Here is a 123,273-nt window from a genome sequence, read left to right as displayed (position 1 = left end):
TCTACAGATGATTCTGGGGGAATAGTGGACGTATTTCCATCATAAATGCCCATTAAGATTACTATTTGCATATTTTTATTGTTTTAAAATCAATTTGGATACCAAACCCTTAAGCATAGAGCCTCGTTCTGGTGTGGCGGCCATTTTTAAACATAGCGATCATCAATTACTGTAAAATCCCATAGGTGCTGTTCTACAGATGATTCTGTGGTGAATAGTTGATGTATTACCATCATGAATGCATATTAAGATTACTATTTGCATTGTTTATTGTTTGATTATTTCATTTTCTAAGAAAAGCGAGTTCTCTTTATAAAATTATTGACAATATGGCTGCCACATTAAGCCAAAGTGCAAGATTCGAAATTGCCAAACTTAATGTTTTTTAACGATGAACAACTGTTAGCTGTCCTGTGTAAGTAAACTATCAGAAGATACTGTTCAGAGTTTTTTATTTTATTCTTATTTGTAATCGTTAATGTACCAGTTTTAACCTTTTTAGGGTTGTAGCTGGTATGTGTGCATCACACGTAAGGCACACTCACCAGGTTTTGCAAACTATTCGCCTGGATCGGCCCATGGCGGTGGTGGGAAGGGTATGAAGTGTTTGAGTGTAAGAACAGCGTGTCCCATGTTCTGCCAATGGATGGGGTGTTCTTGAGTAAAAACGTTGAATATGTGCAATATTTTGACATTCTAATTATCGTTTCTAAACTTTATAATTAGCCATTGACGAGTTTTGCAGGGCGTTCTTGCTCATAAGGCCTAACATGGAAAACTGTGCGGGGAATTTAACCCAATCTCTCACTCTTGTTCATATACATTCATACCTAGGTCTACATAAAAAAAAATCATAATAATTTTTTGTATAACAAATCTTTAAGTTTGAACGCTGAAAGCAATAACATTTTTGGGGAAAATCTCTTATATGTCCCCATAATTGTCAATGTTAGAGATTTATCATGTAAACTACAATAAGTACATCATGAGTGGATAACACGATCATATTGTATTATTTTTGGCTATGTATATTATGTTTTATACAGTGCTTTTCATAATTCATTTAACATAAAACTGATCTTGTGTAATTTGCTATAAATTTCATGATTTACAAATCAGTTTAAGAGTTATTTCAATGTCACGTAAATGGTCTATTGCACAAATATAGATTCATGCCCATCATATTTTGAACATCGTGTATTTTGGTCCGAATCTTGATAGTACACTATTTTTTATTCAAATGCAAAAACATGGTACCATAGTCATTAAATTGTATTACTCAACTTTCTTTCGTTGTAACAAACATAAAAGGTAGGGAAAGCAAAGCTCAAACACAATCCTGCACTTTTGTCAGTGATGCTCGTGCTTGGCACTCCCCGGACCTGTGCTTGCTTTTGCATGGCTAGTCAACCGGCGAGTATTTTATTCCTTTCCATGGTGTTTCCAGAGGCTGAAACAACAAGTTTAAACGACAATCCTAGACAACTGCCAATCATATTTCGGTTATCCACTTGACATGTACACCCAAGACCTAAGCAAAGTAGTGTTGGTTGGTCAATTATCTGATCAAATGTGATGTATTCCTTCTTAGGCAAATAGTGACACTCCAGTCAAGATCGAAACATAAACCTCAGAGATTTCACGTAGTTCAGTATTCACAATAAATAAATTGTACATTCAGCGACATAGTACAATTAAAGCAAAGTTATTCCAAAATTTTGAACGTTTTCAACATGTCAACCAAGCTAAATTTGAGCTGCTTTATAATGTGTAGAAGCAATAATTAGATCAATTACGTTTCGGATACATGCTTTTAAACTATAGAACATCCTTTCAAACTTGAGTTAATTCTTAAAGATAATAAGCGATAATTAGATCTGCTCAACATCGTATATATCCGTGAAATATTTTACTGAAGAATGCCCAGCTAAACCCGAGATAACTTATAAAATTTAGAAATGATAATTAAATCGACTAAATATCGGACATATCTAGTGAAAAGTACTTAAGAAAATTCTGCTTATTTATGAAGTTTAGAAACTATCATTAGAGCAGCTAAGTATTATGTATATCCATAGTTTTGTTAATGAAGAAATCCAAGCTATCTGACATATATACAGAAACTTTTGCAAATTTATGAAGTTTAGAAGCTACCACAGTAAATATCAGATATATCCATAATATTAATGAAGGGATTGCAGCTTTCTGACATATTTATACAAGTTTTTCTTCAGGAACGCCCAGGTAAACTCGATGTAATGTACAATGAATAGATAACGATTATTGGATCAGCGAAACTTTTCCTAATTAGCTGTGCTTAACGTATAAAGCTAGTTTAGCCAAATAGACTTTACATACAGTTTAGCAAACAAAACCTATAAAGGCACAATTCCGCACCTTGCTCCTCAATCCGTTGGTTGTATAATTCAGTATAATGCCTTTCTTTTTTCATCTCCTTTACAGCGGGTATAACGCACACCATGGTTTAGTTTTCAAAAACTTGCTCTGCCAAAAAACACTAAATTAGATTGTCAGATAAGAACTTTTTAGTAATTAAACCCCATAAACCAGGTTACGTATAAGTTAGGCTCAGCAGATGACTTAAACGAACACTGGTTTAACAAAAACATCACTGAGTCTCAAAATTGTGATTTCACAATGCCCTTCAAAACGTGACTGTAACAGCTGTTGCATTCCAATATTTTTCTGTTTAAAGTATAATTCATATTTATGACGCGTCCCCTTAGAAATAAAAGAGATTTCATACAAGGCAGTGCCTATTATTATATGTCTGGGTAAAAGGGTTGTAGAATTTGAGATAAGCAGTGACATTAATTTTCAATAAAGTTTGGAGTATAGGGTAAGTTTTGGTCATATTTATAAAAAAACAGTGGAAGATATTCATATTACAATATTTCATCCAATAGAAGAATAAAATTACTTTTAAATGTTACCCAATAAACCATGTTATGTTAAAATATAAGCTGATTAGATGACTTTAAAGGAGACACGCTCAACAAAAAAAGATGCGATTCGGAATACTTTGGCTTTAAGGTACCCTTCAAAACATGACCGTTACAGCCACTGCATCCAGATATTTTTGCTGTTAAAAGTCTGTTTCATATTTTGACATATTTTTGTAGCAAATAAAACAGATTTCATGCAAAGCATTGCCCTTTGTAATATGTCTAGGTACAAATTGGTGGAATTTGAGATAAGCAGTGACAGTAGTTTGCAATATAAAGTTTGGGATATGGGGCAAGTTTTGGACATTTTTTATAAAAACTATGAAAGATATTGCATATTACAATATGTTATCTGAAAGAAGAAGAGAATTACTTTATAATGTTACCCTATAAGCCATGTTATGTTAACAATTCAGCTCAGCAGATGACTTACAAGAAGACAGGTTGAACGAAAACGCATTAGAGTTGGCAATACTGTGATTTTGCGGTACCCTTCAAAATATGACCGGTAGAGCTATAGCATCCCAATCTTTTTTTCTGTCAAAAGTCTATTTCACATGACTAACATGTCCCTGTAGCAAATAAAACAGATATCATACAAAGCATTGCCTTTTGTATGATGCCAAGGTAAAACATTGGTATAATTTGAGATTAGCTATAACTTGCATTGCAAACTTTGGGGTATCGGGTAAGTTTTGGTCCCATTTCATAAAAAATCTATGGAAGATATTGCATATTACATATGTCATTTTAAAGGAGAATAAATTTCCATTCTAATGATACCCAACAAGTCAGGTTACGTTAAAAAAAGCTTAGCAGATGACTCACAAGTACTACCAGACAAATGCACGTGGGTATGCGCAAAATAGTGATTTTGTGGTACTCCTCAAAACACAAACGTAACAATTATTGCATCCCCTTTTTTCTGTTAAAATTTTATTTCCTTATCTAGGGATCCTAAGGCTTCTATAAATAAAATTTGATATCCTAGAGGTGCATGTAGACCCCTCTAGCCAATGGCCTAATATTTCTTGACTGCTGACATAGTGTCATCCTATGATAGGATCTAATACCGTGCATTTTATGCATAAGAATTGATTTTTGTCTGTATTTACCCGTTGAACAAGTCAAACGATTAAGAAAAGTTGAAAAAAATGTAAATTACTCTTCCCATAGTTTCTAGTTAAAAATATTCACCCCAAAATTACTCAACGTGTTGTGCAGTTGACATTTATTAGGTGAGAAATACCTTGTCTGGCGGCCATTTTGGAAAATGGTTGCCATGGCAACGCTTCGACAGATTTTCAGTGGCTCGGTATCTGAATTTGTTCAACACATACTAAGACACATCTGAGCCAAATTTGGTGCTTTTATCACAAATGCACAATGGATTTGCCATGCCGCACCACTATAAGGTATTCATGTGCATGTGTTTATCTAATTTTGTTTGTACTACTTCCGGTATTACACAGGAGTCTTCCATACGTTTTTCCATAGAACACCACTGTAGTTAGTGCATCAGTTATCTATAAGAAGTGCCATTGAGCCAAAAAGTTTGAAAAATTTTTCTCTCTTCCAAGAGTGCCCATTTAGGGGACCGGGGCTGTGGATAATTAAAGCATGCGCAGGGTAAACGAAACTAAGTGTGTTTGGCCTAAACCCCCACCCCCACCCCCCTCCTGAACGAAAGTTTAGAAGTGCAAATTTCCAACCCAGCCTCATTCTGTATCATACCTACCGTTACAATCGGTAATTACGTGGCTATGAATATACGGTGTTTTCAATCAGTTCGAACCCACAACATACAGCATCCAGTCACCTAGTGAAGAAGCAACAGACAGAAATACTCTGCCAAATCACGCATACGCTCCCACCACCACTGGTATACCCCCTCTAAAATCAATCTTTGTTCAGCGCCAACTCGACAATAACCCAATGTATCCAAAGTGATTGTTGCGTTATTTTACACCATGCACTGAACCACATGTATGTCAAAAGAATTGTGTAGCGCAGGTGCCGCACTGGCCTGGTAAACAGTAGCGCAATATTTTGCGATACAGTAAAACGTGAAGCGAGATGTTGATATGAAAACATGTAGTAAGTGCGATTTTTGTGCACGGTAATAGAACGACAGCCGACCCCACCCCCCAAAAACAAAAACGTGGATATTACGTTTGCCGTGTGCATTTTAATTATCCATGGCCCCTTATGCAGTGTTACAGCAATTACAGAGTAGTTGAGCTCAATTTTAAAGGGTAATTGAAATGGTATATTCATTGGAATAACCTTGTGGGAGGTATTCATGATGAAAACTTTGCATGTTTTTGCCATCAGGCCTAGCACAAGGTAAGACATGGCGGGCGACAGTGGATCCTGTTCATATTCAAAGATTGGATTGCGGATTTGAAATAAATGATTCTTCTCAAAAATAGTTCATGTTGTGTAAATAGAGGGCCATTCTGATATTGTTACTATCAGGTGTGAAAAGTTTGATACATACTTACAGATTGGGCAATCTTCAGATAGGCTAGAAAAGTCAACCTGCCAAACTTTTAGAAAGTGCCAGTTTCACACTTTGTCTGTTATCCAGCAAATATGCATAAACATTGACAAGAGAAATGAATGTATCGCATTCAGGGGCAATCCTTAAGTTTGTGTCTACGACAAGTTCATGGGGTCTTTCAGGCTGATCTGTCACTACCATCACAATATTTGGTATACAGGTAGACTCAGCGGTTGAGATGTGACTTTGTTCAAATGAACATGTCAGTGTCAAAAATATGCAAATGAGGTAAGAAAAAGGGGAAATCCTGCAAATATGGGGCAGTGGTGGCATTAACTTAAACAGCCCACACATCTGAGTCGGAGATTCTGTAATCTCTAACCTATTTGTATGCAGTGTACCTATTATGTGTAGGAGTGGTGGCAGTAACTGAAACAGGCTACTCCACTGACCTTGAGTCATTTCCTGTCATTGTTCATGAACTGATACATATTGGCAGACCTGCTGGAACCTTGAAGGACTGTGTTGAAACATTCCTATGCTAAGCCTGTTCCTAAAGTTGACCTCCAGTACCTAAAGTTTCAGACCTTATTTACTTATGTCATACTTGTTTTTCTGGTTTAAATATTTCTTGATGGACCAATTCAAACCAAATATCAGCACACTGTCCTTGACAGTATTTTTATGACAGCTGATAAAGTACCTTTTGTCCAAATTGATTGGTATTGCTGACTGATGAAGAAGTTTTTCTAATAAATTTCCTTTTGATCTATTTCATTTAAAGTTCTGTATGATTTGACAAATCGTCTGTTCCATGCCTATGAATTGTCTGAATGTATATTTTATTGTCTGTGAATTTGTGATAATTTTGGAGATGTCAAGGGCAGAACAGAGATTTACTTCAAAATTTAACTTGGAATGGTTGTACATTTTGTGTGGAGTAAATTCACAATGGACTTGCCATAGGGTGGTAGTTCAAAGATTCCGTATTGAGTGAAGCTGTGCAGCTGTGATAAAGTAACCAATTTAGAAATAAATAAAAGTATTTCCTCTCTCCATTTTGTTCAGTGAAAGCTTTGAGGTTTGTTCTACTGTTGCATGTTTTACAATTGTTAAATGTCAATGAAAACATTCATGAATGTATAACAGAATGTAAATAGTTAATTGTTCAAAACAAAGCATCTGCCATTTATACCATCATGGATTAGTAACTCGTGTAGATCACCGATATGTGTAAAATGACCAGCAGGGCAGTTTCTGTTATCTGCTGGTCATTGTTACCGAGATAATATTTTTACAAGCACAAATGTTACATTTCACCAGAATCATTTTTTCTGTACGTCCATGTTGGGTTAATCTATCCACTGTAAAATTCACCAATGAATGGTAACCTTACAAGTTTACTGGTGATGTACAACAGTAAAATGAGAAATCCTCACTGATTGGTCAATGACAGCACTGGTGATGAGAATGACACTTAATTTCATGTCTTTATTAGGAAAAGCTAAAATCATCAAGAGTGTTGAAAAGCAGTACTGGGATAATTTATCTCCTAATATTTGGAAAGGAAATTTTTTGTACTTAAAAATAACAACACATCAAAAGTATTATACTGTAAATCATGAAATCAAAATTCATTTTAAAATAAATATTTACCAACACAATCAAGGTACTTTGCACATCAAAATTTAAAGACTTAATCTTTTGCATAAATTTTCAGAAAAAGAAATTCAAATTTTAGAAATTAAGTATAAAAATCAAAAGTCAACATGCAAAATTCAGTAGGACAGAATGAAATTATCCAGTATTCACTGACACTTGAAATTCAAAATGGCCGCCATCCCTGTGTTGACTTTATGGGAGAAAAGTAAAATTTTGGATGATCAAAAACATATGCTGGTGACAATTATTCCATGATGTTCAAAATGAGCCCCCTAAAAGTAATAGACCAAAAAAGAATGACAAAAGTTTGAGAGTCTGAATATCTATCGTCACAGCACATTCTACATTAAAAACAGAATGTTAACTCAAACAATTTCATAGGCAAGTCTTTCATTAATTATTCATGACAAATCAACTGCAGACTATTTGAATCACTCTCCATGATTATTAATCCTGTAGACCATTGAGTGTTCAGCATGATTCAATACATTGTAAATTTTCAGTATGATTTTGTCCTCAATTTCAAGATTTATTTTCACAGTCTCGTTGTTTTTGTCATTATATTCGGTGAGACGTAATCATATGCTAGGAGTGCTGGGATTTCAGTTGTTTCCTGGTCAATATGTGTAATTTATTGGCACACTGGAGATAAATCTTAATCAAGATTTTCCAAATTTTCTTATGCCCTGTTTACTTTATTGCCAATTCATAATCACATGATGGTAAACTAACACTGATCCATGATCAATTTAAAACTCAAAATTTCATCCATGCCACTGAGATGCAAATCCTTACAAGTAAAACACTAAACTAAAAATAATAGAAGCTTGGTGCCAATCCAAACCTCAGTAACTTGTTTTACCACCTTTGGGGAGAAAACGCTTTGTTATAAAGTCAAAATCAAAATTTGAAACAGCAAAAAAATGTAGGTTTTAAGTCATATTTTGATAAAATTCATATGTTCAGATTGAGTAAACAAAACTGCTTGGATAAGTGACACGCACAGTGACAGATATGCCTCTAATGCTAGCAATGACAAAGATATTCAAACCTAAATCAAAATTTTGGAAATTTTCAAGGTGACATCATTATATTTTTGTTTTTACAGACAAACAGAATTTCACCAAGTGTAAATTATTTCTGAATTATTTCAGTAGGTTTTGTTTCACTTTTTCATTTACATCCAGCAGAATTTTCCATTCCATGTCATCTTAATTCCGTTGTTCACACTTTTATTGACACTCCGGACGGTAAAACTACAACGTTTCCATTCTGCATCTCGTTGATGTGGGATCGTAGTTTCTTCACCATTTCTCTGGGATCTTTCAGAGGAAGAGACGGACATTTACATTCTGCTCGCATTTCAATCGCCTGTTATTGAAAAATAATGAAAGATTCATCATCAAAAATGAATGTGTCTACGGATTATGTCACTCTGAAATAATATTTACAATATCTATCATTTGGATTTTGTTGAATGTCTTATTTCAACATCTCTAAAGACTGAAGACGGTGTGGTTTAGCAAATTCATCAAATGTTGCGCATACTTTCAGTTGAATAGGGTTGTTTGCAGTGGCAGGTTTGTTACTACATATAGCTGCACATGTACGACATTGGACACTGTCACTTGAAATGTGGACAAATTTTGTCAGTGTTGCATGCATGGCTGTTGCTGCACTTCGTTGTCTCAGCCAGTAACATGTTTTTTCTTATGTTCAAGGTATAGTGTTGGAAGTCGCTCGTGAAATTATTTTAGTTGTTGTCACATGCACAATTTTCAAATATAGTTATCTAAATTGGCAGACAAATAATTATTTTTGCATATCAATGAGAGAACAACAACATCACTTGCAGACAGCCATATTCAACTTGGTGATTGTAAACTAGACTAAACCCATCAAAGAAAAGGGACTAAATCACCTGGGAAATAGATGCTTGAAATATTATTGTACACAATTATCTCTAGTTTTACAAGGCAGTAGTGAATAAGACAAGATTACCAATCTGTGTGTTGTCTCCTAGGATAAATGTCAAAAATTAGGTGATAAGAAAAATTAAATCATAAGATGTGGCCATGGCAACCAAATTTGGCAAGCTGCCAAATTACCTACCTTTGGTATAAGTTGATCCAGATGATCAGCTCTGGTTTGATGGCTTGGATGAGTTGATAAGAACTCTATATTATCTTTGCCTTCAGCATCACTTTCAAGAGCCATGCACTCCCAGAATGCACTGCTTTCTCTCACATCAAAGCATGCCTACAAAAAATGCCACTACATTTGAGCAAGAATATTCTAAATAATAATAAATAATGATGTTTTTGCACTAATCTCTTGCATCAGTTCAATTTAATTACACTAAAACAAGGTCATAAGCTGCTTGGCACAAGTGTAATATGAAACTTTTATTCTGGTACAGACACACTCATCCAGCCAAATATATTACTAAGAATGTATGTATCTAGTCCAATTTGTATTTTCAAACTCTTTGTCAAATTGAATTGGTTATGACGGTTTTTGTCTAAAATTAACTTGAGATTACACGAAAGATTTGTGAAAGGCGGAAAAAAAATTGGTTGTAAGTAGAGAACATTTCTTTTTGTCTGGCTGTTCAGATTGTTTTCAAGTGGAAAAAGGCAAACAGAATTTTCTGTCAGTTTCAATTTCTTTGTGTCTGATAAAATCCCCAACAGAGAGACAGAATTAAACAGACAGAATATATTTCCGTGTCTCTTTACTTTTCTTTAAAAACCAGAAGAAACAGAATATGAGGAAAATAACCCAAATAACGAGTGTGATTCCATCCTTGTTACCGAGTCAAACTTGATAATTTGAGAAACATAATAGTTACTTGTAGTGAATAAAGTGATGTCCAATGTGCATTTTTCTCATCCTTATTTTTTGAAGAAATTACATTTCAGAAAGAATTCACCTACCCTGGCCGCCAACAGCAAACCAACTTCATCAGCTTCTGTCTCTAGCTGTCGGCTGTACGGCATTGAAAGTAAAAGCTGTGGAGAAATAATTGCACCATAGGCTACTGTTAATTAATACTTTCATCAAATAAGAGCATTATCGGTAACCTATAAAATAGAGGTCTCTTGGTTGAATGTTTATCCAAAACATGACCCAACAAACACTGCCATGTCCACTCTCATCCACGCAGGGGTTAAAAACTTAGGACTGATGTGCAGCGTCTCGGAAGCTGATATCCAATTGGGTGGCTGAATCTTACCCTTATACTAAAATAATACAAAAGACTCCCTAAGTTGCTGTGAATAATGACAATCGACCAATCAGATATAACCTTCCGAGCACGCTGCACATCAGCAGAAAACTTATGATTTTGAAGACTATCAAAATAGCTATGTTGACAAGGTAAATATAAAATTTGGAGATGTTTCATCATTATTGATAAACAGCAGATATAGAGTCTATGCCATCTTAAGAATCTCAATCTCTCTGACTTGCTGACTAACAATCGAAACTGATTACACGTTATCAAATGCTAATTTATCCCCATGGCTTGAGTAGCATTCTTTTTCACTCCGAATATGCACGGCTGTTCCCAGACAAAACATCACTAAAGTATAATGTGATTCTTTGAAGTATGAATTCCTGGCCTTGCATAAACACAGATCATTCACTTAGGTCTTTTCTAAACAACTGTGTTATCACCACTATACAATCATTTGCATGTCAGAGACTCACTTTACTATTGTTATACTATAATTTGCATATAACATAAAAGCTCACCTGTATCACTCTATTTTTAAACCACTGTGCCACCAGTGCTATACCATCATTTGGTAAGAATGCCCAGATTGCTGCCAGGAGTATAATAGACAATCCATCCACTAACTCTGTAAAGCTGATCTGCTCTGACTGAAGACAAAGGCAAGACAGTATATCATCAACAAGATACTGCGACAAAGTTTTGCATTACAGACAGTATTCTGGTATTACAAATGTAAATAACTTCATTGTAGCTTTTACGCTTTTAACACAATCTATAAGTTTTGTACAAGAAGTACTGCAACCATAGGGAATTCAAATGTCTAAATACTTCGCTGTGGAAAAATTACCTCTTTTTTCACAATTTTCACTTGCTTATCCAAATCACAGACACTCCAGAGTCTATGTCTAACCTATAAGAATATTTCTATGCTGTACATTTGTTCTGTCACAACTTGCCCTTATCAGTGACTAGTCCAAATACAAACTATCTGAGTTGTTTAATGCATATAGATAATTGGGTTATTTGTTGACACTGTTGTGGAATGCAGTTGATGAGGTCAACACCTGGCTACCATTGAATGGGCAAAAAACACAGTTACTGTTTTGTTTGTGGTGACATATTGTAGAAGTAAGCTCTAATATCAAATTTACCCTTTATGCAGCAATGATCAAAGTCGAATCTTGTTTTATTGTAATTTTTCTAAATTGGATTTAGATTTATATTCAATGATGCCATATAAATGCACAGTATCTGATGGGTCTAACAATAGAGATAGCAATGAGCTGATACCTCCATGGTATAACTGTGTAATACAGCTTTTGAACTATGATCAGGGTTCGTACACCTTGGGACAAATAAAATTCCAGGGCTTTCCAGGGTTTTTTGACCAGTTTTCCAGGGCTATTTCAACTAAAATCAAGTAATTTTCCAGGGCTCTTGACCATGAAAATAAATTTATATTCTACTTCTATTGACACACCGTACCTATCTACTGCTTTAATTCCTGAGCTTTTTCTTCTAACTGTATAGCTACTGATTGTATTTCAGTTTGTTTTTCTCTTTTGCAGTCTTAGAATTTGCACTCCTAAGACTATTTAACTTTGCGACAAAAGACATTTCCCTGCAGATTCAGCTTTCTGAATTATTTATTATCAAATTTGTTAAGTTCAATTACATCAGTCTCAAGTATCTTCATTTTCCAGGGTTTTCCAGGGCTAAATCACATTTTTCCAGGGTTTTCCAGGGCTAAAAATAAAATTCCAGGGTTTTCCAGGGTTTTCCAGGACCGTACAAACCCTGTATGATTTTTGGACAACGGATAGGCATGTTTGCTATTAATTTATTGAACTGTCTGTTTTTCATTGGTAACACTTACAGCATGTCCCAGTACAACATGTGCAATTTCATGACCAAGGATTATTCCAAGCTGGTCTTCGTTTGCCACAGTTTTCAATATTCCAATGAACACAAATATTTCACCATTCTGAGAAAAAAAGAAGAAAGAAAGCTTGATCTGACACACTCTATAACCATCGTCTTTGTCAGGTACTAGGTTGTTTACATTCTTGTCCTTGCCTTCTTCTCAGTGAAGATACCGTCTTCCATTTTGTAACATCACATTTGGTCAAAGATATTTTTCAGTATGGTGACAAACCTGAATTGTTTGAAGTTGAAAGTAGAAAAAACCCCACAAAGATGGACCATAGCTCATTGAAATTTGGTAGTATGATCATAGGTCAGTTTTCTGGTGTGGAGTTTTTTAACTGTGAAATGTTGAATATTTGCACCAAAAAGAAGAGTGAAAGAACAATAATCCATATATGAACCAACTTTGTACCATGATTAGGACATATATGTCTGTAGTTTATCACTTGAACTCTGTAGGCTCGTGCTGATGAAGAAACTGCTACACATCAGAAATTGTTATTTTAAACATTTTTCAAAGGATCATGACTTAACTCACTGGTAAAACAAAGGCATTTTGCTCTGGTTCATTGATGATATGTACAGACCATGATTTTCCCTGAAGTTCATTAACTTCTCTGTTGGCATCTAGTAGTCGTTCTGTCACCTTGACAACCAAATCATAGACCGGATGGCTGGAGTCGACCATAGAGTCACTGTACTTCTCTAGAAACTGAAAAAAAGAGCAAAATCATGAAAAACCACATTACTGCTTCAGTTTTGTAGCAGAAAAATGACAGGTTTGGTATGATATTTTTTAATCAGGAAGACATTTCCACAGCCTGCAACAAATGAAAAATAAAATAAAAAGAATCAATGACACCAATGCAAAAACTGTTTATACTGAAAAAAGTGCACATATCTCTCAAAACTACATTAATGTAACACTTGTTTAATGAGCCCTCAAGACAACATTTTTGTATATTTTATTATTTTTAAAGTTTCAAAGTATGAGAATCAGGCTATATTGCAAGTACTACCATGAGCCTCTGCAATAGTGTCATTAGTGAACCATGGTTGTATGCATGAATTATTTACACAACTACAAGAAAATTATGAAATTATCACATATGATGATGGAAACCCCAAAAGGAGATTATGCATTTCAGAATAACTAAGTTCATAAAATAAAAAGGAAAATCAAGATTTCTCAGTTATGAAAACTATATAAGCGAATACATTAAACAGATGACAGAAATCATCTGTGTTGATGGAAACTAGCTATTTCCAACACACTGGTTCTGGTTGTTTGTTGACTCCAGCACTATATGGAAAAAAGCGACCTAGCAGCCGATATAGCTCCGCTGTGTTTATATAGAGAATAACTATTTTTGACACATGTTGATGAAGGTGGAAATCTTTGATAGCTCAATGCAGTGGCCAGAAAAAAATGGCTAAAATAAGCTGCAAAAATATACAATTGAAGATTTCAGCATACTTTGAATGTATCACATAGGATCATCCCTACGAACATGTCGACCAAAGTTATCTGATGTGTAATTTTTGAGAAAAAATTTTTGACCAAAAATGGCAACAATTGCCCCCAAAAATAAAAATAGCGTCAATGACACTGTAGCTCCCATCCTGGACTATTTAGTGTTTGTTCTCTGGTCAGATATTTGAACATGTGTGAAAGGGATAAAGTGCATGAAGTGAAAATACTTAAATGTAATGTACTGGAGACAGTGAAATATGTTTAATGTAATTATTCAGAATATAAAATGGAAAAAATACAGAATTAGATATATCGAATACTGTGATACAACCATTAACTCAACAAGTCATTTCCAATGACATAGTCCCCACTTGTAACAGGAGTATTAGTCTTGATGGGGCAGGAAAATGTGGTCATTAAGAAGTATCGCTGGAGTGTATATGTTGAGATCTATGGGCACATAGGTCTATGTCGTTGTTCCCAATTTGAAACACATGAGGCATGTCTACGTTACGGTTCTAAATCGGGAAAAAAGATCAGACCTCTAGCAGTATTGGCCAGCCAAGAAATACATATGCGCATTATAAATGAGGTACAAGATGTGACATCTTAAGGTCTAATATCCTATCAAAATTGGAGGGTATAGAACTTGTGGTTACTGAAATATGCATATATATGTATAATCAAGGTCAAAGGTCATCGAGGTCACATGACATTTTGAAAAAAAAAATTATATTGCTAATTAATCCCTATATGCCAAAAAATCAGATCTCTAGCTCTATTCGCTTGCCCAGAATTAGATGTGTACATAATTAATGAGGTAAAGCGTGTGTTGTCATAAGGTCTCCCATCCTACTAAATACAAAGGACATAGCACTTGTGGTTACTATTTATTGACATAAACATATATTTTAGGTAAAAGGTCATCGAGGTCACATGACATTTGGTCAAAAAATTTCTCTCCTATAGTTATCCCTATATACGAAAAATCAGACATCCAGCTCTATTGGCTCGCTCAGAATGAGATATGCGCATAATTATTGAGGTACAATATGTGGCGTCATAAGGTGTCCCATCATACCAAACATGAAGGGTGTAGCACTTGTGGTTACCGAGTTATGGACAAATATGTATATTTGAGGTCAAAGGTCACCGAGGTCACGTGACATTTTGCTAAGTTATCCCTATATACCAAAAATCAGACCTCTAGCTCTATTGGCTCGCTCAAAATTAGATATGTGCATAATTAATGAGGTACAATATGTGGCGTCATAAGGTGTCCCATCATACCATACATGAAGGCTGTAGCACTTGTGGTTACTGAGTTATGGACAAATATGTATATTTGAGGTCAAAGGTCACCAAGGTCACGTGACATTTTGTCAAAAAAATTGTATTGCTAAGTTATCCCTATATACCAACCAGATATGAACTGAAAATGCTCACGTGTTTCATTATATATTGCAGTTGTGTAAAATTGAACCTTTGCCACATGTTTACAACTTCATTGAAAGTATTATGATCAACATAATGAACAATAATCACTGCCGATTAGGTCATGAAGTATACAAATATGTAATTAGCTGAAATAAAAACATTAAAGTTCTTTAACTGCTGTCATTGTATCACCACTTTATATAGTAAGTGTAATTACCATTGGCCAAGTCCTTCAAGCCATATATGCCGAGCTGTGAAAGCTCATTAGATATGCAAATTATAAATCAGCGGACATGAAAAAATGAAATGACTTTTGATATTGTTTTAACCTGGTATAATCATCAATGTACATAGCATGTTTTGCCAACTTTGATCAAGTAAATCCCAGTATATATCCCTAATAAGCAAAGTTCATTAAATATGTAAATTAGGAATTGGCTTAAGTAAAAATGCTTAATGATTTTCAATAATGTTGTATCATGGTATATGCAATAAAAGTAGCAAGTTTTGTCAACTTTGGTCAAGTCGATTCAGATATATATCCCTAATTAGGAAAGTTCATTAAATATGCAAATTAGGAATTGGCTGAAGAGAAAATGCTTAATGACTGTCTTTAATGTACATAGCAAGTTTCATCAAGTCAATATAGATAAATATCCCAAATTATGAAAATTCATTAAATATGCAAATTCTGAATTGGCTGAAGTAAAACTGTTAAATGACTTTCAATAATGTTGTATCATAGTGTCTTTAATGTATATAGCAAGTTTCATAAATTTTGGTCCAGTCAATTCAGATATACATCCCTAATTAGCAAAGTTCATCAAATATGTAAATTAGGAATTAACTGAAGTAAAAATGCTTTATGATTTTCAATAATGTTGTATTATAATATCTCCAATACATGTAGCAAGTTTTGTCAACTTTGGTCAAGTCAATTCAGATATATATCCCTAATTAGGAAAGTTCATTAAATATGCAAATTAGGAATTACCTGAAGAGAAAATGCTAAATGACTTTCAATAATATTGTATCATAGTATCTTCAATACATGTAGCAAGTTTGGTCAATTTTGATCATGTCAAATCAGATATATATCCCTAATTAGGAAAGTTCATTAAATATGCAAATTAGCAACTATCTTTCACGTCACCCCTTAATGGTTCCCACTGCTGATATATATAGGTGTGATCAACATTTGTAGCAAATCTCATCAAATTGTGTGCAGTTGTTTTAATGTATATCTGTTTTCTCTAAAATCATTAATTATGCAAATTAACAAAAAGTATGCAAGCCACGCCCACCAAAACCTTTTCAGTTCTAGCCATTTGAATTCTGAAGATGTCTACCAAATTTGACTGAAATACGTTCAGCCGTTTTTGAGATAATGGGGATACAGACACACGGACACACACACAGACACACACACACACACACACACACACACAGACAGACATGGCTAAACCATATGCTCACGTGTGTGAACACGTGAGCAAAAAATCAGACCTCTAGCTCTATTGGCTTGCTCAAAATTAGATATGTGCATAATTAATGAGGTACAATATGTGGCGTCATAAGGTGTCCCATCATACCATACATGAAGGCTGTAGCACTTGTGGTTACTGAGTTATGGACAAATATGTATATTTGAGGTCAAAGGTCACCGAGGTCACGTGACATTTTGTCAAAAAAATTGTACTGCTAAGTTATCCCTATATACCAAAAATCAGACCTCTAGCTCTATTGGCTCGCTCAAAATTAGATATGTGCATAATTAATGAGGTACAATATGTGGCGTCATAAGGTGTCCCATCATACCATACATGAAGGCTGTAGCACTTGTGGTTACTGAGTTATGGACAAATATGTATATTTGAGGTCAAAGGTCACCGAGGTCACGTGACATTTTGTCAAAAAAATTGTTTTGCTAAGTTATCCCTATATACCAAAAATCAGACCTCTGCTCTATTGGCTCGCTCAAAATTAGATATGTGCATAATTAATGAGGTACAATATGTGGCGTCATAAGCTGTCCCATCATACCATATATGAAGGGTGGTAGCACTTGTGGTTACTGAGTTATGGACAAATATGTATATTTGAGATCAAAGGTCATCAAGGTCACATGACATTTTGTCAAAATATCCGAGATATCTGCGTGAACGGATGGACTCACAGATGGACGAACAGACGGACATGACCCAATCTATAAGCTCACTGGACTTCATCCGTGGGGACTAAAAATTGTGTCACTGCATCCTTTTTGCAATATGAATACGATGAGAAACTAAATTTTTATTTTTTGTGGCCTTATACATGGGAGTCTATGGAGATCTGCCTTATACATGGGAGTCTATGGACGTGTAAACTAAAAATATGCAAATTTCACCACGATTTGCCCAAATTTGGGAAAGGTCACTCCTATGCACTCCATACCAAGTTTCAAATCAATCGGACTTGTGGTTTCAGAGCAGGAGATTTTTGACCAAAAATGGGAGAAAATTACAAAAAAATTCATGAAAAATAGCAAGTCCAAGATACTGACCCAAGATGTGCACAATCATTTCATGTCAGCCCAAAGTACTTACATGCTAATTTTTCATGTAATCTGCTCAGTGGTTATTGAGTTTTTTCAATTTTGACTGTTTTTACATTTTTTCACTTAATTTGCATATTTTTGGCAATGACAACTTCATTTGAACAAAATCTCATCTACAGCCCATCATCCATGTACACACCAAATATCAAGATGAAATGTACAGTGGTTTTGGAGTTTTTGATGTTGACGGACAGACATACAGACATACAGACATACAGACATACATACATACAGACATTTCCCTAGCCTATAAGAATAGCTTCCATTGCCATATATACATATGGCTATGGGAGCTAAAAATTGCAGATTTCATCATAATTTCAAAAGATCAAATTTAGTTCATCTATAGAAACCTGTATACCAAATTTCAAAGCTGTTACACAAGTACTTTTTGAGAAACACATTTTTTGACCAAAAATGGGAAAAATTGCCCCAAAAATTCAAAATTGCAGATTTCATCATTATTTCAATAAATATCATTTAGTTCATCAGAAATTCAATATATATTACTTAGCTCATCTTTAGAAACCTGTATACCAAATTTCAAAGCTATCAGACCAGTACTTTTTGAGAAACACATGTTTTGACCAAAAATGGCAAAAATTGCCCCAAAATTACAAAATTGCATATTTCATCATAATTTCAATACCTATCATTTAGTTCATCTGTAGGAACCTGTACACCAAATTTCAAAGCTATCAGATGAGTAGTTTTGGAAATACACATTTTTTGACCAAAAATGGCAAAAATTGCCCCAAAAATACAAAATTACAGATTTCATCAGAAATTCAATATATATTACTTAGCTCATCTGTAGAAACCTGTATACCAAATTTCAAAGCTATCAGACCAGTACTTTTTGAGAAACACATGTTTTGACCAAAAATGGCAAAAACTGCCCCAAAATTACAAAATTGTAGATTTCATCATAATTTCAACAAATGTCATTTAGTTCATCTGTAGAATCCTTTACACCAAATTTCAAAGCTATCAGATGAGTAGTTTTGGAAATACACATTTTTTGACCAAAAATGGCAAAAATTGCCCCAAAAATACAAAATTACAGATTTCATCAGAAATTCAATACATATTACTTAGTTCATCAATAGAAACCTGTATACCAAATTTCAAAAATATCAGACCAGTACTTTTTGAGAAATACATTTTTTGACCAAAAATTGCCTTAAAAATGCAAATTTGCATATTTCTGCACAATTTGAACAAATCTGAAATAGATCATCCCTAGGGACCTATGTACCAAATATCAAAGCTATCTGACCAGTAGTTTTGAAGAAGAAGATTTTTAAAGATTTTTTTACCAAAAATGACAAAAATTGCCTTAAAAATACAAATATGCAAATTTCACCAAAATTTGAACAAATCTGACTGAAGTCACCCTAAGCAAACTGCATATCAAATTTCAAAGCAATCAGACAAGCGATTTCAGAGAAGAAGATTTTTTTACCAAAAACACCAAAAAATGCCCCAAAAATACAAATATGCAAATTTCACCACAATTTGAACAAACTGAAGTGAGGTGACCTCAAGTGAACTGCATATAAAATTTCACAGCAATTGGACTTGCGGTTTCAGAGGAGAAGGCAATTGTTGACGGACGACGGACGACGACAGACGACGGACGACGACGGAAAATCAACCTATCTGATAAGCTCCGCGTCGCTGACAGCGGAGCTAATAAACGGTAGAAATAATTCATGAAGAGTTGTGGGTTGGTCTTACAAGAAGTAAAATATTGACTTTTTACCTGTTTGTATTCCTCAGCAGCGATTGCACTGAATTGTGTTTTTGTAAAGGCAATAAATCTAGTTCTGTTTGTTATCGGCGTTGTTTCCAAGTGGGTCGCATAGTACAGTCCAATGATGCCACATACGCTGCCTGTAAAAATCACTATCTTTTTCTTGTTCTTTTCCAGTAAAAGTAGGAAGACTTTCCGTTTCTGCTTTGGCAAAGACTGCCACCACTTTCTGAAAGCTCTGCAAGAAAGTGGAATTTATCATTTCATCATATCGACCCTCAGTGGATTATGTTGGTTCCCAGACACTTTGCACCAAAACCACTACATACCTTAACAACCTCGTACCAAAACCTCTTCGCCCCAGGAGTTATGTTGCCCTAAACCATTTTACCCCAAAACAACACCACTTCGCATCAAACTATCGCCAACTGGTAAAGCTGAAAATAACCAACCACCGTTGTCATGGGAGTTTTCATCATCTATCTACAATCCAAAGACTAAAGTCTTGAAAGTTTGAAAAATGACATCGCACAAGTCTGCACAAAGCACATGAGTTGTAGCATTTAGCAGTTTGCATTGAATTTCTTTTTTCTAATTCTACCGTTTATGGTTTTGTGAAATAATAAATGGTTTGTGGTAGCCAAATGTCCTGGCACAGTAATGCTTCCAAGATGTATGTAAAAAGAACGCAGTGACACATCGTGGCATCGTTGTTTTAGCACAGGTTGGTAGTATTATGATGGTACTATACCTGGGGTGATGTGGTTTTAGTATGTGGTAGTGTACTTTGGCTAAGTGGTGTGGGATGAGGTGGTGTTGGTACGAAATGATTTTGGATGAAGTTGTGTGGAGCAACCTGGTTTCGGTGCGAAATGTCTGGACCGCTATGTTTTCTTCAAACAAACATGGTGTCAACAGTCATGCTCTAAATTAAAGCTGATAAAAACATCATAGATCCTTTCTTGGATGCCAGAATTCAGGATGTTATTTATGTTTATTGCAAGATTGCAAATTACTCAGGTGTGATTACCATGATGTCCAGTTGTACGTCTGTACTCCAGAAGAGGACTGTATCAACCTTTTCAATGCTTTTCATTACAAAAGACATTTGTTGAATTTACTGGGAACTGTCACATTGGATGTGAACTTTTCCCATAAACCATCTCATCTCCCTACCATTGTGACCCCATTTGTGTTCATTGAAAGTGGATCCATCTCTTTTGGAGCACAAAGTATGAACTTGCAACTTGACATAATAATAATAATAATATTTTATTGCTTGCTTGTAAATATAGGATTTACATCACATTTGTGGCAATAAAAAGTGTGATACAAAAATAAGTTAAAATTTTCTTCAATAAAGATAAAGTATTACAGTATAATAATAGTAGCTAATAATAAATATAACTAGGTATTTCTTTGTTTATATAAAGTAAAAAATATAATCTGCAAGTTGTTCATTAAAAGATAACTCTTGTTTTGTTAGTAGAGAAATAAGCTGATTTTCAGTATTGTCGTTTGGAAGTTGATTTTACTGAAAAAGTTCTTTCTTTGGACTTTGTATTTCTGACAGACTAATAAAAAGTGTGTTTCATCTTCAATACTGTTGGTGTTACACTGATTGCAGTATCTTTCAGTAATTGGGGTTTTTGGAACAGTGTGTCTTCCTTTTTCAATTGCTAGATCATGATTGCTAATGCGAAGTTTGGTGAGTAATTTTCTTTTCTCACCTTGTAACTGTGTTAAGTAGGGTTCTAATCTAAAATTATGTTTTATTTTGGCATACATTCTTAGTTTACTATTTTCATCAGTGATCAAATTTTTCCAAAAGACCTCATAATTGTTTGTTAAATTGTTTTCATTAACCAGTTATAACTTTGTGGTGTTTAAGTGATGGAGCTTTATCAAGGAGAAAGTCCATTCCATTGTCTTTAATTAAAGCACTTAAACAGTTAAACCAGGATCTATTGTTAGTGTTGTTTACCATTTGCTCCAGAAAAGCTTCTTTAGCGAGATTACAATGTGGCAGTTGTACGATATGAAGCCAGTGTTTAACAATATTAAGTTGATCTCAAGTAGAAGTGGGAATTGTCCTAGTTCACCCCTCACAGCGGCATTACAAGCTTGTCTATTACACTGTAAAATGTTCTTACAAAATTTGAGGTGAGTTTTTTCAATTGCTGATTTATCCCACTTCTTGTAGTCCATGAAATCTTGTCCCCAAATCTCTGAGCCATACAGTAAAACAGGTTTAATGAAAACATTGAATAGATGTAGGGAAATTTTATCTTTTTGTTGTGCAATAAAACCCTTTTTAAACTATACAAAGATTTTGCTGCTTTATCAGCCAAATTTGTAATTGTGTCACTAAAACTGCCATTTGATTTAATTGTCAGTCCTAAGTATGTATAGCTCTTAACAGATTTGATGCATGTACTACCATAGTTAAATAAGTGTTTATCTATCAAAGGAGATTTACTAAAATTAATTGCTTGGGTTTTCTGTAAATTAACATCAAGTTTCCAATTGGAGCAAAATGTGTGTAGTGTATTTAACTCCCTCTGCAAACCTTCTTTTGAAGTAGAGATTAAGACTAGGTCATCAGCGTAAAATAATGAGTTAACTGGGGTATTATTCAACACTGGTGGTTGAGTATCTACTTTGTCTAGATTTGTTTTCAAGTCATTGACATATAAATTGAACAGACTAGGACTTAGAAACACAGCCCTGTTTTACTCCTTTTTCAACTTTCAGGCTGGGCGAGATAAAATTATTTGTTTTGATGTGTATTTTTGTGTTGGTGTACATGTGTTTTATAAGTCTGTATAATTTGCCATTAATGTTATTTTTGAGAAGTTATGGAAAAGACCAACTCTCCATACCGAGTCGAAAGCCTTAGCAAAGTCAACAAAACAAACATAAATGTTCTGCTTATTGTTAATATATTTATGTATTATTGTCTTCAGGGTAAATATGTGATCTATTGTGCGATGGTTTTTGCGAAATCCAGCTTGATTATTATGTATAATATGATTGTCATCTAAAAAACTATTTAGCCTTTCATTTAGAATGTAAGAAAAAACTTTTCCTACACAACTTCCGACAGAAATGCCCCTATAATTTTTCGGGTCATATTTGTCTCCTTTTTAAATAAGTGTGTCATAATGCTTGTATTCCAGATGTCTGGAAAGTTGGATGTATCTAGAACTGCATTAAATAATTTAGCCAAGGGTTTACAGAGAAAGGAGGAACCATGTTTTAACAACTCTATACAAAACCCATCAATCCCTGCTGCTTTTTTACTTTTTAAATTTCTAATTGCTGATAACACTTTTTTAGTTGTTATTGACTTATCCAGCTGCTGTTAGCCTGATTCTTAGTTTCTTCAGATGTTAAACTATCAATAATTTGCTGTTGGAAATCATTATACCTGTCATTTTCAATTGAGTAAGAATTTTTGTAAAATTCCATCCATGTTGCTGCTGAGACACAATCTCCAGTATTATTATCTTTATCATTATTTTTTAAGTACTTGATCAATTTCCACATATCATGTGAATTGTTGGCATGTAGACTGTTTAGTTTGTCTAAGTTGTTTTGCCAGAATTGCAATTTCTTATTTTTAACAAGTTTTTTAAACTCTTTTTCTTTGTATAATAGATAATTTTTAACTGACTGTCATATGAAGCTTTATTTAATAGTTTAGCTGTTGCTATTAGGTCCCTTTTTGCTGCATCACATTTTTTGTCAAACCATTTTGATTTCTTTCTCTTTAAATTTTTCTTTCTCTGCTTTTGTCTATTGAAAATTCCACTGCAGGCTTTATCTAAGATGTCATTAAAATGCTTAGTGGCTGAGTTAATGTCAGATTTGTTATTACCAATATTAGTATTCAAAAATTCTGCAAAATCTTTTTGTAGCTCATCTGACGCTAATCTATCCGTGTAATTGAAAACAGATAACTTATCCCATTTCCATTTTTGGGGCATTTGTAACAAATTCACAGTATCTTTAACACTACTTGGATTAAAATTTGTTAGTTTGAGAAGAGTGAAATTTGACAGTGATCTGAAAAAATTGTGAAATTGTGTATTTTAAAATACTCAAGTTATCGATGATGTCTGTTGTTGCAAGACCATAATCTACTACACTGTTTCCATTCCAGTGGTAACATGTAAATTTTCCACAATATCTCCAGGTAGTCTGCCATTCATAATTCTTGTATTGTGGTTTTACATAAATCTATGAGGTTTCTACCATACTTATTTTCAATCTTATCCATATTGCAGCGATTAAGATGTGTATCAACAGAATATCCTGGTGGAACTGGTATATGATTTGAGAAATCATTGTCAATAAAATCTGGCAGTAATCCTACTCTGGCGTTAAAATCCCCTAAAATCATGACAGATCCAGAACAGCTATATTTTGTGATCACTGTTCTAAACGTTCGAAAAATGATTCAGACTTATGTTTGGAATTTTCTGGTGCGTTGTAAACAAAGCAAATAAATATATCCTGTTGACATAGCACAACAAAGATGCATTCTCTGTTTCGTGTATATTTCACAGGAAGCAAATAATAGATGCATTGGTTATCAAAAGGTAATGCTGAAGTTAATGGTTGACATAAGAACAAGGGTTGGTGAAGTGGGCCTCTAAGCCAGACCCCCAGTTTCTTCACTTGTCCTTTAAAAATCTTACCTGCCTGATATAACTGCTGTTAGTTTGGCCAGAGGTTTGGCAATCAACCATGCAAAAAGTGGAGGGACATTGCGTCTGGGTGATGTTTGAAAGTCTCTCTTGATGATGCCTTTATGCTTTGAAATAGTGCCTCTGTTTTCAAGTGCAATTTGGTTTGTCTTTCTGAAGTGCTGGGTGAAATTGATATTGTGGTTGAGGCGAGAACAGCGGATTCCAGCAGTACAGAGCGTCTTGATAGAGGGCGCGTTCTGTTTCAGCACGGGACACCTCTCCGGTCTCAAGGTCAGACGTGGGATTTCATACACTGCCGTGCTCCATGTCAAACGTCTGCACACATTGGATAGTAGCATGGCTTCTATGTAAATGTCACAACTCTGTTGCTAAAAATGTCTAATATTTGGCGTTTTACAAGTAAAACGACTCAACCATGTGGTCCTGACCTCACTTCCGGTTTCTCTTTCAGTGTGGATGGACACGGCAAAGAGAACGTCGATCAGTCGACCATATATATGAAGCTCTGCAAAAGTAACAAATGGTGTTTTCAAACATCAAACTTTAGTGTTTTCTTCATTCCTTGCTCGTCGAGCTTAAAAACACGATTTTATCCATGAGTGACACCATGGACGCAGGTGACACTGCCATAGCACTAGCAGACTGCAGTGTCAGCGTATTTGGAAGTACATTTGAGTAATAAGTCGTTAGGAAAACCCTATATTACCTACTTGTTCAAACGATGACGGTAATTTTTGCCAGGGGTCCCTACATATTCGGGCCGATGAACAACTTTGTGTATCTGTGGGGTGCAATCAAAATGGGAACAGTGACCGGTAGTGTTGTTCTTACTGTAGTGCTTCTTCCGCATGTCATCGGTATTTTTCGGGCGGGCGCCCTCTCACATTGTATTTCATAAAAAAGAAAGCACTTAAAGTTTTCGATACAGAGGACGCTCATACGTTATCTGTTTATCATGGGATTTCAGAAGCTAACAACTCTACTTTCCTTCTTTATTTAAATGTAAGTCCTGACCACTTTCATAAAAGAATCTTTAATGAAGTGGCCTACCAAATAATCGTCAATGTCTCCATCCCTTCATTCAAGTAAACCTCAACATCATAAATACTATTAAAATTTGCTGTTGATAAGAATAACCAACTGCAATTTGATAGCCCACAAGGTGGAAAACAGCAGCTTGTACTCTGGACCACACTGATCTGGCCTTTAGGGTCTGACATAAGGAATATTTGCTGTGAACATTTTGATTTCACCGCTACATTAATATTGATTAATATTTAAAGTTTCATGAATTTTTGCTCAGATAAGCGGCTGAGTGTTATAGTTTACATGTTTTGAATCATCAACATGGTAGGGAGAGAACTATTTTATGACAAAAACGTACAAAAAACGCTCAGAATGAAATGTATTTTATTTTACAATGTTTCTTTACTGTTCCTTTTTCTTAGATCCTCCGGCAACTCAATAATGAAAGACAATTTTTAAAACCTGGCTCAATCAGAGAAAGAAGACAGCACTTAAATTGAAAAACGTGACATTTCTGACCCTGTTTAACAGCCAGAATAATTTTCTTGATAAATTCTAAATTACTTCTATTGCAGGCAGTACCTCTTGAAAAAATGGTTGCATCCTGATGAAATATGCAAATTTAACCAACAGTCTCTGGCAGGATGGAACACGACCTTGTAGAAATACTTGAAATGCATCATGGGTAATGAAAAGTGAAACAACTGGCGTATTGCAAATGCTTCAAAATATTTAGTGAGTGCAAAAATGAGTTAATTAATATGTACAAATATATCCAGATAGAAATTGGACATCACAGCTTAGTCATAAAAGATGAAATTAAATATTGATATGTGAGAAAGTTAAGATTTTGATCACATGTGCCAATTGACTATTTATATGTACATATTAAGTGAGAACTGGACGGCTACAGCATCATAACTTTCTTATCACGTATGCATCTTTCTCAAGTCTAATTTATTTTTAAGAGAAAGTAATCAATTTTTGTCACCTGACAATATTTTAAAATATTTTTGTTAATATTTGAACAGAAACAGTTGCAATCTCTGGGTATTAATTTTGCCAATTTTCTATTACTTGGCAAGTCAGTCGCGCCCATCAGATCATCGCAACATTATGTGGGAGTTAACGAGACAACATACCTCAAGCCCCTCTTACGGACGGAAGAGTCAGAGAAAGCTATAAAATCATTCTGGTATTGAAGTGAAGGAGTAAATGACGAGTTAAAAAAACCACAGCCTTTGTAAAATACTGCAAGGCTTTACACTCATCCATGCATGATCGATGTTGGATGCAAGCACGCGCTTCACATAAAGAAGGTATTTAATGACAGAGAAAAATGAAAACAGCATCCTTTAGGAAGGAAATATTTTCCTCAAATATATAGAGAGTAATCTAAGGTTTCTAAATGGTGCAGAATGGGGTGGATATTATGGGATGCATTATGAAGACAAGTACTGTGGTGTATTTTTGACAAAAGTACCTCATCCAAAATCTCAGTTGTGATTTTATCAATTTACAGGCACATGATTGTGATGCACCAGTTTGTAGCACTGATACATGCAAGAGCCAATTACCTGTTAACAGTTTTGGAACTGTTACCAGACTGGGAAACAGTTCGTGAAACTGTTAACCGGATCAGTTTGAAAGTGCACCTTGGCATTGCGCACATTCTATAAACTTGAAGGAAGATGGCAGATTCATCTGCAACTGAGGTGAATGTTTCTGGAAAAACTTCTTGATTTTTTTCAGGGACAAAATAGATGAAGTCTGTTATGAAACACATTGAGTGGCCACATTTAGATAACAGCATACATTTGTTACCTCTGGGCCTACGAGTTGCCCCTAGCAGTCTGTTTAAGAGATAGCAATGCACTATTTTTGGGGCGACTCAAAGGCCCATGGAGAAAAACAAATGTTTGCTGCAACAGGAATATGGCAAGTCATTATGTGCAATACATATTAAGGTAGTATGCGCCTCGAAAGTGAAAGACTTAAACTTTTGCTTACACTTTCCTCAAAGAATATTTCAATCATTCTCTTTCAAAATCAAGAATAAAAACAGGGGGTCACCATGCAAATTTTGGTACTAGAGAAACAAATTACCCAAGATTTACCGATATTAGAAATTCAAAATGGCCGCAATCCCTGTGTTAACTCTATGGAGAAAAATAAAAAAATTCGAATTTTGAAAAACTAAGCCGGTAAAAAGTTTTCTTTCACCATTAAGAGCTTTAAAATGAACACCCACATGTGGTATATCAGAAGAGAATTGTAAAAGTTTGAGAGTCCGAATGTCTGTCCCCGAGGCGCGTTCTACCTTAATTGTAACTTCCTAGTTAAAAATTGTAAAAGAAAATTTCCTGTTGATATCCTCCAATTAAAAGTGATAAATGTAAATCACATATCATTGTTTATGTAATTTTTTTTATTTTACATATTCCCAGTTTTCAGCTTGCCTTGAAGCCGCTCCTGCAGAACGGAAAGGTGGACCATCAAGTAACCACAAAGGGAAATATGGCTGACATTATACACAGCACTTCCCTTCATTAATCAAACTCCGCCGCGGCTTTGCAGAACAAAAGTCGAATAAACTTTGGTACAGCGCGAACTTTGACAATAAAAATGGAAATAAGACAAACCTACTGAGACAAAATCAACATTAACAAGGTTAATCTCATATTGGGTTAATTCACATCCTTGATATGATGAATTGCTGAGATCAGTTGAAGGACATGGATGACCACACATGCTGATGAATTCACCAATATCTCCCTCTGGATTTCATGATGAATTAGTGAAATTTTTATCAAAAGATCAAAACGTTATAATCATTCGATTCTATCTTATCTACTTGTTTTACAGAAACACACAACTCATAAATTATCTTTTTCTGAGCCAACTTTTCCATGTAACTACTTGTTTCAACTATTTCCAACTTTTTGTTTGTTTGTTTGTTTGTTTGCTGTTACCTCTAAGCCAATTACTGTACAAGTCAGCTCATTCAGATTAAAAAATTGAATGACCTAACGAGGCAAATGCCAGGATATTTTTGATGTACCTTACCTGTTTCCTAAGAATTTGGTAGAGTCTACATTGTTTTTGACTGGGTGCTTGGATTTCAATACTTTAATATAGGGGTGGGAGGACCTGACATGAGAAGGAGCGTTGACCTACGCCTTTCAAATGTTAGGCTATTTTTAATGTATTCAAAATTCAACACAGCATCAGTCAATTTGTTCTCACATTTGACAACACAAGAGTGTCTTCAAATCTTGGTGTGGGTGGAAGTCACTGAATATCAGGATGTCTCAGCACTTTCCAGTCAACTCTAAGATTCCCCAGCAATCTGAACGGCAAACTGCACATAATTTCTGTTGTATTGTTTGAATATTCTTCATGGGTTGTTCAGGGATGCTGTTCTGTAGAATTCAGTTATTTATAATTACTTGAAAGACTGAGCAGTCTGCAAGAATCCAATGTGACAATCACAGCAATTCTCAGATGCATTGTGAAAGAATTCATCTTTTTAGGTATTTGACGTACTGTTTTTGAACAGTTCAAATTCTTGTTTTGAGTATGTCTTGTCTTAATGATTGATATTCCAAGTGGGCACGGCATTACGTAAAACCAGGTCACCACAGATCAGCGTATTTTGAAGACAATGGACAAATTCAATCAACTAAAGAGACAGGCAAATTAACTGTGTAGCAGCAATTAATTTGGTCTCATTTACATACATTGGGGTACCAGATGGTCTAAAAGTTGACCATACTACTTCTATGGTTCTCAGAATGAGACTTTGGCATGCTGTATGTAAATGAGTTCTGTGATTGGCATACTCACAGTGGGTGTGGCTAAAGTTTAGGTTGCACTCGGCTTGAAACTGAACGACTAATACTGTTGCACAAATTTGTCTCAGAGAAACTTTCCATCATTCAAAATCAAGAATAAATCAGGGATCACCGTGTCAAATTTGGAACTAGAGAGACAATTTACCTAAGATTTACCAACATTTGAAATTCAAAATGGCCGCCATCACTGTGCTAAATCTATGGGGAAAAGTTAAATTTTCGATTTCCCAAAAAATAAGTCAGTTTAACTGCTTTATTTACTCCATGAGCCTCAAAATGAGCCCCAACAAACAAAACAGCATTGTAAAAGTTTGAGAATCTGTCTTCAAGGCACATTCTACCTTAATGTTACGATTGAAAAATTCGCAAGATGAGCTTAAGCAAATAAACTGTGATTCCCATATTGTGCTTTGTGTTTTATTATTAGAGTGATAAGGTTTGACTGAGAGTAATCAAAGTAAACACGAGGCAGAGATTTGTTTAAGATAGTACATGCCTTGAAATTGTGAGACTTACTTTTTCTCAAACTTTCTATTAGAGAACTTTGAACCAATTCCTTTCTACATCAAGAATAAAAATCAGGTGTCACCATGCAAAGACTAGAGAAACAAATCACCTGACATTTACCGATATTTGAAATTCAAAATGGCCGCCATCCCTGTGTTAACTTTATGGGGAAAAATTAAATTTTTGATTTTGATAAATATCAGCCAGTGAAAATATTTACTCCATGGGCTTCATAGAAGCCCCACAAGAGGCACACTAAAAAGTACCGTACAAGTTTTAAAGTTTAAATATCAGTACTGGGGTGCATTTTTAAACCCTCTGAGTGCCAAAGTCAATTTTTGTCGCCTTTATAAAATATACCCAAGTCAATTTTTTCAGATATTTGTCGAAATTTTGATAAAAAGCTGTAGCCAATGAAATATGATGTTCATTTTGTCCAAAATTATTAAAAGACTCACTGAAAACTTCATAAAAATTGTTAAAATGTTGCAATGAAATTTTGGTGGGAAAAATTACAGCACTCAAAGGGTTAATTTATCACTGAAGAAAAACTGAGACTGATCAAGACCATGAAGTCCAATTTTGCAACAGCCGGCAACTTTTATTTACACACAATGAACTGTTACAAAGTTTATGCAAATGATTTTGGTTAAAGGTCACTTGATGATGTCATACATAATGATTACTGACAGCTGCCATGACAACACACACAAAAAAAGATTCTTAACAAAAATTTTGAAAGGTGCCAAAGAAAAATGTTTGGGAATTTCAGGCGACTAGCTCAAATTCTATTGACTGAAATTCTCAGATTTCAAGTAATGCAAGCTTCTACCTCAGATGAAAGGAAAAGTTTAAAGAGTAGGATTTTTCGTGAAATTGATCAATTTGACAGTGTATCTGAAAAGTAGCAAAGTGCAGCGTGTAGAAAAGACTGAACGCAATACTGACAAATGGGAATCTAAGAATAATTTGTCAAATCTGACTGCACCATATCTTTTTTATTCAGTGAAGAACATACAAACAGGAATCTGATTGTACTCTTAACGTTACATACAAGTGATCTTTAGTTTCACGGGATACTTTCAATTGATTAAATAAAAGTGTAAACAAAATGAGAAACAGAAATTGCTTACAAAATGGTAGCTTCTGTGTGTGAGAAAGGTGTCAAGATTTGCTTCAAGTAATGCTGAGGAGAAATTAAAATGACACATTTCTTTTAAAAACATAATTATTACAATCAAATGCTGAAATGTGGTGTTAAGACCACGGTGACTCTTTATAATTTCTTGAATAGATCAACTTATCGAAGTCTCAGCAAAATCAACACTATCTTTGCACTGTACTCTTTGAAATTTCATTTTCATTGAAATGGGAAACTTTGACATAACAACATTTGCATTTTCAAGTTTGTGCTGACATTCGTCTGCCATTTTAAGATCCCTACCAAAACTTTTCACAAATCCTGATGGTCTACCTGATGCCAACTAATCCATCAATCTGAGTATCTACAATGCATTTGAAATTCCAATTTACATGTTAGCAATGCTGGCATAACACAAATCCCTGTAAACAATCTGTCATACCAATGATACGAGATGTCTGCTTATCTTATAAGATTATGAAATATTAATTTTGTACGTCATTTTGCAACGGTATATTACACACCCTATCTGCCATGTTGGTTGTACATAAACTTGAACGTCAGACATACCACTTCTAAGGAAACATTACACGTATGTAGAGTTGGTGTCACATTACTTCATTGACAGTATATCAACTTTAATACTGACAACTGACATGAAATAAAATTGGTTTATTATCTTGTACCTTGGTCTTAGTCGTTATAGATCACGACTGTCAAGTCAGGTATTTATCAAGTTGAGCCAGTCCATATCAGAGATGGTAAATTGAGTGTAAACCTTGGTGATTTAGTCACTAGGGTAGTGTCATTATTCAACCATGGTTGAACGTGGTACAGGTTTAATTGTCGTAATTCACTGATTAATTATTGCAATTATTCTATTCTGCTTGAATCAATCAAGGTATTGGCGTATTCATTCCACAGGAAAGTTGCAAAAACTCATTTCCATAGCAAATAACTGGATACAGAAATTCTGGCTTGACTTATAGTATGACAGAGACCATTAAATTCCCTACCAAAAAGTTACCTGGAACTTTGGATCAAGTGTATTGCATAGATATAATGAAAGAGGGGGAAAATAACATTTTGTGCTTTCAGTGACAATCGCATTCATAAGCTAGTAAGAAATCTGTGAATTTGGCACATCTTTTACAGCTTTGTGTTGAACATTTTCAATTTCTTTCCGTCTCATATAAGCATACAAGGAACAGAGCTTGTCAGAATACTGCTGTATTTACACAATTTGAAGAGAAAAAAGAAAAACACGAGAAGCATTTTAATATACACTGTTTCTTCACACTTTTCAAACTTTTTTTTATTGAAATCATCATTATCTACAGAAACAATTTTTACAACAGCTGATTTAAGTTTTTCGTAAATGTGACACAAGAACTGTAAAATGTTCCATATTTAGAATTATGACAATGTTGTATGCCAAAGTAGATCATCATTTAACAATATGTCAAAACTGGGACAGTTTCTACATTATCGATATACAAAACAACTTGAAATCTTATTTACACAAACATATTGATAAAGGAAAGCTATGAACACAGAGCAATACATGTTGAAAACTCACAGTTGATGAAAAAATTCAACTGTTTATAAAAATTGAACATATCTACATATTTTACATGGTAAATATATCTGTCACATTAAGCTGCCAAAGAAGGGTACTTGGATGTAAGATTTAAACTTTGTTGTGCTTGCGTGTTTCGCAATGGCCCCTGCAATGCAGCTTGTTATTGCATATATTTGAAAAGATAAGTACCTTGCCGTGGGGTCTGTTTAATATCTGTTGTTCCAATCAGTCTTAAGTTCTCTTTATCATCACAAGAAATATATTCATTTTCATGAAAAAGAGAAAGCCATCATTGACAAACACACTGTATTGTATGTTAGTGGCATTTTTTCCATCACTGGTATTGAGATTTCATCAAGGTTGTCCACCCCTCCCCTTTGGCTGCAGATGGAATAACCCACACATGGTGAGAGCACCTAAAAACTGTTGATGCTAACCAGGTTACCCTATTCATCCCTAATTACCTGTAAACCGATCCACACTCACCATTGATAACAATGGGGTGGGTCAAACCATTGTGGTGAAAGGGTTTTAGCCTTATACAAATGCCTGTTACTACAGAAAGTCTGTCTTGATGTGATGAGCATCAAATTATGAAATGCAACTCTCATTGGAAACTACTGATTCAACGGAGGCTAATTTCTAAAAGGCTGGTCATCATAGTTCCTCATTGAACTTGTGACATGAAAAATTGCGATGCAAGGGTTAGTAAGACTAGGCATTGAAATATTTTTATAAACTTAGAGTTTGAAATATTGCCGTCTGGTTGCACAAAATGGCAGCTGGTAAATATTTGAGGTTGTTAGGGATTAATCATGCTCTATCTCTTCAAAACTTAACTTCCATGGTTTGAACCAACCTTTTCGGCAATGCATGAAATACATGAAAAGTTCTAATTTTTGAATTTCAAGAGAAAACTGTATGCCACAGTCACGTTTAATGACGTTTGATTATTCTCAGTAGCACACATACATACACTGATCTTTCTGGAACACTATGCACAGACATCAAAACAACCTAAGGGAAAGTAAATGTTTTCTTTTGAACTGAAAGTACAACGTTGTTTGGTTTTTTCCATCTTATATGACAGTTGCCGAAACCATGCCCACATTGTTTCCTTGTGAATGTTTTTCATGGCACTTTTACCATGCCAAAGATGTCAAGAACAGGCTACACTGTGTACTTGACACTGAACATCAATCCGATAAATATTTTATTGTCAATGATGTCTTTCTCTGAATAATGAAAAAAAGTCTGATATAATCTTTTTATGGCCAATCTTGAAAGAGAAATAATAATAAGAGGGCTTATGGACCATCATGAAACAAAGATAAAATGTGGAGTCTTTTCGGTTTGAAAAAACAGGATTTCATGTCATGATGGTTCTTTTTTGTGTGAAAATTGAACAATGACTTTCACGACAATCCTTTCCCAGATTTTTCTAAAAATTTGAAAATATATGATTATTATATCAATTCTTGAAAAAATGGCATTTTTGATATAAATCAACTCTATCCTTTTCTCTTGGTTTGAACATTGGTTCATAGGAATTGATAACTGTCATAATATTACCCTGTACTGTTTTTTTTGAAATTTAGAAAACTGATTGGGGTGCAAATGGCTGCTTGATCTGTCAACAGGAAGGTAAACAGGTATTTCTGGGCTCTCCTTTTGCCCCACCCCAACCCACCCCTCTAACACTCTGACTAGTATCGTCTATCTCTTTGGTCCCTGTGTTGCATTCTGAAATGGATACCGGTGTCGCTGTCGCCGGCTCGCTGCCAGGAATACCCAGAAACACGTCCGTTTCCCTCCATGTGCAGACCAGGTCTCTGCATTTGTTTATTGCTTTCCTGTAGCCTGTCTCTCCGGGATCTATACGTCTTCTCGGACACCTGGAGTCAGGGAGAAGAAGAAAGGATAAAATGAAAGAAATGATGATCAGTATATAAGCAGACCTTGAACTTGTCTATAATATCACCTCTACCTAACCGCCTGTTTCAGACTGAACACCCTTGTGTTGGAATGATACTATATGATACACTGGTATGCATTTTCATGTCCATACACAATAAGATAGTAACTCAGCAGAAGTCAGAACTGTGTATTATGAAAATGGTGTATTATAAAAATGAAGATGTACACATGTGACATTTTCCTGGTAGAGAAAACAAATTTTCACAAAAATTAATACCAGAAAATATGTATTAAGTTTATATATCCATAAATTCTACGTTAAATGTTGAATGAAATGTCATTTTATTGTCCAAATTTACATTAGAAAGGCTTTCTCTCGTAAAGAGCATAAAGAAAGCAATAAAACGTAAATGTTGGCAAAACAATATTGTCTTGTGATTTTTATGGCACAAGATGGAGCTACATCAGAAAGTGTGTCAACGTGCACTCATAAAATTCACTCCATACAAACACGTCAAACTTATTGAGTAACAAGTCATGCAGAAATGAACCAAGCTGATATAGAAATGACATTGAAGGGTCATCCGTATCATCATGTCTTTGCATAACAGATTACTGATATTAAAGTCCTCAGTCTGTTTATGTTCAATGGTCCAAAATTAAACCCAATGTTCATCCATGCAGCAGGAAAGATTCTTACATCCTCGATAATTAGTGTTCTGTCTCAACAAACAGGAAGGCAACACGCTGATTTTTGTTTGACACAACAGGCAGTTGATGAATATTCCATTATCAAGATACCAGCATATTTCTGTTTGGCGAATCAACCACTGATTTGAGTTACTATATTTGGTTTATGTAAATTCACTCAGTGCAGACTGCCTTCATTCTGTATCAAACTCACACACAAGGGTGTCCACTGTGCGGGTGTTATATACCTTCCAATGCAAATGACCAGCCCAATACATCGCTGACAGAACTTAGAACTCTCTCACGCACAAACACTGAAACAGACACACACAAACATAATCACACATACAGAAATTTCCGTCCGACAAAACGATGATCACACAACTATGGGGGACCATTGCTGCAATACATACAAACTGGGAGGTCATCTCAAACAGTGCATAAACTTAGCCTCTCTATCAGGTGTTGTCTCTCACGTCTTTACGGGCCCAAATGAATATCTTTTGATGCACTTTTTGACACTTGTCTGTTTCTCTACCCATCGTAAATCTACTGAAGAATGTACAGTACAATTATTTATTTTTAAGAAACTTAACGCCAAAGTTCTGTTATTTTTTCAAATGACTCGCAAATGATCCATAATTGATCTCCCCATCTATACAACTATTCTTCAGTGTAGAAAGACTCCCTAGGTGCCTGTCCTTTAAGGACACTACTCTTGGCGATTAAACCACACTAGACCAATTTGTGGACTTTAATACTATGTACATATGGACACCCTAACAGATGCAAGCTTCTGTGTTTTGTTATCCAGAATAATTACTGATTGCATCAAGAATATGCAACCTTGGGCAAGTTACACGCCAGTCTACATATACTTACTTGATAGATAATCATTGTTAAAAACAACATGTCCTTGGTAAAATTATAAGCCTATTATAGCTATGTATAACATGGTTTACTGTTTGTTATGACTATTTGGTACAGTGGAATCCCTATGGAGGGTATAACACATGGTTTGATAGTCTGTTTGTTGGACTGCAAAACTGGGAAAAGGGGGTTGGGCAGTGCTGCAACTATCAAAATATGTAAGAATATCTATGCCATCCTGAAGTCAGTTGTTTACAAAATATTTGATTTCACGGTCACTCTGAGTTGTTTCAGTCGCCAAGTTTAACTGACACGCGCTGTGGAGCTTGAGTTTTGTGTTGGGAATGTATTAAACTTGCGATGGACATCAGCCTAATTAGGAAATCATTAAAGATGGATACATTGTGGTTGTGATGATGTAAAGACAAAGGCTGGCATGGTTGTCATGACGAACAATAACCAGGTGTTGTGACAATGCTAATACCACATTCTTGTATCAAGCCGTATGTGTGACAACTTACATGGGGTGCAACGTCACATCACGTGGTAAAAATCAGAGTTTTATAACAACAAACAGTGGTAGTGTGGGACAAAAAGCAAACGTGTGTCGGTGTATTGCAGTGTGACAGTTTATCACTGTCAAGTCTACAACACTCGTCTCAATATATACTTACGTGTCATTTTGTGATTGCTAACCTTGTTGTAATAAACAGGACAGTGATGTCAAAAACCTATGAAACAGGGACATTGGTGTTACACACTAAACCTATGAAATAGGTACAGTGGTTTTATACACTGGATAATATTTTACACTGTGACAAACCATCAAAGCAGCCACTATGTCATCCCTGGGTGTTTTTATTCTCAGTGACAACTGTGTGAGATTTTCCTGTCAAAGCACACTCAGCAAGCATTCAAACCATGCGTGGGCAACCTGTGAACAGTAACCATGTACCTGAACATCTCAAGACTAAGTCTAAATCCTCTGAGCCTGTGAAACCATAGTAGAATCCTGTCACCTTGAAGCCAGTGTTTGATTAATCCTCTTCCCATGATGGAAGTGTTTGAATGTATTTAATATCAAGTGTATACTCAACATTGGAACTGAAACATATGGTCTAATCCACAGGCCACGGTCAGCTCCACTGAAATGGAACTGCCGTGAGATTGTACAGTTGGTCACCAGGGATTTGAAATTGTAGTCTCTACTTTTCCTAAAGTTTCACTTTTGATTAGAGGATCATAAAATTACATACAGGTGGCCTAGCTAATTGTGTTGTATACATTCTTATGTGGTGATGCATTGTGGGAAATCCAGGTCACAACTGCTAGCACAAATTTGCGACAGCATGCATGTGTGCAAACAAACTTAATATAGAGTAGGGCTAAATGACCTGTCTTTAATAGCATATATAATCTTTCAGATTGTGTGAAAGAAACTACATTCGAATTCTAAGAATTTCCACTGAAGGATGGGCCAAAATATTTTGTCTGTAACTTGTTAATTTGCCCCTGCCTTTCGTGTTCTTTCATCTTTTTGTAGCAAAAAATTAACACCATTTCAAACGCTGCATGACACGCAAAAGCAAAACAAAACACAACAATACAAATAGTAGTTACACATACACCAGGGTACAAACAAAAACCCAATACACAACAGTAGGGGCTGCCTGCAGCTCTCTTGTAGGGTTGTCTACCATTGGTCCATTTCTATATATTTCACTGTTCACACAATATGTAAATTTGTTGAACAGGTGGTATAAATCCTTGAACCAACGGTATCATTTCTTCTGATGAGCTGCTGGTTAGCCCTCATGAGGAGGGGTGGGGGGTCACAAAGTACAGGTGTGAGAAGTGGGTCACTGTGCAGGAGCCATGGCAGTGGATTGAAGTGGTGTGCTACGTAGGAATACAGTCTATGTGTCACTTTAACAGTGTATTTCCTGTGGTGCCCAGTGACTAGGTATAATTTCCACTATGGATATATAATTCATTAAGCGGTGACAGTAGGAAGGGTGCAAAGTTTATATCAACAAGTTGAAAGGAGACACTTTGAAAGCACTTCACAGCCTCAAGAATTCAGTAAAATGTAAAACACCAGTAAAATTTAGACAAAATTTTATGAGCGTAATATAGATGTAGTAGAACATGAACGTGTTTCACTGTGATTAAAGTACCAAATGCCATGAAATCTGTGCCATGACTACTGGGGTAACACTTGACCCTGACAATGAACATCTCTCAACAACTGCAGGAGTGTGCTTTGTTGGAAATTACTGTGCTTCTGTTTCTATGGACTGTCATAAATAAAATCTTTGAAGATTTATGGGGTTTCACAATCCCGCAGCAGTCCACAACAAACAATATAATGATGAAACCTGAAACGCTGTCTGCAGGATTCCTAACACATTTATTGTTACAAATTTGTCATCACTTCCTGAGTGTTGCTAATTCCTGTAATTTGAGAATGCCAGGCCATCACGCGACAAGAGGTAACCTGACAAATGTAAATATTTGTTTTAATTTCATCAGAAATAAAAGCCTTGATAACTAATTTGTCAGCCAAATATTGGTCTTGGATAGTTTTAGAAAAGGAAAACATTTTTACTTGATGTATTGATGATTGTGTTCAGCGCGTAACTGATTGGTTGATTTCTACTTATCCTGTGGAATATTACACAGTATCAGATCTTTAAAAGTTTTCAGATGATAAAAATCATATTTTGTTATTGAAATAAAGAAACTCTACTTTGGAATATTAAACCAGAAAACAACACTTTATGCAATGACTGATGTAGAATGCCGTGATAGCTTAATAGGTACCATTATTGAGGTCTGAAGAAAACTGTATTGGACAAGAATCCAAGGGAACTAAGTGTTGATGAGACAGTGGGGTATGTTGCTGATATATTGGTTACAGATTTCAGCATTAATCTTGCAGGTAGATAATGGAATATACAGAATCTTGTGAGAGAATGAGAATAATATGGATTTGAGTGTCTGTGCACTGCTGGACATCTCCAACTACGGCATGAAGATCAGATGGAGTGAGTGTAGAATTCCTTACAAGTTCCCATTACAATGACAGTGGAAGCAAACGTGATCAGACCGGTGCATTTAGGGAAACCACAGCATGCATAGAAAGCTTATCTATAGAGGCACACAACAAGCAAACATGCGCTTTTCTCTTTAAAATCTACAAAGCTTTTTAAAAACAGCAACACCATCACCGCTCAGAAACAGTTGCCCACTTTTACCTTCCGAAGAGTCGCTGGCATGAGGTCGTGAAGATCGGCGCATGTTAGTAGATGAACGACGTGCATTAACCCATTCTCTACGACGCTGAATCTTATCTCGCACCTGGATAATACGTACAATGATTGACAGTTGCCATACAGATATTAGATAATATGTACAATGATTGCCATACAGATGTTAACGCATATATTATAACACATACAGTAGCACGGAATAGGAAGATATGGTAAATGCACAAAATACATATACCGTTTAACAACCATATTTGGAATATACCCTTTGTGTCAAGTAGAGGGTTGGACTTACACACAGGGTAAAAGGGGGAGAGAAGAGAAAGGGTTGAATATGCCATTTTGAAAACAAGTTTTTGTTTTTAATATATTAAAAGCACTTTCCCACTGCTCCTGAAAGCTCAATTAATGCATAAATATTAAAATGTTACCATATCAGGGTATAAATGCTAGTACTAAAATGTTTGCAATAATTGTAAAATAGGTGAAGTGTGGTTACTGTAATGTAAATAATGATTGCACAGTCACTAGCTACAGGTTTTCCACATATACATTTGTGGACTTCTGTTAGCACTGAAATGTAAATATTTTCAAAACAGGAAAGTTCAACAAAGAACTTCACTTTCTTTAATACTTCAGACTGTATCATTTTCACACTTTGAGACAATTTCTACCCTTCTCTATAATCTGCTAAATTTGGGTAAGACGGCTGTGCTGAAAGTTTGTTTTTTTACAAAATTGTGATTTGCAAATCTTTCTCCCTGGCAAAAAAACTGTGATTTCAGTGAGATGTTACTGTATACTTGATGTCAAAACATAACAATGAGAACATCACAACAATAAGAACATCACAATTACAATAATATGACAAAACAATATTTTAACAGCATAGACACATAAAGGCATATTTCCCTATCTGTATTATGGCAAAGTGTTCTATAATTTGGACAAAATATTGCAGGGGAATCATGTATCACCCATGTAACCACCAGACTGGTTTACATCAATGGTTTCCAGACAGTGAGTGGATCCATATAAAGGCTTAAGGGCATGAAAGGGTTACAACTTCATTTTATCACTTCTAAAATTTGATCTTCCGATTCCCATTAATAGAAGCCAACAATGAAAACCACAATAAGACGTCTTGGCTTCAGCCTGCCTTCTGCTTGTGAGCAGAAGTGTATCAGAAATTAGATACTACTGTATTTGTACACCTTTACAAATGTAAATATGTTTCATTTTTTACCAAATCAGCATAGCCCTTGAGAGCCAAAAGTACACTGGTGTGTAAGTGAGTAAGATGAAAGGTTTTCAGGAAAAATATTGTATAGAGAGAAGAAACTTCTAAATCCAGGCTGGCCTACAAACTAACAAAACAACTTTGACTGAATGTCTACGACAGTGATGATCTATGCATAAAAAGAATATCTGGATAACAAATCTGACACAAAAGGACCTAAATTTTAAGCCCTCATGAAGGAAACATCATCAGATACTTGACAAAAATAGAAATGATACAGAGTATGCTTCAGAAAGGATGGTTTAAGAAGTTGGTATTGGAACTGACAGTGAATAGAGGATGTAGAATTATGACATCTAGTACATTCTATTCTTCATTATGGGAGAAAATGATAGGAGTAAGTATTTCTCTTTGTGAACTGATAATTACAAAGAAATGAAGAAAAAAAACAACAGGCTACTTTGGTTTTCAGCAGCACTGTACTGTCAATAAATGCACATATGTATCACTATAGGGTGAAAGTGTGTCTTAAAGCTTGTTTTACACTTCTGATAGTCAACACCTCAAAACCAAGTCAGGCTCAATGTTTAACATACCTGTTGCATGTTGATGCTTGCCGCTGGTTTAGGAGTAATCAATGACGTAAGCTTGTAGTAATCAAGAAACGTCTTGGCCAAATTTCGACCCAGTTTCAAATCTGTTTATGGAGGTTAAAGAAAAGATACATTTATAAAGGGTTTTCTTCAGCTTTCCAACACCATGCTTTGGCTCTAAAGCTGTTGCCGTCTGAGTTGGGTCTCTTGAGAAAATAGGATTGAAAAGCTTAAAGCAAAAAGGAATTAAAACGATGAATTCTGAGAACGTAGAGAGAAACCACTAAACATGATCACATTTTGATGTTTTTGTGTTTTAACGATTCTAAGGTACCAAAGTCGATTTAGTTTTATGCAGAATCTTATGATATTTTTATATTTATGTTGAAGTACACTTAGAGTCGAAAATTCAAATGTACAACTAACTTTACATGTTTTGCCTACAGATAAAAAGAATCATGCTTGTTTTGGATTTTTTTCCCCCACATCTACACAGCATTACGCCATTGTCTAAACTGCTTCCTTTACCTACCCTGTGAATAGAGATGGGTTATACTATTATTGATAAGGAAGGGGTAGGGGTTGAGTAGGATCTGAGACTAATTCTGAGGGGATTATTTTGGAAAGGATACATCCTTCTTCAGTGTAAGGCAGTACAGCACTGGTGGTTGTTGTGGTGTAGCAGAAAAATGAGACTTCTAAAGTGTAGCAGTGAGAGCTCTCGTCAAGAATCCCACCCAGGAATCTACGAGCTGTGCCCGCTTTGACAGCATCCCTATTGAAAGACGTATTGCCCTGCAAAGAAACCATACCATTTTAATTTTCACTTTCTGTTAAAATCTGTCTTTAAGAACAGGAAATAAAGAACTTTCAATAAACGGTCATTCATATTTTACACCTTGTGACAGCTGAAATTTAATTCTTGTAACATTTCTGTCTAACCTATGAATGTGAACACAGCAGTGATGGTGTCAATGCCCACCTAAACAGCTTAGTTACTTATAGTGTCAAAAGCTCTTCAGGGACCATGGTAAAGAAATATGAAAGTCCTGAAAATGGTTTCATGTTAAACAGCATAAACCTTTATGCAGAGTCATTCTGAAGTAGGGTGTTGTTAATAATCCTGGTTTACAGAAACTTATAGCATAGTCCTTCAAGCTAAATTACATGAAGTTAGGCAGTCATTTTCAGCATACAATACAAACTTCGATGATTTCCTGAGCTGAACTGAACAAACTGACTAAACAAAGAGTTTGAACAGTTCCAAGAAAACAAGACTTTGCTCAGTAATGTCTTTAAAGACAAATGGGTCTAAAATGTTGACAAGCAAGGTATCAGAAATTCTAATTTCAAAGAGAATATCACATCTGAGTTGCATAGAGTAGTGAGAACATTAACTTTCATCAATATCATAAAATTTCAAAAATTACTGTACGCCACCAACTGCTCTGAAACACACTGAGTCAGAAATGTTCGGGAGGTAAAACATAAATTTGAACAGAGGGCAACATGTTAGATTTGAAATTGCCTTAAAAACAATCTGCAAAAACAACATCACTGTGTACTCCAAGTGCCATTAACCTCTACAACCTAATAAACACAACCTATCAACCTTCACATCATTATCTTTAATACTCATAAAATATACTCAAGAAGAACCATTCAGCCATTCCTCAGTATCCAACTGTACTCGTTTCCCTATACCTTCTGTGAAGATCAAACCATACCACGTGGCACCAAAGAAAGAAAACGATTGCAGTGAAAGAGATCACATTCAACTTGACCTTGACACTGCTTGGTAACCCGTCAACATCAGATGTTGACATTGGACTTCAAGTTGATAATTGAAAAAGCAATTATCGTCCCTTGCCACCTAATCATACACAGTGACAGCTTAACAATGAAATTTAAATAATATACTTCATTTCTACAATTCCTAGGGGATCAAATGCTGCTGTAACAGACAATGAATGTGAAAATACTCGTCTTCCATTTTTTAACCTGTTCATCCCCTTTGATATGATATGGGTCAAGCCATACTATTGAAGATAAAAGGGCCGTTCCAAAATAGTGGATATGAGGGGGTTAAACGGCACATAAAAAATCACAGAACTAAAAGGTGATGACTAAGAAGCTTTCTCTGTGATGATTTCTTGCAAAAATGACAAAAGTGTCAGATATGAAAATTATGACAGTTATATTCAAATATTTTCAAACAGACTATCCAGAATGGCTACCTTGAGAGAAGAGTCATACTGGCACACACATACACACACACTATGTTTCAAAGTAGCAGATATTATCATATATGATTTATATGTTACACATTAGCATATGAATGGAAAATTGGAGAAAACCTGCTGACATTTGAGCAGTTCCAAAGTTCCAAAGTTGCTCAAACAAGGTAAGTATGATCATACAATGACCTCACAATTCATATTGATGTTGCTATCTGTGAGCATGTGATTTTGTGCACAAAATCAGCCTGACATATGGCATCTGTTTTCAATCTCTGAAGTCATATACCTTACTTTGCATTTTTGAACCAAATAGCAAATACATTTCAATGTCTAACAGGACATTGTCTTCAGAAATGTGTGGAGTATCATGTTGTGGGATATTATGGCATTCATAAGGTATACCGGTATGATAAAACCTTCCCCACTGAATCTTGGCTGTACAGCCCACACGTCTTTCTATGGGTCATGACCTTCTGCCGGTCTACAAAGGTCACATGCTGGCTGTAATGACCACCAGCCCCTGTCATACAATCTTTACTGATAATACAGGAACTTACCATTGAGAAATCTTCAGCATTAGCACACAAAAGTTTGGGGAAGATTGCCTGTCTCTCGTATCTCTCCATATCATCATAGACATTGCCATACATGAATCCATTCATCAACGTAGAATGTGCATGCAAGTCTATGTAGAAATCCAAATCTACTTTCTGTCAAACAAAAACACAATATCATTTACAACATTTTGTTACAAATCAATTTTACAATTGTAATCAGTAATAAATAAAATTGGAATAAGTCTTTGAATTAAGGTAGAAGGCACCACAGGGACAGATATTTGACAGATATTTAGACTCAAAAATTTTTCCGATGCTTTTCTGATCTACCACTTGTGTGGGCTCATTTTGAAGATCTTGGGGCAAATAAAGTTTTCACTGTCTTACTTTTGTGAAAATTGAAAATTTAATTTTTAACATGGCGTAGTGGCTATTTTGAATTTCAAATTCTGGTAAATTTTTGGTAACTTATTTCTCTAGCGCCAAATTTACAAGGTGATGCCTGATTTTGTCTGAAGATTTGCTCCGTGGAAAGTTTGGTCAAAAGTATAAGTCTCTTTCAGTTCTGAGGCACATATTACCTTAAGTAAACTGTTGATAGTTTGATTTGTTGTATTCAATGTAGCTGCAGAAAACTTTACAGTTTACGCTGTCCTCCTTGTGGTAATAACATGGTTCTTGTACGGAGCCAGTCACGAATTACAAACAGACCGTATATAATGAGTTGTAATATGGCTCAGAATGAACAGTGTTTTTCAGTCTTGCCCAGTATATACACGGTGAGCAGCAATATTAGCTTATACTTCAGGCTGTGTACACTGAACACAAAATGACTGGAAGGGTTAAATTTAATACCATCTATCCTGCCCCAATTAGAAACATTTTACAAACTTTAAAATACTTCAAGATTGGGTAGATCCAGACTGGAAACTCCATCGCTCAAGGCTGGGCTGTACTGTTCCTCTTCATGACGAAAAGTACAGCCCTGTCTTCCAGAGCCCTTCTTCTTACCAGAATGGGTTCAGCCCTGCCTCAAGCCATGGATCTTCCAGGATAGAGTGGACACAACTGGGAAAAATCTACAGTTTCTTTTGAAATGCACAGTCAAGATAGATTTATCTGGGTGTGTATGTCATCCTGGTGGACTGTGTAACACCAATCATTGGATGAATAGTGTTGATATGTTGACTTACCGGATCAGAATCCAATTCCATGAGTAGCTGTTTACATGCATGAAGGGTGGGATGTGCCCATGGTGACGGATCCTGCCAATGACGATTCAGATCAAATCCCATCAAAGAACACCTGCCATGAGAATATAAAATGGCAACAATATATTATTACTTTACTATCTTTATCATGAATATTAATGTTATTCTTAAATGCAGCAAATTAATAATTTTTGCTCTTACCAATTCGTATTCATTTCAGAATTTTTTTGACTACTTTTAAGATTGTCAGAGGTGATGCCACCTCTTTATCTGACCGATTTAATTGACCTGAATGTACCGACAAGAGATCTGCCATCTTCTGAGATATTGCATGTAACTCCTCCTTGTGGTTATTTTAATAAGTCTTATGGTCAGAGAGCTTTTTCGGTATGTGCTCCTTTGCTGTGGCATGCACTGCCATCAGAAATTCATTGCGCCAGAAATATCAAATCTTTTAAAAGTAGTGTGAAGACCTATCTTTTCACTAAATTTTACTAGTAATTGTGGTTTATCAGGGTTTTTTAGCTGTATTTTTGTAACTTTTTAAACTGTTGTATATAGCGCACTGAGACGTTTGTTGATTGCATTTTTGAAGAGTTAAATATTATTATCATTAAAATATTATTCTTCTCTCAATAGATACATAGATTGCACTCCATGAAACTGACAAATGAACACTGTGTATAATATTAACTCACTGAAATATTGCCTGGCCAGGAAAATAAGGTGTTGTAATTGTCGACACTCATAGGACAAATTTATCAACCACACAAATAATACATAACTTTTCTAGTACAGACACAAAGTGGGCACAGACGCCATCCTTACGCCCATTATCATAAAGAATAGCTGTACCTAACGACCCACACATAAATCCCAAGGGAAGAAACAGCCCTACAGATATGCTTCAGTGTGTGCCTATAAGATATGACTTGTAACCGTGTAGGATAGACCACAGTCCCTCTGTATGTAGCTATTCAACAAACACTTAGATGCATTGACAGCACCAAAAAGATCAGATTTAATCGATAGCATGCATGATGTATAATTTCTCCCACAGACAGAATTAAGCGGGATGATGATGATGATTGTCATACAGTATACTCAACTACCCACAGACAATCTGTACAAAACAAAGAAACCTGAAGATAGGCTTACAAAAAAATTTGTACCCACATGGAATACTGTTATACCTACACACTTATTTCAAATGGCCACTGTTTGGCCTAACACGCAAGACATTTGCAGACATGCTGTATCTGACCAAATGAAGAGGCACTGTTCACTTGAATGACTGCCAACACAGAACTGCCGACGGACATCTCTTTATCCAACCTAAAAGAGCTGATGGCCACAGACTAAACCTATCGGTCGAAACCCGCCCCCTCACAACAGCCAAGGGGTGCAGTTCCATGTCCAACCTGAAACAACCAAAAGATGAAAAATCTCCTGCCTAAAACACCTTACAAGTACAAAATCTCCCACATCAAGCAGTCAACTGATAGGCATTCTACAACACAGAAACTATGAGATTACAGCACAATATGTTGACTACCTTAACTGCTAAGCTAGAATTGCTCCAAGTCTATAGGCATATAAACAGATTGAATAAGTTTCAAGAATAAACTTCACAACAAACTCTTGTGCTAAGTGGTAGGCTGTTGTGGAGATAGTGAGGTGAGCGCACTGGCCCACTAGTAACTGCTGCCAAGAAAAGCCAAGTGACCGGGGGGTGGGGGGGGGGTGGGGGGGGGGCAGTCTACTGCTGAGCAGATATACCCTACATGTCAACTACAACTGCATTACAGACAGTAGCACTGGGCCAGGCATTCAAACAAACCAATCCAAATACAAAGTTGGCAATGACAGAATCATCAATTTGAAACTGAAAAAATTAATTTTAAGTCATACAACTATCATCATAAATAAAGAAATACAGAGTTATAATTTGCTACAGGCATATACATGACAAAATTAAACTTTACCACAAGGACAGAGATTAATCCACATCACAGTTGATCCACCTACATTAATGGTTTTTTTCAACTCCACATGTACAACTCTAGCAGGAGACTTATTAATTAACATCAATTCCTAAATAAAACCTTTTCATTCTTAAGTCTTTCACAGTAAAATTAGTAAATTAAATGTTAGAAATTATATTGAATGGTGGTCACCAGTTGTCATGGAGCGAAACGAAATGGATTAATGTACCATAAATCATAGTCAGAGACCTCTTACAAATTTTAAGTGCACCCACTCTTCCGGTAACCATAGCAACTGTTAACTATAGCGTAACCTCTGACAACTGAAGTCAAGGCAGTAAGTTGTAGTCATCAGCAAAGATACCAATACCTAACACATGTCTCTGGTTCCAGGAAGACTGTGTCTCCACGCTTTGCGCTAAATTATACAATATCATGTCACAAGGCACTCAATACTCGCACTATTTATGTCCAAAGGAAGTAGGAATTTATGTAATTGTTTGCAAAGTAAACAAATTATTCAGTGTTGAAAAGCATATTACTTGACTGCACATATCATTGCTGTGTGTTTTCTCTCAGCTCCCTGTCACGTAACATTTTACAATATCTTTTAAAATACACCATTATGACACTGGGTGCATTTGGAAGACAATGGGATACTTGTTGTGGTTTTTCTGGTTTGTCCACCGGGACCCCCTCCTGCGTTATATGCTCAGTTCGGAAAAACAGATATTGAAATTAAACATTCACAGGGGCTAATCACGAAATCACTTTGAAGGCTAAACGTGCCACACTGAATTCAATGTCACCCATACATCAACTCTGCATTTAATCATAAATGCAATTAACGGAAATATCCGTTGGCTGTGGGCGAATCGGACCAAGATAGCTTCCTGACTCCTTATTTATTTATGGAGTTATTAACATTGGGCTGACATACATGTACTTGTTCATATCAAGCCAGTAGATCTATTTTAAGTTGTTATAAAATATACCTGGTCATTAAAATTTGCTACTGTTTTAGAAAATAAACATGTTGACATGCAACAGTGCCTTCAACATTTGATACAAATTTATCCAGTCTGACCAAGCCTTCAGACGATATGCAGACAAGCGCAGACGTGCATGTGACTTTCATATTGTATACTTGTATAATTTTAAAATATTTCACTCAACAGGGGAAAACTATACTACAAGTGGATATGGCAATGTACAAAATTACATGCATATAAATGAATACAGACATTTGCATACTCCTGCATTGATTAATACGTGTTTTCATTTTTACCACTATCATTATAATTTCTATTTTGCCAATTGTTGGTTGAGCACTGCATACCCACAGTGTTTCAGCCAGCTTTTGCTTGCATGGGGACACAGTGACCCATAGTAGGTCTGAATGGGGGACAAATTAAATTTTTGGGGGACATGTAATGTATTTCAATAAAACAACACAGTACAGTGTTATTATGTGTCATTATGACCTGGTACTATATTTGGTGTTCAATAGGCAGGGGTCAGGTGAGTGCATTAACGGTCAGTAGGCCAATGGTGTTGTGCAAAATTGTGCCAACATGAAACTTGCAGTATCATTAAGTTTACTGCTACCACGTGGTATGCACATAAACTGTAGGGCTCCCCCTAAGTCACCAAGATGATTAGCCAACTCATTAGCCAAATCAAAAATCTTGTAGCCACTTTGAACATATTTTAGGTAGTTTATGATCTCAAGTGTGGCAACAACTTTCTTGGTATTCAGGAGTTCTTCATTTTTCAAATCAAAATGTTTTGTATTTTACATTAAAGAAATATTTGTTCAGTTTTTATTGCATTAATTATCTGTGTTTTTATGACATTAAAGTGATAGAAATATTTTTTCATTTCTGGTGGTAATTTTTTAACACTGGAAATAAAATTAGGTGGCAATTCTAAAAATCAGGTAGCAATGTGAAGTGTATATTACCAAAGATACAGAATATTTCTGTAGCATTCTGCAGCGTTCACAGAATGACAGCCTTAATACATTTAAGCTACAAGCTTCTCATGTGGCAAATTTATGCAGTTTTTAAGTCATGATGAAAATTTTGTGAGCCACACAGATAAAATTTTCCATGCAGAAAGAAAGCATTGGGTAGCATTATGGCAATGTAGATACAATTATTGTGGTGTTTAAGGCCCTGGTGTTGTGTCATAGTTGTGATCAAGCAGGCTCAATAGCATCTTAGGCATAAGTATTTTCTTGAGACAAAAATGGTTTGGCCAAACCCAAATCCTGTAAAACAATACACAATATTGATATTGTTCATTTAATTTCCCAATGTTTTAGAGTAATCATTGTTTCAAAGATTATGCTAACATTTTAGCCCAGAAATATTTTCATTTATATTTTGATATCATCAAGAAATGTCTAGTGATGTTCACTATTATATCATTAAACTGGTGAAATCTGCAGAAATATTAAAATCATTCAGAATCACACCATTTCTTGTATAAGTTATAGCAGTTTGAAATATGCCAAATGGACAATTTTAAGCTCTACTTTTGAATTGTTGCTTTGATGTAAGTTACCATGCAAAATTGCAGCTCTCAAATGTGAAGATTTGAAAATGAATATGCTTACTGCAAGTACTGTTGACAATTTCCCTTTGCCATGACTCTTAATAAAGTAGAATTTAAAACTGACAGTCAAGCTAAATGCCATTTAAATTGGAAGGCACCAAGAAATTTCTTTTTAACATAAGATTGTACCTATTGGCCCTCCCTAGGTCTCTTTTGAACCATAATTGTGTACTTAAAGGGTCTTCATCCATGACATCACGTGAAATGACCCAGATTTGACCTTTCAGAAAACCTCTGTTTTTCTCCTTTTCACTTGTACAATGACTCTGTTTGTGAAAGTTTCCTTAGAAATTATGGTTTTTACTATCAAACTGAGTAGCTGCAGGCCAAATTTTTATGCAAGCAATGTAGGTAAAACTTGAACTCAAGGACGACCGGTACGCGGCACTCACCTATGCAGAACCAAGCCTCAGTGTATTCATGGACGTTGTGCATCCGTGATGTATTGTAGTATCGAACAGCAACAATGTTTGTTTTACGTACCAGGGGATTTGTAACATTGTAGAAAGGAGAGTAAACTGTTTCAATACAATGCAACTTTGTAGGAAGGAGGGTAAACTGTTTCAACATCTTACAACATGTTATTGTATAGCCGTAGTTTTCTGTCCACGAGGCACTGTCTAAAAATTCAATAGCCTCTAAAATATGGCCTACTCAGATTGCATCATGGTGACCCACAACGGTTATTTTATCGGGACAAAACAAAAAAAATTGCGTCAAATATCACAATGCCGCACGCTGGCTGAAACACTGATACCACCAATGATATTTTTATGACTAAGTAGGCATACAACCTCTAAAATTATAAATTCCTTTTGCTGATGTAATGGTGAAATCCGTATTTCTTTCTGAATCCCAGAAACCTCAAAACATCAACAAGCATGTTCTAGGCACAGAGTTATGCAAAAAATAAGTATAGACAGGGGTTCACACCACCCTTCCTCTTCACATATCCATAATAGAGAGTTGAAGAGGAAAGATAGCAGAATACGAAGACAAATAAAGAGAATGATAGAAAATGTATGTATAAAATGTACTGAAAAATAGACATACCAACATGGTAAACACACTTAGTACTATATATAATAAATGACAGAACAAAACTGAATAATTTCATCATAGAGAAATAACTTGCTTGGAAAGTCTGCCTGGCTTGGAATGACAATACAATTAGCAACAACCTGTGGCCTATGACCAAAGAACAAAACTTTACTGATGAACTTTTCAGGTGGTCTGACCATGAGTGGGCTGTCAGGAAACACAAACACAGAGCACCCCTAACCACCAGTGGATGGACAGACTATGACATACACGACAATGGCTGGTCGCCCATAGAATAAATCTGATGACTGTTCAGTAAAGTCTGGTGAGAAATTTTCATCATTTTTGGTGTAAATTATGAGTGTGATAATACACTATGGGGCAACATTTCTAGACTTGCATGGTAACCTGACATCCATGATATCAGAATTAATGGCAGTAATGTCTACCCTCATAAATAACTTGAATTATGTTATTAATATACCGAGGTTAAATTTATATCAGGCAATGAGGCATGCCTGACCACATTATTTCAAACACTGATCTAAAAAATTAGTACACTCACGTATACTCTTGTGGCAGGACTTGGATGAGAAGAAATATTTCACTATGAAAAGTTCATGAGTTTATAAATCATTTTCCAGAGTTGTGAAGAAAAGTGAACCAAAATTATCATTGCATTCTGAGACGGACTTTTATGTTTGTTTTAGGGTCTGATGTTGTTTTCACTGGATGATTGAAACGTTAAATAGAAGGCAGGCTGGATCTGAGAAGTGGTATATTTGACTAAAGTTCTGTGAAAAAATAGCACAACCTACAGTGTTTTATGGCATCTAGTTACATCACTTCATGTTGTACTGAAGTTTAGAAACACCATTCATAGCCTTGATGGAATACTATGTTTGTTGTTTGTTCCATTTTAAAACTCTATTTGCTATAATATTTTGATTATGGCATCGCTGATAAATTATCATATTTTTGGAATGAAATACAATGTTTATTGCTTATTTATATTTGCAACTCCACTGGTAATCATATTTTGATGATGATATCGCCGATGAATAATTAATGACATTCTTTTATATAATATCATATTTATTACTTGTTATATATTCAGCTCAACTGGCAATTACATTTTGATGATGGTGTTGCTGAGTAGTGTTTATTTATATTTTTGTCTTGTTGATAGCATAATAGCCAGGACTATTGTTCTAAACAGTGTACAGAACACTGCTGTTTTACTAACCACATCATGCATAATCAAAGGGCAGACGTCACTTATGGCATACCAACGAGTATCAGTGTATTATAATACTTATTTATGTCTTGTAGGTTGTACAGAATTCATTCATCATCTGATACATGTCCACAATACATATGGCACACAGGCAGGTATTTATATCAATTCACTATCCTTGATCAGGTGACCAAGAAAACTGTCATTACCACAAGTACACACACAAATTACATCCGTATGATAATTAAAGTATTGAAAATTATAGCTGTCCATTTATAGCACCTGAAAAATGTCATTAGGGGACTCGTTTATTTTAATTGAGAAGGTCTCTATCACAAGTGACCTCAAATGAACTTGACAAACATGGTACGCTGTCATCATTCAAGACAGCTTCACATTTTTCTCTTGAAAAATAATGTGGATGAAATCACACGGTGTATACATTTTCCCTTTGCGATGACTCGTTCAGGCAGTCTAAAATTTCATCTGAATTCCAGGTAGAGGACATGACATCTATCACTTGAACTGACAGTGGGGAAGGCTCAATTTCTGAGGATATAATTACTGGAACTGGTGATAGAATGCGGAAGGTATGCCCAAATGCTTTGAACATGTCTCAACATTATTGGTTCTAAATTGGAACTGCATGAAATAACTATTATGACAAATGACTGCTTGTTGTGAAATGTCCGTGACATACAAATATGAGCTAAATATAACACGTACATTTTTTTCTTTTCCGCGTAAATTTTAAAGGCCACATCGACATAAGTCTACCTAACTAGAGCATGAGTTATCTGAATACAGTGTCATAAACAGGATAACCAATTTTAGTATGGATAGTCACAGCAATGTAGAAATGGTCAAAAGTATTGGCGGAATATGTGATGGAGTTGGTGAATTATCCAATTGAAGGTTGACACTTGCAACTGCCAAGTGGATATAAAAATCAGCTTTTCCACAAGGCAGGTAACTTTTTACCTCCTTTACAGGCCTTTTTGAAACTGTATATTACATATAAAACCCACCAAACATTATAGTAATCATATGAAGGGCATTTTAAGTCACCACTATTAATCAAAATTAAGGACATGTCATCTGGGAGTTCCTGCTAGTTAGATGGATTAATCTAAAGGAAGCACTTGGATTTCACTGATTTTTTTATGTTTATGAAGGATTTGTTGAAAACTGGATTACTTGATCATTTCTTTCCCGTTTGGTTACTGTGAGACCCTCGTGGGCAAGAATGGAACTTAATATGTTATGGGGATTTTACCATGGAGTAAAATGGCTGTGAGTGCATCATATTACTCATTGGTAGCACCTGGAAGAGGTTATCCTTAACAAGTCATCGTTGATGACACAGTCCCCGCTTGTCCATTTTGTTATAATCTTTGGTGTCTAGGTAGCTGTGGTCTAGGTAGCTGTGGAATGACATTGATGCAACGGGTGCATCCGGGCTGTGACTTGCATAATAAAATAATCTGAGGAACGTTCAATAAATGACTCATCTCTGCCAGTAATGACCACTGAAGGAACTTTTGATTACATCACACATAACGATGCCCTCACTGCCTCTAGTGTCATGACGGCACATACTATACACATGGTTTGGTGGAATTTTCGAAATGGTATGGGATCGGGTATGTTGTTGTAATCAGCCACTTGGGATCATATAATGAAACAAATTAATGTGCACAAGAATGCAGCCATAGTATTTTATCTTCGTATCACGTTTGAACAAAATCAGTCCATCTAGGGACAGTGACCTATGTTTATGTTTCAAAGACATAAAAAAATCACACCAAAATTGAAATCAAATGGCTGTCTATTGACCATATGGATCATAGCACAAAATAGACATGCATATGTATGCCATAGTACTGTATCTTTGTACCAAGTCTCAACAACATTGGTTAAGGAATTTGCATATGATTAAGCCTAAAAGACATGAAAAAATCCAAAAATGACCATCTGGCAGCGATATTGGAAAAAAATGACAATCTGGCAGGCATATTGGAACAATGTCACGAAGAAATTGACATGTATATGTATGCCATAGTGCTTGATCTTTGTGCCAAGTTTGGACAAAATGGGTGTAATGACCTTTGAATTACGCTTCAAAGACATGCAAAATTCCAACATGGCAGTTCTGCAGCCATATTGGATCCTATCGCAAGGTTAATTGATACATGCATATGTATGCCATAGTGCTTTGCCTTTGTGCCAAGTTTGAAAAACATCGGTTCAAAGATGTTTGAGTCATGGTTCAAAGACATGAAAAAATTGCAAAAAAATGGCCGCCTGTCGGCCATATTGGATCATATCATGAAATAAATTGGTGTTCATATGAAGGGCATAATGTTTTGCTTTTGTGCCAAATTTGAACAGAATCGGTTCAAGGATGTCTGAGTTATGGTCCAAAGACATGAAAAATTGCAACAAAATGGCCGCCTCACGCCCATATTGGATAGTATCGCAATGTAATTCGACATGCGTTTGTAGGCTATAGTATTATGCCTTTGTGCCAAGTTTGGACAGAATCAGTTCAAGGATATTTGAGTTATGGTTTGAAGACACGAAAAATGGCAACCAAAATGGCCGCCTTGCGGCCATATTGGATCGTATCACAAAATAATTTGACATGCACATGTAGGCCATAGTGTTATGCCTCTGTGCCAAGTTTGAACAGAATCTGTTCAAGGATGTATAAGTTATGGTCCAAAGACATGAAAAATCGCAACAAAATGGCTGCCTCGCGCCCATATTGGATAGTATCGCAATGTAATTCGACATGCGTTTGTAGGCTATAGTATTATGCCTTTGTGCCAAGTTTGGACAGAATCAGTTCAAGGATATTTGAGTTATGGTTTGAAGACACGAAAAATGGCAACCAAAATGGCCGCCTTGCGGCCATATTGGATCGTATCACAAAATAATTTGACATGCACATGTAGGCCATAGTGTTATGCCTCTGTGCCAAGTTTGAACAGAATCTGTTCAAGGATGTATAAGTTATGGTCCAAAGACATGAAAAATCGCAACAAAATGGCCGCCTCGCGCCCATATTGGATCGTATCGCGAAATAATTTCACATGGATATAAAAGCCATGGTGTTATGCCTTTGTGCCAAGTTTGAACAGAATCTGTTCAAGGATGTCTGAGTTATGGTCCAAAGACCTGAAAAATCGCAACAAAATGGCCGCCTCGCGCCCATATTGTATCATATCACAAAATAAATCGACATGCATCTGTAGGTCATAGTGCTATGCCTTTGTGCCAAGTTTGAACGAAATTGGTTTAGCTGTGTCTGAGAAACTGTTGATGACGGACGGACGGACGGACGGACGGACGGACGGACGGACGCACAGACGGGACCCAATCTATAAGTCCCCGCCGGACTTCGTCCGCGGGGACTAAAAACCTGGTTACAAAGCAAATTTCAAATTTCAGTAGATATTCTGAAGAAAAATATAGAAAAACACAAATTTTGTGTCGATGGTACTTGTATATATGCAAGGCAACACCCCTAGGAAGCTACAAATCAAATTTCAAAGCTGTCAGACCAGCGTATTAAAATAGAAATCTTTTGCTGAACAAGACGAATTTAGCAAAATCTGCATATGCAAATTTCACCATCATTTGAACAAATTTGTGAAAGTATATCCCATGGAAACTAAAATAAATGATTGGTAGTTATTGAATGAGCACTTTAACAACGTATTTTGGACAAGGAATAAAAAAAAAAGTTGATAAAAAATTTACATATGCAAATTGCGCTAATTTTCAAAACCCTTAAAGAGTACATCAACTGGAAGCTACATATCAAATTAGTATAGTTACAAATAGTATCAGAGAAGTATGTTTGATAAAAAAAATAGAATTTGGAAAAAAAAATGCAATGTAAATTTTATCTTTTTGAACAAACCTGAATGAGATAATCCCTAGGAACCTAAAATACCTGATTCAAGATCTAGTCGACATGTACTAGTTTCAGAGAAGATTTTTTTGTAAAAGAAGAAAAGTGATTTGGACAATCCCTAGAAAGACATCAAATTTGAAAGCTATTGGAGCAGCAGTAACAAAGAAAAAGATGCTTTCACCTGAAAATGAGAAAAATCACACTAAAATTTTGCATATTCAGATTTGTTATCTAGGAAAAAATGAATAAGGTCATGTATGACTTGGAACAACATAATGGATCTGGTAGTTTTTATATCAGTGGTTTCAGAAGAGGATTACTGAAGTCAAAAACAAGAGAAAAATGTTGAAAATTTTGCACTCACATGGCAATATTACGCCAACTGCAGATGATATTATGCCAATTCTACAGAAAGGCATTCATAGATCACAGTAAGCAACGTATGACACTTTACACCTATGAGATGAGTGGTATAAGATAATATGTTTTTGACAAAAATCATTTCCCCATCATTTGAATGTAAGTTAGGTTATTTCAAATGTAAGTTAGATTATTTCCAGGAATCTGGGAACCAAATATGTACACTTTCTGAGCTGGGGTCTCAAACAAGAAGGTTAACTTGATTGAGGGCAATAGAAGACAGACAATCAACCTATCCAATATGCTCAACATTGCAGAGCTAAAACTACCTGTTGATCAAAGCAAAGAAGTTTGTATTACACATTTCCACATAAGTTTTTGGTTGTTCTAAAAAAATCACCAAAACAAAGGGAAAAAAAAGACCGACTAAGACTTTAAGCTTCAAAATCTATCTTTTACAACGCTTAAAAATCAAAATACAAGCATACTGTCCATAACAAATTAAAAAGAAATTATCCAAATTTCTTTTTAATGACTTTCCTATAGATATTATATGTTTCTAGAAGGGCACGCTAGTCTACTTGGAATTTTGATTTTCCAATTAAGATGTATATTAAACATTAAATTCTCTATTATTAATGAATGGAAGGTGTCTATTACAGAAATATCTCCATTCCAAGATTCAAGTTGCCCTACTTGCATAACTGTACGACATCAATCCTCTCCTCAAAGTAGTTCAAAACAATCCTGTTTGACATTTAACACCTTTCTTCGTTTTTTCTACTTTACATAATTACAACATTTATCATGAACCACACTTACACACACATGTGTGTATTGGCTCATCAATCATTTCGGTCTGCTTGTGACTATAACTGCAATTGCTTTTAATAATTCTGGTGTGATTTCTGTGGGTAGGTTGGAAATGCCAGTGCAAATCTTATTATAAAATAAATGTTTGCACAAGCACAATGAACAGGCTGGGGTACTTTTAACAGAATTATCATCACACAATGATTTCCTACTCAGTTTAAAAATTCTAAAGCACAGTCGAAACATTAATTATTAGTTAATTTTCAGTAAAAATTATGCCTATAAAAAATTCTTTAAAAATTATGAACATGCTGAATTTCTTGAAGTTTGTTATCTGGTAAAGTGATACAGGTTTGACAAAAGCTAGAAGAAATAACGTGATTGGTAAGGCAACAACCAGCACTCTGTCAAGGTGCGAAGTCAAAAAAAACCTTGACATTTTCATATTTGCTCAGATTAATAAACTATTAACAAGAATATTCTGTATAAATACATAACAACTATACATGTACTATGTACTCCTAAATATTGTGATCCCTCTACTCTAAAAATCACAAGGCAGTTTTCTAGAACAGGCCATTCCATTCAACAGCTATAGGGGTGACACTGGCTGTCTTTATACTGTAACTCCGGCACAGTAAACCCTTTTACCCTTTTGGCATAATGCCATGGAAAGGTCTAGCTTTGCGAGTATAAATACTGGGCCATACCAATGTAACTGAGAGGTAGGGATAGAAATAATATGCTACAGATATTGTGCAGAGGACATAGCTCATTGATATTCCATAAAAGAGCATAAACTAATGAATGGACCATTCACTGACCCCAATCCATGGGGTGCTGCCCTTGAAATATCAATATTATTAAGTAATTGGATATCATATTTCATGTAATACAATTAAAAGTTGACTCTCCATGAAAGTGCATTCAATCAATATATTACTAGCAAAATTTCTTAGGCAAGGGAAGTCCAGTTATGCATTTCAAGTTAGCACTACTATGATGATGCACAATTACCTGGTATAATAGCAATTATATCAGATGTTGCAATTCATATGCCAGATAGCACGTTCACGAAGTAATTACAGATATCAGTGGACTGGTCACTGTAACACGTGGTTGGAATTCTAAGGGTATACTGATAATACAGTGACAAGCCTTGATGATCTCTGGTTAGACTTCAGCGTCAGTGTACGTACAGAGCTTTGGTGTATTCAGACAGTAATGTTACTTAACGAACAGACAAGTGATCTTTAAATACATAATCCAATGTTTTGACTGCGCCGATTGCCTCCCTGTTGCACTTTATTTGCACACAGAGAATCAGGCATGAGGCTTGTGTTTGCTTCTGTAATAAGTGTAATGATAGTGTTTATGTGCAAAGTGTGAGCCTTAACAAGCCTCTTGATTCCCTGTAGCGACTCATTAGCCGGACCCCCTGGTGACTTGTTGCTATGGCGCGCAGGGAAAGCATGCCTGAGTAGCGTCGGATGCAGTGTGCAAAAACACTGACGCCTGATCTTGCAGGCGGCCTACTTAACGAATACGCCACACTTTACCTGTTCTCCTATTGCTAAATACCTGCTTTCAGAGATTAACCACATTACCCCAGGAGCCAGTGCGGCGGAAAGTGTGGCACGGGGAAACAAAAATCATACATCTTGTTGTGCAAAATTGTTTTACTGAACGATGATTGATGATTTCATCAATGCCGTCAACTTTACACAACCTCTGTTGTGTACAAATTGCCCATTTTTACCAGGATGTGATTATTCTGTGGTGGATAGATTGGTATTGCCAACCTTCAACATCGGTGCTGCTGTCACAATGATGTTAATTAATAACTTACTCCACAAGCGTTATTTCAAAAATCAGGCAAAAATGGCACATTTTGTGTAGAATCCAAATTGACATTAGGCATCAATAGCACAGTACAATTCTTTTATATTTTGAAGTGTTTTGTAAACAAAGCATTTTCCCGCCACTGTTGTTACACGAGTCTGACTATAGCTGTCCGAGTTAATCATATCTCTTGACAAATGGCAAAAATTACCATAGAAACACGCTATGAATAGTGGCGTTGCTAGACCACCAATAAGTGTGTGCCTTTCAAATTGGAGGATGTCTTCACCACGGTAACCTCAGAAACCAACATTTAGATATTCTATCCAGTTTTCTGGGTGTGAGCAGGCTACTTTTTTCCTTAAAAAAATTTAAAAAGATTTAAATTGTCTCACACTTTCTATTGTTTTACAAGACAGCCTGTTGTGAAGCTGTTGAGATCATGCAAAGTGCACTTCATAATTAAGTCAGCTCACAATAAAAACCACCCTCATCCTCATTCTCTGTCTGTCTTCAGACAATACATTTTAATCTCTCTTTGTTTATTTTCCAGCATCATTCACAAATTGGATCTATTTACGGAATGAGGCTGATTCAGTACATGGCTCTCCAGTTTTTATTTCCTTTTCCATTTTGTGTTATTCTAGTTTTCACAAAGAAAACTATTGTTTGGTTCTCTTTGTCTAATTTTCTCCCCTCAAAAATGAACACATACATCCGTTTGGTAATGGTATTTACCTACCCTCTACAATGCCCGACTGTTCCATTTATTTTAAGGGGCCAGGAGTTGCAACTTTCAATGATTTTTTTCGCTATTTGTTCTCTATGTTGATTGCCAATTCTTGTTCTACTCCCCACAGTACGATGAAACACCTATGATTCAGCTTGTCAACACAGCATGCACATATGTATTAAAAGTAGATTGTTATTGGTTACATTTGAATTCTAGTCCGGAATAAAGTTTGCTTGTCAACAATAGCACTGCAGTTTACACATGCACAAGGGAAGGGGGGGGAGGGTTTAGACAATCTGAATACTATGTATCTCAACATGCTTTGGGGAACATGACAAGGAACTGTAGTCCACATTAAAATCAGAACAGTGACAAAAATCATCAAAAAGTTACAAATTCTGGCCTTTCAGAACATGTACAAAGTTGTGACAAGTAATAATGTAATGACGGCAGATTAAGTGATACCTATACCATCGCCAGTGATAAAATCTAATTCTTTGTTTCAATAGGGCTGTTTGCAAGTGACATCATTGTTCTCTCCTTAATTATGCAAAAATAAATATTTGTCCGAAAATTTAGATAACATTTGTGGAAATTGTGCACGTAAAAATGATGAATATACATCCTAATAGGTGACTGCCAATGTTAACAATGAACACTGCAGAGGTCATTCCAAGGTCAACTCTGGCAACAAGCTACAACAACAGCCATGCGGGCAACGATTACAAAATTCAAAAGTACGTGTCCTTGGTAGTGTGTTTTCAGCTATATTCAGTGATAAACCTGAACCCATGAACAGCCCAATTGTTCTTCAGCTTTTCAAAATCCTTTTTCTTCAGAACATCTTTTCATCTTTTCCATCTTTTCATAGCCATTTCATTAAAGAATAGCGGAGAGAAGACTCAGAGATACACCAGCACTCACCTGTAGTTTCCAAGGTAGACTCCATCAGGGTTCAGCATTGGAATGATCTTGAAGACAATATGTTCTCTCAGTACTTTTGCTATGGGATGATTGCTAACAAGAAAGTCTATAACACCTGTGTTGAAAAAACATATCAGAGAGGTTTATGGTTACCGTATTAGGTGCCTCAAAAATTGAAAAACTTGAAACTTTTGCTCAAACTTTCTTTCACACTGTAACTTTCAACCATTCTGTTTCAAATTTAAGAATAAAAGTCAGGGGTCACTGTGCAAATTTTGGGTGGTGCACTATGGATACAATTTACCTTAAATTGATGGAAATTTGAATTAAAAATGGCCACCATCTGTGTGTAAACTCTATGGTGAAATATTTTCACAACAATAAGTCAGTGAAAACTTAATTCACTCCGAGAGCTTCAAAATTAACCCACACAAGCACACAAGCGGTAGATTAGAAAAGTATAATTGTAAAAAATGACAGTCTGTATATCTGTCCCCTAGGCACATTCTAGCTAATGATAACTTAGGTTATTAAACACGATAATGAATAATATTTTCACTTGGAATGTCTAATTCAATGACTGTGAGTTAGGGCGGTATGAACTCTGTTCTGATCATCGACATAATATTGTCATCACTTTACATTTTGCATCTCATAGAAATCTTTCAGCCATCATCATACATCTTATCAGTTTTAGTTTGCGCTAGCTTTTTTCATCCTTTATGCCTTTAACTCCATTAAAATAATTTGAATTATTTATTTCTTATTCTAACAGTTTTTCAATGAGTCACTGATGTAAATTAGATGCAATAAATACATAAATAAATAAACAAATACACAAACAGAAAAACATAAATAAATACATAAATTGACAGATGCTAAACATACACAGGTTTTTTACTTTTTGCATATGTACTAAAAAATTTGATTTTACTGGACTGCAGACATACGTTTATACAGGTGATGGTTTATGTTGGTTCATGAAAATCATACTTTTTTCTGAAGGAGAAGATGGACTGTTTGGGTTATAAACAATGCTATGACACCACAACAACTCTGTTTACGATGCTACCCTGTTTGTGTACTTTCAAATACATGCATATTCTGGTTTGCAACTGCTGCTGTTTTACTTTACAGTCACAATAACAAGATCCAATGAACACAGCAATTGTCAATAATGCTGATGAGATCTCCTTAAAAAAATATTAAACTGAAATTAAATTAGCACTGATGACATTCCGTTACCAAAAATAGCCAATCATCACGGCTCAGCACCTTGCACAGTGTACTGCATAGATGTCATGTTGCAATAGTTAACTATTACCAATATAAGTACTTATGAACATTTCTCTTTACAAATGTACAAGTTCTATGAAAAAAAAAATGTTAAATCAAACATTAAAATGATCAATGAAAGGCATCTGTACGACCATAGATGGTGGAGTTCCACCGTCTGTTGTAAAAGTACTTCTGTTCGATTTTACACATAGGATTTTAGGGTTTGAAAACCAGCAGTTTATTTAGATAGGCTCTGTAGCGTTGAAAATTTAACAAGCTCTTTTTAGCAAGCTTCCCTAGCCTTACATGTATGAAGCAACTTGACCCCTTAGGATTATGGTGATTTATGGGCTAGGTATTCCTGATGGGCTAAGTATTCCTGAGTTCTGCTGAATTTCAATACAGGGAAATATGCACAAACCAAACAACAGTGACACTGGCCTGCATTGAAAGACTAATGAAATTGATGTCAACTGTTTTTCTCCACTTACACAATGTGATGCTGATAATTAGACGCAGAGCTACACATACACAATTGGCTCCCTTGCACCCCATAATCCTTGTGTGCTGGTCCAAAATTGTCACAGAAAAATGGCAGCATTGGACTGAACCATGGCATTAAAAAGTTAAAGCAAAGAAAAAGTGCATGTAGTCTATACATAGTGATGAGCAGAATTAAAAAACACATCATTCTGTGCTTAATTGCAACAACACATTGTTTTCACGGTATCTGTCAAAGTAGGCCAGTGGCCCATAGCATACATTACTATTCAAGCCCTCACATGTTATAATGTTTGTAAATTGTAATTCCACGAATAATTATGAACACATCATCCGACTGTCCTGTGACCTAAATTTACTGAAATTTTTTTGTCAAAGTTATTGGCTGACTGATAATGAACCCTTTTCATGAGTCTTAGGTAAATATGGTTATTAAAATTATACGGGACTGTCATTGTTTAACACATAACAAGCTACACTTTTTCAATCAAAAGAGCTAATAAAACCTATTTGACTGTGACAACATGACAAAAATTTCATCAAAAATATTGAAGCTGACACTATTACAAGTATTGCATCTGTCAAACCACTATGTATCAATAAGTTTATGACTACATAAATTAAACATTATGCAGATAAGCAGATTGTATATTTTTTTTTGCATGAAGGAAAACACGCCTTTAGTACTTGAAGCAATAATTTCAAATAGCACTGTCTTCTATTTATGCAAGATCAGTCTAAATGACTAAAACCGAAAATTTACTTTGACCTTGATGTACCAATATGAAAGACAAACAGTCACGCAAATCGTCATTTGCTGGATTTTGAAAAGTAATGGTTTGAATGTTTATGAATAAATAATCATAGAGGACGATAACACATCTATAATTGCTTTGTTAGCATACAAATTGGTTATTTTCTTTTCTCAGCGTCGTACCTGTTCTGCTCTTAATGACCTGTTTTCCCTCCATTGATAATTTTCTAAATTTAAAAAAAACAATATAGTTGGACAGTGGCATGATGGTACCTGTAGCTACCAGTATGCTGATTATTAGGAAAATGTCATTTGCATAGAAGTGTCTTCACTGTATCTGCTGGTGACTTAATAACAACGTGTCTGATAACAGACAGAGAAGCAGACTTTTTATTTGAGGGATGCCAAGTTTTTCATCAGGACAAGGGTTTAGAAGCCGTTTTATTTCTGATTCAAATATTAAATTAAAATGCGAGATTATGTGACTCCTTCAAAAAAGTGTAGATGTGACTTTGACCTTTTTAACACATTTTATCTTCTGTGATATTCAAAGGAAAATACTGTAACTTTTGATAACATTTTAATTCTATGAATATTTTCTTCTCCAAAAATCATGTTAAAATATCAGGTATTAGCTGGAAAACACAAAACACTCTGTACAATATGCATGTTATTGATGACAATATAATTCTGGTCAGACTAAAATTGAGTTTTCTATAATAAATTTAGACAGTAAAGACATACAGACTGTTTTGTCAAGTTGAACACTACATACATGCATTCTGACATGACTTTGGTAGTAGAACAAGAAACACTTCTTTACAAAATAGAACAAAAATAATGATAACAACTTTCAAAGTTATGCCCAATGCAGTGTTAACTTTGTGTGGATTTCTTGTATCAAAAGTCATGATTGGCTCTTTTATCTTTATAGAATTGGGATTACAGAGCAGAAAGGACACACACACAATATATATATAGAGAGAGAGAGAGAGAGAGAGAGAGAGAGAGAGAGAGAGAGAGAGAGAGAGAGAGAGAGTCATACAGTTTACACAGACAGACAGACAAACACACTGTCCATGGTACTCTACCCCAACAGTGGGTTAGAGTAACTGTGCTGTCTCTTTCTCTCTGAGACACCAACCAGCACCATGTTTTATGTATGTTGGAGGCTAGTGACAGTGGAAGATGAGTTTGGTGATGTATAGCCCATGAAGTGAACCATCTATTAACCGACAAATGCAACTGTGCAACTGTGTGTGTACATTGCAGAAATTGAACAAATCAATCACAGTGTATTGGTCGCCTGGCATGAATGGCTGTCCTTGCTGGCCACTATGAACACATGTACTGTAGTAATCATCATTTATTAACATGGGTAAGAAAGAATGAATACATGCAAATATACACATACATAATAAAAATTGGCATTAAAAATACAGGTGTGGGTCAGCATTGAAGAACCTTGGGGGTTGGTACAACACTGAGGAATATTTTGCACTGAGTTTTCATGTGACAGACCTTACCATCAAAACATACTTGTCTTTTTTTTACTGAAACCTTGATCAATATTTCTGCATATCTATATCTGCAAGATGCACATTCGTGCGCCCTAGAACCATATGAATTTTGAGTAATGGAGCATAGTATGATCTTTCCCAATGAAGCATAACTGTAAAACGCATCCGGCATATGATAAAAATACATGTCTTGCACCTGGTGCGACACAATCTGCATTTTATCCACTGACAGGAATGAGGCTACACCTTCTGAACAGGCAGCTATTTACATAAGGGTTGGGACGAAAAGTGAAAGAAATTATTATGTAATAAAGATAGATCCGGTGGATTGGGGGGGGGGGGGGGGAAGGGGGTAGTGAGATTGATAAGGACAGAAATATGTAACTGCTATTGCAAGCAGATTTTTAATTTGGTTAAGCCAGGGACTGCAAAGTTGAAATTTCAGAATAGCAACTTGCTGCTGACAATGTATTTGACCTGAATTACCTATATAGTATAAGGAACTGTGCCAAGCCATCTGTTGACCTACAGGTAACCATTTCAAATTAATCTATTGACTTGCAGCAGTTTTATGGGGTCAAAACGTAATATATTTACGGGGCAAGTTAGCTGAAGAGCAGGTGGACTGAGAGCATAGCTTGCTGAGATGGGCAGGCAGTGCTGGAAAAGAAACCCTGTTCAGCAAGGCGGGATAAGAGAATTGCTGTTGGGAGGAAACAGTGGCAGAGACTGGCTGTTACTTGATCGGTTTTCTTCTCATATTTATTTTATTCATGATTTAACTCTCTGCACGGTTCATTGCAAGAGGCTGTCTTCTTCTCACCCCCTTGCTCCGGATCCGTGTTCCGAATCCCCTGAAGAGGGATGTTGCTAATGAACTTTCTGTGCTCGGCAAACGCCGGGAGTACTAATGCCAGCCCTTTTATCAAGGTTCATTTGTTGCTCGCAGGCACACAGACAGCGGTAAAAATCAGCTGCAAGTTGGACCACTGTGACTGAAATTTGGGAAAGACACATCCCAGCGCAGACTTCAGAGAGGTTGATTTAGCTGGAGCAGCTGGCCAAGTTATGCCTGATTTCACAACTGACTAAGACGCATGTTCTCTACGGCTTCTCATACAGTTCATTTGCTTTCGCTTGTATTCTTTCTGACCAGATAAACAGGAATTTCTACTTTTTTTCATCCCCTGTCACGTCGGTAAAGTGCCTCTGTGACACATTATCAAAATTGTGTTTGGTTATTACTGTTCCGACAAGATATTGGATGTCTTCATTTGAATAAAGAGAAACTGAGTGTTTTCTCTCACTGGGTATTTCTTACAGGGAATGTTGGAGATGTTTAAAACTGAAACATCGTTGGTAAAACACGCAGACACTGACATGATAATGTACACGACACACGTATTTGAAAAATGACAGCTCAATAGACATGGTCAAGTTATCACAGCACAAAGACCACTTCAAAATACACGCGTTGGGTGAAGTTGTGTTTGAAAGTTGACATTTCTGTCAATCAGCCCATCAGTAATAATTCAGTAATCCACCAGGAACTCCAAATTTCATAGTGGTAAAGTCATCTATTTTGAGGTTGGACATCAATTACTGAAAGCAAGCTGTAATTTAAATATGAATTTTTGTTTTTTGTTCCTTTGCTATGCTACATGGGGAATCACATATTAGTCTTCAATGTTACAAAGCCCTATCTGCAAATAAAGTGTCATTCACTAAAATGCTACTACTACAAATGAAAGGTATGTTATTATGCAGAGGATTTAAGGCGGACAGTAACTACTTATACGCAATATGCTTAACCTATTTTTTTTTTCTTTTTTTCCCTTTTCCAAGGGATTTAAACGGAAATGAAAGAACAAGTACTCTGATCGCCAACTGGGAAATGATACTATACTTTGTCGTTGATTGGTTCACCTGGGTATACATGCTTGGATGTATACTCCACCTGGGGACTGATTTTATTGATAATGATCACTAAAATTTCAAAACCATCACTTCTTTCAAGGCTGTCCACTTTTTGACCTATTTTTAATACAAAAATATTTCAATGTGGGGTAAATTCCCAAGAAATTAGTATTTCCAGGAAAAACTCAGTATATCTGGAAACAGGGTTCAGGGTTAATTTATTTTTTCTTCCAGGACTACAACAACACTAAATAAAGACAGAAGTTATTTCTGTCAATTTCTGCTATCAATTTTTAATATATCAACGTATTTTACTTTCAAACTCAGCTGTATTTGATGAACTCAACGATAAAAACTAGAAATGAACAGTGTGTGAACTCTAAAACTTGTGACGGATTTCAGAGATTTTACTGCGAACACTGATAACACCACAGAGATGGCTGTAGGCAAACATCTAAATGCAAGGAAAGTCACAGACTTGGCCAGCTGCTGTTGAATATTGGTATTTATGCTTCATTTGCCAGACTTTTTCAAGAATGGTATTGTTGATGATGTAAAATCTAATGCACACATTTTTCTAATGAGGAGGGGGATATCAACTGGGTCCCTAGGAATATTTACAGATTGCTGCTCTAGGTTGTGGATGTTCTAAAATTCGAGGATTTGTAACAGTTATACATACAATTGGCTGAAATACTCTAATACAAACTGCATACCTGGGAGGTAAGACAGATTTTACCTTCAAAAGATACTGAGAAACGCCCCCGGTACCACTGACAATCAAGTTTGTCAGTTTCATGGACACTTAAAGGAGGACATCCAAGAAATCTGAGAGCACGGTTTCTCACTTACAGAATACTGGAGAGTTATTCAGGATACGAGGGAACCTAGTCAGGAAAAATTTGGCAATATTACAGACATAAATGATGTCGCAAAAGACTTGGGAAATGGCGAAAACAAGACAGGGTAAAAATGACATGAAAAGCCTGCATCAGAGATACCTTGTGTTCCCTTACATCAAGCTGACATTTTAAAATATTACTTTTACAATACTCCTTTGACTGTGTAGGGTACGTAACTACGCACAGTGTATGCAAAAACACTGATATCCTTGTGATTGTATGCAATGATGTGGAACAGGACATGATAGTAACTTCATTTCAGATTACCGGCCAGTGCTGCTATAGGCTACAGTGTACATGTATCTTTGGACACCCTAACACTTGGCATTTTACTAGGAGGGTATTGTAATTCTCAACCTCCTCTATTATGGGTATTTTGAATCTCTGCAGATGACTTCCCTATACTTCAAGAATCCAAAGATGGTAGCTTTATGCATTTTACACCACTTGATGCAGACGTGGGTGTCCTAAAAGACTTCACTACAAATGAACGATCTTACGAGCCCTACTTTTGCCCATTTGCGGAAAAGTGAAAACTCCAAATAGGTGACAATCGTTGACTGACTAGCTTGGTTACTGCCACTCAGAAGGAGCCACATGTCAGTGTTAATTTACACCTGGTTCAGAGTTTTTATGTTTTCCCTACTAAGGTGAAGAGAGCGACGTCCAAGTCAAGAAACTGATGGAAACACATAATGAAGAAAGCGTTGGTATAGCGGAGTAGGATTTGGAACCTTGTGACAGCAATAACAATACAGTGAAACCTGGCAAAACCGACCACTGAATAAACCGACTCCCTGTCAACACCGACCGACTAAATAATCCCAGAAAATCACTCATAGGCATCTGTTGTAAAATCCCCTTGACAAACAGACCACTGTGTACTTCGAACACCGACCGTGTCGGTCGGTCTGACCCCTAACATTAAACCCAGATAGATCGACCAATCACTTAGAAGCATTTTATTTCTCGTTGCTTATTGACGGCACAGACTTTTTCCCGTCTCCTTTAATCAAGCACTGCCGCCACAAAGTGTTAATTTGGGTTTTCACGCCTTCTGGGGTATGATCATAGATGAGAGATGCTTGTTACCTCACTGAAGTCCAGAACATGAAATCGATCACCAAACGCCATATTGTGCAGAAGTGATGCTCTTTGAAACAATCATCACTGGACAGTTTTCTGAAGAAGCCATAAATGAGACATTTTTAAGGAAAAGCTTGTTAGGAGACAGTTTAGATTTCACCACACTTTCAAATGGACTGAATGAAATCACCGAACTTTCACTGCATACACCGTTACATTTTCAAAATGGCCGCCAAGCTTCACCACCGCATCGAGTCACACGATGTTGGATCATCCATCTTTCAATAATTGCATGTATGAACAATAGACTGAGAGACTGTATGCATTTCCTCTGTGAACAACATTTTAATATGCGGTGATACGATAATTTTTTTGAAAGTTTTGATCGCTATTTCAGCCTTTTCCGACCGTGGTTGTGGACATGATGCATTTCCATTTTACTAGGTGCATGGCAAGGTCCGACTTTACCACCTTACTTTTTATTTATTCTGTATTATTCTCTATTCTCTATCCAACAAAATGTCACACAAAAGAAATAAAGTTTCGTTTTTACAAAGTAATTTTTTTTATTTGTAATAAATACCGAATGTCTGAAATGTGTGTCGTATTATCATGATGTGTGTGTGTGCGTGTGTGTGCATGTTTACTGTCTGTATGAGAATGTAAGCCAATAGGTTCATTTTAGGGCAGCCACGCCCACACTCAATAAACCGACCCTCTGTTAAAACCGACCAAAATTTGCGGTCCGATATGAGATCAGTTTTGCCAGGTTTCACTGTACCATACAATAGACTGAACAGCAGTCAAGACTTTGTGGGTGCAAACTTCATATCAAATGGAATATACTTCATTCTGTTATCCATTTCATTTCTATGACTTTCAATTTCCCTATCAAAAACAATAAGGGAGGAACAACACAGCAGCGGCAACAAGGTTTGGAAATAGAGTTGCAGAAGATGCTAAGCTGACTCTGCTGAATACTGGATTTGAGTGAAGCCAAATCAAAATTTCATCTCTACTCCGGAATAAAAAGGGTGCGCGGTGTTCTGCAGACTCAAGAGATCATGTGATGGCAGTACAAATTCATGTGCAAAAACATGCATGGTATGCTTTGTGCACTTGGTTTCGCTTGTACCATGGTTCATTTGAATTCCAGGTTTGAGCCATTGGCTTCTTATGTTCTTTCTCTATTACAGATGACATCCTACCGTAAGCAAGATACTACAGTAAGAAGGACCGAGCCTATTTGTTTCTTCAGGTGTATCCATGACTTAAAAGCACATTTTTCCATCACCAGAGCCTAACTATACGCTATGAGAGCCGTCTCCCATCGTTATGAACACTACTTATAAAAGTTACAACAAACATACATATCAGCATTTATCATGTCTATCTGTTTCATCAAATTACTGATGGCAATATTGAATGTGTATCCAGTCCATATTAACCACTCCTCTCTCAAAATACATGATTATTTGCACAAAATAAGTACATATCAATTGTATTATTACAAAAACATTGTAGAGACACTGCACATGTAATTATATTGAAGATGTATGCCAAACTAATGTAATATCGAGGCAGTCTTGACAGTGAAAAATCTAGTTTTACTTGAACTCTACTGCTGAAGTGACACCTTTGATATCTGAATTTCAATGAGGACAAATATCATTGGTGGGTTCTAATGCCCAACTTACACTTTTATATGATGCTCTATCAGTAACGCTGACACCTTATTACATTACACATTTCTGGTAAAGTATGCTCTTCCACGCTGCACTATCCACATCATTATAAGTGTTCTAGTTAGATTTCCTGATGATAGTCCGGCTTCACTAAGTACAGGTCCATGCCCTATCATGAACCCAAACATTGGAAGTCCCTAAAGTGACTCCGTGAGCGGCTTGATATGTGTTCACTCACCTGTGAGATTTCCTAAATTAACTGACCGAGTGAAACTTACCTTGACAAACATATGAGGCTGGCGTTTCGCCTGGATGCACTCGAGCCGTTACAAATATTACTTTCTTTGGTGTATCTGGATCTAAATTTTCTGCAAAAAGAGAAAAAAAAATTCTATATCTCACAAAATTACTGTTCATTCACTTGAGGAGATGCAGTGCAAGCTGTAAATAATTTATATGTGAGATGAAATGTGCACTGTGAAAGCTAGCAGGTGATATATCATCTGAAGTAATTAGCTGCTGAAGTCTTGTTCATTTGGTTTATTCAGTTTGAGGTGACCGATACCAGCCACTCACGGCGGTATTCAACGGTGGGTTGAGTAATTTTTACTCTGATGTAATTCATGTTGCAGCAACACAGACTCGATCAATGCTGTTCTAAAGGCAGATTTTCACTTCATGGGTCTGCTGCAGAATCGATTCAAGATGCACCACGGCTGACTTAAGGTTGTATGCGCCTTGAAAGTGAAAGACTTAAACTTTTGCTCGAACTTTCCTCAAAGAATATTTCAATCATTCTCTTTCAAAATCAAGAATACGAATCGGGGGTCACCGTGCAAATTTTGGAGTTAGAGTCAGGGTTTTGATAACAGACCATATCACTGCTTGTATAGGACTGCATTGATATGTTAGCTACTGTAATCATAATCCGTGGTAATTTGATTGATGTGGGAAAATTTGATTAGATAACCTGCATATGTCAATGAAAACATAAATGTTTTAAAAGTCACAATCATGTGGTATTAATTTTCTTATGTTTGAAAATGTTAAAACTAAGTTTTGAGGCAAAAGTCCATTGAAACTCCCCTGCCTCACCAGGTGTGAAAACAATGAATGAGAAACCAGCTTCTTGATATTTTTGTCATGATTTCCCCTCTCTACATTTCAAGTCCCTGAAGTTGTTCTACAAACACGTACATGTACACTGCTCTGTTACAAGAACAGTGTGCATTCACGGTCTGCAGACTTCAATTACCCATCGTTGTTCTTGAGAGAAGACAGATATTGGCACGACAACAGACACTTACAGTGTGTGAGCTAAAGACCAACATAAACTTCTTAATAAAATAAGAAGAAGAAAAGAACAAAACAGCACTACATATATGCAATTGGTAGCTGTGTGGGTTAATAAACTGAATATCATTTCCTTGAGGTGTTTGCATAATTTTGACAGGATCAACAACCAGATATAAAGAAGAACCCTTTCCAAACACATAAAACTTCTTACCTGGTGAAGTTACAGTGAGAAGATCTAGTCTCCTTTGTTGCTGAAAAAGTCAAAACAAGATACTTTTAATGTGTAAATATCCTTAAGAGTGAGTACACAATGTTAGATAAATCTTTGATTACTTGTCTTGGTATTTTAAGTGTACTTATTATTTTTTTTATCTTTGATATTCATCTCATTTCTGGTAGCCGTTTTTCCAATGTTTTAATACGTGTGTTTGTTTTGATGCATTTCACTTTACATTCTTGCGACAACATCTGCTGTTGTCTTGCATTCAAACATGAACAACTACTGAAGCCAAAGATGACATGTTTTAGAAAGATACAAACACTGCAAAGAGCAAGTTTCAGCCAAACACTTTTTCGAAATTCTTTGCAAGATTGTACATTTCTTCAAGTTTTCCTTCAAACGCTAAAAAAAATGTGCATGTCTATGCTTGCAGACTAAGCATGGTCAATAACAAAGGTACCTTGGAAACAATTGATTGACACGTTAAAGTTATAAATGCAACTGTTGATTAAAATTGTCTCCAATTTGATTTACTGCCATACTAATTAAAATGCCTATTGTATAAATGGCTCAATTGGGTGTGAACTGGAACCTGGCCAGGGATCTCAGGATTTGGCTTTTCAGTAAGGTTGAGAGGAACCTTGAGCCCACAATGGGCATTCCACAGCAGAAGAAATAAAAGTTTTCTTCAGTTTTATTTGTACCTGTGTTCTTGTTTTTACCTCTATTTAACATATAGGTAACATGTACCTATGTACGTACTATATATTATATCATACCAGTATATTGATGGTGCAAATATTGCGATCTGATTCTGATTGGTCGAGACGAAAAAAAAAAACGTGCTATATTCACGATACAGCATAGTTGGATCATGCATGAGCTCTCAGGTAGAGAAGAATTCCTCTTTTGATGTTTCACGCCAGAATTTATATATATCATTATGACACAATAGCAATGAACCACCTCAGCAACAGCTATACCACTCAATTTTGACCTGCACACCATATATGCACGAGCAAATAGCGAGCGCATATATGTTGTGAACTTGTCAAAATCAGGTGGTATACCGTTGCTTGGTGTGGTTTATTGCTCAAATATATATACTTACCTGTAAACCTATTTGTGAATATACCCATTTGAACCTTTCTAGTGCATATATTTACATCTCTATTTCTACCATCAATAGCCATATATGTATACCCACTGGCATTATATGAACCCATTTCAATAATCGATTATATGTATCTTGAAAAGACAATATATGCACCCATTTCTACCATCAATTGCCTTAATTACCTATTGCTACCTTGAATTTTCAATATATGCACCCATTCCCGCCATCAATTGCCATATATGTATGTATACCCATTGCTACCTTGAATTGGCAATATATGCACTCATTTCCCGCCATCAATTGCCATATATGTATGTATACCCATTGCTACCTTGAATTTTCAATATATGCACCCATTCCCGCCATCAATTGCCATATATGTATGTATACCCATTGCTACCTTGAATTGGCAATATACGCACTCATTTCTACATTTCAATTGCCATATATGTACCCATTGCTATCCTGAATTGGCACTATATGTGCCCATTTATACCATCAATTTCCACATACATACCCATTACAAGTCATTGACAATGACATAGTCCCCACTTGTAATTGGGAATTTGTCACAGGACGTGACTAAAATTCGATATGATGCGCATGAAAAAAGAAATCCAGGTACCAAAGCCCTGTCTGTGACTGATGCCCATATTCGATTGGATTGTAAACAAGTAGACATTAGAAATAGTATGAATGGCATAGGGTTCTGTCCTTTTACCAACTTGGACAGAATTAGGTATGTCATGCCCTGGCTCTTGAAATGTCAAAATTCAACTAATCTGCAAGAAACTGGTCCAGGCATGTCTGAGTAATGGCTCTTGACATAAAAAATTCCGAATGCCAGAAGTGAACCAAATTTGCCTCCATGTTCACTACAGAAGAGACTTCCTATAATTAGCTATTCACACTACTAAATGTCTTTCTTGAATATTAATTAGCTCTCTGTATGATCAACATCTGCAAGCAAGTGTTATCAGATTTAGTGCAGTCATTCAGGACATCGATCTCTAAATACAAACATTGTTTCCCTGTTTAGAGGGTCAACTTTACTACAGAAAACAATGGAGTTGTTCCATACCATAGTGGTAAAAAGGTAAAGCCAATCTGGGCTGCCACCCTTATCACAAAAGGTCATTAAATAAGTCAACTAATAATTAATGGACAGGATGTCATTATACAGTTTTGCACTACTGGAAGATCAAAATCTTTACAATGTTTCATCAAATTTGATGCAATATTTCTGGACATATCACACTAATTAGAAAAGTTCATTAAATATGCAAACTAGAAATTAATGAACATGATACTGATAAATGTCTTTATACACAGTTAAAGCAGCATGAGCTCAAAATCTATACCAAGTTTCAACAAATCTGATGAAGTATTTCTTGACATATCAGTCTAATTACGAAAATTCATTAAATATGCAAATACGCAATTAACTGACATCATACGACTAAGTGTCTTTGCATTCTACTACAACACTTTGAGATAAACATCTGTACCAAGTTTCATCAAATGTGAGCCAGTATTTCTTGACATATTACCGGAAATATGAAAATTCATTAAATATACAAATTAGCAATTAATTGACAAAATACTGACCAAAGTCTTTGTATGCTATTAGAGCTTGGTGTGACCACGATGTGTACAAAGTTTCATCAAATTTGGTCTAGTCTTTTAAGAAACAGAGCTCTTTTTTAAATATCACTAATTATGTAAATTACACTAATTATGTATGCCATACCCAAAACAATGGATGTGCATATGTATACCACAAGTTTGAAAAGAATTGGCTCAGGCATGTCTGAGATATCTGCTCATATGAACAGACAGACGGACGGACAGGTGGACGGACGGAGCCCAAACCATAAGACCCCAGGACTTTGTCCGCGGATTCAAATTAGCATACATTCACCTAAGTGACTTCAGCATGATCTAGTAGATACAGGTTAATGGTGGTCAGATGAGATGGGAGTCACATTCAACCACTTGCATACTACAGTGTTGCCTTACAACATGTCATTTTACATGACTGACATAGGATAAAAAGCCTACATAGAGATTTTTCACGCATTCATAATACAATAAGGTATTTCACACTCAATCCAGTGAACTACAACCCACCTAGCTACCTCGACTCATAGCTTCACTTTGTGTGATGATAAATGACCATACCCAGGAAAAGAGAAAACGCACACAGACATGCGCCTTTTTTCCATTTTCTGACACAAGCACATTTAGGTTAATTGAGCTAGTCCAACATTTTCATTAACACTGAGCAGGCCAACTTTGGTTCTGTAGAGATCAGCACTTGTCACCTCACTGACATTTGAGGAGAAAAAACCCACTGACGACTTGTGGGTGAAACAATTGTTTTTAAATAGAAAGATTGTCACATGCACACCTGATGACGTGTGCCCTTTAATACCATACTTACCACACTGAGACACAGAAGTTCCCTGGTAAAATAATCCATGTCTCGTTTCTCTAGGGTGTCGAGATAAGTCTGCATTCTAGTGTAGGAGTACGGATAACAATAACAGAACTGGTACACATCATCTTCACGATCAAACGCAAATGCAAAAGAAAGCACATAATTCTTCCGATGGTCCGGACACCGGTAGTAATACACATTCTTAGCAGGTACTCTTTGCCTGTGGGGATATGAACATGTTGTGTATAATATGAGATAATTAGTTGCATGATCCACCTTTTTTTCACTAAGAAAGCATACACCAAGATCATCGAACATGATATATGCTCTCTATTTCCACAGATGAGATTAGGACATTTGATACAGTAAGCAGTCTAAATAGAGACTGTAACCTCAGGCAGGTACAAAACACACAGGGAGTTGACACACATCGTTGTAATTTCTCTTTCAAAATGTCAGATAGAAAAGGCTTTTGCAGCCACCTGAGCTTCCATGCTGAGCTGTCAGCATCAATGTTTTGAACATTTAACAATATTTAATGTCCTAAGACAAGAAGTTATTAGTGATAACATATGGATGACAAAAACATCATCAGGCTTGTTTTTATCCCAGGGATGGATCACTAGATCTTAGGAGGGGGTGGTCAGAGTGAAGATGTGACCTTTGACCTTTGTACTATTACGGTTAGGCACAAACCAATTGTTACTAATGGTGAATGTGGACCCCTTAACAGGGCATTGGGGTGAACCGAACACCTATGATAGGCATTTTAGGAGTAGACAGAAAATACACACTCTTTCCTATCGATTCCACATTAATTTCAAGTTTCCATCTTGAAAATAATTTGCTTCCACAAAGCTGTATGGCTGAACATTTTTAAAAATTTTTTGCTCTGCAGGTTTTTGTCCTGTTCATGAAGATTGAATGGCTGATCCAAACAGAACTTCCAAACAATGCAATGCCCTGATGAACACAGTCAATGGAACATAGCAGGCAACAAGACATTGCTGTGGATATATCTCCATAGATCATTCAAAATGTATGAAATTAATATCTCACCTTTTAAAGAATAAAATAACAAAAGAGTTTCCAATGGGCGCTACTTTGAATGAATATCATGAAACATACATGGCAGTAGGTTGGGTCCCATTAACTTTTCCCAGGTATGGAATCAAGGGACTGTGAAAAAGGTAATAAATAAAATATTTTCTTTGAAATGGCTTGTCTGAGAGGAGGACAGAGAAAGTAGTCAAGGGAAACATGATTAAGATTACATACCATCTCGGCCGAGTTGTTGATTTCACCAGTGGCGACATGCCTTCTCTGTATAAACTTTTTGTTTTACTAAAATTGACAATGTTGAATATAATCCTCTGAAAAAGAATGAAAAAAGAACAATACACACTTTGTGAAAAAATTTAAACTATAGCAATTAATGTGGTGCAGACGTTACTGGGTTGCAAAGTTATCTTGGTGTGTATTGAAGCAATAACTGAGTAACCATGCAGGAAAGCAGAAATCGACAAATCATCTACCTACGTTTCCGAATCATGGCAGAAAAAAAACAGCCATGTATGTTATGATGAATTGGATTTTGTTTGACTCTTTACATGTGGACAGGTTTTGTTTGTGAGTAACGGTTTCTACTCTCTGATAAATGTATGTATATATTGTATGATTTTTCTTATACAAAGTCAGTCAGGAATTCTCATGTGATGGCATATATCAGGTTATCATATCAGTATTTTTTGTATAAATGGCTGTGAGTGGCTGAGCTGGTAAATAGAACCTGTGATTTTTGGTCATATTAAAATGGAAAAACAAAGTCATGTTGTTGGAAAGTAAAAATGTCACTGCAGTTCACAAATCCATTTACCTATGGTAAAGAGTGTTTTTGAATGTTAGCAAAACAATTCTACTGCACCACTGAGACAGTCGTGTACATCACCTCTATCTCTATACACTTTAAAATGAGAGCTTCACAGTTGAGTTGGTAAATACTTAACAAATTTAAATATTTGAACAAACATTAAACAAACAATTATAAATTTATCTGACTTTTTCATTGCAATTCAATATTCTGTTTTGCAAACTTCTAAAAGTAAATATGCACCTCGTGAAATAGGGTGATTTTTCAAAATACATACCTCATACGAGTCATAGTACCTTCAATCAACCATTTTGTTGTTGTCGAGGCACAACAACAAAACTTATAGTTTTCATCTAAAATTTCAAAAAATTGTCCATGTCGCCAGTCATGTTTACAAAATACATGGATTAAATATTACTTGTCATGGTCAAAAGTTATCAGTCTTTGTATACTGAAACACTGAGACTTGAATAGGTCCCTGGACATGAGATCAGATACTGCACAGACAACGCTGGTTCTTTCTTTGACCTATGAACTTTGTCCTCAAACAGTTCACATGCAGACAACACTCTAACCTTTGAACTGATCAGTGCTAATTCAATTGTAAGCACCAATTTTTTTTCTCATATTCCCACTATCTTATAAACTTTTCACTTTTGGTTTGAGCCATCACAGATAGACCATTCAAAACAACTACACCAGTCAGGGTGAAATATTAGCTCATTGTTTCGTTCAAATACTGCAGCTATTCATAGAGATGAAGGAAAACTGGATCAACAAAACTGGAACTGAAATATTAGCACATGTGTTGGCATGCCCAACAGTTTAATTGATATAATAAAAAGTATACTGAGATGAAAGGAGAAGTACCTTGAAGTTTTTTCAATAGTTTATGAATTCTCTCACCACAAAACTCAGACAGCTTTTGATTCCATGACTGGGCTAGTACACTTGGACTCGGGGTGGATGGCATTGTATCTACATGTGCATTGCTAATTATATTTCCAGTTTCTTGCAACTTTGTAACAATTTGACTTTGTGACAGCCTGTAGCTGATTGCTAGTTTTAGAACAAAGAGATCCCACAGCTGTGTTCATTATAACCCAGACAACAAAACAGGAAAAACATCAGAGAAAGGAATTGAAACATTGTAGATCATAAATAAAAGACCAAGAATCAGGAAATGTCACATTTTGTTGCAAGTCAGTTTTAGCCCTTGAAAGTGTATCTATGCACTGCCTGAAGATTGATGAATGCACTGAGCACTGGGAGATGTCTTGATTTTAGCATGACAGGAAAGTTTAGATGAATTACTGTCCACTGGTCTGAAAAGTACACCATTTCATACATCTTGCACAGCTCAAAAAGATAAATTGATGTGAAAGGCAAAAATGCTCCCCCACCCCCTGAGGTTGCCCGTGATATGTTAGAGATGTCACTTGGTGAAAGCTGACTCTAGAACAGATCATTTATTGTTTATAATATAACAATTAAGTCTCTGTTGCTCTACACCACATGTAGTATGTACCCTTCCTGCTATATTACATTCACTTCACCAATCTTTAATAGGCAGACATATCTTTTCTGTAAATTGAAGACATTTTAAAACCTTAAACCACTTAATGCCTTGATATATGTCATTTGAACTTTGCAATCTCTGAAAAATTACTTTAATTAATCTTTACAGAAATTTGATTTCCTAAAATCACTTTTCCCCTTATTTTGTCCAGTCCAAGTTCTAAAGTCCAAGTTCCAAATTCTAAACCATCTATATCTCACTAAACCTCGAGTCTCATTAAATATCATTGATCAAATAAATAGCAATATGAAGTAACAGACTGTCATTGGGTATTCACTAATGTTTATTTGTTGTTTTGTTTTTGTTTGTTTTTTTTACAACAACCAGAAAAGATTCACAAGAACGAGTCATCACACTCACTTTTAGCTTTGTTCTCCATGATCTTCTGCGCTATTTGCATGAATTGAGTTTCAAATTTCTTAAACTACAAACAGACTCAGAAGAATTGTCCCTCGTAATAAGAGAACTCTTACATGTACATGCCATAGACACATGGCATAATCTCAGCATGGACATGGGTACAGACAGATTTGCAACCCTAGTTTCAGTCTTTTTTGATCAAAGTCACTTGTTTTTGACAGGTATATTGGAACCATGTTTTAATGAAACAGTCTGATGTACTGTTTGTTTTAATACTTCAATTCTATTAATATCTGTTGGTTGTTTATCTCTTTTACAGCTTGTTAACACCATTTTCAAACTTTCAGGATCTTATGATTTCATTTTTGTCTTATTAGAGACTTTTGATTGCTGCTCGACATAAAATACAAATGTGCTTTAATGTCACATTTAACATTGTTAACATTTTCACAAAAAAACATTTTTTGCCAATGTTACTGTTACACAAAACGATGCTTTGACAAGATGACATCTTCGTTCTTTGAATTCCAGCAATACTGCTGTGCAGTTAACAGTAGATATAGAAAACTGTATTTCCTTCCATAACGGAGTCGCTAGCCGGCACCTTTTGCCCAGGAAAAGGAACCCTGTTCATGGGCAACTCCTGATTGCACTGTATTTGCATAGGGTACCTGGAGTAAATGACCTTTTGGTGACCGAAGGTCATGACTGCCGATGACCTTCATGACAAGGGACAGGGTTGACTGCTCTTTTTTGTGCACAATGATTAGGTTTGTTTTTGACATAGTGTATAAGTCATGAGCCCGTGAATGATATAAAGATTGCATGGCTTGTCACAGCCACGACTTTATCAGAAATTCTGGACATGATTTAGTGAAATGATTTAGTCGAGAGTGGCTGAGACAGGACTGTTAATAAGAGAGGCTTTGTCAAGTAATTCTTGTGACTTGCCCCGGCTCACTTAACTCATAGGATACTCTGAAACTTTGTGATAGCGCCAGCCTTACCGCTTACCTTGAATATAAACCATGTTTAATTTCTGAATATTGCGCATGCTGTAGTTTAGGCAAATTATGTATATTGCATTAGACTGTAACCTTTATAGCAACTGTAAATCTTTCATCAGTTTTTCAACAAACAAACATGAATTCATGTAAAGATGGTATTGTATAATTTACTGGGTTGAAATACAAACAGGAAGTATAATAGAGTTCTCACTTTGTCCCAGTCTTTCTTATGTCTGGGAATTTTAAGGTTGGAAAAAATATGATTTTCTTATCATACAGTGGTTTGGCTTCCACTGAACTCATTGAAGTTATACAAGTTAATCATTTTGATTTGGAGACTTGTGTACATATGATTACATCATGTCTCCACAGTTCATTTGAATGTTGAAAAATAATGCAAAGTTGTCTAGACAGTTAGTTCTACTTGATTCAATAAAGAGAGCAAACCTGCATAAAACAATACAACTCCATGATTGGTTAAAAACTTGTTTTGAATGTCCAGAGAACATAAGAACATGGGGGGGGGGGGGGGGGGGGGGATGGAGGGGGGGGGGGGGGGTGACCTCAACATGATGTTATACCATGTTATCTTTACTTCTTACACGAATCCGCTATATTAACTGACAACTCAATAACCATATCATTCAAATATTGAATGATATGGTTATATAAATTTTAATGATATGGTTTTGCACAGAATTTCCATCTTACTCAATTTTCAAAAACCTGTGTGCAATTTTTCTTCGTGCAAAATGTTGAAGTTTAAATTCAAAAAATAGGTGCATGAAAGTGGCCTGGTTCTCCTACAATGGTTGGGGTAATAGATCAAATTACATGTAGCTGGTGACTGCAATGAAGCCATCAATGTTCATGATATTTAATGCCTTCTTTCGACAGTCAACAGGTAGACAGGGACAGTCAATTGCGGTTCAGTGTTTACACTGGCTTTGCAGGTGTAGAAGATTACATATATTCTCTGCTGACTCTATCCCAGTATCAAAACAGTTGTTTGAGGCTAAAGACTCAATAATAGATGAATCAACTCTACCTGGTCTGCTCTGACATTTTCCACAGTGAAATTAAACCACACTCTAAATCGTGGATTACACGTATCTGGTCTAATAAATAAATCATATTCATATTCAGTGATGTAGTCGACTCTGCCAAGGTTACCTGGGAAACAAGAAAACAGAAATAGTGAAATTGCGTCTGAAGAAAAGGCAGTCATGGGATATTTGAAATTTGAGGTTTAACCTCCATCTATCATGATTACTGCTTTGTTGCTGAATACAACCTATTGTTTTCTTAATTCAATATTTTCCCAGGAAATGCAGGATTATGAATATCTTATTGCATTTACTGTGAATTACGGACAAGCATAGATGTATCTAAATTAGACCATTGATCTTACTTAATGGCTACTAATCATCTCTCAACACTGCTTAAGGCATCTTCACAAAGGTAAACTCCAACTCTGTTGAAGCAATCTACATTGGCGCCTACACAAATTTAAGTCCCTATATAGGATTAAAATGATTATGACCACAAACTGCGTTGTGTTTCTGCATCAACTTTTCAGTGTATTGGTATAAATAATGAATGAGTAGTTTCAGTTCTAATTTTTAGTTTTACATTTTAAATATTTCCATTCTTGTCCCAATATATATAGCTTTTGCACAATATTTCCTCTCCATACGTGTATCTTTTTCACAATAATTCAATATCAATGCACTGAATAAAATATAGCACACTATTTCTCAAATCAACACAAAATCTTGTTGGCCAAAATCTATAAATGTCATATTGCATCTGATATCTGCAAAACATTTCAAAAGTTTTGGATTTCTGCCTCTAAATTCTTGAAATTCATGATGTGAGACTAGTTGAAATTTACATGTCCATGGTTGATATTATCATGTCTACAATGCAGACAAGCTCTGAGGATTGTTAGCGATTTGACAAAATACCATTACAACAGCTAAAATGGCTGGATTGGGCCAAAAGATATAACAGATATGTTTCTTATCCTAAGTATACTAAACACTGATACTGTGAAATAATATTTTGTTTTTGTTTTGTCTTCCTTTTTTGCTTTCTTTCATTAGGCTCACAAGGTCCAACTACTGACAAGAAAACAACACAAGTGAAAATGCTTACATACAGTGTCAATTCTAAGTGTAGCAAGGTAACAACAAAAAGTTCACTGTTCTGAAATTATTTTTGCCTTTTTATTAAGCATTTAACTTTTGGATCTGAGGGTCTACATATAGTGCATTGGTAATCAGATCACAGGCAACTTTTCCTTCTCACCAACCAATCACATATATAGACGCTAAAACAAAATTTACATACTTCCTTATCACATGATTTCCCACACATCTTTATTTAGTATCTTTTGTGTTACAGATAGCTACCCTTTCCGTCTTTATCATGGAGGGAGGGGGCAGATATGTTGCTAACTGCACTCTCTGCTATGTAGTGCCATGTAGATGTCATTCTTGCAAGTTAGATCTTTTTTTCCTGTTCTACGAACCTATGCAGCTGTTGCTGTAAAGATGCTTGTAGACAATGTGGTTTACGATTATGTACAAATATCTTACAATTACAAGGAGGCTGTATTCAAAATGTTCACCGAAAACCTGTGTGCTTTAACAAGCATTTTCTGTTCAGGACAGATAGATACAGGTTGCTGATTTTCACTCAAGTTGTTTTGAGTTTTGATACAGTGCACTGATGAGGTTTAACAGCATACAGTCACCTGTAATCTAAATACGCCCATATATGGTCAAAGGGGCATTCCTTGGTATTCAAAATGCCTTTGTGAGGGCGCTGTTTTTAAAAAGTGGCCACCCACTTAAAATCTGTGATTGGTTAGATTTTCTCTTTCCATGGTAACTGTGGCAAAATTGGAACAGGTGACAGTATACCGATGAGGTTTAACAGCAACATGACAACAGAAGACCATGCTATTCGATGACATCTCAAAACCTTGATCACAACAAAATCTTATATTCTTGAGCTTAGAACGGGGAATTTATAACTTTCTTTCAAGTGTACGAAATTGAAATTTGACCTAATTGGTAATCAGTGACCATTGTTTTTTCAGTTACTTTGAATTAAATTTCAATCTTTTAGAGGTTCTCAGGTTCTCATCAAGACCTACAGACAGTATATCACTTGTGTATATTCAATGTTATAGATGACATACAACATTACTGTTTTCTTGTCTTTTTTCTACAACTTACCCCATTCAAAACAAGCATCAAAAACTACTCACCGCATTCAAAACAAGCATCAAAAACTAAATGCCCCTTTTTGGGTCTGCCACTATAACCTGGAGGAACAACAGCAAACTTGTTGACATTTCCAACAACACCTTCGTCACTACCATCATCACTACCTACAGGTATAAAATAAAATCACACGTAAGATACATGTTGTTTTACAACTGCTATTGCCTTATGTTTTTGTGGTTACGCTCCTAGAAATTGATACAATTAAATTAAGACTAAAGAAGCATGTAAGATATCAGAATTATTTTAATGCAAATTTATTCACTTGATAATTTTTTCGATGGCGAAAACAAAGGACTAACTCCATGTTAATGGTCAATTTAATAAAGAACTACTGCAAAAACTTAGCAACGAGGACTGTGGTTTTAGGCACTGAAGTTCATGTGTAAAAGTATAGTAGCGGTGACTTTTTGACAACTGTCATCCATTTTCACATACTTTGTTTTTTTTGATAACATTTCTTGTTCATTGGTATGTTCTGTACATCAGATATGTTCCCCTACTTTTCCCAATGGTATGCTGAGTGTCCAGCATTTGACAATGAAACACATCTTTCACAGGAGTAAGCATTTTTGTTATGGATGTAAAAACAAATTAATTTTGTAAATATACTGAAACATCAACTGTCTCTGTAATATTTATAATGCTATATTAATAGTGTTACAGTGTGACAGATTCAGATACCGTCATGGGCACAAAAACATCTCAAAAATCAAAGCTATGCCACAGGCACAGGTAGTATGAAGGGCCGTACAGATTGTACTTTCTCGCGCGGTAAGTCAACGTATGCATTCTTATGCGTCAGTGATAACAGGATAGTCGACAAAAATTGGATAAGCGACCTCACTGGACATATGCTAAATCGGTTGAAACTATTACCATGGCAACAAAACTGCGTCAAGTATTTGCAGGAAAGAAATGGCAACAAACACGGTTAATTGACCACGGCAAAAAGTTGGACTTTTTCGAGAGTTAAACTGTTTCCGACATGTATATCTGTAGACTATCCTTAAATTTATACATGAGATGTTTTGTTCCGTTTAACATTTTGTCAGATTGTCTCGTGTGGACCGACGGAGATACATAACACAAACAGCTTCGCCAGCAGTCTCATAACAGTTTTCCAGTCGGGATAGCCAGACTATATACTGAGCGGTCGAAAAATAAACCGCTGTCATTGATATTCAATTTCAAACTGTCAAGAAATTGTTCTCCTAATACTCTGCTGATTTTGATCAAAATGTACGTATGAACTGTTAAAGCAGACTCTTCTACTCTTAACGTACTCACCTGAGTCAATCTTCTTGTCCGCCATTTTTATACCCAACTACCTTTGCGATACTGTCCACAGTAACTATTGGACAAAACCATTTACCAGACAGGGGTGACAGTGATCAAATATTTCAAAATATTTACTTCTCAAATTTTGGTTGGGGTGGCAATTATAACGGTATACCGTTACTCATACGTTCACTCGCCAATTTAATACGCTTAGTAGCATGGAGTGTGCTTAAGTGAATTCTTTTGAAATATTTCCCAGAAACTTAAATATCTCGTTGCCTTCTGCATTCATACGTGCCGCGCATTCCAAATGAAACAGTCTTCTCCTTGCACGGAGACGCGGGCAAGCTAAATCCACGGGAAAGTAGGCAAGCGGCACGGCGGCGGTGACTACCGACTGAAGCGGCATCCTGCGTACTTTCATATCATGTATTGTATTATTTTGGGTTCTCAATAAACTGAGTTTGTTCGGGAGAGCCATGCATAACTCATTGTTTGCGTCTGAGATCCTTTCGTTTCCCGCGGTATGCACCGTACGTAGGTTGTACGCTATGCGGGCTAGGGCTTTATGTCTGGACACACTAACAAATGCATTACGTCATGATTTTGGGGTCATACCGCCTCATCACATCTGTATGCCTTTATCATAATTCTAATTGAAACCGGTTAACCCGAAATTTTATGAAATTTTGATCGTAATGTTCAACTCAATAATTGGCAAAAATTATTTTGTGTTCATTTGAGCCATGTTTCAATAATATCGCCCGGTCTTGTCATGCAAAAAAACCGCCATTCAGTTGGTACTATTTTACTGAGCGGATTGTTACAGTGCGTACTGGGGCTTACATAGATGTGTGCAATTTTCTGAGGAAGTTATTTTTGTTGTACAGTGCTCAGCACATATTGTGTCCTGTTACGTTCTGTCACCTTAGAACACCACATTGACAACCGTTTTTTGTTGGCACCAAAATCCTCATTTTAACCCGTTATCAGTTATTTCTAGTAAGCATTTATAGCTACGCCGTGTAAGGCGTATTTACTATCAAAGAGTAGGGTTTTATCGGCCAAAGTTTATATACGGTCATTTCTCAGTCGACACTACGCCATCTTGTAGAGCACGTTTTGACAAATTTTTAGTGTAACCCTGAAATAGCTGCTGCCTCTGCTATTTTTTATTGCTGGGAGCCAGCTTTAAAATTTAAGACTTTGTTGCAAGAAAGCTGCCGCTTCGTCGTTTGAAGAAACAAGGAAAAAGGGTGAGTACATGTCTTTAGTTTGCACATATCTGCTCAGTGCTAGTGCTGTCAAGCTCGGTACGTCTCCCACATTTGAAAACATTTAGCGAGACGTCCGGAAAATGTGCATGTTTTCAGTCAGAGTAAGGGTAAACCGCGTATCGAAAGTCTAGTTCCTGCCACCAAATTAGAAAATGGTTTATCACAAAACACCAGGACGTAGTTATTGCTTATCTTTACTGCCCGTTTTCTGGTTGTGCGGAATTTCCTGGCCTGACATACGACTGAACGAAGCCCTGTCCAAACTTCCGAACACGTGGTTTGAATACAAGCTTTGTGTGTCCGTCTGAGAGCTTATAGTTGGCTTCTATCGCTGATAACGTGCAAGGTGACAAATTTTCCCGTTACACAGTATGCAATGAAAGCGTTCGAAATGAGTTTTCAGTTCGCCATTTTATATATTTGAAAAGCAACACAACAAATTTTTTTTTTATATTTTTGGGCGGGATTCGGCAACTAGCAAAATTTTGCTACACTTGACGTGGTCCACGGGTGTCATTGTTACAATTTTAGTTGCAGCTGTACACGACTCTCCACTGGGCCGTTACACGCTAGTTGCGCCCTATTACCACTGCGGGAAATTGGACGGGTGAATATTGAACCGAAAAACTAACTCCATTTCGATTTGAGGAAGGGGGTTCCAGACAAGGAATCAATACTTTACGAATTTTGTCTGTAAGATTTGTCCGAATACCGTTAGATTGTTTGAGAACTTGCGTTTCATTGTTTACCCCGTCTTTATCAGCCCATTGTCACAAACAAAAGCGGGTAGTATTTTGACTGTAGGCTTTGTTTTTGGTTTGCAATTTATACAGGCAACATTTCGTGTCTAACGTTAATGCTTCAAACAAGGCCACCATCTCAGACAGGGAAAATCAAAACGGAGACTGTAGCTAACTTCGCAGGTAGCCGACTATTGGCACGAGAATGAGACTATAGTTGTTTGCAGCCTTATAGAAGCTTGTAGTGATACCTGCTGAAATTGCATGTCAGAAAAAAAATGAAAAATCTTCTAATAATGAGCCACAGCATAGAAATTTTATCTCAAATGAGCATTTTACGTCTCTTATTGTTACTACAGCTTTTTTTGTTGTCAGTGTCAACTTTTGGTGCGAATTACAAACAATATACTTTATTTTTTCCTAGATATGATACATCCATTACGAGACACCTCTGAACTTTCATCTTTTCAACAAATTTTTGATAACCAATTTGAACAGGAAAGCTCATTTTGTTGAAGACGAATTGCTGTACACAAATGTAGATGCGTTTTTAAAATTTTTAAACCAATAGGAAGTGTGAAGTAAAAAATGTAAAAAAATAAAAATTTGTACATAATGTTATTGAGATGGCCAGTGGTCACTTGAATTTTTCTAGTTATGGAAACCTGAATGACTTGGTGAGCATTCTATAGAAGCTGGTGTTATTCACATGTTTAAATTTAATTTCTGCACAGAGAAATTCTATACAAGGCGATGTGAAATAAAATTCATTCAGGCATTGACGAGGGAGCCGTGTTTATGTCAGACAGTTGTTGTGTATGCATGAACTGGAAGATTGCATTATTAGAAATGAAATGGAAGCACTTTCTTGATTGAGGGTGTAATTTACTAGCAAAAGTAACTTCTGAGCCCCAGTCCCCAAGGACCTTCAGTAATTTATTTGAATTTTCAGTGAATTGAGGAAAGTATAGGCTGTCTGCATAAATTGCTACCTCCTATTGGGAATTTGCCACAGGAGTCTTTTCTCTGGCCAAGTTGCAACACACAATGTGGGACCCAACCTTTTAAGTATCTTGATCTTATAGCACATTCCCTGCCAACTCTAAGCCTGCAAGGTAATTTTGACATGGTCCTATTTTTATGCTGTCCAATTGCTTTATATGTTTTCTTTCATCTTCAGTTTAACATCTTTGACAGCAATGGAATATAGTTTCCTATTAATCACTAATTCCGACGCCATTTAATTGTATAAATTGTGAAGATTCATCTTTAAAAAAAATAAGCTTGTTCATTGTACAGTGTATGCTTGACATAAAATTTGAGTTCTGAGATGTATTGAATCTGTCCTGTGTATTTGTTTTTTGACTGTGATAAATATTGATTCAGTTTGTGAAGAAGTATTGATTTTTAGAACATCGACTAACTATTAAAAATAGTACTTTCTTATCCCTGTCCGTGAAATGTGAGTTAGCCCATGCTTCCAATTGAGAACATTATACAGTGTCGGATTTTGATATGTTTGGCTTTTTTTAGACACCACAAACACCTTTAGCACATATATTTTACATGACAGACAGTGACCCTGTTTTAATCAATCTCTATTTTTATAGCTAAGGACATTTCCAATAGCTTTTGTGATACACTTGTTTTGTACAGGGTAAAGGACAGAACTCTTTATAACCCTTTTCATATGCATCAAAGTCTGTGATTAGACAACTTTCTAAAATTTTGCAGCTCACTAGAAAAAAATAATGCGTGAATAGTGTTCTTTGTGTCAATGTAATAAATCTTGAGCAAAAGAGATGTAAACAAATGGTAGGGTGGATCACTTCCAGCAGTATGAATTGAGAAAAATTCTATGCTATCACTTGCTTTTTTGTTTTATCTCACTGTAAAAAGCCTTTAAAAGTTTAGAACAGTGGTTATTAATGATGTTGGGTTTTTATCTAGAGTTGCATAAACTAATCGAAATGGCATGCATACACCATAGGTTGTTAAGAGATGTAGTTAATATTTTATTTTAAATGTAAATGTAGAGCAGTCTGTCTGTAATATTGAGCAACAGTAAATCTAAATTATAGCTGTTGCCCTCTGACCATAAAATGATTGGGAAGAATAACCGAAAAGTGTATAGCCCAGAAAATTACTCCAAACAAACTTGAAAATTGAATTGCCCATACAAAAATAGGTTTTAGGACAATTTTCAGTTGGTTTATAGAAATGTTTGTTTTTTCTGATTTCTTATTGCAGCTTCTTGTGGTTTTCTTTCAGAAACCAGTTTCAAGTTTCCTGGGCGAGCATTATATATATATCCATATAGCATCTGCTGTGTAAAATATAATAGCGGGACAGTTGCGGGACTCCTTTGGACAAAACAGTATACTTTAAAATTCTAACAATTACGTTAATCAAACTTTTGTCGTTGAATATACTAATGGATTTTCTTTTTTCTCCTCTCCTTTTGTTTATTTCAAATTTCTTTTCATATTTGTAATTTTGTTTTCTGTATTATGTTCATTTGGCACTTTCTTTTGTTATATTTGTTTTTCCTTTGTTTTTCCCCTATTTTCCCCTTTCTTTTATTTTAAAATGATTTTACAGAATTTTAAATTAGAAGATGGACACACAAGTAACTGCAAACACATTAGTGGAGACTCAACAGAATGGAATTATGCGTAACAACGGTGGTATTGTGCCCCCAGGGATTGAAGATACAAAAACAAATTTGATCATCAACTATCTACCCCAAACCATGACTCAAGAAGAAATCAAATCTTTATTTAGTAGTATTGGAGAGATAGAATCATGTAAGCTTATCCGCGACAAAATTACAGGTAAGATTATGTATGATCTTAGAGTGCTATTTGAATGTAATTTAAGCGGTGTTGCTTTTCTATCCCAAGTTGCTGTTACATTAAAAGGTGATGGTAAGCAACATTTAATGGTTAAAATTACCCCTCCACTCCCAATCGAAAAATCTTATTTTGGAAGTTTTCAGTTTTTAAGCCCTCCTTAATTCAAAACATGTCATTATAATGCTGGAACAATCGTAAGACTGAGCAAGTCTGGCCAGACCACAACATCTGCCAAAATGTTTGTTGCTAATTTTTCATGCATAGTGGGTTTTGTGGCAAAGGTCAAGCTGAGCTTTTAGGGTAGAATGGTTTGCCATTATATTGACCAAACTGACCACATCCGGTTTGCGTATTTTTTTTTGTTCAGTTTGTATGCTGTGATGAAAGCAGACATTCGGTGAAATCAATATTCAGAAACAAAAGAGTGATTTACCAGTTCTCAAGATTGATTCTAGCAAGCAAGTTAAATTGTAGTACAAGATTTTAAAAGGGCATTTTGCAGTGAGGTTGTCTAAATTAATGCGCCATTCACTGTATACAAGGTGAATTATTGTCTTTGCTTTGAATTTGACACCGTCCAAGACCAAGATTGAAACAGTCAGATGTTCATATTTTTCTGTTGGCTTCAATTCTCACTGAACAACATCTGCATAAAATTCAGAGAGTGTAATAGCATAATTGGTTGAAGTTCATTTCAATAGTTATTCGGAATTCAGAAGAGCAGATAAGTTTTACGGCTTCATAAACAGCAATAGATAATGGCTCAGGTGTCATCTGGGTACCATCTACTTTACATGCATAAAGAGCATGCCATTATGTGATGGACTTGTCTTTGCTTGATAGAAATCACCTGCATAAATTGCATGTTTGATCTAGCTTCCAACCAAAGCCCATTTGTTATGATCAATTTTCAGCTTACTTCCAAACGACCACGAGTAATGAGATACCAATGACTAAGATTCACTTTGGTTTGTTTCAAGCCACACTGCCATGCTCTGTTATAATAATATAAATTGAAAAATCAGAATTTCCCACAAAAACTTCTTTTTGCCACCTAATTGTCATACCAGTCTGTTTTACTACAGTAAAAGTGGACTTTTTGAGCAGAAATATGTTAAGATTTTGTTCAATTTTTTGTCCAATCAGACAGTTTGCAACTCTGAAGTATTGAATCCCAGGGTGAAGCAGTTTTGCTGTGAAAGAAATTTTACGAGGTCATCGAATGTATGTTTAAGTTGAGTTTAACCCTTCAATAGCCATAATGGTAGGGGTTTTGACCCATTTATGAGGAAATGGGGGCAGGAGATTTTTCTATGTGAATGTTTGCTCCCCATACAAAATGGATCTATAACATGTCAGATGTAGGAATCCCTATGAAGATGTTAGTTGAATGACTTAGATGTATGAAATTGTCCCCAGTGTTGATCAAATCTGATGGTCCCTATGCCTGTGACCACATCTTTTGCTATGATTAATGTTTTTGGCCAACCAAAGGTCTGTATCAAATAAGATGTTGTAAATATGAAGATTATGTCCAGGACAACCAAAATCAGTTAGGATGACATTGAGATTTCCTTCACACAAGTCATTTGAACCAGCAAGTAATGATTTGCATATCCATGTTTCTGATTCTCTCTCCCCCCCCCCCCCCCCCCCCCCCAACTTGAGAAATGAGTATCACTTGCTCAGCCCTGAACCTTCATAGTCTTCAATGTCAAATTTGTATATGATTTAAGCATGTGTGTTTAGAGGTTTTGGAATTTTTTGTCCCAGGTCTTCAGACTTGCAGGTATGTAATGAGCCCAGCAAACAGTGAAGTATAAAACTAGGCTGTTTTTTCAGCTGTTGATCGTCAATGCTCACAGTAAAAACACCATGCTTTCTGATTATTACTGAAGCAGGTTATATAAAACGGGGTTTGATATCAAAGATGAGATGAAACGTAAAAAAAAAAAAAAAAATTAGTCATGGATCCCTGCTTTCTTAGGAAGCAGATTGGTTCGGTGGAAACTGCAGCATGCCCACAACAGGGTCATCGGTTACACTGGAAGTCCAACTGTTTGTTTAGGTATGGGGTGGAATTCTTGAGATAGATGGGAACAGTTGTTGGTTGGAGATAGTTTTCAGCCAAATATGCAACTAATGTAGGGCCCTCTGCTATATTTCAAGCGTAATAAAGTCAAGATGACTCCACAGGCAGTGACATTGCCCTGAAACGTTCACCAGCTGAAACCAGAAACTTGTCCATGATCAGATACAGTGGCATACTGGAATTCGCGAATTAAGAATTTGCATACAGATTTGAATTTTAAAAAGTTATATGGAGAGGAGAATGTAAATTGAGACTCCAATGAGAACTTAAATTGTATCATATTTGTAGCTCCTTGTTGGTCGATGGTGAGAAGCTTACATTTCCCCTACCTGTGGGCAGGCATTTTGTAAAGTATTAAAATTTTGTGCAGAAGCAATATAGAGTATTCTTTGCCATTGATACTGCATATGTTTAAAGAACTAGCCAGCATGAACCTATCCTGTGTTAGACTAGTTTTATGTAACAAAGGACATGGAAATAATTACTATTCATAACTCAAATTCATACGGTGACAGGCTATAAAATACGATAAACTGACATGAAAGGCTGAAGAATTTGATGGATGGGTTTTTCAAGGTCCAAACAGTCTGGTTTATAGAAGTATAAAAATCTTGCCTATATTTGGGTAAAAAAGGAGAGAAAGGGAAATGTACCAGTTACCCATTTTTGCTTAAGCCACACTGAAATTTTAATAGGGCTTTCTTCCTGTTGCTATGATGGCATATTCATACTGAAGAAGGAAAATTGCTTTTAGAGTACAAATTGTATGGTTGAGTTCAATTGGTTAATGAAATCAGAGAACTGATATATATTTTACTTAAGGAGTCCTCTTAAAGACTGTAATATATGCATTTCTTTTTATTCCTGAATCTTTGACTGAATATTTAAGTCCATATTGTGTATTTAGTTGACATATCAGCAGTAACCTGTCAGATGACTGTAGTTGCAGTCTGTTGTTAAGGCAAGAGATCAGATAAAGAGATTGTGCTACTGAATACCATGTCTAGTATTCTATTTTTACAAGGAAGATGGCAGAACTAGATACCAGAATTTTTTTTCCCCCTTGAGTGCCTTACTTTCCAGTTGGAAATATTAATGACACTTTCACTTTCAACTGTCATGACTATCTCAAAGTGTGCAAGCTACAATTTTAGAATTTTGCCTAAGATGTGAGCAAAAATGTCTTGATAGATTTCATTCCCTTTATTTCCTCTTGGATCACTGTTGTGAAATACACACAGGATTGCTGATATTGTGGAATACAGTCAGAACTTTGATTTTTTATTCCAGTGACAAAAATAACCTTTATTGATCTCTGTGTACAAAATTGTCTGAAAGCTATGACTGTAGTCAATCACTTTAGTGATATGCCTTTCAACATATTTTCTAAATGATTTTTGTGAGATTTGTGTGCGAGTGGTTAAAGTGTTTGGCATTGATGGGTATTCAGAGAAGTGCAAAGATGAATCCTGCGAGTTGTCATCAATTGTCATACATTATGAGACAGTGAACATGTTTTAAAATTCAAAATATCTTTGTAGAATTTCCTAGAAATTCCTTCAAGAAAGAATTTGCAGCTGTATTCAAATCCTGTATTGCCGTTCTTGGCATTTTAAAATTTTCTTAATTCTCGTAAAATCCTTTGAGTAATGAGCATTTTTAGAGCTTTCAAATTTTTCATTAAAAATAGTTTGCCTGTGGTGTATCAACAATGGGAAAACATATCTATTGAAAAATGTATTAATTTTTTTCCCGACAATTGGTACCCTGCACTTGTGTGCATGCTGTGTCTGTTCCTACCTGGTAGTATCTTCATTTTCCTGTTCCAGTTGGTGGCAGGAACACAAAAATCAATACCCAAAGTATGAAATTTAAATCGCCCTGTTGTGCCACCAGTGTCTGTAATATCAAAGTTCCTCCAAACTTATCCTGTACATCTATAACCTGTGTCCTTGAATCTGGGCAGTGTGTGAAATATCCCTGGCCATCTATTGACCTATTTCTGTTATAGCAATCATCACATTCTGCTATAAGGCTTTCATTTGATGAAAGTACACCTTGTTTGTTGACCACTTTTGAGTGTTTGTTTCTGATATCATTGTTTATATAATATTTTACTGTGGGAAGATAGAAGCTGATAACGTTTGGGTAGTGAAGCCATAAAATTACCATAAATGTGCACTAGTCTAATTCCCCCCCCCCCCCCCCCCCCCCAACTGGAAGTCTTTCAGAACATGCTCATTCCACACTTGCATTAAATTCTTCTGCATTTAAAATTAGCCGTCATGACTATTGTTAGGGGCTCACCGTGGTAACAGCCATACCTCTTGGGAAATAATCTACTTTAATGGTTATGAACAGATATTCCAAGATTTATAAAGTATGAAATTTTCAAAACCAGATTTACTTTGTGATATTAGGAAAAAAGCCTTCCACAATTCAACAATAGACTTTTGAGTGTAGCTTCAACGGTATGGACTAGATAATTTGTCAATTGTATGCTATGGTAAGCTGGCGTTTGCATAGATTGGACAATTACTTTTTATTGCAGCAAGGTTTTTATTTCTCCCTTTGAAAACAGAATTGCTCATTTGACAGCGGGTAGGTTTACAGTATTGAAAGTGTCCCATTATTTCAACACTTTGGTCAGGTCTGTTAAAGGACTTGTCAGTGGTTTTGACAAAAATTCAAACTGTACCTTGCATATTGACAAGATGAGTTGAACCTCCGTGGACAGCGCGTTTGAGGGGATCGCTGTATATACAGTGCTACAATGATCATGTATTATGCAGTATTATATCTTCAAATTGTCATTTTTGTCATATTTAGGCTAATTGTAAATTTTTATCAAAGGTAATTCAAATTTCAAATGAAAGTTGCTGTCATTTGCCACTACACCACCAGTAGATTTGGGTCAGTATCAACCATGTTTTCCTACTGCAGTAAAGTGAAAAGAATACTTTCACAAATTTATTTAGGTTTTTCTTCTAAAATATAAATCTTCAGTTTAGAGAAGAGAAACCGTAGTATGACATTTTAAAATTGCCAATCCAAACTTGTCTAAATCTGTCCTACATTTTAACTAGAAATAAAATTTGGTGAACTGGATCTTCCACGAAAGTAAAGACCTTTCATAGGTGGTTTAAACAAATTTATAATTATTAAAAAAGTTCTTTTATATCCATTTACAAAGTGCTAGCACAGTTTTGTCATGGTAACTGCATTTCGATTCAGTTAATAAGATGGTACTCACAAGATGCTGTGTAGGACTCTGGTTTCGTTCAATTTCTTTTCAAGCTAAACATTTGTGTAATAAAAATATCTGCCAAGGAATGTCTGCTTTCACAATGGCTGCATGGAGTAAAGGGCTTCTTTAAGTGTAACCAGCTTGCCTCAAATACCTTTCAAATTTTTATACTTTATGAATGACCTCTAAGACGACAGTTGTGTTGACAGTGTGACTTGTCTTAAGCAGATTTATGCAAGCATTTCATAATGTATAGCTATACAGTGTTGGTGTCATCTTTGCTATAGAAAGTTCGGTTTTCGTTTACTCAAGCCTTTGAATGAAAATGTCATTTGAAACAAACACCAGCATCTTTGTAGCAGCGTGGGCAGCTTTAAGTCTACATGCAAAACCTTTTAGGATTTTTCCTTTTGATCAACGAATTTCTTTCGTGAAAATGGCCTTGGACAAATTTGTTTTAGATTATGAATCAACAGACTAGGCTGAAAAGAAAGGAAATATGAGCCCAAGTCAATATTCAGAAATTAATGCGATGTAGATTAGTCAGCTAAATTTAAAATCCAAATTGAAACTTAGTTGGGTGTGTTGATGCGAGTTCACCCGCTGAGGCACCTTAGGGGTGTTGTTTATGTAAGTTTCTCTTTCATGTCATCACCAGTGACAATTACGTCAATTTTTTTTTCACAGTCAGTAATCATAATTGTACTGAAAAGAGCTGTTTACACATTATTCTGTCGCATTGTGTGAGAAGCCAGTTCTGCTTTGTTAGCTGTTGTGCAGTGAAACCATTTTGATGGTTTAATTGTTCATGTTCTGTTTTATCCTTCGCACATGGCAGATGTCCAAAGACTGAGAATCAATTGCTTATCACCTTAACCAATTGTCATGGTAATGAGCAATAATGGCGAATGATAATAAACCAACTGCAAATGATTGCTTTCCAACTTCAGAGGGAAATTACACTTAGATTGGACTGAATTGTCAGGAATATGAAATATTTACTGAATGTCCACCCAAGGTTTGTGCTTTCTGTGCACAATGCCTTCAACAGTAGCTAGCTAAACAGCAGATGAAATATGGTTGGCAGTTTGAAATTTAACGCTCTTCTGATATCTGCATACTTTGTATGTTCTGATAATATTAAGCCTAGTTGCAATTACATCGGCATTTAATGAATAAGACCTAAAATCGCAGTGCATAAAGCCAAGTCTCCTGTAACAACACCTGCCCTCAATTCCGGCTAATGGATATAATGGGATGCTTATGCAAAGTGAGGGCATATTCTTTCCACTGCATGGTGTGCCTTTGTGGCAATGGTTTTACTATACAGCCTCCCTAGGTCTTGTGTGCCATGGGTTTCTATAGCCCACAAATTTACTAAATCCAAGCAGCCTAATACCACAAAGTGTAACTGGTTTTGATAAGTCATTAGAATTATGATTGAACAGACTCCAAACTTTTAATGTCAAGCCAGTCATGAAAAGCATCAGCAGTGCATATATATTGAAAAAAAAAATTGGGATTTTCTCCAAGTTATTCTAAGAAATTGTTCTTAAAATGTTTGTGAAAAGCCATGCCATTTTTGTGGTATTTCAAATTGCCCAATAGCACACTATAGCAAGACCCATGAAAACTTGCCAAATTCTCCTGTAACATTTGTTCAGTTTACGAAAAGCAAATGTACAAAATTTATAATTGAGCTCATCATTTATTATTAAAACTCAATGTTTTAAAGCTTTTACAAATTGCTAACTTGGTTAAATATTGTTGGTAAGTTAAGTAATATGACCTGTGAAAAAACTCCAAAAATTGACAGCCATGTCAAATGTTCACAATTTCATTATTTGGATTTCGATTTCAACAAGGAAATTTCATCGTAAGAGGTTGGGGCAATTTTTTTTTTAAGTCTGCAGTGTTTTTATTCTTGCCTAGTATGGAAATGTATGAAGCGTTAAGAGATCTCCCAAGAATGTTATTTGTGAAAGTCATCCCTTTCTTTCTGTCCAAGGCATAGGCGGACTGCTTGACAGCTGTGTAAATAGCTATTCTGATGAGGCTGGAAAAATGTCTGTCAAAAGCGAAAGGATTGTTTGTAATCAATATTCTACCAACTGAAGCCAATTTTAAATTTGTAATAAATCAAAGTGACAGGTCGCAATATGACTGGGAAAGCGCTATTGCGCATTATGAATGACTGTTTTATGACATTTTGAGTTGTAATTCAGGAACAGTAACTGTCCTTTCAAAATTAAGATTACTAACGCAAGCTTTTCTGGATAATTTCTTTGCTAAATGTGAATTGGAGAATGACTTCTTTAAATATCACACACATTATTCATCACAACAAAGGCAACTAATCAAATGTCCCTTTTATCCTCCTCTGGCAAGCCTAATGTAAGGCACTAACCTAGACAGGTCAAATTGAAACACAGTAATATCACAGTAAGCAAGCGCTTTATGGAATCTTGTTCCAGGATTTCAAAGGTTTTTTTCACAGGATAATTTATCGGGACAACAGGAGAAATTTATTGAGTTTATCTGTGAAGCACGTTGTAATTCTTTAATTTTAGGTTACCCCTAAGCACACTTGCCAATATAAGGTCACACTTCTTAACTGGGATTTTAATTGCATTTGCATTGAGTAGTTTTCTTTCAGATTTGTACCCCTCTGAACGACAGGAGAATATTTTAATCTGGTATCAGACTAGCGCGTTACATTTATTCATTACCTTTGATCGCCTTTTGTCTGAATGTGAAACAGTCTATTTACATGTTATTCATGAGGCCTATTGAGGGGAGGCACTTTACCGTACACAGCCGTGTATAATAGAGGCACAATTTATCTTCCACCATTGTCAGGCTGTAGGTAAAGGCTACATGTTGAGACCAACGCTAGGCTTGTCTGCCAATCAATATTTCTTAAAGTTGAAATTCAGAAGTGCCCTTAATATTTTACTTTTGATGATAGAAATCAAGCTAGTTTTGTTTTTTGTTCAAGCTGGGAAAATTCAGAGTGCAGTCTGAGAGGCTGAAGTAGTGCAACTTTACCAGTAGGCAGATCAATATTATAACAATTGTATAATTGAATGATTGTTTGCAACCAAGCCATACTTCAATCAAAATGACAGTGCATATTTTAGTGGCTTAGCAAACAAGTGCAGTCCTTTTGTACTTTCTGGTAGCTTCAGTGTTTAAGTTCTTCGCCAATTCTTAACAAAAGGAGGTCCTGTCCTGAATATAGTATTGGATCAGTGCTGCATTTTTGCCAAATGGTTGATCACATTTTTATTCATCAGTTTAAAAAAAATTTTTTTTACAATTTCCATGTAGAGTACAGTTAAGAAAGGTGCATTTGTTCACACACCTGTCACCAAACTTTGTGTGATAAATAGGGAGGAACAAGGATTCAAGATTTATTCAAAATAGTGATGTGTACGGAAGTGCTGGGGGGAAGTGACCATTGCCACAGGCATTTTGGTTCTGTTTCACAAAACTGTGGCAAGGAACCGGAATTAGTTTTCAGGATAGCATTTGTTTCATGCCGGTTCTGAAAAAATGGTGAATAAAATGTTCAGCAGTGAAGAGTTCTGTTGATTAATTTACATTATGAGTGGAAAAACTTGTGTTCAAGGTGGAACATTCCTGCCCTGTGATTGTACAGCAGCAATGGTAAAGCTGCAATATGTCTGCGCAATGTTCTATAAAAGTCAGTAGAAATGTACAAATCAGATCAACAGCTAAACAATCTGGCAAAGTGAAATCTTATGATTTGGCAGAGTGAAATCTCATGACTGGGAAGTGTTCCATAGGCATTTTGTGGTCAAAAATCTATTATCTGCAGGTTTCTGAAGATATTTCAAAGGTGCCAAAGCAAACAATCAAAGTTTTGTAGTGATCTCTGTAATCCTGCCAAACATTTAAGCCCTCAGATTTGCAGTCTACCATCAATAATAATATAAGAGAAAACAAATGGACAAGTATGTTCAATTTTTCAACTGAAAAGTCTTTCTGGTAAAAGTTTTTGCTTGTTAGGCTGAACATGTTCTGGCTTTCACTGTTGCATTTTGAGACCTTTACAAAATATACACTAATATCTTGCATGCAGATTGTGAAATTGGCCTTTTCAAATTGTTCTGGCTAATCTGTTTTAGAACAAAAGGTCTTTTCATTTCAAATTACCTTGGTGTCCATTACTGCATGAAATTGTGTTCCTTTCTAGCAAATTGTATCATTCACAATCTATATAGTGAAATATGCTTTTGCTGTTGTTGGTTAAGTCTTTCAAACTGAAGTTTGAAGTACTTTGCTGTCATTTTGTCCCTAGTAACTTGGGGGCAAGGCTGTTTGCCCACTGAGTGCGTAAGACCAGTAGCATGTCAATGGCAGAAAAGTAAACACACGAAAGATAGGCATGGGCAACTTAACTGTTAGCCCATTAATCACCTTATGTAAACTTCATTACAGCCAGCGTAACTGGTTGAAAACTTATGATCAATCCGGCAAGCTAACCAGTGCCTATACTTTATTAAATTCCCAAGATTCCTAGCTGTACACGGATGGCTTGAAAGGAATCAACACCGAGCTGGTGACAACTACATTCTCAAAATGTTTGCAGGCAATTATACCAATTCTATTCAGAGTGGCTACTGAGGTATAGATAATGCCTATTCTTTCCTCACAGTGGGGAAAGTAAATATTGTAAGGCAGTCGGCACGTGCCACTGCTTTGTTGTTAATGCTTTCTTAAGCTCAAGAGTGCCCACTCGGATTACTAGACAGAAAATTGCCATAATGCGGTACCCGATTGTTTGCCACTTCTGGAGACTGTTGAAATGTGGCGCACAGGCTCCAAACTGAACAGATGTCCACAGTGTCCAACATTTGTACAGGGAACGGAACAAGCCACGGTTGTCTTCCGTGGTCATTAAAAAAACTTCCGGTAGAAGGCAGATTTTTATAGTCCTAAAATGTTAAGAAATGAGACTGATGTGTGACAGCTGATGGCTGCGAGAGGTCAGTGTTATCAGGACTTGACTTAGGCAATTACGCACCATGAGAAGAGCTGTGTGATTGTAGATTGTGTTGACTCAATGTCTTAACAGTGCTTCTCATATCCACAAGTGCCCGATAAACCAAAAGGACCTTCTGTTGTGTGGTGGTGCAAACTTTGTATGTGGCTGTCACAGCATGTACACACAGCCAGAAGGCCACTGTTTGTCTTGTATCCTTGAAAAATTCCAGTTCCATTTCAGTTTTCATTTAATCGCAGAGACCAATCTTTTTGTTTTGGCCATTCAGTTTATTTATAGAGATCAATCTGGATATAAAGTTTGGTAGTAGGCTTGTGATGATCACACTTCCAAAAAGATATCAACATTTACCTTGGCAGTTATCATTAAGTCCTACTATAGATGGCATTGACAAAAGCTTTCAGTGTGTTTACTTTTTGATTAACCTTCAAACCCCTTGTCCTTTTAATGTCCAGTTTCCCCAACAATTATGCGAAGCATTTTGTAGGCAGTGGGTGCAGACGAAGTTCTCAGAGTTTGTCATGCTCATCAGGATCGTTGCTACCAGAGGACTCACTCTGTCATTTATGAACAAAGGCTGACACTAGGGACCGCATGCACACTTGCTGTCAAGCAAATTCTTGAGTTGTCACCGTCGAAATGCATTTCAAAATTCCATGATTGTGCAAGAAGTGGAATTCAAACAAACAATAAGTCACTTGCTGAAATCCTTTCTCCGTGCAGTAATCAGGCATCGGGTTTTCATCAGAGATGTCATTACAATTCTGAGACTATTGAAGAATGCAGACTGACGTGGTGTAAGCCCTTGATGGGTTTTTTTCACTGATGAACGCTGAAGCCTGTTGCTATAGCAACCTATTAGCCGATCTAATATTTGTTATAAAATCCCATAATCCAGTCTTTGTAAATAGAAGCCCATTAAAGACATGGTTTTCAACTCATACCTGAGTGCTTCAAGAGGCAAATTAGTTGTTGGATGCGTAGCAAGTGGAGGGGGTTCTGGTTCCAGTAAAAAATTGCCAATTTAATGGCAAAATCCCCTACCCAATAAAAGCTTTATGTAAATGTTGAATTTTATTTATGTAAATTATTACCATGTAGTGAATGATGAGCAGTTGTAGCATATTTTAATTTGTTCAGTAGTCACCCATCTTTGTAATTCATAATTTTGTTGGCAAGAAAACTCCAATTGTGCCATGCTGGTTCCATTTTTTTGAAATGTCAGATCTCCATCTTGAATATTTATAGATATCAAGATCACCGATTGTTTCTTGAAGAAAGTGGTATGATATTTCTTGCTACCCAACAATTTGAAAAACTAAATATTTCCTTCATATCCACTGGGTCCTTTCAACATGGAAACTGATGGTGATTGAAAATAACTCCAATGTCAACACCATAAAGAGGTGGACACCATGTCAGGGAGTTTATTTCCAGAAGGGGCCCCAAAACAGGTTACATTTCCTTATCTAAGACAAAGGCCCTAACCTAACCCATATTACATATACTTCCTTTACTTTATTTAGCATAATCTACATCAACCAGCCTTTCCTTTTGGTATCACCTTTTATTTTCGGTCAGCTTTCAATAGTGGTGACCTTATCAGAAACACAGGCAAAGCAAACACTTCCTTCTAAAGTGGTTTTGTTCCTATTCATAAATTAACAAAATGCATCAACTCCTTCTAAAATTATCTCCGAGGATACAGGGCTAAAGGGGTTAATTTGTTTTAGTCTCTCAGTCCACTTTTTATCAAATTTCTGCTTGCATACATACTACTATTTTAATGGGGAAATCATGGAACGTTTGCTTTAAAATAAAGGTGGCATTGTTCGATAAGTGTCGCTATTGGTTGCCGTAGCAACCTCCACTTGAACATGATTGTTTTGGAAGTCATTTTACAACTTATCACACCATCGCTGGGTGCCCAGCATGGGTTTCAGTCACTTCTAATAATTTTGCAGTGGAAAGAATGCATTTTGACTGTAATGTATCTAGAAAGTGTGAGAGAATGTGTGTTGATTGCGATCGGGAGTCGATTCCTGATCCCCAAAGAAGAGTAATCACTATCAGTGCATAGCAAGTTGCCATAATGAATCTTCAACTTCTTGAAAACTTGGTGACAAGTTTTGCTTTCTGTCTGACCTTTTCAACAATTTTTGCAAGTGTTCAATTTGCAAATTTAAATTTGTACTCAAATTACGTAACAAAATTGAAGCGCAGTGAACAACATATTCTTTTTGTGTTCCTTGGGCATTTTTTCATTTCCATATTTAAAAGTCCAGTTGCCGGTGTGTCCATATTGAGAAAGGGGATGAAAATCCATGCTTTTCCAACACTGTGATTAATGGCGGTTTGAAACCTGTCCAATTTGTTTCCATGACTCCTGTCTAAAGTTGCTATAGTGACATGAAAAAGATGTATCATGATAAAGGCAAGCAGATGTGTGCGTAGGAGAGGAAGGAGCCATCCTTGCAGGATGAACAACCCAGAATCCCTTTATAAGCTTTGAATGCAGTGAGTTACCCAGAAGACATTTTCTTGTAGTCGTATGGAGTAATACATCACCCATTGTCCCCCAAGTGGAAGTTCTGGAAGGCTTCCCATTTTTCGATCTTATATAAATTGCGCCTAGGAACATACAGGTGTTATCGTGTTTTTTGCTTATGAAATTTGTCAAGTTCTATGCGACTTGAGAAGGAATCCTTTCCGCAGGCAGCAATGCAGAATGCCCTGTGGGTGGCTGTATCAATCCAATGTAATAAAAGGCTCTCCAATGTAATCCTGCTTTCAAACTCTTGATGTGAACATGTACAGCTTTACAGTTCTGGTTGCAGTCCATTGAATCATAAAGAAGATAAATGTGATTTCAAGATTTTTTGGTCCATCCCATTATGGCATTTTTTTCAGCTTGTTTTTTATGCTCTGAGGTTTAGTTACAGCAGTTGCTGCACATTAGAAATCTTTGATAAATGAACTGAAACATGTTTGACAATAATGGTGAGCGATTTCTGAAGCACCATGTGGTTTCAAAGATAGCCAAGCTGACAGTGACTTGCAGATGTTGCTTATACTGTCATTTTGACTCCGGAAAAATGATGTCGATGTTTTGCGTCATTCTGCACTTATCCTGATAAATGTCCTGCTTTCTACTTTAAGAAAGATATATTCAATGGTTCTGTAGGCTACCTCTATTCACAAGGTCACGACTGTTTCAGAGATGATTGTTGTAGACTTGGAAACTAAAGCCATCTTTGTAACAAATTGACAACATTCCAGAGATAATAATTATGTCAATGAAATTTCAGGTCACTGTGATACCGAGATTTAAATTAAGTTTGTAATTAGTTTGATCAAGTTGGAAGTAAAACTGAAGCACATGCGTCTTTCTAGACAAGCTGGAAAATTAATCCAGACTGCGACCTGGGGGAAAGCAAAACATGCAAGTTTGTATATGCACTTTAGGGCCTTTGTAAGGATGGAAGCAGCTGTTTTTCTGGATATCTGTTGGAAGGTTGTCTGTTTGTCTTGCATCAAAGGGATTGTAGCACTCGCAGAAAATTACAAGAAAATGTCAAAAATGTGTGCATCCATGTGGAATGGAAGTTGGCATGCAGCCTGTCTGCTACCATCTGCCACAGAGGAGGGATACCCCCATTCCGATAACATCACTGAAATACCAGCCGTGCTTCTTTGTGTTGGCGCAGCCATGCTGTTTGCCATTTAACATTTCCATGGCAACTGGGAAACTTTGGTTCTTTTGAAACAGAAAGCATGCCTTTTCCAAGTCCAGATAGACTGCAGTGCCTTTTTTTAGTCCGCCTGCTAAGTTTTCTGAAGGAAACCAAACAACAGAATCGGCAGGCTTGCTTGTCACAGAATGGCCAGAATGGGATTGCTCTGTTTGCAATCAACTTGAGAGCAGAAAGACTATCTGTGCACAAAACTGGGGAATAGCAGTGCCATTTCCTAAAATATAAAACAAAACTTTTTGTTGTTGCCTTTCGGGAAGTTGAAAAATTTTGAAATATTGTTAGCTGGGTTTTTTATTGCTGTGTGGTAATACCCTGTTTCAAAAGTGCTGAAAATATTTTAATACAAAGAGGTCAAATCTTGCAGAGTGCTAATCCTCAGCCTTTAAAATAACTGTGGGAATGTAATAAATTTTCAGAAATATTTCTGTGATATCATTTCTACCTTTGTATTCGTATAAGTGACAAAATGTTGAAAGAGTGCCATTGAGGTCTGAAAAATGAAATTGAGCTGTGAAAGAAAATACATCCATATTCTGAATACCCATTTCTTTTTTTAGATTTTTTCAGTTTTGGCTCAGTAGATATGTTCATGTATTTTCTGTCTGGCCATAGCAGTTGATGTAGTCTTTTCATGTTACATTGTCTTCAAGCAAAGCAGCCTCCTTTTTGACCAATTATTCAATTATATCTAAAGATCATCATGACCTGTGGCCCTTTATCAGGATGAGGAAAAAAGTCAGATTTTTCATTTTGAAGGTGCAATTAAATATGCACACAAATTTATCTATCACCCTTCTCGATTGTTCAAAATCAGTTGTCAACAAAATGTCAAGGATCGAGGGACAATAACATACTATTTCAAAATGGGAAGCCAACTGACTAATGAAATTGGATTCAAACAGCACCACATTCCATCGAATTTGAATGCTCCGTATTCCAGGGGGCAAGTAGGTATACTTTCAATACCATTAGTTCTAACTCTTAGGGTCATCTCCTTTGATTAATGGAGAAGTTGCATTAACCATTTACAATTGCTTCATGGGCTTCTGCTATTGGTTGTCATGGAAATTAGAGATGAAAACAAATAAGAGGACAAGAGAGAAGCTGCCTCCGAGGCAGCGAGCCATCTGAAAATTTGATGTCGGGGGTTTCATTGTTTCGGAAAAACCATGGACCGACAATTTTGCTATGAAATGGATCAATTTCATCCCAGATTGTTTGGAAGTTAAACTTCAATCATATTTTTGAAAAATAGAAAATTAGAGATGTTATTCATCATGTTGACAACAAAAGACCGTGAAGGGATTTCATTTCACACAACCTGAATCCCTATTTTTCTATTTGAAGTGGAAGGGTATTCCAGGTTGCTCCTTTGCTGAAATCTGAGAAACAATTACACATGGATTTCCCTCTTACTAAATTGAAAATGTGAAGGTTTGCCAATTTGGTGCACTTTAAAAGAACAAGTCGTATATTGATTTGTTGCAACAAACATGCAAAATAACAGTGTGATAGGTCAGAAAAATGATTGATATTTGCCTCCAGGGTAACAAAAGTGCCTTTGTGATTAAATTGATGCCAAACAACAACTGCTATAAGTTGTCCAGCCAACTTTCTGTACAATGAAAACAAAAAAGTTAAAGCTGTTGTGATGAATACAGGAATTCAAAAAATGATCAAAGTCCTATGACAGTGTAGTATTGACTGATGTAAAGCATTGTTTTGTTTGTGGCAACAGCTCTGCTGGTGGCCTTGTTTACAGACAGTGGTCATAAATATTAGAAACAATTTAGAGGTGACAGTTTAAATTGCAATTTACAAATTGCACACGTTCTGTACAACCAAAAAAGTGAATGGTGTTTGTGTAGCAAATTTGATAACCTAAAAAATGGTGCTATTAAGATTTTTTACACCATACTGAATTTTAAAACGTGTGGTAGTGTTGCTGCAAAGCTGTAATTTGAAGTGTGTTGCCGGTTGTAAATTGTGCTATAAATAACGGAAAAAGTATTGAGGACAGTGGTGTTATAATGAAACACAAGATGTGGTGTGTATGACACTCTGGGTCAAAGGTTGTCTATATGCATGTGGCCACCTCGTTGTACACAACAATAAATGTACAGTGCCCATACGGAACTCCTGTTCGGTAGCATGTTTGGAAATCATTTGGACTGCACAACTGGCTGTCAAAATATTCTATGGAATGTGAATTAAGAAAGAGTTGGGGCTTGGCAAGGGGCGAGGCTATATCAACTGTGCAAATACCTTAAAATGTAATTGTGTAATGTGGTTTCTGAAGAAGTAATTTTTGATGTAATAATTAATGTACATATGATATTTTTGTCACCCAAAAATGTATAATTTTGAAGTCAAGGGCAAATTTTCATTGTCTGAGATTGGTCACAGGAGGGGGGGGGGATATCTCTGCCTGTAGTCAACGGTATGAAATAAGGGATTTCCATAGTTGTGTTTACCTTAAGTAGAACTTGCTTGTGTAGTTGAACTGTGAACAAGTGAAGAGTCCTAGTTTTAAACAGCTGTGTTCATTGACAAGATGGTCATGCATATCCTACTTCACTCACTTCTGCGATTCAATATCCCAAAGTGCAAGATTACACCCATAGAATGCAGAAAATTTGAAGACAATTTCCAGTCTGCAGGCGGTTTCTGTTGGTCCCTGTCAAATTTTCAAACTACGACTCGAGTATGCCATCGTGCGAGACAGTGATAGAATTTCAAAGTACATTCGAAAATGGAAGATGAACATGGATTAGAGGAAACACTAGAAGTCCATCTTTTAAATTTGTGCGAGATTCCAAGGGTCTGTGTAATTGCAGAGCGATGTTTTAAACTGATCTAACCCCGCTATACATTGCAACAACGGGGCAACTTTCTTGTCGTAACCCCACGACACATAGCAGATCAGTGTTAGGTATAGTTATGCAGACTTGACATGAACCAGCCTGGCCAAGTGATTAAATTTTCTTTCCTTTGGTGCAAATAAATTAGGTGTACATGTTGATAGTGTGTGCTATGAAATCTTTAGGTCATCACAAAAAATGGACACCATATTGTCAGTCATGGTTTGAACTTTGCAAAGGTCATTCTTGAAGAAAATTGGTGTTCACCTCCCTGATAATTTTGATTATTGTGGTGACTTGCTGTATTATGAAGAAAAAGGGCTCGTCATAATAGGTGATCACTTACCTGTCTCTTCGGGGAGGGAGAATTGTGCCTGATTTTAGGGGACACAATATATTTCCATCACTTCATACCATAAGAACTTCAGAAGAAAATTTTTTTATAGTTTATCACAAACATGTTAGAGCTCATCCAACCCAATACCTTTGGCTAACCACAAAATATTGAAGGTGAGTGTGCGATTCGGTACACGAGGAGCCATGAAACCTAGGAAAAATTGAAAGTTATGAAATTCATTAATTGTACTACCTTGTGGTGAAAATCTACCAATATTTAAGAATCAAAATAGCTATGACATCCTTTCTTTATGGACCTGCAATATAGCAAGAGGTGACCTTTGCCCATGAAAATTATGACCACTGTTTTGAAATTGCCAGTTCCAGTTCTGTTGCATTGTTACGGGTGTTAAGAACCTAACTATTGTTTATGAAGTGCAGCATTAATCACAGTCTTTTCTCTAAGCAACTTTGTATTTTGACAGCCAGCTTTTTAAATTCCTTGCCAACATCAAATATCAGTACTTCAGAAATACACTGAATGTTTAAAAGAAATTCGTTGCTGTAAACTTGTATTGTGATGTAATCATTTTGTACCTTTTTCAAAAGCCCAATTCTCTTTTGTATCGCATTTTGTGATACTTAATTTTCCATGGTTGTCACAGGTTTTTTGACATGTTATTTTTTCTTTGCCGCAAAATATATCGACAAGGTTTTTTTCCAGCATCCATTACTGTTAAAACCCTAGAGCTGGCCAGTAAAATGTAAATACAGTAAACTGAAGTGATCTATTTGTTCACCAGTCAAGGAGAAGTTATGGATGGATTTGGAGATCTACGCTGTCTTGCCCAATTAATTTCAAACAGACTCCAAGTCGTACCAATTCACTTTCTGCACAGCTTCATCAATATCTTGCCACCCCAAATGTTGAATTTAATGCTTCTACAAATAATTCTTAAACGAGCCACTTCACACAGTTCATCTGTTTTAATGACCAGGAGTCTCTATGATGTAACTGGCTGGCAGTCGAAGTCATGGTTGATTTGCAGAAAGGAAGATTTCAAATGGATTGCAAAGTCTAATCACATTGTGACTGAAAATTATATTTTCAAATCTCTAATAAACAATAGCACAGTGTTCAGTAAAAATGCATTTGGTTGGCCTCCAACTAGCTGATATGACTACAATGGCAAGCTTACCGAAGCCGAACACACCATTTCGGATTAATGTCTTACCTTCTAGCCAAATCCCTTCAAAAAACCATGACAACAGTATATTTTCTATTTTTAAGAAATCCACCACTTTTGGAAGCAAAACTGGTAGTATTTGTCATTCAGAATTCTACAGGATCTCTAGAATATTTTAGTGTTATAGCCATTTTTAGAAAGAAAATGTATTTTCATTTTCTGAATTGAGTATTCGCTTCAAAGCATGTTGTGTACAATTAGATTACAAGATAATGTAGTTGCCATGGTTACCACTCTCCTTTTACGTGTTAATGTCACAAACCTCTTCATATTTTTTTTCCAGCATATAGCTAGCGGAAATATCTGCAGTTTGTGATCTTTGAATTTACTATCCAGTTTTTGCACAAAAAATAATTTTCAAAGTACAATGTGGGCTATACATGCACAACTTTCGTCGGGAGCAGTTGTTGACACTGATATTCTGTGTAACTAAATGGGTATTTAGTATTCATGTTATGGGAGTGGAAGATGAAATAAAACCTGCCAGGGTATTATCTAGTTCAATGACAATAGAAGATGGGAACTCTAACAAAAGGATTGAAAAATTCTTTGTTTACAGACTGGGAGGAAACCAATTTTCTTCTTTAGTTTAGACCTTTTCAGTCAGTTTGTGTTGTTGGCCACCATGGGGTAAAACAAATGAGTTAAGCAGTATTGATCCGTTTTTTTCAAGCAATATGATATTGATTAAAAATTGAGCTTCCTGATAAGAGATATTCCATGGTGACTTGTTCAGTATTTCTTGTAAGGTAGAATGCGTTGCTGGGAGAGATATTCTCACTGTCAATTTTTTACGATGTTTATATGATCCACTGCTTGTTGGGGACTCATTTGAAATTCTTGGAGTAATCAGTTTTTCATCACATCTTAGCTTTGTGAAAAACAATTTATTTTTTATCACATGCACCATGCTCATTTTGAATTTCAAATATCTGTTAATCTCAGGCAATTTGTATCTCTAAGTACCAACTTTGCATGGTAACGCCAGATTTTTACTCGTTATTTTGAGCGAGAATGGTTCAAACTTTCCTTGAGGAAAGTTCAAGCAAAAGTTCCCCTTTCAGTTTTGAGGCGCGTAGTACCTTGAGGTTTAAACTGTCATTTGAGTGTGCTTCTTGGTGGCTGTAAGCCTTGGGGCATTTGGAAGAGCATTGCAAAGAGAGCACATGATTAACTTCATTTTAGAGGATACCATCCAGCGACGTTAGTGTGAAATATCCTGTGCCTCAAACAGTCCCTAGAAAATAGTGGAAAATATGCTTTGTACGCAGAGCAGGTGATCCAACTGACATTACGAAAACATGGGTGTTTTTGTAGCAGCTCAAGCAATTACTCCTTCCTGTGTAAAAATGTATTATTTAATTTCAGGCACAACTAGTTATTAAGTTTCTGTCTACGGTTACACCTGCTTGCATATGTGCACATGAGAACATTTAACTGATAACTAACTGTGGGGCCCATATACAAGTTAATAGCACTTGCTATTGTAACTCGGATCCTGCCATCACTGTAGCAGAGGAAACTACAGTTGAAGAAGACTTTGTCGGTTGCGAAATGAAGCTAACCTGGCTGATGTTTTCCTTCTGACTCAGAATAAATATCGGCATTTTGCTGTAAATGATATTTTCATGTCTGTGTTTGGAGCAGGCAGAATCATTTAACCAGTCGTCCTGGGGTCATCCTCTAATTGGCATCCGACCAGTGCATTGAGGAAATGCAAGGAAGATTTTCTTAACAAGTTAACTCCACAGTCCAAAGGTCATTAGCACACATCTGTTGCCTGGGGCCCTCTGCAAGAGAGTCGTCTCTGATATATTTCTTCTTTTGCTGCTGATCCGCAGATTAAAAACTTAATATGTAGTTGATGATGTTGATTTTCAAGTTTCACCCAGTATGAAAAATTGCATTTAAACCCAAAATGTTGAATTATTGTGCACAGCTGATAAAATGTCCCCTGTCCTTATCATATCCTAGTTTGTTGCCCAAATGTTGACTAATCAAAATATGCCAGATATTGCAGCCCAAGGAGGATGGCCATACAAAAATTCCATCTTACCAGAGACACCTCGGCTGTCATCAGCTGTTGGCCATCTTTCTAGCAGTTGTAGCAAGCCATCAAAATAACAGGCATATTCGCATTCCCCATCGGAAATCTGCTGTTCCACTGAGACCTTGCATAGATCTTGAAGTCCTGGTTCCCTGTGTAGTGAAGCCTGTGCACCAATAAACAAAATGATGAAATCGTTTGAATCCTTCCCTATTGGATCACTACTCTGTAGGATTACATAAATCTTCTGTCAAATACAGATAAAAAACGTACATATAGGTCGCGACTGAAATTAACCCGTATGCTAATCCCTCTACCTGTCTCAATTGTACTGTAGCTCAGAAGTAGCCAGCAGCAAAACAATGAGACATGAAAATTGGTCTATTTGCCCCAGAATTCTAAATTGGAAATTCCATAGGCAGTTAATATTAACGTTTCTATCGTCTTTTCATATTTCCTTGCATGGAAGAATTCCTACCGGCATTGGCTTGCTCCTCTAACCTTTTCTTCCCAGAATCCACAGAAATCTCTTGAGCCTGGTGAAATTTTATCTTTTCTTAGTTTCAATTTTGGAGAGCATCCTCAAGTCGAACAACTTAACATGGACAGGGCATTGACATACAGGGCAGACAGACTTGCCAGGTCAGGGGTTTGCATCTTTTTCTTAAAAGGTGAAAGGAGATTTGCTTTTATATGCTTTTTTTGTGAACAAAAGCTTGATAAAAGGTCATGCAAGGGACGGCTTTTTATTTCGTTTAGTTTGACCATTTCACTGCCAGATTTTGGTCGATAACCATCCTTTTTAGTCTATTGGATTGACTGATATACGAAGGGTTTGTGGTAGAAGGGTTATGAGGGAAAAGTGGTAAAAATGAAACCTTTCTTGTTTCGATTCTGCTATAAGGTCAGTAGGAGCACATAAACTCAGGCAATCAATCTGGTCTCTTTACTGGCTATCAAACCGTGATCTATCTCCATCTTCACATGTGCTTAATGTCCAGATATTTGTATTCTCTGAAATCCATTCAGTGCAACAGCAAATTGCACAAGTAAATTATTGGATACAATATTTTTTCAAAAATTTCAATCACACATGAATTCAAAGTTGTATGTTTTTCTTTGACAGGTCAAAGTTTGGGGTATGCTTTTGTGAACTATACCAAAGCGTCAGATGCAGAGAAAGCCATTAATACCCTCAATGGTTTACGGTTACAAGCCAAGACAATAAAGGTAAGTGAATCAGTACAAAAAGGAAGATTTTAAGGATTTTGTTGTGACAGCGAACTTTGTCAGCAGGTAGTTATGGCTTAAAAAAGTGGTTTTGAAATAGCTGCATCAAATGTACTGGTGTAGTCGACGACTTCGATGGTTAACGTAAATAGCCAGGAACCAATGTTCTAAAAATTGGATTTAAGATATCTGAAACTTTGTACAGTATATAGGCCTTCTCAACCCACATCAAATGTCCTATGGGGGCTGTCCTGTTCTAATTATCAATGAGCTCAAGTGCAGTTCGAAGAATTCTGCTGCATTTATCTTGAAGCTAGTCTACCTTAACCGTCTTGTGAGAAATGTCAATTTATTGTTTAAGTCACTCGTCCTATTACCAAAGTTGCTTTTCCCTAATTAAGATACCCTGTAATTTTATTTCCGGGAAAATCTATGGTTTTCAAAAAAGAATTTGCAGTTTCTCTGCGGATATTTTGATGTCAAGAGAATGTAAAATGCCATAGTGACTTCCATGTTAGAGTTATATGACTATTGTAAAACATAACCCCAGACTTGCAGTGTTCACCCCTAGCTCCCTGTAAACAGGTCAGCAATCACCATTGGTAATAATGGTTTTGGGCCAAACCATGGTAGTGAAAGGGGTGGTCAAGCAGCCATTACCCTGACTGCATATACGTCTTATAGATACCAGAACTTTGTTACTCCTCACCGAATCTTCTATAAAATTCATTGAAGAGGTTTTGTCAGTCCTTTCATCATGTTTCCAGATGTATAATACTGGTATGGACTTCCCAGATTTACACAAAAATGACATAAATTGTGCCCACTGGGAAGGGGGAGTTACTTTTTCCTATAATGAGTATTCCAGTTTTGCAAGATCAGAGTTGTCCGAAAGAAATTGGAAAGTGGTAAATGATGGGTCCAGTTCACGTGTTTGAGTATTTTCCACCCATACAGATTATTTTTATTCTCTTAATTGTGCAGGTATCACATGCTCGCCCAAGTAGTCAGGCTATCAAGGATGCCAATCTTTATGTTTGTGGACTGCCAAAAAATATGACTCAAAAAGATTTGGAAGAAATGTTTGAACCTGTTGGGCGCATTATCACGTCAAGGATCCTTTGTGACTCAGTAACCGGTAAGATTTCTGTGCCTTTTTGATTTTGCAAAGTCGTGTTTTTTAGTCGTGTTATTTATGTCTCTGTGCATCCATGATTCAGATGATTTGTTTTGTTTTATCCGTGCAAGTAAATTCAAGAGATTTTTCGACAATTATTTTATTTAAACTGGACATTAGTTTCTTATGTTGTCATCATTTTTTACAGTCTCTTGTTATTTGCACAAAGAGTGGCAGAAATTAAAGTATTACTTTTTGTTTGTAAGAATTAATTTTATCAAATATTCCAGAGTTTTTCCACAAAGTCTGAGATCAGTGACGTTAAGAAGATAGAAGATTAGCAATGACTTTGTATATGGGATTCAGTTTTATCAGGAATGCAAAGTGATTTCTTTGCGCGGACTGGAGTGATGACGCTCAAAATTTTTTGCTTCAGGGCATTTTAAAAATGAAATTCCCATTTCAAAAACCTGTCTCTGAATTATTTATGGTAATGAGTGAAGATGATGAGAAAGACAGGAATGGAGAAAGATGGTAGTCTTTCACACCCTGGAAGTTGACAGGTGGTAGCGTTTGGCTGAATGCCAATAGTGTTTCGAATTAACTCTTTTACAAAACAGTGTGATATGACTAACAGTCTTGTCATACTGACTTCATTAAACAACTGGCAAGTGCTTTCATCCCTTTGGTAATCATGTAAATAGTCTGAGACAGAAACAAAGAAGGAATCTCAAATGTATTTGGCAAGGGAGTTTTTAATAAATGTCAAATATAGTCTTCCTTTGTATTAAGTCGAAATAACATACCAAGGCAGAAAGCTTGGCACTGGTAGGAAATGCAAATTATTTTTAAATTTTTCATTTTTACATGAGCTGACACGATTATGATAAAATTTCCTTCAAATGATCATGAAATTTTGTTGGAAATGTGGTTATTTTTTTTTATGTATGTCGATTATTCCACTTAGTCTTTTAAATATTTTATTTCCTACACCACCATGCTGTGACTGCTGAAAGTGGGGTTATCTATATCCAGCACGTCTTTAAAGGAGCTCAAACAAATTTTTTGCTCCCAAAGAATTTGAAGAGACCAGTAATAAACCATACAAAAATGGAAATTTACATGATACGAATTTTGAGTGGGACTCTTTTTAACTGCAAAGTAAAGAAGTTGATATGGAGACATTCCAAATTTAACCTGGACAACTGCAGCAGAAAGTATTTTGGCATCTCCAGATACTGTCATTTCTGTCGCACAAAATGAATACCTTAAAATATTTTTCCATGTGATCAAAATTTGTTTCTTGTCCAAGGACCTACAAATACATGCTTTGAAGAATGTTCACTCATGTTTGTAGTATTTCTCTTACAAGTGGGCTCAACAGAATAATCAAAACTAGTATAAAAGATTTTCATCTCTTGGGATGAACAAACCCAAATCTTCAGTCTTTGCTGTTGCATTTTGAAGCCTATGATAATACTTGGGGAAACATTGACCAACATGGGCGCAAGAAACATTTTCTGTTTGGCCTTTTCCTTAAAACACGAAAAGGATGAATAATAATTTTTGAAATATCATTTGGGAAAATTATATGATTGGGATTAATGGTCATAGCATTTTGAAGCATTTAACATGAAGTATAATTATGGAAACTGTACATGTCGACATGCATGTACATATGTAATATTTTTTTATAATTCTTCCAGAAAAAGGAAAACTTGGAATTGAAAAGCATGACTCTGCATCCAATACCGGTGAGAAATCCTATATACTTTGACAAGCCTTTTAACAGAGTTGCTTGGAATCTATTGAATTCTGGACGGGGGAACAAAACATAAATGTTTATGCACTCGTATGTGTAAGCCTATACTGTGACCTAATCTGTCTCCACATGGATTGATCATTGATCAAACGGGACAGATGGCAGGTGTCTGGAAGATGCTTTACCCTTAATGACATCAGGATGCAGTTGCTAGGCAACAAATTCCATCTCCGTAACAACTTGGACACTAACAAGTCACTGACAGTGTAGCTTGATAGTACATTCTAATAGACATAACACTCCAGTGGGAACTGATATTTAATGTCTAGTGTAACCATAGTTTTCCCCAGAATAAAGGGTTGAGAATTGGTTAACTTTCCCGCATGACACAGTAATATGGTGGTGGATTTCCTAAGTTTGGTATGATTTATTTTTGTTTATTTTATAATTGTTTTTACTTTTCTCCCATCTTGGAGATCCGGAACGTAGCCCAATGTCGGTGACCACATTGTCTCCACGTGATAACAATGATGCACTTTTTGTTGGGTTGTAAGGATAACACATCATCACTCCCTCCCTCAAACACACAGCTTGATGGTATAATATATGAATGAACTGAACAAAGTAAAAATTGTTAAAACTCTTACCCATGGTAATTTTTGTCTTTTTTTCAGGTCTTTCACGAGGTGTAGGTTTCATACGGTTTGACAGACGCATCGAAGCAGAGGAAGCCATCAAGAGATTCAATGGTAAAATTCCAAACGGAGCAATTGACCCAATCACAGTGAAGTTTGCCAACAATCCTAGCCAAAACCATGCTAAAGCACTGCAACAAGCCTACTTAGCGTCTCCTACCAGAAGATACCCAGGCCCACTACATCATCAAACGCGTAACTTCAGGTAAGAAATATCCTATAATTCAACTGGTTCCTTGCAAATTCTATCCCAGATAATATGAACAAAATAATAGCAAGCATATTATCAGTCTCTCTCCCCTCCAGTTCTGAGATTTTCCCCGCTCCGAGCAACTCATAAGTTAAACATCCGCCCCTTCCTACTGAACTGTGAGATCATGGAACCTTTTGTATTCTGTGTCAAACATACACCTGGTAATGAGCTTGCTGTATGTATAATAAAATGCAGTTTGGAAGGTGGAAAAGTGTGCACGTATGTATGGCTGTGTGTTTTGCGTTTCATGAATATGTAGTTTCTGTTTGGGCTATGAACAAAGTCGTACATTGATCGTGATGCCAGGATATAGAACTTGCAGGGGGCAACTGTGCTAACTATTCAGAGAAAATGTCATGTGATGTATTTAACAGGAAATAGCCGCGAAAGTTGGTAATATGCTTAGGGCAGTCATTACACTTTCCCTGTCAAACTTATAAATGAGAAACCGCTGAAATTTGACTTTATTCCCTTCTGGAAGTCTGGGTTGGCATTCAAAGCATAGAGAAATTCTACATTTCAGGAGATGGCTTAGATTTGATTTTACCATATACACACAATATTTGTCTTTTTTGTTTTCAAGTAACCACTAATCTAATAACGATGAATAACCGAATCCCCTTATCCCAGAACGTTATCAACCATTCTTTTAGGGGCCCCTTGTTTTGACTTTACGAAAAAGCCCCTCCCCTTTCCCACCTTGTGAAGGGTTTTCTTTGCTTTTTTTCCTCTACAGTTCCTACTTCACTTACCTGTCAGTAGTATCTCAGTTAGTTACACTTCTGCTTTTGGTTGTCTCCTTTTGTTTTTTTGTTTGTTTATTTATATTTAGTTATATTTTGCCTTACAATAGATACTCTCCGATGGGAGGCGAGCTCCTAGGCAACGTCGGGATGAACAGCATAAGCAACAATGGCCAGGGATGGTGCATCTTCGTCTACAATCTGTCCCCTGAAACCGAGGAAAGCCTGCTGTGGCAGCTGTTCGGCCCCTTTGGTGCAGTCACCAATGTTAAAGTGATGCGCGACTTCAGCACAAACAAGTGTAAAGGCTTTGGCTTTGTTACCATGACCAACTATGACGAGGCTGTTGTGGCAATTGCTAATCTAAACGGCTATTCGCTGGGCAGTCGTATTCTACAAGTCTCATTTAAAACCAACAAACACAAGATTTAAATAGCGACCAAGCAACCAACCACAAACTGCTCCATCGAGACTAAGTAACTTTGTTGCTGAAACAAAGATAATAGACTATGAGATGTCTCAGTGCAAATACAAAAATTTTTTCTTTATAAAGAAAAAAGCATCCTATGAGGATTTTATGTGGCCAGAGAAATTCTGAGCGAAAATATTGAAAAAAGGAAAAGAAAAAAATTTTAATTTGTGCCCCAGTTGTGAATATTCAGTTAAGATTTTTAAGATTTAACTGTTGCGTTAAAAAGAGTGCTTTCAGAAGTTTGACAGACAGAAAATGATGGCAAACAATTTTCCATATAGGAAGTTAAAATAGAAGTTCTTTCATGTTTTGAAGTAATTTTGAGAAACTTTGCTGATTTTTCAAGGAATTTAGCATTTACTTGATTTTCCAAGTCTTAACTTTGCACTTTAAGATAAACTGTTTTTTGAGAGTGTCACACGTTTAGGATTGAGAATAATCTACATGATATGAAGTTTTTTTCCGACTCATAGAGACAAAACTTCAAGGAAGTTTTTTTCACTTTAGCATTACATTATTATTATTACTAACTTTTAAATTTATTTGTGGATTTTTTGCATGTATCATGTTACGTTGTATACTGGCTTGTGATTTTGTGTTGGCTAAGCTCATTAGACGTTAGGCAAAAGAGATAGAAATCTCAAAATCTTGTTTCCTGGTTATTCTACAAAACTTAGAGTCCATAGTCAGAGAAGTGCACTCTTTTAGAGCTTTTGTTTCCTTGGGACAAAAGTATTAAATTTTATTTGATCTGTGCCGAAGAACTTTGAGTTGCTTTGTGTTTTTTTTTATTTTCTGTTCCGCATTTTGGCATTTTGTTCGTTTCTGAGGTCTACAACAGGGAGAGGTACCATCACCACCACAGATACTAACACCTTCCTCCTCTCATCTTTTTTTACCATCATTTATGATTTCCTTCCTACGTTTCAGTTTCGTTGATTACGCTGCGCATTTTCATATTGATTTCTCATCACCACCAACCACCATCACCACACCAATTAAAAACTGAAAAGGGGGGCCTTGGTTTGGTCGAATTTCAGGTTTGGAAAGTGAAAAATAAAAGAATATGAAATTTGTTAATATTACAACATTGGTGCAAGGGGAATAAGGGAGATTATTAAAAAAAAGAAAAAAAGATTTTTATTGCAATTACCAAGCCCAGTGGAGACTATAAACATGCATTTCTATTTTTATATCAGGTGTTTAATTGTGCTATATAGCAAAATACAGAGGTGCGATTTGCATATTGTATTTGGGGATTATGCATATTGGATGTTTGGTGTCCACTGGGCTTTTAAAAATCACATGTCTTTCCATGGACGAATGCAAAAACCAAATAGTAGATATAAACCTATCGTTAGCTGATGGGTTCTCACAATACTCTTCCTGCCAATCTTCAAGAGAAAAACAAGTGGGAAACTTTAGAATAGATCATTTTGATGATGAAAATTTGCATAGAGCCATTTTTAAAAGTACAGACTTTTCACACCAAAAAAAGGAAGACATATTTTGTACAAATTTAGAGATGTACTTAAAAAGACACACCAGCCCATAATGTTCGTAGAAATCAGAAATGAAGGAAAAACTGCTCTTCCGACACAGAACCTCAAGACCTGCATGTTTATATATGTATATCTATGGTCACAAGTCTTGTATATACAAAGGAATTTTGCTTCTGTAAACTATAGTTTGGTATATATTGTAGAAGTTGCAACGCTTATTGCAGGGAAACTGAAGACGTCTACAAGTTTCAGATTCCTCAGCTCGTTGAAATATTAGATCGTAGAAAACAAATTCAAGTTCAATTGAGTCTAGTCAGTGTTACGCGTGACAGCTCCTATGCTGCTCCAAAAACCAAACAAGGCAAAAAAAAAATTTCTGTTGTAGAAATTTGTCCGTTCTGTGATGTTTCTGTAAAACAAAGATTGCATGTTGAAATTTTCGTGAGTTTTATTCATTTAATTGTTTATTTATTCAATCATTCATTCATTCATTCCATCTACTTTACTCTTGCCATGTTTAAAAAATAATTATTAATGTACCGGTTCTTTAAGGCTGCATTTTCACGGATTTAATTTTCAATTATAAAAAAGTAGAAGTAAACAGCTAGCCAGCTGATTAGTATAAGAAACCAAATAATGTAAGTTGTCCTTAATATTACTTTTAGTAAATGACAAAAAAGTACGGAGTTTATCAGCCAGGAAATTCTAAGCAAGCAAGCTCAAGCTTTTGAAGAAGAAAACTGCTAATCTGTCAGAATTAATGTTGAGATAATCTACAGGAGTAGCAAAGCCAAGTTAAATTCAGGCTGAGATGAGTGAGGCTGAGATTCGTAATGTATAAATTAATTCAGTTCAGTTTGTGTAGGTAGTCTATGATTCAGTTGTGATGTGGATTGCTAATTTTTTGGTCGTTTGGGCTCAGCTGTGTGGTCGGCGCTCCCATCCATTTGGTAGTGTCTCCAGAGACTGCAGACTCTGCTTGCTAATTCCATAGTTTGTATTCCACATGCCTTGCAAGAATGAGCGGGGGAATATAGATTTATGATCCATTTTGAGGCAAATTGATGCAATTGTACAAAATTTGCATAGCCACGTATCTTGCTGATCACCCTAGAATGAGTGATTAACTGTACATGAAACGTTTGATAACTCAAAAAATTACTACTTCTATACAAAGTGCTGCTGATTTACTGACAATTCTACCAAAATTTGGTTACAGTTTGGTACATGCAGATCCAAGAAATATCTGTATATAATGGAATTAATAAAACAGTTTCTGTTCTAATCAGATTGCTGTTGAAACGACTAGACTAGATATAACTTATTTGACATGAAGCTTAAGTTAAACAATTCTAAAAAATTAATATATTACAAATTTCTCCTATGAATTTGTTAATTTATTGCATAGAATAGGTAAATTCAAAGTTCGGTTCCAGTAAAAAACATTTTTCATCAACGATGAGTACAAAGTCTAAGAATCAAGAGAGCTGACACTGCCACTTGTCCAACTAAAAATAGATTATTTTGATTTCAAAATCCGTGAGATTACCCTACCACTGCCACTGGGATGTGTCTGATCTCAGAAAGAGATTGATTTCAGTTTTTGGTCTTTCAAAATCTTGGAAATCAGTGACAGGATTTGTAGCAGTTCATACATCCAGTGCAGAGGGATGGTTTACAAAGTCGTACAGACTTGCAATACAGATTTACCTCACAGACTTGTAATCGAGGAAGGAACTCTGGAACAAAACTTAATAAAAATAAAAAGATAGAATAACCTTAAAAGAGAAGAAAGCATACAAGGTTTACACGCATGTACTTAATCACTATTTTTCGACTTCATCCAGGGTAAGGGAAAAAACAAACTTGTTGAGCCTGGTTGTTTTACCACATCTCAGGCAGGCAGGCAGGCGGGTAGGTAGGTATGTGGGTGGGTGGAGTTTGCAGACCGCTTTTTTGAAAGGAGATAAGGCTTTGAGATGAGCAGATTGATAAAACCGCAGCTGAAAAGTTGAAGTTAGATTTGCGTAGGCAGTGGACAGGTTAGAAGACTTGCTAGGTAGGTGGTGCAAAAAAATGCAGGTGCTAGAAGACTGCCAATGCAGTCCTTTCTTCCTGTGGAAGTTGAATGAGAGATTGTGGGGTTGGGGTGGGATGTCTCCTCGGGCTTCAATGTTTGGTCCTGAAGGGCAAAAGATATGGAAGATTTCCTCAGGATTTGCATGGAAAATTTATGGGCATAAAAAAGACTCCACAGGAAGGAAGACTGTATGGGTTTTTCCATGTGCAATATTTTCGGCACCTTCCCCACATACATGCAATGTATTTTTCACTGTGGGGATTGTTGCAGAAGGTTCGGCAAGCGGCTGCCGTCTTGGGGGTGGAATATACCAGTATGGCTGGAGTGGGGAAAGGGAGGGTTGGGGGGAAACCTGTTTGCTACCCATGATGCCTTGCTGTTGATCAGACCACATTGCATGTCCAAGTATAGGCTGTGAAAAAACTGCTGAGGGAGTTCAAACTCTGGAAGGTTTTGTAACAAAACCAAGGTAAAATCCTCCCAGGTAACAAAAAATGCATGCAAGTTACAAAGACTACACTTCGCTGCTGGACTGAGTAGTGGGAGTAAAAATCCAATGCTCTTCTCAGTAGCTTGCTATTAAAAAGAAAAACATGTTGGAATGAGTATATTTCTCTGCACTTGGTTTTTTGCTAAATCTTCCTTGCACTTCTGAGATAGTTCTTACCATTGCTCCTACATTTGTACTTTTTACATGTCAAAATACCTTAATAAAATACATAAAAATGGAATTTCTGCATTTTTGACTGTTCTGTACCATTCGCTCTCCATACAGCTGTCTGGCAATGGACGTGATTGCACTCTTGGGGATGTAGCATAATACAGCATGTAAAAATTATGCCTGTCTCTGCTTCAAAGGGTTCCCGATGTGACGTAAAGCTGCACCACTACAGAGCCTCCAGGCGTAGAAAACTGGATGGTGATCTGTGGTGAATGACACAAAAACACTTCTGCACTGTCAATCTGCATTTGGATGATCACACCAAAGACTGGGAAAACAGAAATATTAAATTATGACATTCTGTTCCAAGGAGAAGAGTAGAACGGTTGTGCCCAAGGAAACCGCACTGCTGCTATGTGACACATTGCAGCACGGTTCTTAACCTAATGGGGTTCTTTATTTGCAAATACGCTTAATTGCTCACCATGGCAACCGGACTGAAAGGAGAAATTTGTACTTAATAGACAGGTTACACAATGTGTTTAACAGTTTCAGTGACAACCAGATTGGCTGAGGAATTCATAGACCGTAATACATCCAATTCATAGTCTATCGGCAGAAAATGATCACGAAGTAAACAACTACTGGAAGATTTCATGTTCTTGTCGACAGCAATAATGTTGTCTTTCATAAATGAATTTTTTTTATATTGAATCAGTTCTCAAGACTTTTTAGACCTTGCTGATTAAGGTTCATAATTCAGTCGTGGTTCATTGGGGATTTTTTTGTTAGAACCTGGATTTAAAAAATTTTCCGTTGGGCCCAAATTTTCAAATTTTGAAATAAGATTTTTGATTCCGTAATAGCGCACTGAAGCATTGTATTGTAAACTGTATGGAAGAATAGCCTTTTCCTTGACACAGGTCAACAGCCGGCTGGTTGACAGTCTCAACAAAGATCTGCAAAGGTAAAGTGAGGATGAAAAATGTCTCTATATAACCTATTGACTGGTTCTACATGTATATGAAAGGCATAGACTGGCAGGGTCCTTCAGATGGCTTCCATTGTTGTTGGTCTGCAGTCTGTTTTTCAGTTTGCCTTTCACAGTCTGATGCACAAGACGTCCCTATTCACAGTTCTTAAAAAGAATTGAAAAAGTCATGAAGTTTCTGAAGTGTTTATCTTGTTTTTTTCCCCATAATATGTTGATTCTGAAGAGAACATGAAAAGCACTCAGATATGCTCCTGAGTGTACAACTTTGGTCACCACATTTTTCAAAGTTCAACCTTCCTATCTTGTTTTTATAGACTTCTGTTGACTGCCCAAGCTCCCCTTTGTCGTAGTTCAAACATGATCCCTTATAAAATATACATAATGGAAGAAATTGAAAAGAAAATATCAGAGATTGCCATTGTCGTAAGAGAGGAAATTGCCAATTAATTCAATAAATGCCTGATTTCTTGATTACTTTGTGTGCCAAGTCTGACTTGCCAATACACTTTTTTCCCTGTTATGGTAAATCATGAAGTTAATTGGGACACAATGTCAGTGAAGACAAACGTGACTGCGATGCTGGTCATAGATATGTAAAATTGCGAGCTACGGTCATTCTTCAACGAAGCAGCTGGTGATCTACTTCTCCTTTGATAAATGGCTGCACCTTCACAATCCACTGTAAGGACAGGAACATTCCAGTTGTTCCGACCATTTGATGAATGAACAGCATATGCATTGTGGAACTATGCTACAAATTTTATGCCGGAAAGGAAAGACAAATTTCACTTTATAAATTTATGATGAATTTTCTACAAGCCCTCTCCATATCTTGGGCTATTTTTCTCCCAGCCACCAGCTATTACCCATCTGCAGCTGAAAATAATACAACTGACAATATGGGATGATATAGCTTTCCAATAGAACAGTTCAGATAGGATTATTTTCTGGAAGGCATATCAATATTATGACACTGTATGTCGACTCTTCCATCATTCAGTCCCATTTGTTACAATGAGATTGGGAACCTGCACCCACAGGAAAATGGATGGGCCTTGGTATTAAACAGTTTGACCAGATGACAACTATTGAAAACGTTTAAAATGTATAAAAGTGGAGGAATACAACTGTTAGCTGTTCATTCTTTTGGGCAACAACTTATATATATGATGATTCTTATCTCCTGTACAATGGTCACTAAAACTAAGAAGATAAATCTAAGTGAATGTTTTGGCATTTGTACGTAACTGTCCATATTTCTCTTAAAGCTTGACATTAACCAGGAGTAAAAAAATGAAAATTTTACCATTAGCAATATTCAAATATTCTTATGAATTAAAAGATCTTTATGCCTCAAATTTACTAAATCATTAAAAAGTTCAATTGTAAACAGCTGCTTTTCATCCATAGAGATGCCACGGCTGTGTGGACAATAGTAGATGTTCCAACATGCAAGAACTTGCCGTTGATATAAATAGAGAAAAAAAATCAAAGGATTGTCCTTTTAATTAATACATAAAGTTGTGAGAGAAATAATCGTATTGTAGTTCAACTTGTAGTATGATTTACAAACCACTATACAAATTATCAAAACTATCATTTATTTCATTGAGCAATTTTATCTGTCCAATTAAAAATTTATTAATGCTCATTTTGAAAATACACGATCTTGTATTTTCAGAAAAAGTACACAGGGCCTGGTATTTCTTTCACTGGTAGCAAC

The 123,273-nt window shown here is 36.1% G+C and overlaps 3 protein-coding genes across 14 annotated transcripts; 1 reads left to right on the top strand and 2 right to left on the bottom strand.

The window, feature by feature from the left end:
• Positions 1-6,432: 6,432 nt before the first annotated feature.
• Positions 6,433-25,135, bottom strand: LOC139138969 (metalloendopeptidase OMA1, mitochondrial-like). Of its 2 annotated transcripts, none has more exons than XM_070707622.1 (9): positions 24,987-25,135; positions 24,265-24,781; positions 19,571-19,799; positions 12,834-13,007; positions 12,246-12,353; positions 10,888-11,016; positions 10,068-10,142; positions 9,244-9,390; positions 6,433-8,502 (listed from the first exon to the last, which is right to left on the bottom strand). In XM_070707622.1, the coding sequence occupies exons 2-9, from the start codon at positions 24,612-24,614 to the stop codon at positions 8,356-8,358; spliced, it is 1,359 nt and encodes a 452-aa protein (XP_070563723.1). In that variant the 5' UTR covers positions 24,615-24,781; positions 24,987-25,135; the 3' UTR covers positions 6,433-8,355. The 2 variants fall into 2 exon arrangements, with proteins under 2 accessions (XP_070563723.1, XP_070563724.1); XM_070707623.1 differs by having other exon boundaries at positions 24,983-25,128.
• A 5,103-nt stretch (positions 25,136-30,238) lies between these two features.
• On the bottom strand, positions 30,239-84,714 carry LOC139138964 (cytosolic carboxypeptidase 6-like). 3 transcript variants are annotated; one of them, XM_070707611.1, is made up of 15 exons: positions 84,565-84,714; positions 83,259-83,381; positions 81,030-81,154; positions 76,444-76,538; positions 75,169-75,385; positions 71,600-71,639; positions 70,371-70,460; positions 60,450-60,564; positions 44,956-45,067; positions 43,763-43,915; positions 41,598-41,760; positions 40,969-41,069; positions 39,121-39,223; positions 36,538-36,594; positions 32,079-34,281 (listed from the first exon to the last, which is right to left on the bottom strand). In XM_070707611.1, the coding sequence occupies exons 1-14, from the start codon at positions 84,587-84,589 to the stop codon at positions 36,587-36,589; spliced, it is 1,470 nt and encodes a 489-aa protein (XP_070563712.1). In that variant the 5' UTR covers positions 84,590-84,714; the 3' UTR covers positions 32,079-34,281; positions 36,538-36,586. The 3 variants fall into 3 exon arrangements, with proteins under 3 accessions (XP_070563711.1, XP_070563710.1, XP_070563712.1); XM_070707610.1 differs by lacking the exon at positions 36,538-36,594 and having other exon boundaries at positions 30,239-34,281; XM_070707609.1 differs by lacking the exons at positions 36,538-36,594; positions 39,121-39,223 and having other exon boundaries at positions 30,239-34,281.
• Positions 84,715-85,401: 687 nt separating this feature from the next.
• Positions 85,402-117,077, top strand: LOC139138965 (ELAV-like protein 4). Of its 9 annotated transcripts, none has more exons than XM_070707618.1 (8): positions 85,431-85,811; positions 88,844-88,949; positions 89,174-89,406; positions 111,168-111,271; positions 112,256-112,409; positions 114,095-114,142; positions 114,825-115,050; positions 115,952-117,077. In XM_070707618.1, the coding sequence occupies exons 3-8, from the start codon at positions 89,190-89,192 to the stop codon at positions 116,271-116,273; spliced, it is 1,071 nt and encodes a 356-aa protein (XP_070563719.1). In that variant the 5' UTR covers positions 85,431-85,811; positions 88,844-88,949; positions 89,174-89,189; the 3' UTR covers positions 116,274-117,077. The 9 variants fall into 9 exon arrangements, with proteins under 9 accessions (XP_070563718.1, XP_070563720.1, XP_070563715.1 ...); XM_070707615.1 differs by having other exon boundaries at positions 85,671-85,811; positions 88,844-88,865; positions 115,931-117,077; XM_070707617.1 differs by lacking the exon at positions 88,844-88,949 and having other exon boundaries at positions 85,402-85,811.
• Positions 117,078-123,273: the final 6,196 nt, after the last annotated feature.

This window comes from Ptychodera flava, chromosome 8 (genome assembly GCF_041260155.1).
Source record: "Ptychodera flava strain L36383 chromosome 8, AS_Pfla_20210202, whole genome shotgun sequence".
Classification (NCBI taxonomy): domain Eukaryota; kingdom Metazoa; phylum Hemichordata; class Enteropneusta; family Ptychoderidae; genus Ptychodera; species Ptychodera flava.
Note: the sequence above shows the minus strand (reverse complement) of the source record. Positions and strands in the feature narration are given on the sequence as shown.

Excerpts from the sequence above, each read along its gene's own strand:
- LOC139138969 (XM_070707622.1), bottom strand. The coding sequence starts at position 24,614 with ATGCTACTATCCAATGTGTGCAGACGTTTGACATGGAGCACGGCAGTG. Across the intron at positions 12,354-12,833 it reads AAAATGCCTTTGTTTTACCA|AATGGTGAAATATTTGTGTT; the intron begins GTGAGTTAAGTC and ends TTTTTTTCTCAG. Across the intron at positions 10,143-10,887 it reads TTAAAAATAGAGTGATACAG|CTTTTACTTTCAATGCCGTA; the intron begins GTGAGCTTTTAT and ends ATTTCTCCACAG.
- LOC139138964 (XM_070707609.1), bottom strand. The coding sequence starts at position 84,589 with ATGGCGGACAAGAAGATTGACTCAG. Across the intron at positions 71,640-75,168 it reads AACTTCTGTGTCTCAGTGTG|CAACAAAGGAGACTAGATCT; the intron begins GTAAGTATGGTA and ends TGACTTTTTCAG. Across the intron at positions 41,761-43,762 it reads ATGCTGAAGATTTCTCAATG|GGCAATACGTCTTTCAATAG; the intron begins GTAAGTTCCTGT and ends GTTTCTTTGCAG.
- LOC139138965 (XM_070707614.1), top strand. The coding sequence starts at position 89,190 with ATGGACACACAAGTAACTGCAAACACATTAGTGGAGACTCAACAGAAT. Across the intron at positions 89,407-111,167 it reads TATCCGCGACAAAATTACAG|GTCAAAGTTTGGGGTATGCT; the intron begins GTAAGATTATGT and ends TTTCTTTGACAG. Across the intron at positions 115,051-115,930 it reads CATCAAACGCGTAACTTCAG|TTATATTTTGCCTTACAATA; the intron begins GTAAGAAATATC and ends ATTTATATTTAG.